The 144,179-nt window shown below is 45.0% G+C and overlaps 4 protein-coding genes and 1 long non-coding RNA gene across 8 annotated transcripts; 3 read left to right on the top strand and 2 right to left on the bottom strand.

The window, feature by feature from the left end:
* Positions 1-4,888: 4,888 nt before the first annotated feature.
* Positions 4,889-6,473, top strand: LOC127291973 (uncharacterized). 3 transcript variants are annotated; one of them, XR_007844866.2, is made up of 4 exons: positions 4,891-5,159; positions 5,246-5,379; positions 5,510-5,613; positions 5,854-6,063. It is a non-coding gene; the product is annotated as an uncharacterized lncRNA (long non-coding RNA). The 3 variants fall into 3 exon arrangements; XR_007844867.2 differs by lacking the exon at positions 5,854-6,063 and adding an exon at positions 6,258-6,473 and having other exon boundaries at positions 4,889-5,379; XR_007844865.1 differs by having other exon boundaries at positions 4,891-5,379.
* Positions 6,474-10,176: 3,703 nt separating this feature from the next.
* Positions 10,177-11,758, top strand: LOC127291972 (uncharacterized). Its single transcript, XM_051321316.2, has 2 exons — positions 10,177-10,312; positions 11,006-11,758. Exon 2 carries the CDS (start codon positions 11,012-11,014, stop codon positions 11,501-11,503), a length of 492 nt encoding a protein of 163 aa, XP_051177276.1. The 5' UTR covers positions 10,177-10,312; positions 11,006-11,011; the 3' UTR covers positions 11,504-11,758.
* Positions 11,759-28,661: 16,903 nt separating this feature from the next.
* LOC139830821 (uncharacterized) lies at positions 28,662-30,025 on the bottom strand. The gene has a single exon (XM_071819633.1). The coding sequence runs from the start codon at positions 29,925-29,927 to the stop codon at positions 28,842-28,844; it is 1,086 nt and encodes a 361-aa protein (XP_071675734.1). The 5' UTR covers positions 29,928-30,025; the 3' UTR covers positions 28,662-28,841.
* A 7,527-nt stretch (positions 30,026-37,552) lies between these two features.
* LOC127291971 (epoxide hydrolase 3) lies at positions 37,553-115,269 on the top strand. Of its 2 annotated transcripts, XM_051321312.1 has the most exons (5): positions 37,553-37,587; positions 107,666-107,959; positions 112,809-113,009; positions 114,484-114,707; positions 114,790-115,269. In XM_051321312.1, exons 1-5 carry the CDS (start codon positions 37,567-37,569, stop codon positions 115,034-115,036), a joined length of 987 nt encoding a protein of 328 aa, XP_051177272.1. In that variant the 5' UTR covers positions 37,553-37,566; the 3' UTR covers positions 115,037-115,269. The 2 variants fall into 2 exon arrangements, with proteins under 2 accessions (XP_051177272.1, XP_051177274.1); XM_051321314.2 differs by lacking the exon at positions 37,553-37,587 and having other exon boundaries at positions 107,607-107,959.
* LOC139830771 (uncharacterized) lies at positions 113,422-113,964 on the bottom strand. Its single transcript, XM_071819599.1, has 2 exons — positions 113,870-113,964; positions 113,422-113,777 (listed from the first exon to the last, which is right to left on the bottom strand). The coding sequence occupies exons 1-2, from the start codon at positions 113,952-113,954 to the stop codon at positions 113,422-113,424; spliced, it is 441 nt and encodes a 146-aa protein (XP_071675700.1). The 5' UTR covers positions 113,955-113,964.
* Positions 115,270-144,179: the final 28,910 nt, after the last annotated feature.

Below are 144,179 nucleotides of genomic sequence, written 5' to 3'. Positions count from 1 at the left end.
TTGAATGTGCACTAGCGCAATTTGTATGGGGTACTGTGGGATAAGCCATAGGTGGTCTAACACGCCCCAGGATTTTCTCTCAATTCTTCTGGTGCTTTCCGCAATTTTTCCTTGCCAGTCGAAAAAACACATAGATTGTTGGGTTGGCTGCAATTTGTTGGGCGATTTGGAAGTTAAGAAATAGAGCTTGCTTTGTGGACAATCTGATTAAAATCATATTGAACTAATTAGTCACTCTATTGTTTTTTATAAAATACTCCGCAAGTTTACATAACTCTCGTGATGTAGAAGACATTCGTTCTATCGCGGATAAGCTCTTGCGACTTGCTACATTGGCTAACAAGATGGGTGAGAGTGATCCGACAACTGGAGGTGCCTTTGCTCGTTTTCTTGAAGCTTCGAAGTTAATTGTAGAGGACATCAAATTGGAAGTTGATGAAGATGCTTGAGTGTGATGTGTTTGTTCCTTCAGTGACGCTTGTTCTAGGGTTTTGTTGTTAGAAAACTTCTAGTTGGCTTGTAAATAAAAAAATGTTAGCAGTAGGCTACGTTTTCCTTTCGTTTTTGTAGCACAAACTTGGGACGTTGTTGACCTTCTAGCATGTGTGTCGTTATTTTTATGATAATGAAATTCGATCCTTAGGTGGGTTTCTAGGAAAAGAGTACTAAGTGCTAACATAGTAAACATTTTTCCCGTATTATCTGAAGAAACCTGTCCAGATACATTGCATCTGGATAATGCTCTCATAACACCTTGTGAAATCCCCAAATATATTCAAGACTTTGCGAGTTAGAGAGTTGGAGTGCCAAAATTCCATAGGATATGGTGATGTGGCGCTTCTTTATTTTGAGAATTACTAAAAAGATTAAGATATACACATACGTGAATTATAATGGTCGAACGCTTGCGACCTCGTCTCTTTACGCGACCATGCCATGCTCTCAGCATGCAGTCCACACACGGTAAGGATGACGCCTAGCTGATGTGTATGGAGGGGCATGTCGTCGCATATACATCAGGATCCTCTTTATCAATGGATCAACATTGCGCCTACTCTTACGAGTACTTCCTCAAGTGTGATTGCGTCTTCGTGACCCAAATAATAAATATGATTACAATGTGGGCATCAATAAGCTTCAAGGTCTAGATCTGTCAATGGTTTAAGATATGAACCTGGTTTTTTTACCTTGAGATTATTGTGCTCTTTGGAGGGTGGTTCAATTCCCTATTATGCTAGATTTTTTACTCTTGAGAACATCCAGTGCGATCTGTTAAGTGCAAAAAGTAGAGATCAACATGGCTCGAACCCTTAACATATCAAGCTAAACACCTCATTTTAGGAATTTAAAATTCATCTATTTTACTGAACAGAATTTTGACAAATTAGGTTTCTACTAACTAAAAAAATCATTGATTTTTATCCAAGAAAAGACTTTCTAGTTTAAGCTCTACATTTCTAGACATTACGGTGGTTGACCATGCATTTTTCTTGTTTCGTTGTCTTGAATATGAGTGTGTGATTTCTTAGGACTGGTCCTATTGATAATAAATAAAAGATCTTGTTTTCTCTATCAAGAAGATTTCAAATTCATTAGATATTACTTATTCCAGTATCGCAAGGTCAAAATAGGTAAAGCTGATCGAAAACTAGAACCACGAAAAAGGACCCTATCAAACAAATAAATGAAATGGTAGAAAGTGACAATATAAGAGGGATGAATCAAAATAATAAATCTACTTTGTAGTTTTATGAACAATTTGTTTGTGTAAGTGGGGACCTAGTATTTTCGGAGTCCTTATGTGAGGAATTAAAAAAACAAAAAAGAATAGAAAATTTGTTAATTAGGAAGGATAGGTTGGTTCATTTGAGCAGAATATTTTCCATGATCGTACCCAACGGTTATATTCCGTGAACAAGCTCTGTAAGATCACATAGAGTACAAATGAAATTTAATTCCTAAAGCATTTGGCTTGCTTGAATTACTCATCGGTGTAGCATTTAAGATACCTCTCTCTCTCCATCTTACCATTTTGCAACACTGACACTAGTGGAAAAGAGGCCTTTCGTCCCAACCTTTAGTCCCCGTTTTGAACCAAACCGGGACCAATGGGGGGTATTGGTCCCGGTTCATCATGAAAACCCTTTAGTCCCGGTTCGTTTGGACCCTTTAGTCCCGGTTGGTAATACAATCCGGGACTAAAGGGTGGTCTATGGGGCAAAAGTCTTTAGTCCCGGTTCGTATTACCAACCGGGACTAAAGGTCTACCCTTTAGTCTCGGTTCGTATTACGAACAGGGACTAAAGGGTTTTTTGCCTCCCCATGCACCTCCACCCCCCCCCCCCCCCCGTGGATCGCCTTTTTTAACACTGTAAAATAGAAAAGAAAATGATACAAAATTCAAAAAATAAAATGTTTTCGGATTCTTGTATGTTATGCAACCTACTATTAGGGAAAATTAACAAATTTGAATTTTCACTTTTTTTGCAAAAATGTTTTGAAAAATGGTAAAACCGCAATAACTTTTGCATACGACGTCGAAAAAAAACGTATAATATATCAAAAAAATCCTTGGAAAAAGTTACATCCGAATTCACCGAGGTTAACCCGGTTAGCCAATTTTTAGATTCTCAAAATTCCAAATGAAAATATGAAAGCAGGAAGATTTTAGTTTTTGTCAGAAATTCTGAATTTTATTTTTAAATTTTTTTAAAAATAATAATTACATCATGCATAAAGATTACTATTACTTAACCATAAAGTTAGCCAATTTTTTAGATTTTCAAATTTTCAAGTTTGGCAAAAAAATATTAAAAAATAATAAATTAAAAAAACAATTATAATACAAATTTAAAAAATTATAATTATAATACCATTACCACATCATGTTATTACGTTATTAGTTTTGTTTATTAAAATAATTATTTGGAATTCGAATAATAAATAAGTGTGAGATCGACCAACATGTTAATAGGATTGATATGATACTAGTATCACAACATGCGCGCGAAGCACTTGGAAGCGGGATGGGAAAGGAACTTGGAAGTTAAGCGTGCTAGTGCTGGAGTAGTGGGAGGATGGGTGACCGAGCGGGAAGTTGGACCACGGGTAAGTAATTTGACTAGAGATTAAGCGTAGTTAGAGATTAAGTGGAGTTAGAAAGTAAACTAGTTAAATAACTGAAATACTAGAAATTCTGAAAAAATAGGAAAAAAAAGAGGAGCGAAAAATAATTGGGAACCAAATAGAAAAAAAAATAACGAAATAACCTTTAGTCCCGGTTCGTGTTACAAACCGGGACTAAAGGGTTTTTCCTCGACGCGCGCCAGCAGCCCACGTGGCGGGACCTTTAGTCCCGGTTTGTTTTACAACCGAGACTAAAGGGGGGGACCTTTAGTCCCGCCTAATTGGTCCCGGTTTCAAAACCGGGACTAAAGGCCCAAATGAACCGGGCCTATAGCCCCGTTTTCCACTAGTGTGAGTATCTATATGGACTTGTTTGTGGTTGTCAAGATATACATCTTAGGCCAAAGAAAGAGGTTGAATATCAATGGTTAGCAAAGTGAGGATCCTACGCCGTCTTTCCTAAGTAAGATAATGTGGCAGTAAAGCCAAACACGAATGTTCTGATCAAGTACTTGGAAAGTTGAGAATTATGCCTTTATCCCACACAAATGGATTTTTTTTTAAAAAAAAGAGATTATGTCGGTGTTACTATCTCATTTAGTTACTTTAGATGTTGACCATGACTCATACACAAAGATGGCTATAGCTATATAGTTCTCTATTAAACTTAACACACACGCTATATTGCACGTAGATAATAAGATAACATTATTGTTTTTATACAATTCTAACATCTCGTGCTGCAAGTATTATTGGCATGGTTTCTGCACTAAATCTAGATGACATTTTGCAACACAAATTGATGTTGGTTGTTTCATTCTTCATTTATTGAATCTAGATATTAGAAAAAAATTAAGATAAAACACATGACACTATAGATACTTTTTAGTCTTTAGGATTGCGGAAAAGGTTTTTCAAACCATGGTGCATTTGAGATTTTATTAGGTATTGAATGCAGTGGTGGAACCAAATCACAGAGTATATGTACGCCTTCTTGTCCAATTTATTATCCATAAGAATATTGGCAGAGATCTTTAAAGTATATCATCTAAGAAACTATCTAGATATTGATTTATAGAGTATATGGTTATCTATCTAAGGTTTTGTTGAGGGAATATCTAATACACAAGGAGTCCCGCCTAGTTCTTTGTGGCGTATACATATCTAATTGTCATATTCAATTCAACAAAAATCGAAGCACCGATCCATGATCAACAAATCAAGTCGAAGAAATACCGAACATAAAAAAACTGCAAATTCAAGAGAAGAAGTTCAACACAAAGAGATCCACGATGGTGGTGAGCTCGGTCAAAGTTCATCGTTGACTATATATACACCATCCCTTTTTCCTAGTACGTAGAAGTAGGCACATGCAAAGGTCCGCTTGATCTCTCAACGATCCGAGACTTATAACATCTCTTGAGGAAGCACACACTCTTGATCATTCGTTAAGGACCTCTACCATGCAAATAGTTATTCATGGCCATGTATTCGCATTAGTTGAATAAAACTAAAGCAGGGAGTCCCCCCCCCCCGCCCCCCTAGAGACCTTGCATCGGTGCATGAGGTCACACTGAAATTCCCGTAGCAATAGCTTCCGATGACGTTTGGCCCTTTGGCAAGAAAAAGAACATATAAAGACGTTCATTGTTTGACGCTTTTAAGTTCGTCTCTACGTGTAAGTTGGCGCGGTACGTAGAGACGTTTTCAAAGACGTTATGCACGTCGTCTCTACTCCAGCACGTATCCATTAAGTTCCGCTTCTATCCTATCTTAACCTCCCATCCTCCTCAATTCCGCCGCACCCGCTGGAAGGAAAAAGGATATCGAGTCGCCCCCAAAGAAAATAAAGGGAAATACTACCAGCCCTAGCACTCTAGCAGATTTGTGAAGGCTGCTGCCGCCGGATCCCGTCCCGGTGCTCTTCGCCAACGAAATCTCCCAGGGATCCCCTCGCCATCGTCCATTCACCTGAAGGCACTAACTCCCCAGCATTAGACCACTGGCGGCGCGCGATTCCGAGGAGTCCTGAGGTAAGCAACTGCCGCCAGCCCCCTTTTCCCATATCTGATCTGTGATTTTCCTGTTTTTGTTTTCTGGCGGATGTGAGATCTGTTAGGTAGCTGCCGAAACCAACGTGGCATGGGGCTGCAATCTGGAAACGGAGGTATGAAGTTCTTTTCGAGATTGGAATGCAAGAACCTTGTAATATGAGTTCGCCTGCTATTCCTTCACTGCAACCTATTGGTTTGGGTAACTACTTCTCCAAATTGAATGAATATATACGCATTCATTGTGTTCACTATTGCTTTTTTCTTGCTAATAAATATTTAGATGGGAAAATAGTGCAAGTTACACCGTTGCTGCTTTTCTATTTTTTCAGGACGATTTGATTTAGATTTAGTGGTTACTGGCTGACACAAGCAAAATATTGCGGCATCAAGAATAACTCCTCGACATGCTGCAACCATACAAGGCAGAATGCGAGTAAGTTCCACCTTTTCTGACTTCAAAGTCTGTTTCATCAGACAACGCAAGCAATTATCTATTCTTCTGAAGTTTGATCTGTCTAGCAGTGCAAGCACATAAATAATCTAGTATTCTGAAGTTTATTTAGTCAAGATCTGCTCTCTCCACAACTTAGATTTGATTTGACATACATGCTTTATACTGAATCCTTAATGTGGTGTCGTTAGTAAAACTATTTTTCTTCTGTTTTCTACACAGGCACTCTATGTTACTGAACGAGGGTGGTACTAGATTGATGTAATAAAGGATTATTACACATATATAGTCATTTGCAGACACTTGTTAACTGCATTTTATAGCCTTTATCTCTTACATTGCCACATATTATGCCCCATCAAACTTTGTAATGTTAAAAGGTATTGCTGTTTGCAATGGTTTTATGAGCATCTCTACACAATGATTCAGTAATTCTTTTCTTGCGGCAAGTATGCAGCTTTATTCAAACAAGAAGGTGAAATAGCAATGTGAAGAGACTGCTCCATTATACGGTTATTGTCCCTAATGGTTTACAATTGAACTGCCCCATGGAAAGTAGAACATCTGATCGAAATTTATGACTTGCTACCTCATCTATTGATCAGTTGACTTTGTGTCTTGTGAAGATTTTCAAGCAACTCAACAGAAGACTTGCAAGGCGAATTACTGTAGTAGCGATGGGAATTGGGAAGCTGCTGTACCAATTGCTCTCTGCACAAACTAGCTGGAAGAAAATTATATATGGATTTGCACGATATTTTCTGGTCAAGCTGTAATCTTTTCACAAATGTACAGTTCAATTGTAAATTGTTGCAGTTCTAAAGAAATAAAGTTAACTTCTTCCAAATAATGCATTACGCTCTTCTGCCATATTATGGTCTGTGTGATACAGTGTAAATACGATTATTTTCATATGAAGCAAAAAAAAATGATAAACATTTTAAAATTTTAAAAAGAACGTCCTGACATTCTTAAGGACGCCATATTGCAGTATAGAGACGATATGGGAGGGCATCTAGAACACCGCCTCTACTGGGAATGGGGACGCTTTTAAAACGTCTCATGTCATTTTTGAGACGCTTCTAATGCGTCCTTGGAGATCTTGAGACGGTGCATAAGGAGACGCTTCTAGGACGTTTTACATAAGCGACTCTATATTGGTGTAGGGATGTTATAAAGCGTGTTTAGCACCTAAGTTGAACGTCTCTATATGACTTTTTTGTTGTAGTGGCAGCACAGGCCGCATGCCTCGTGAGCATGAAGTCCCATTCCGGTGTCTGTGGTTAATCGTCCGATCAACGTCTGGCAATTTTTTTTTTGACATACGTCTAGAAATTCCTATATGATGGTCATTACATATTTAAAAAAAGTTATATATGATGCTCATTGTGTGGTATGCCGAACAGATGAATACCGCTCTCCCTTGTGAACTAATTTAAACCGACTGGCCCAGTAACATCCCGGCTGCGGTGTAGTAGGTTTTCTCGGTTATTGGAAGATTCTAGAGCATTCTGGTCTACTTTTTCAGCTGGGTTTTCTGGGTCTGCTTTTTCCGGTCCGGTTTTCTTCTTTTTATTTCGCGTATGCATTTCCAATCCGGTCTCCTCTAGTTTTTTAGGGTTTTCTATTTTATGATCCTTTTGCGTGTTTCATTTTCTTTGATGTTGTTCATTTTTCTTTAAAAAAATAATTTTGAAAAGTTTCAATATTTTTCAATTCGATATTTTTCAATAACATTTTTTGAATCTGAACATTTTTTTAAAAAAACTGGACGTTTTTTTGTAACCAAGACAATTTTGAAATCTTAACAATTCTTAAAAATCTACTTTTTTTCAAATCTGAATAATTTTTAAAATCTGAATGTTTCAAATTTAACAATTTTCAAAGTATGAAAGTTTACAGATTTGAATACTTTCAAAGTAAAAAATCTAAATTATTTTTTTAGAAAAAGAGACAAAACTAAAGAAAAGTCTAGTAGCTGGGCCGACCCAATAGGAGTGCCTACAAGCGTCGGTGTTGTACGAGACGCTGAAGGCCTCCTACAGAAGCTCCCCTATACGCCAACTTCATCAGCATGAGGTGCACACCGCAAACCCACAGGCTGGTTGTTGGGCTGATACAATGTTGCCTTTTTTTTACCTTGTTTTATTGTTTCTTTTCTACTTTTCGCATTTTTAATGATTTAAACTTTTAAAATTTGATTTTTTAGACATTTGAACAGTTCTCGAGATTGAACATTTTCCAAAAATGAATATTTTCAAATTTTATTTTTCGAAATTTGAACATTTTTTGAAAATATTTTTTTCTAAAAATTAAACATCTTTTAAATATGTTTTTTTTAAATATGGATTTTTAAAATCTTAATATTTTTCAAATCTAGTAAATAAAAAGAAAAGATAAATAGAAATAGAAAAGATAAAGAAAAAGGAAAGAAAACAAAAACAAAAACGAAAATGCTTACATGGGCCATGCCGACACCCGCTCGGGGGCTGTGCGGTGCTTGGTGTCTACAATGTACATAATACATAGACTGCAATGTGTGTAGTAATACGGATATCTTTGTTTTATGGGAAGGTAATGAACAAGCTTGACAAGTATCAAAAGTACTGTACATGGAGCTAACATGGAGCAGGACACTTAGAACTATCAGCCATACCTTAAATAGTCTGCTTGTTTAGAGAGTAGATATATACCCTTTACGCCACAAATAATTGCAAGGCCCAGGTTTATTTTAATGACATAAGCTAGCCAGTTTCCCATTAAATACAGCACCTTATTTGAAAAAGAACACTGACTTTTTGTTTGGACAAATAGTGGTCATTGTGATCTTTGAAATTGTTTTTGTTTATCATAACGTCATGTTTAGTTTTCACAAAATTTCCCATCAAATTGTCAGCACGGATCTTTTTATGCATTCTTTTATAGAGGAGGTTAGGCTTTGTTCCAATTATACGTTAGCTAACTAACCTGGATGGCGATCTCTATGTGGGTATTTGCGATGCAGATTTTTTTAATAATTAGGGAGACAAACATATATGCTGTGACTTGGCCGGCACGGGCCGGCGAGGAGCTACCCAAGAGGTGGCCCAGTCTCTAGTGACAAGCATATAAAAGTAGACGGATAAAATCTCTCACTGTGCCGGTATACATTTCTGACTTAGAACATCTATTTGATTACATTCAACTAGTATATATAAATGAACAAAAGCTACAATGATACTCCATACGATTCCATCCATATAACGGGAATATAAATATTTCTAAACATATGGAAAAGAATATCACAAATCAGCAGCCTTTGTTTCACGTTTAATTGCATTATTTGCAAGCGCTGCTGCTAGGTAGCTAGTGCCGTATGTGGTGCGTATACTATGCCAGGCCAGGCCATGCACATGACACACATCATAGTCCATCACATAATAAACCTTTTTCCTGAAAGAAAAAAATGTACAGTACATATGACTTTGATTGCAGTTGCACTCCATACCATTTCTGTGGTTGCTACTGTATTATTGATGTAGCGAGATCATTTTGCCAGTTTCTTCGTATGACCGTATCTCCAGCTTCTACTTGTGGTGTGGCGCATTGAAAGACTTCTGGTGGAGCCACTGCAGCTCCTCGTTCGTTGCAAGTCTTCCTGGGCATTTCTCGGGCCGGGCCGGGCTTCGGGCTGACCCGAAAAAAGCCCGACGGGAAATCCTTGGCCCGAGCCCGGCCCGGCCCGACCAACTTTCAGCAAATTTTGGCCCGAGCCCGGCTCGCGGTCCGAAAAAGCCCGATTTTTTCCGGGCTGGCCCGACGGCCCGGCCCGATCTAATGGTAATTTTCTTTTTCCTGTGGCCCGAGCCCGGCCCGATATAATTACGGGCTGAAGAATGATAGCCCGAGCCCGGCCCGATAGAGAGAAAAAGCCCGGCCCGGCCCGGGATTTTTGGGCCGGGTCGGGTCGGGCCGTTCGGGCCGGGCTTCCCATGCCCAGGTATAGTTGCAAGCGTTGTGTGGGCATCTCCAGGACAGCGACCGCCTGGTGCCGCTAGGCTTGATCGAGCAGGGCACCGTGCCACGAGGACAGCTGCCATCTCTCAGAATCACCTTGGTTATTACTCCTAGTTGGGTATAAACAGCTTGGTATTTTTTTTAGAATCATCTTGGTCCTTTAATATGTGTGCTTTTTATCGCTGACCAGAACTAGGCGGAGGCGCAATGGCGGACATAGATGTGGAGGGATAGCGCGCTGCCGGTGGAGAGACGGTGCTTGGAGAGGTCGAGTTCCACGAGCTCAGGCAATCGATCGGTGCAGTCGATCGCTTGAATGTCGAAATTTCGTGGGTATAATTGAATATATTTAATTGTTTCAGTCGATCTAATCCGTCGCGACATTATTTTTTGGAAAGAGGGATTGTATGAGATTTTAACTAAAGGTAGATATATATCCGTAATGCCGTGGTGTTTTACACACACATACTAATCTGATGAGTTCCGCATGGCATTGCAAAATGTAGTATCTCAAGGAGCAAAAGGGAATAGTAATAAATGACAGAGAGAGCACTGCTCTAGTTCCGGCTGCTGCCGCATAAAGTGGTCTTCTCCCCCATCTCCAAACCACACGTCACCACAGCAATCTCTTCTCCCTCTTCTCTCCCAAGAACAGAAGAGTGAGTCTTGCAGCTGCAGAGCCGAGGTGAAATTAGATCGCATTGCCCTCTACCGTATCTGGAGTTTTTTGTGCTCTACTTCTTTTGGTTCGTTTGTTCTTGACTGCATCTGTGGGTGATTTGTATGAAACGGCAGATCTTGTAGTGTTTCTTTGTGTACTCAAATGTGCCCACTTTCTTTCATGTTTCCCTGTTCTTTTCCAAGTTTTTCCGGCTTCTCTTTGACATTTGAGAGCCCTCCTTCGTACTCTCTAGTCATCCACGAGGTGTTGGGATGCTACAGATCTCTATTTTTTTCTGTATTAAAAACGAGATTATGTGTGTTGTAAAGATCCCTTTACTATTCTGCAGGCATTTTCTTTCTTTTTCGGAAGAAAGATCGCTTCTTGCTCCAATAACCTTCTCTGCCCTTTTGTGTACAGACATTTCCTTTCTACTAGACCTTTTTTTTTTCTTGTATCCGTAATCAATAGTTAATTACTTAACAGCTAAACTTGCTACAAAAATATTTTGGATTGGTCCATAGAGCTGAGTTCGCTCATGGTTCCTACTGTTCATATTACTTTAGTTTTGTGTGACTGCTGATTTATAAGTCCTACCAAGGATCTTTATTAGCCATAGTAGCTACATTCTTGCATATATTCACTCTACCGAAGCATTAGCATACCAAGTTCGCTATGAATTCCTTATCTTAAGATTGTAAAATGGCTGCTCTGCAGGGAGACATGGCGATGTTCAGGGCGGTCGCGGCGGAGCAGCTCAAGCTGCTGTGCCTCGTCTGCGTGATGGGCAACTCCCCCTCCTTCCGCGCGCTCCCGCCCGACCCGGCCAGCGCCTGCGAGACGGAGCTCTACGCCCGCGTCGGCAACACTCAATGCCTCCTCTTGGCCGCCGCCTACACCGCCGGCATCCTCCTCCTCGGGGTCATAATGAAGGTGGACAACACCGCGGCCGGCGCCGATGGCACCAAGGGCATCGCCTCCGTCGCCGCCGGGTGGAAGAGGGCGGCGCTGCGCGGGATGCTCCTCCTCGCCATCGGCCTCTCCTCCGCCGCGTCCCTCCTCGCCGTCGCCACCTTCGAGGACGGGTTCCGCTACCGCATCGGATGCGCCACTGCAGGGATGGGCCCCCGCTCCCCGCTGGCCGTGGCAGTGATGGTGTTCATGGCGCTGGTGCACGGCGGAGCGGCGTGGCTCGCTGCCGTGTCCCAGAACTAGAGGCCGGGCATATGCATGCAGGGACCGATGTGTTGCAGCCATTCAGTTGTATCTAGGTACTACTCGTGTGTTTAGCCGGTCAGGTGTCCCAAGTCAAGATTTAGCTCCGCTTCTGCTGCTTACTACTAGTACTGTGGAGTAATGTGGCATGTTCATGTGAGTTGTGATATGTTTGCATTTGAAGGACTGAATATTGCTCACTACCTGTGTCCACCTACTAGCTTCAGCAAAATGAAGTTTCATCTTAGGATCTCATCTTACGCTGCTTCTTAATTTATGCAAATATGAAGAGCTATATAGTTATCTGATGGAAGTAGCGTGGTGTCTGCCGAATCTTTGCTCAAATTTGCATGGTGATCCGGAAGGAAGATGGCTTGCTGCCACACCACTCCTCTCACGGTTTGCTCGTGTCCGCCCCTCTTTATGGCATCTCTAGCTGTCCAAGCCCAAACTGTATTCGCAAAACAAAAAAAACTCTAGCTATCCAGCCCATTTTGGATATCAAATATGTCGGTTTTCCTTTATTTGGGTGGAGGGGGTGCCGATAGTAAATTAGCCATCTCGCCCATGTTGTCCGTTTGGGTCGGCAACAAACCCAGCGACCTAATGCATTTTTGTCCACGGCCACCCTTTTCCTCATTTTTTCCTGCAGTTTCTCACATAAACATGGAAAACAATAATGTTGCGACCAAACTAATTAAAATATCCTGCATCTAAATAAATAACATAGTTCGGAATCAATGTAGTTTACCAAATAAACAACATAGCTCCCGCAAAAGCAAATAAAATGAGATGACTACTTGTTTCATGTCAATGCTCATTGTTATTTGTCGCTTTCAATTTGTATTTAAATTTGAACTACACTACCAATGTAATAAAAACTAGAGATGGTATGCCTCTTTGATAAGCGGTCCCTATTTCTTTTGTGCTCCCTTTTTCTTGTGTGTTGCAGCCATCATAGATATTTGTAAGTGCATTTTTATTTCCTACTACTAATTGAAAAGTCCCCTTCTAGAGCAGCGAATGCTTAATTGAAGTTATAACATAATTTGAGACCCTATCATTTTTTGCAAAAATCAGTAATGAGGAAAGATTTTAATCTGTTCATTGAACTTTCTTTCCTACATTTATTTGTCAGCTATCTCCAGCACCTATTACCAAATTTAAAGTCAATCTTCTCAATAGTACGTTTACTTTAAAGTTAAAATGCTAGCAAAGTTCTCCCAGATGTTCAGAATTTATATTCTTATTCCCTTTTTCAACTGCACTATGGATTTGTCTTAATTTTTTGGTAAAAAATTATCTGAACTATCCACACTAGCTTTTGCTTCATTTGCTTGGTAACAATGGCTCTACCATGATGGTGGTGATGCTATTATCTTGATTCTTCACCAGTCTCACATCATGCGCAGCCAGTAAAGATAACTCTATGCATTGGTTTGGATTGATCATTATTGCGGTGGTTTGTTTACTCCAATCAGTTCATACCTGATCTCTACAATTATCTTGAAAGAAACTTAAGAAAGTAGCAATGCATGCCATTCTGTAAAAGATATCTCACCTTAATGTCAACGGAATGTTCTTATGTGTTCTTGTGTATGAATTGGGGCTCGTTTTTGTTGACCAACTGGTCCTCCCGAATGCTCACTTTCTTGATCCCTCCATGATGACCTACACATGAGTTTCATGCAGTTAGCTTAGCCGTCTCATTCAGGTATCCGTAGATATTTGCTCAACCTTCAAATGATAAATTCTATGGTAATATATTTCATCTGAGCATTTGGATTTTTTGGTTCCACTGTTATGATCTACATATGAAACACTTACAATTAAATCCACTTGTTCATCTTTTTTTTTTGAATTTTCACCGGGGGGGGAGAGGATCCCCACCTGAATTTCTATTTTCAACCGGCACAAAGGGGCCACGTTTTACAGCAGGAGAGTTTCAGAGGAAGAGGGAAACACACGGGGGTGTGGAGGAGAGCAGCTGCAAGAACCAGCCTTTTACACAGTGCCTAGAAGAGAGGGCTAGAAGATTATGTAGTGGCATCTAGTAAAAAGAATATGAACAAGTTGGCTACATTGGCAGCTAGTAAAAAAAAGATGAGGTTTGATCGAGGGATATATCTTGGCGTTCTAGATGAGCATGGAAGAAATCAAATTCTAATGATGCTTAGACAGAATACTAAACTGGAAGCAGATGGACGATTTAACCTGCTAAAGATAGCAAGAGCTCGACACCAAGGTCTGCTACCCTACCCAACCTATGTCTGCATGGACCTATTACATGTTCAAGTTTTTTGCTCTATCTTTGATTCTCTTGGATAATCATGTGAAATACTTTGTATGTATAGACCGTAAAATATTGTCAAATTTTCACTTATTAGTTACATTGATTTGGTGACTTCCAAAATAGTGGCGCTTTGCTAGCTTTCATAAAAGTATCATATTTTGCTCGGACATACGGCGAATAAACACACATTTTCGGTTTTAAGCATCTAAATTCTTACTGTGATAAAGGTAGTTACTTGGCATCTATTTGATTGGAACATTAATGTTCTTAAAATTGGATTTATGCCTTTTGGTATAGAAACCGCCAGATGTAGCAAAATTAATTAGGATTCAGGTAAATTTTTGGTGTTTAAATTGGCTGATTACAATCTGTCCCTTTACCACGTTGTTTCTGCTATATTATGATGTACCAACTAGGTTTATGCCATGTTCATTAATAATGGTCATTCTAACCGACTTCCTAATGAAATCTTCTGCACTATGTTTGAATTCAAGAAGTTGTTAGTATGCTCAATAATAACAAGCCCTTTTCTATAGCAGTAAAATCCATCTATATCATTAATGTTATGTGGTCTACTACACATAGATCATATCATCATGCATCTCCCTTGACCACATGTAGTTTTTATTAGTTATTTAAAAATGAAATAATGTTTTTTGCTGGTTCTGTGCAAAAATCCACTAATACGTTTCGCTCAGGTTGAGTGCAGCAAGGCATGATAGTTTTTTTTTTGCAAGATGTATTACGCATGTTCAAAGTTTTTCATTGAGGCTTGTGCCATTTGTTAGAAAATAGAAGTTGAAATTAGATTTGCGATTCCTCGAGCTTTAATTTCTATATTGACCTTATGTTTCATATACTGAATTTATTCCACATGCAGAGGCTACAAGAAGATCAATTATTACTTAATGGGAGGTGTGCCATAGATGAAAGTTCTTTCTATAGAAATTGTCGAACCCTAAGATTTGGTGGTGTACATGACCGTTTGGTGGTATATATAGAGGTACAAAAGGGAGGTATATTTTGAGTACAAGATGATATAATCCTTGTCTAATCTCAGTCATACATGTATTCTAACACTCTCATCAGTTCAACATCTGTGGAGCCATACCGGCAGCTTGCTCTCAGGATAATCCCAATAAGGTGTTTCAGTAATAGATACCATTCTTCATTACTTTAGTATCCATGCCGCATGGGGGTGACAGCTTTTTTTCCTCGGTTCAATATATATATGTGCCACATGTGTATGGAACGATGGAGTTGTCATGAACACGAAAAAACGATGGACAAATTGGAGGGACTTATTCCACACATGGCAAATGATGGACTATTTATCCTTCAATATGCTAACGATGCGATTATTTTTATGGATCAAGATCTTGAAAAGGCAAGAAACACATACAATGGAAAAAGGCAAAAAATATGAAATTAATATGATCAGCGTTCGAGTAGCCAACAAGAGTTAAAATAAACTTCCAAAAGAGTGATTTTTTTCGTTTCAGTGAGGCTCAATACGAGGATGATCCGCATATTGAGAGAAAATTACACCAGATTTGGGTGGGATTACCACTAAACATTTGACATGAGAAAATAGATGACCAATATTTGTGGGGTAGATCTTTTGGTTACACTTCTAAGTTCATGTAAAATTCGTCCCCACCTCTTCACAATATTTGTGGGGTAGCTCTTGTCTTCTCCTTTCCCGCAAAATTGGTTTCACCCAAATCAGAGTTTCCGAACACAAGTTATTGGATTTTTGGATTTTCTATTTTTGCAGTTTTGCTAATACTGCTACCTCCCCCAACGCAGTGTACTCGTGAGCCGGAACTTTGCTAGTTGTATTGCATTGTTGTTTCCGAGAAGCGGTAGTACCGCTTGCCTACCTTACCTTATAGCATTCCAGTCAGTACTCGATCGGTACCCAACCCGAAACTACCGCGTGAATGACACTTTTGTGTGGTCGTGGTAGTACCGGCTATGGTACTGCTCAGGTATCAGATACGTCGCGAACGTATCTATAATTTTTGATGCTCCATGCTTATTTTACACCAATTTCACTATATTTTACATACACTTTTATACATTTTCCGGCACTAACATATTGATAAGATTGAAGGAGATATGCCCTAGAGGCAATAATAAAGTGGTTATTATTTATATCTTTATGTTTATGATAAATGTTTATATATCATGCTATAATTGTATTAACCGAAACATTAGTACATGTGTGATATGTAGACAACAAGAAGTCCCTAGTATGCCTCTTAAACTAGCTTGTTGATTAATGGATGATTAGTTTCATAATCATGAACATTGGATGTTATTAATAACAAGGTTATATCATTATATGAATGATGTAATGGACACACCCAATTAAGCGTAGCATAAGATCTCGTCATTAAGTTATTTGCTATAAGCTTTCGATACATAGTTACCTAGTCCTTATAACCATGAGATCATGTAAATCACTTATACCGGAAAGGTACTTTGATTACATCAAACGCCACTGCGTAAATGGGTGGTTATAAAGGTGGGATTAAGTATCCGGAAAGTATGAGTTGAGGCATATGGATCAACAGTGGGATTTGTCCATCCCGATGACGGATAGATATACTCTGGGCCCTCTCGGTGGAATGTCGTCTAATGTCTTGCAAGCATATGAATAAGTTCATAAGAGACCACATACCACGGTACGAGTAAAGAGTACTTGTCAGGAGACGAGGTTGAACAAGGTATAGAGTGATACCGAAGATCAAACCTCGGACAAGTAAAATATCGCGTGACAAAGGGAATTGGTATCGTATGTGAATGGTTCATTCGATCACTAAAGTCATCGTTGAATATGTGGGAGCCATTATGGATCTCCAGATCCCGCTATTGGTTATTGGTCGGAGTGAGTACTCAACCATGTCTGCATAGTTCGCGAACCGTAGGGTGACACACTTAAAGTTGGATGTTGAAATGGTAGAACTTGAATATGGAATGGAGTTCGAATATTTGTTCGAAGTCCGGATGAGATCCCGGACATCACGAGGAGTTCCGAATGGTCCGGAGAATAAGATTCATATATAGGATGTCATTTTATGTGAATAAAATTGACGCGGAAGGTTCTATGGAAGGTTCTAGAAGGTTCTAGAAAAGTCCGGAAGAAACCACCAAGGAAGGTGGAGTCCACATGGGACTCCACCTCCATGGCCGGCCAGCCCTAGTGGGGGAGGAGTCCCAAGTGGACTCCCCCTTAGGGGCCGGCCAACCCCCCCCCATATGGGAGGTGGAACTCCCACCTCTAGTGGGAGTCCTAGCTTGGCTAGGTTTCCCCACCATATGGAAGGTTTTTGGTTCGGGTCTTATTCGAAGACTTGGAGACCAACTCTTGGGGATCCACCTATATAATGAGGGGCCAAGGGGAGGGGGCCGGCCACCCAAGAACCACCAAGGTGGCCGCACCCCTTAGTGGCCGGCACCCCCTCTCCCCAAACCCTAGCGGCCTCTCTCCTCCACCACGTCCCGCACGCTTAGCGAAGCTCCGCCGGACTTCTCCACCACCACCGACACCACGCCGTCGTGCTGTCGGATTCAAGAGGAGCTACTACTTCCGCTGCCCGCTGGAACGGGAGGTGGACGTCGTCTTCATCAACAACCGAACGTGTGACCGAGTACGGAGGTGCTGCCCGTTCGTGGCGCCGGAACCGATCGTGATCAAGATCTTCTACGCGCTTTTGCAAGCGGCAAGTGAACATCTACCGCAGCAACAAGAGCCTCATCTTGTAGGCTTTGGAATCTCTTCAAGGGTGAGACTCGATAATCTCCTCGTTGCTACCGTCTTCTAGATTGCATCTTGGCTTGGATTTCGTGTTCGCGGTAGGAAAATTTTTGTTTTCTATGCAACGTTATCCTACAGTGGTATCAGAGCCGTGTCTATGCATAGATGGTTGCACGAGTAGAACACAATGGTTTTATGGGCGTTGATGCTCTTGTTATCTTTAGTTTGAGTACTTTGCATCTTTGTGGCATAGTGGGATGAAGCGGCCCGGACTAACTTTACATGACCGCGTTCATGAGACTTGTTCCTCGTTCGACATGCAACTAGTATTGCATAAGAGGCTTTGCGGGTGTCTGTCTCTCCTACTATAGTGAAGATTCAACTTACTCTTCTATTGACAACACTAGTATCACCGTTGTGGTTCATGTTCGTAGGTAGATTAGATCTTACTCGAAAACCCTAAACCACGTAAAATATGCAAACCAAATTAGAGACGTCTAACTTGTTTTTGCAGGGTTTGGTGATGTGATATGGCCATGATATGATGATGAATATGTATGAGATGATCATTATTGTATTGTGGCAACCGGCAGGAGCCTTATGGTTGTCTTTAAATTTCATGTTGAGTAGTATTTCAAAGTAGTTGTAATAGTTGCTACATGAGGTGAACAACCATGAAGACGGCGCCATGAACCTTGACGTTACGCCAATGATGATGGAGATCATGTCCGTTGATGATGGAGATCATGTCCGTGCTTTGGAGATGAAGATCAAAAGCGCAAAGACAAAAGGGCCATATCATATCACATATGAACTGCATGTGATGTTAATCCTTTTTGCATCTTATTTTGCTTAGATCGCGACGGTAGCATTATAAGATGATCCCTCACATTAATATCAAGATAATAAAGTGTTCTCCCCTCGTATGCACCGTTGTACAGTTCGTCGTTTCGAAGCATCTCGTGATGATCGGATGTGATAGACTCAACGTTCACATACAACGGGTGTAAGCAATGTTGCACACGCGGAATACTTGGGTTTGCTTGACGAGCCTAGCATGTACAGACATGGCCTCGGGACAACGGAAACCGAAAGGTTGAACACGAGTCATATGGATGATATGATCAACATGTTGATGTTCACCATTGAAGCTACATCATCTCACGTGATGATCGGTTTTGGTGTAGTGGATTTGGATCGTGTACCACTTAACAACTATGAGGGATGTTGTATTAAGTGGGAGTTCATTAGTAATTAGATTAAAACATGAACTAATTATCATAAACATAGTCTGAGTAGTATTTTGTATTAATTTTGTAGTATTGGCATCCGTTTACTACTATGCGCTAGTCTTGTTATTGAGATAGAAATACTGTTAAATCTGATAAGAAACTTTACGGATTAGTACCGTATTGTTAAAGAATCAAGAATTGATTAAGTCCTATTGCAAACTTTTAGTAAACCTCACATTGTTGATTCAAAGAGCTATGGTTTCAATTAGTACCCAAAGTTATCTTGTCTCCGTGAAACTTGAAGTTCAAATCTGTTTGAAAAGTAAGGAGCTGAAAATTTAGTTTTCGTAAATAATCAAGGTATGAGATATATGTGATATCTAAGACCTTATTGCAAGATGATAGAATATAAATTTGGTGAGACTACATAAACTCATAAGTTTTATGGGAATGTATGAAGGTTGAAGACGCCAAAGCGCCACAATCCTCCAACTATTGGGGCACTAATAATATTCGCATATCCATGAAGTTATCATCCTTAGTATGCACCGTTGCTAAGACTCGTCGTTTCGAAGCATCACGTGATGATCGGGTGTGATAGATTCTACGTGTGCATACAACGGGTGCAAGCCAGATTTGCACATGCGAATACTAAGGTTAAACTTTATGAGCCTAGCATGTACATACATGGTCTCAAAAGTTGTCATGAATTGATGAATAAAAATATGAGTGAAATTGTTCATCATATTACAAAGTTACTAATAAGTGAAATCTAGAACACTTGTCATATGATGATCAACTTCAAAGTAAGAACCTCAAGGTTATTGGTATTTGACCAACAAACCTAGAAGTTATTAATGTTAAAGTGTTTTTCTGAATAATGAGGAAAGCTAAAAGAGAAACTGCAAAAGATATTTTGGCAAAAAGAAAGAAAAGACTAGAAAGTCTAGCTCAGGTGTATATAAATGATATACATGTTATGGTTGTATTCCTAGTTAGGTCACACAATGAAATTCTTGGGTATTTGTACCATATTGGTTGGTATGAAGTGTCATACAAAACAACGCAATACAAGAATACAATGGCCTAAGTGACTGACAAGGAATATGATAAGAATGCAAGTCTGGAACAAAAATAAAGTGTTATTATGTTCGTCGTTGGCATTCTATCTAGCCCTTAGAATTTATAATAAAGAACTTAATAATTGTTATTTTGCTCTGGTCAAATGAAAACAATGAGTTGTTCAAATTATGACATTACTCCATGTACGATGGATAAGTTATTATAAATCTTAATGGTGAAACACACATACATAACACTGACGCCAAAATGCCATAAGGCAAATGATTTGAATTCCACTTATTTGTGGAACCGCCATTTAGGTCATGTTAGAAAGGAACGCATGAAGGAACTCCATGCAAATGGATTTTTGGAGTCATTTGATTTTTGAATCATTTGGCGCTTGCAAATCTTTTCTAAAGAGAATGATTAAAATACCGTTCATAGGCCAAGAGTTGAACGGGCAACAAACTTAGTGGAAAAATACATAATGATATATGTGGTTCACTGAGCATAGTTGTGTGCGGGAGATTCTTCTACTTCATGAAAACTTTCAACAATGAATTGAGTATATATGTGGATATATTCAATAAGGAAGAAGTTTGAAACATTTGAATGAATTCAAATAAGTTTCAGCATGAAGTGGAAATCATCGTAATAAAAAAATCAAATATCTATGATTGGATCATGGTGGAAATATTTGAATTACGAGTTTTTAGCGAACATCTAAGAGAGTTATGAAATTGTTCTACAACTCACATTTATTGGAGTATCATAGTGATGATGAAGTATCCAAGAAATGTATCCAAACCTTGTTGGATCAATGATGAGATAAATTATTATGACGCCATTATATTTTTGTGGATTATGCTTTAGTGACTACCGCTTTTACACTAAATAGAGCATCATCATGATCCGTTGAAATGACACCATACGAGTTATGGCATAGGTAAGAAACCTGATAGTCTTTTCTTAAATTTTGGTATGCATAGCTTAAGTAAATAAGTTTACAACCAAAATCGGATGAATGTCTTTGTTGGTTATCCCAGAGATTTAATTGGGAATTCTTCCCACGAGACAAAGACAAAAAGTGTTTGTCAATGTTTCTTATTTCCGAGAAAATGTTTCTAGTGAAGTATTTGAGTGGGAGGACAATATAATTTGATAAGGTTTATGAACCTGAGCATAATGATCAGAGTAGCGCAGCATCGGAATTGGTTTCGGAAGCGGCCACAACGATCATGGCTCCCATGACTACAAAGTGTTTTAGCCATGGAGATCGAAGTACATATTGAACCTTGTAGGTATGGTTTACTTTGTGATCAAATAAATGATTTATGGACAAAGGATTGATTTTGAACAATGATAAACCAACTACAAACAAAGAAGTTATGATGGGCCCTGATTCCGTTAAAATGGCCATGCGCCATGAAATCCATAATAGATGAATACTTTTTGAAAGTAAATGGATCTATAGACTTGGATGAAAAATCCTTGAAGAAGCTCGACTTGTCGAAAAATTGTTTACGACAAAGTTCAAAGAGTTGACTACGATAAGATTAGATCTTCCGTAGAAATGCTTATAGTCTATATGGATTATTCTAGTAGGATGGCAAAATACATTACTTATCAGAAGTATGTATTAAAGGTGTATACAAGATACAACCAAGAGTTTTGCTGGTCCGTGGAATATTAGATAGGTATACAAACTTCAATTTGATGAAGTGAGTATCGCGGAGTTTGAATCTTCACCAGATGAAATAGTCAAAGAGTTTTTGATTTCATCAGAGACGATGAAGAGGCTTGTATTTGCAAGAAATTAAGTGGGAGCGCTAAGACATATTTATAATACTTTATGTAGGTGACATATAGTTGGTTATAAATAATGTAATTATATACTTGATTAAAAAGGTTTCATTGAGAAATTAACTTCAATGAAAAGATATGGACTGAAACAAATTTAGTGTCAAGATCTATGAAGATAGATTGAAACACAAAATAAGTTTAAGTCAAAGTACATAGAATGGATATTGAAATAGTTCAATATAGAAATATTAAGAAGATGTTCTTGTCATGTGAAGTTTTAACAAGACTTGAGTGTATCTGACACTCAATGAGTAAAAACACATGAGTGATTATAGATCACGAATAATATGTACACAATCAGATATCTTATGCTCTAAAAATGTTATGAGCATGATTCATGTGATAATCACTGAAAAACAGTAAGAATATTCTTGGGTACTTAAGAAGAACCAAGTATATATATAGTTTTATATGGAGAAATGACAAAACAAATCGCTGTAAGGTGTTGCACCAATACTAATTTTGTCACATATGAAAATAAAATTTCAAATCTCAAATTAGACTAAGTGTTGTTTAAAAGGTAGCACAATGAGCTAGAAGTTGTCTATGCTAGATTTAGAAGAGTTCTAAATATTATGACGGATTCTACAAAAGAAGGCAGAGTATGTCATTGTTTTGACAATGACAAAGGATGTTAAGTCAAGAAGTTCTTTGAGAACTTGGTGTAGTTCCGATAGTGTCAGAACTTTGAAGCTATATTGTGTGTGACAATATTAGTGACATATTTCAGACCGCGGAATTAAGGTTCCACCAGAAGACCAAACATATTTAATGCCGACTCATTTGGAAATGAGTGATGCGTTGAGACGCAAATGAATTACAAAATACATACGTTTCTGAACATGTCAGATCCGTTGACTAAAACCTCTCCCGTGAGCAAAACATGATAAAGCACCGGAAGGCCAAGGTGTTATATCTTTACAAATGTAAACTAGATTATTGACTCTAGTGCAAGTGGGAGACTGAAGGAGATATGCCCTAGAGGCAATAATAAAGTGGTTATTATTTATATCTTTATGTTTATGATAAATGTTTATATATCATGCTATAATTGTATTAACCGAAACATTAGTACATGTGTGATATGTAGACAACAAGAAGTCCCTAGTATGCCTCTTAAACTAGCTTGTTGATTAATGGATGATTAGTTTCATAATCATGAACATTGGATGTTATTAATAACAAGGTTATATCATTATATGAATGATGTAATGGACACACCCAATTAAGCGTAGCATAAGATCTCGTCATTAAGTTATTTGCTATAAGCTTTCGATACATAGTTACCTAGTCCTTATAACCATGAGATCATGTAAATCACTTATACCGGAAAGGTACTTTGATTACATCAAACGCCACTGCGTAAATGGGTGGTTATAAAGGTGGGATTAAGTATCCGGAAAGTATGAGTTGAGGCATATGGATCAACAGTGGGATTTGTCCATCCCGATGACGGATAGATATACTCTGGGCCCTCTCGGTGGAATGTCGTCTAATGTCTTGCAAGCATATGAATAAGTTCATAAGAGACCACATACCACGCACGAGTAAAGAGTACTTGTCGGAGACGAGGTTGAACAAGGTATAGAGTGATACCGAAGATCAAACCCTGGACAAGTAAAATATCGCGTGACAAAGGGAATTGGTATCGTATGTGAATGGTTCATTCGATCACTAAAGTCATCGTTGAATATGTGGGAGCCATTATGGATCTCCAGATCCCGCTATTGGTTATTGGTCGGAGTGAGTACTCAACCATGTCTGCATAGTTCGCGAACCGTAGGGTGACACACTTAAAGTTGGATGTTGAAATGGTAGAACTTGAATATGGAATGGAGTTCGAATATTTGTTCGAAGTCCCGGATGAGATCCCGGACATCACGAGGAGTTCCGGAATGGTCCGGAGAATAAGATTCATATATAGGATGTCATTTTATGTGAATAAAATTGACGCGGAAGGTTCTATGGAAGGTTCTAGAAGGTTCTAGAAAAGTCCGGAAGAAACCACCAAGGAAGGTGGAGTCCACATGGGACTCCACCTCCATGGCCGGCCAGCCCTAGTGGGGGAGGAGTCCCAAGTGGACTCCCCCTTAGGGGCCGGCCAACCCCCCCATATGGGAGGTGGAACTCCCACCTCTAGTGGGAGTCCTAGCTTGGCTAGGTTTCCCCACCATATGGAAGGTTTTTGGTTCGGGTCTTATTCGAAGACTTGGAGACCAACTCTTGGGGATCCACCTATATAATGAGGGGCCAAGGGGAGGGGGCCGGCCACCCAAGAACCACCAAGGTGGCCGCACCCCTTAGTGGCCGGCACCCCCTCTCCCCAAACCCTAGCGGCCTCTCTCCTCCACCACGTCCCGCACGCTTAGCGAAGCTCCGCCGAACTTCTCCACCACCACCGACACCACGCCGTCGTGCTGTCGGATTCAAGAGGAGCTACTACTTCCGCTGCCCGCTGGAACGGGAAGGTGGACGTCGTCTTCATCAACAACCGAACGTGTGACCGAGTACGGAGGTGCTGCCCGTTCGTGGCGCCGGAACCGATCGTGATCAAGATCTTCTACGCGCTTTTGCAAGCGGCAAGTGAACATCTACCGCAGCAACAAGAGCCTCATCTTGTAGGCTTTGGAATCTCTTCAAGGGTGAGACTCGATAATCCCCTCGTTGCTACCGTCTTCTAGATTGCATCTTGGCTTGGATTTCGTGTTCGCGGTAGGAAAATTTTTGTTTTCTATGCAACGTTATCCTACAAAGATGCCACAGTGTTAGTTCCCTGTTTTCTACTATTTTTTGTTTCAGAAAAGTTGTACAGAAACTATTCTTGGAATTGGATGGGAAAAAATCCGAAGTCAATATTTCTCCGTAACGAAGACAGAGACCGAACGGGGACGGAGAAGCGCCAAGGGCGGCCAGGACAACCCTAGGTGCAGCCCAGGTCCTGGCCGCACCAAGGGGTGGTGTGGGCCCCCCAGGGATCCACCGACCTCGCCCTTCCGCCTATTTATTCATGATCTCGGGAAAACCCCAGACACCCGAGTCTCCATCCACGAAAAGTTTCGTCGCGGCCGCCATCGCAGAACTTATCTCGGGAGGGTTCTGAAGTTCTTCCCGGCACCCTGCCAGAGGGGGAAATCATCGTCGGATGCATCTACATCACCATGCCCGCCTCTGAAGTGATGCGTGAGTAGTTCATACCTAGACTATGGGTCCATAGCAGTAGCTAGATGGTTGTCTTCTCCAATTTGTGCCTCATGTTTAGATCTTGTGAGCTTCACTACATGATCAAAATCATCTTTATGTAATGCTACATGTTGTGTTTGCTGGGACCCGATGAATATTGAATACTATGTTGAGGTCAATTATATATTCATATCATATGTTATTTCTGATCTTGCATGCTCTCTGTTGCTATTAGATGCTCTGGCCAAGTAGATACTTGTGACTCCAAGAGGGAGTATTTATGCTCGATAGTTAGTTCGTGCCTCTAGTTTTCTGGAAGAGTGACAATAACTTCTAAGATTGTAGATATGTTGTTGCTACTAGGGATAAAACAACAATGTTTTATTCGAGGGTAATTCTATTGTTTACATTACACATAATGCTTAATGCAATTATCTGTTGCTTACAACTTAATACTGAAAAGGGTGCGGATGCTAACCGGAAGGTGGATTTTTAGTCATAGACACAGTTGGATTAAGGTCTATGTATCATGTTGTAACTCCCAAATAATCTCATAGTAATCATCTTGTCATTTATGATCGATATTCTGTCAATTGCCCAACTGTAATTTGTTCACCTAGCATGTTATTTATCTTTATGGAGAGATAACTCTAGTGAATTATGGATCCCGGTCCTTTCCTTTACACAGATAAATTCAACCACTGCAATCATGTTCTATTTACTTTCCGCAAGCACTGTTCTCTTTAATTACTGCAAACATCTCCTTTCACTCGATACATTTAATCCTTTATGTTCAGCAAAACCGGTGAGATTTACAACCTCACTGTAAGTTGGGGCAAAGTATTTTGGTTGTGTTGTGTGCAGGTTCCATGTTGTTGCTGGCGCCGGTAGTGCGCCCTGCCACTAGTCAGCTAGCAACATCTTCAGTAGTCACGCCTTTCTCCTACTGGTCGATTAAACATTGGTTTCTTACTAAGGAAAAACTTGCTACTGTGTTCATCATACCTTCCTATTGGGTTCCCCAACGGTGTGCAATCTGCGCTCATCAGTATCGTCAATTGGAAACGTAGCAATAGTACTGATGTTGGTACCTCTCATAGTACTACCCAGCATATAAACCCTTGGTAGAACACCTCGCGGTATCATAACCGGTGCCTGCATCGGTAGCACCGCCCAGCGAGCCCCATGACACTTTAACTGCAGCGGTAAAATGGAAGTGGTAGTACCGCTCCAAGAGAGGTAGTACCGGTCGGGCTCGGATCTGAAAATAATAGTTGGATTTCAATGCTCTATAAAAGAGGGTCTTCTTCCTCAACCCGACCTAAGTTCTTCCTATTCTATTTTCTCCATTATATATTGACCTTGAAGAGCTTTCTCTATCTCCCCCCTCCATCCTCCATCAAACCGGAGAGCAACGAGATTTCCTTTTGTTTTTTTAGGGAGAGCGACAGGATTTCCGTTTTCAAGTACCTGTTCTGGGTTCCACTGGGCCAAAATGGAGCTACTAGATGTCCTTAGAGAAATCTAGCCCATTTCTTTCTAAGCTTGTCCGTTTTTCAGGACTTCCTCTAGAAAAAAACCACATAATCTATTGATTGACATACCATCATGATAAACTTACTTCATTTCATCTGCTCACCAGACTAGTACATTTTATGCCCTGAACTAGTAGCAAATTAACTACAATAATAAATCACTTGATTGACTAGGCTTCAAAAGATTAAGATTCCTGCAAGTGCATCTGTTGACGAGAGGACGACGACACTCTTCTCATATAATCATGATGATAATGCTGCCGGCGATCATGACGAGCCTCTCGAACTGGCTCATGCCGGCAATGCCACTCGCACTACTGGTGCCCATCCCCTGGGACGATCCGGGCTACCCGTCGAAGCCGGTGCCTGAGGTGGTGCGGAAGGCGTGCGCGCGGACGCTGTTCCCGGACTTGTGTTGGCCGCGTGCTGGGCTTCGCCGTGGACCCGAAGAGGACGAACGAGACGCGCCACCTTGCTGAGGCGTCCGCGCGCGCCGCGATCCAGGCCGGCACGGCGGTGGTGGCCTTCGGGTACGTTTACATGGTGGGCGCCAAGAACGGCACCAGGCTGCGGCTGTGCGTGCGCGACTGCACCATCCGCGTCGACACTACCGTGAAGAACATGACGGCGTCGGTTCAGGCTGTAAAGTGGGCCTGTCCGTGGGATACCGCTACTTGACCACCTCTATCTGCCAGACCAGTCGGGTTGCCGCTTGCTGCACTTTAATTTTCTTGATATTAAGCGGCCTCCAATTGGCCCACTTTCACCCGCTAAGATTAATCATAATGGGAAGTATCATACACTAGTATCATGCACATGATACTAGTTTATGACACCACCTCCACCTCCACATTGCATAGTATCATAGTTTGATTATATTTAATGTTTTGTAGAATCTCAATGCAAATGTGTGTACATGATGTATTTGCCATTAATTTTTTTAGTTTTACGTGCTATGATACGGTATCATATTATGATACTACTCACATCTCTCACCTCATTAATTGGTGTGTCACATCAGATATTTGCCAACATGACATCTATGATACTACTTATCATACTTCCATTGGACCTAGTCTAAGTGGTTTTACATCAGTGCACAGGAAACGTCAAACATTTAGGAGAAGAGGAACACAACCATTCAACCACCGTTGTCCCATCGGGAAAGAAGGAGGAGAGGAACTCGCCGTCGCCGGGGGATAGGGGCACAGGTGTAGGGCGGCCGCACCGCGTGGGGGGCATTAGCCAGGTCGACGGCCGCGAAGCATGGAGAAGGCCGTGGAGGCACGTGAAGGGGGCATCGGCTGCTCCCCACGGATCTCGCTGGAGACGAACTGCTCGGGATCCAGGTGGCCGAAGAAGAGGACCTGAGGGGGGAGCGGAGGGACGAGACTGTAGCGGTGGGGCAGTTCCTTGGGGCATGGCGTCCGCCTTCATCGCCATGGAAAGGGTGCAGCGCGGGGGCGGCGGTAGCAGGCGTACCGCTACTATCTGCCAAGTTTATGTTCGTGTCCGTGGGTCTACGCTTAGTAACTTGAGTGGGCTTGGACCGGCGGCGTCGTGGGTAGCCCGCTCCCACCTACAGGCCTAGCATCGGTGGCTGCGATGAAGCGGGGCGCGAAATTGGAGGGGGCGCAGCTGGTGGGCCAGGCAGCCAAGGAGTGCGGCGTGTGCTGGGGAAGCTGCGCCCAGTTCACCGGTGAGGGCTAAAATACCGCCTATGTACTCACAAAACCATCTAAAATACCCTCCCATTCCCCAATTCTCACCTTTTAATTGGTTTTGATCCCTGTTTTATCCTAGTTAACCATGTCCTGGTACATGTTCCCGCCAACTTGGAATCCAAGACATCTCATTTTGTCTCTTTGTGTTCTCTATCTTCAAGTATTGCTAAAAGGGTAACTCTCACAAAGATTTAGATGCACATAAAAAGATTAAGAATTTTCTTGAAACTCTGAATATGCATTGATCTTTGTTACTCCCTCTGATTCATAATAAGTGTAGGAGTTTACTTAAATTTAGTCAAAATTTAAGCTGACACTGGGCCAAAATGAGATGTCGTTGAAATAGGGACACTAGTCCAATTCCTCATAAAACATATATCAACTACATGTTCTGGGTTCCATTGGGCCAAAAGGGAGCTCCTGTATGGCCTTAGAGAAATCTAGCCCATTTCTTTCTAAGCTGTGTCCGTTTTTTCAAGACTTCCTCTAGAAAAAAATATACTTGGTTCACGATCAAATGACTCACATTATCTATTGACGATACCATCATGATGAACTTATTTCATTTCATCTGCTCACCAGACTAGTACATTTTATGCCCTGAACTACTAGCAAATTGACTACAATAATAAATCACTTGATGGCCTAGGCTTGCAAAAAGATTAAGATTCCTGCAAATGCATCTGTCATATAATCATGAGGATGATGCTGCCGGCGATCATGACGAGCCTCTCGAACTGGCGCGCGCGCTTGATCATGACGAACATGGCCTCGCCGGTGAACTGGGCGCAGCTGCCCCAGCACACGCCGCACCCCTTGGCCGCCTCGCCCGCCAGCTGCCACGCCTCCGCCTTGGCGCCCCGCTTCATCGCGGCCACCGACGCCGTCATGTTCTTCACGGCGGCGTCGACGCGGACGGTGCAGTCGCGCACGCACAGCCGCAGCCTGGTGCCGTTCTTGGCGCCCGCAATGTAGACGTACCCGAAGGCGGCCACCGCCGTGCCGGCTTGGATCGCGGCGCGCGCGGACGCCTCGGCGAGGTGGCGCGTGTCGTTCGCCCTCTTCGGGTCCACGGCGAAGCCCAGCACGCGCCCGCACAGGTCCGGGAACACCGTCCGCGCGCACGCCTTCCGCACCGGCTCAGGCACCGGCTTCGACTGGTACCCCGGCTCGTCCCAGGGGATGGGCGCCATCAATGCGGGCGGTATTGCCGGCATAAGCGGCGCCGCTCGCGGTGGCGTACCTGGCTTCGGTGGCGCTTTCGTTGGTGGCAGCGCTAGCTTGGGCGGCGCCGCCGGGGGTGGCTGCACCGGCTTCGATGGCGTCGCAGGAGGCGGAGACACGGGCTTGGGCGGCGCCGCAGGACGTGGCAGCGCTAGCTTGGGCGGCGTCGCCGGGGGTGGCGGCACTGGCTTCGATGGCGTCGCAGGAGGCGGAGACACGGGCTTGGGCGGCGCCGCAGGACGTGGCAGCGCAAGCTTGGGCGGTGGCAGCACGGGCTTGGACGGCGTCGCAGGAGGCGGTGACACGGGCTTGGACAGCTTTGGCGGTGGAGGCGTCACACGCTTGGGCGGCGCCGCAGGAGGTGGCGTCACGGGCTTGGACGGCGTTGCCGGTGGTGGCGTTGCGGGCTTGGACGGCGTCGAAGGTGGTGGTGGCGTCACGGGTTTGGACGGCGTCGGTGGTGGGGGTGGCAACGCGCCGGTGAGGAACCGGGATGGGATGCAGATCAAGGACAGGAGGAAGACGAGCGTGGCAGCGGAAGCGGCCATCGTTCACCGTCGCCGATCGAGAGATCAAGACACGAACTGATCACTGGGTAACAAGTAACAACTGAGCCGGTAGTGATCTGTACATACGTGTAAACTTGTGCGCGCGGCGCGGGAGCTCGGGTTGTGTATGGGGTGGAGATGTGTTCCATGCAGTGCGTAAATCTCTAGGCACCAGTGGCTGCATGCATATGTATGACCATGGCCCGGTCATTCTCAGCTCCGATTTATGCGTCTTTCAAATGAACATTTTCCGTCCTGTCGTGTATTAATTTCGTTTTCTCTTTTGTTTTGCACACAGTTAGTACGGCTTAATTCTTCGACTTGATACACGGAGTACAAAAAATGAACGCACGAGCATACACACGCGACTGTCGAGCAAGTAACACTTTACACACTCTAAAATATTTTTTTAGAGTGAATTCCACATTTTTTCGAGAGTATGACAAAGGGTACAATGCGACGACATGCCCATCCATACACATCAGCTAGGCGCCATCATTATCGTGTGTGGAGTGCATGCTGAGAGCGTGGCATGGTCACGTAAAGAGACGAGGTCGCAAGTGCTCGACCATTATAATTCGCGTATGTGTATATCTTAATCTTTTCAGTAATTCTGAAAATAAAATGAAGGACCACATCAACTCATCCTATGGAATTTCGGCCCTGGTTTCTTCAGATAATACGGGAAAACGGTTACTATGCTAGCACTGAGTATTGTTTTCCTATCAACCCACCAAGGGATCGAATTTCATTATCATCAAAATAACGACACACATGCTAGAAGGTCAACGACATCCCAAGTTTGTGCTACAAACAACGAAAGAAAAAACGCCGCCTACTGCTAGCGTTTTTTTGATTTACAAGACCAACTAGAAGTTATCTAACAACAAAACCCTAGAACAAGCATCACTGAAGGAACAAACACATCACACTCAAGCATCATCATCAACTTCCATTTTGTTGTCATCAACATTTGAGTTTGAAGCTTCAAGCAAACGAGCCACTTTCCGGATCACTCACACCCATCTCTTTAGCCAATGTAGAAAGTATCAAGAGGTTATCCGCGACAGAACGAATGTCTTCTACATCAGGAGAGTTATGTAAACCTGCCGAGTATTTCGTAAAAAAATAGAGTAACTAATTAGTTCAATATGAGTTTTAGTCAGCTTGCACGCAAAGCAAGCTCTATTCCTAGCTCAACTTCCAAATCATCCAACAAATTGCAACCAACCCAAAAATCTGTGTGTTTCGACTTGCAAGGAAAATTGCGAAACCACTAGAAGAATTGAGAGAAAATACCAGGGTGTGTTGGACCACTGATGGCCTGGCCCACAGTATCTCCATACAATTTTCGCTGATGCACATTCAAAAAATGATGAAGTATATTTTCATGCTTATTGCAGAATTGGCACCGAGAATTGCTTACCCAATAACGTTTCAACAAATTGTGGCAATTGCATTATACCAAATAAGGAATAACCACATTTTGATTTTGAGTGGGATTCTGCTCTTCCAAATTTGTTTGAAGAATGCAATTGGTATCATGTATAAGAAGATCAAAACATGAACTGCAATTAGTACTAGACATTGCTATGCCATTTATTACAAATTCATTTTCGTAACGAATATTCTGGAAATTCGAATCCGTCTGATTGAGTAAAGCACACTACAACAACGTACATACAGTAGATCCGAAGTATCCTGAAATCAGGAAGCAGATTTGGTGCTGAGCACGTGCTCCTAGTTCTAAAAATATTTAAAAACTGTACTCTTTGTGTTTAAAAAAATCGTCAAGTAGAATAGGGAACGACAAAAATGGGAAATGTTAGAAAAATAGGGCCTTGAAACCTCGAAACTGGACCGTGAGCCATCTTTCTATTGATGTGGCGGGGCCCACATGTAAGTACAACGGTCACAATGTCGAAGCGAGGTAGAACCCACATGCCAAACGGTAGTTAGCGTCACGTCCATCCGGTGGCATAGAAATAACGACTTCACAAAAATTAGTGGCATCCGTCTAATTCAGCGATTCACGGTGCCAGTGGTATAATATTCGTGAGAAATAGGAACACAATCATTAAAAAAAACTTAAAATAAACTCGTGGTATTGTTTTGTACTACACAAATCTAGGCTTCCCATGTTTCGGATGGATCAGATGAAATTAATCACGTGTACGCTAAGTAATAAGGAAAACAAGTGTAATCAGCTCAAGTCCAACATGTTTAGGACAGTAAGCTTCACAAGTCCACGCCGATTCGGTTTTCGACTGGGACTCCATATTGGTATAAGCAATATAAATGGGGCGCTACGCTACGTGAATTCCTAGACTCAGATCACGCCGCGCGAGCCCTAGAAAGCTCTCTCGCGATCGGCGAGATGCATTTGGGATCCACCATAAGCGACAACTCAACTCAACCCTAGACATCGATCCATCCTGTCCAAGACGATGACGACGTCGACGTCTCACGGCGATCCCTCGCTCGAGGCAAGCGCAGGCTGCGCCTTCTGCCCGACGGAGCGCGAGCTCACGGACCTGTACCTCCACCGCAAGGTCAACAACGTGGCACTCCCCGGCGACACCGGCACCTTCATCCACGTCGCCGACGTGTACTCCGCCGAGCCGGAGAAGCTGGTGGAGGGACTCCACAAGGCGCCTGGCACCGGCAAAGGCGACGTCCACAAGATGCCGGTCTGGTACTTCTTCTCTCCTGTGCCCTACATCGGAGGCCGCAAGACGAACGCGCGCGGCGAGCCAGGGAGAAAGTCACGCACTATCAAAGGCGCGGCCGGAAAGGGCAAGCACTGGCACTCGGAGAAAGGCGAGAGGCCGGTCAAGGGCGGAAGCGACTACGGCGGCTACGAGCAGTACTTTTCTTACAAGGTCAAGAACCCGTCGGCGGGCAAGGACGAGAGAGGCGGGTGGATCATGTGGGAGTACGGCATCTCGCCGGAGCACGGAGGCGACGACCTCGTGCTATGCAAGATCTACCCATCCTTTCACGCCGTGGCGTCCGACGAGCCGGTGTCGGATCCCGTCGTCATCCCCAAGAACAGAAAGGCATCGGCCGGCGACCACCCCGGGGATCCTACGGCGACCGCGCGGCCACGGCACTCACTTGACGTCCAACACCCAGTGATTGCGGAGAGCCTTCAGTCCGACTTGACGTGGATGGGTGAAAGTGTTGTAGACCAAGACGCTATGACAGAGTGGTACGGTGCCGCCAATCTCACCGACCATCAATCTACGTATCCAGCTGACCCACCATGCAAGAACGTGGAGCAAGATTTCTGGAGCGAGTACCACAACGACTTTGTGATGCCAGAGGGAGATCTGGCCGTGCCGCCATCTGCTCAGCTAGACCAAGAGGAGGACGACGTCGGGCTCTTGCAGCAGACCGTCACCGGAGACGAGAACTACAACTACGACGGCCAATTGTACGAGGAGGAGCAGCCGCTGCTTGAGGATAGCCAGAACTACAACAATGTGACGTGGGTGGACGAGGATGAAACTGTTTGTCCCCAAGACCTTATGGCAAATTTTCAGATGAATTTTCCCCAACTCTTCGTACCAGAAGAGCCGAGATGATGTATGGCGGCGCCGGTTTCGCCGATCAAGCCGCCCCACTAAGCAACTTCTTCGAGAACGTGCAACAAGATTTCTGGAGCGAGTAACGCCATGATGCCAGTGGCCGATCTGGCCATGCCAGCAGCTCAGCCGGAGGACGACGACGCCGCAGGCGAGGTCCCACACCAGAACTTCAACGATGACGGCCAAATGTACGGGAGCTTGGGCGAGCAGCAGCCAGAGCCTGACAAGTCGGCGGCCGGCGAGGCTATCTACGGCTTGCCTTGTCCGGCGTTCTCGACGGAGATGACCCGGAGGTGCAACGACGACCTGATGATGCCGTGCCAGTCACCTTCATCCATGTCAGTGACGTTGGACATGTATTAGTTTTGTGATACATGTTTCCTACATTGTAATGTCTATGTGATGTCGCTATTCCGGATGTATGTAAGGAGGTCACATTGAACAAACAATGAGTGTTGTATGGATCCCGGCCTGATTATTTGTACTATTAGCATGCGCATTGATGCAATCGATCTCATGAAGTTATATTCTGTTTTTTATGACCTTTCTGAAAGAACCGGAAGAAAAACGGGGGAAATTAGAGTATTTACAGTACCAAAAATGATTCTAAAAATGTAAAGAAGATGAAGGCTGTGTTTGGATACAATGTAACTGTAATTTGTACAGAAATTTTTTCTTTGAGCAACTTATATTGCAGAAGAGATCCACTAAACTAGGAGTTTTGGTTTGGGGAGACACTTGTCTTCAGAGTTCAGACATCTTTCACCAAATGGCCTGCATCTCAGAACTGTCTATAATGGACATGCTATATAGTTACTATATGAACTGAAATCCTTCCAGACATTTCATCTTTGGCTTGCCTTGTCCAGCCTTCTCGCTGAGATAATCAGGAGGTGCAGAGACGACCAACCAGATGACACCGTGGCCGTCGTAACATTCATCTATCTCGCACACTTCACCTTCATCTATGTCACACTTTTTGCGCATGTAGCTTCAGTCTGACCATGTTAGAGATCTGACCTTGTTTGTAACGTTGTGCGGTAATCTGTGAAAGATTAGTGGTTTTAGCATCTATGTTCCGGATGAGAGAATCAGGGCAAATCGGGATAGCCTGCATTCACGACACTGCAAGTCTGTGACTATACTGAACAAAAGAAAATTTATTTTAGCAACTAATGTTCATGTTGCAGAAGATCTGACCATGTTAGAGATCTCAGCTCATTTGTAATAGTGTACAGCAAGAATCTTTGAAAGATTACCCTGCTAAGAGAAACAGGGGAAACCAGGGCAGTTTCCTGAAGTATATAACTGTAGGAACAGAGGAAAATTTATCGAAGAAACTAATGTTAATGTATCAATTACTGCAACGTTGATTTGGGAAAACAGAAACTCGTCTTCAAAGTAGCCTGCGTCTAAAAACTAGCTACAGTGCATGACATTCAGTGACTGAAATGAATTCTTTGCAAACAAAAAATCACCAGGGCCCCTTCCTGCAGCAACGCTTCAATGGCATCCTCGAATATGTCGCCTCTCAAATCCGGGATGTAGTTGCTAGGATGCAAACATGGCTCAAACACAAACAGAGTTACCCGAAAAGTAGGAACCAGATTCTTGAGAGGGGACCCCCCCCCCCCCCCCCCAGCTTATAGAAAATGAAAAAATGTGTAAGCCTTATAGTAGATTTTTTTTTGCAAAAAATGTTTTTGGCTCCCGAGCTCTGGTGCTCTCGCCAACTTTAAAAAAATTAAAATACATTTTTATAAGAAGTGCTTGGAGGATATGGAGAAAGAGATTCAGAGCCAAATTAGGAAGAGGCCCCTCTAGGAAGGACTTCACCAATTTCCTGCCGAGTTATAGAACATGACTTGTGAATGAATACTAGATTTAAAAAAAAGAGAATTATCATGAACATGACAAGGAGAAAGCAGCCTTACACTTCTTGTATGGATCTCACAAACTCGGTGCAACTTTCGCAACACTCTAAAGATTGAAAATCTTGTATGGATCCTCGGTGGCTGGCCGGCCGGCAGCTGGCCGAGGCCGGCGATAGCGACGGCTTCGGGCGCCGCTTCCTTCTTGAAGGCATCACCGAGGTGATGTTTTGTCATCCTGTCTGGAAAAGCTCCGGGTAATCCCTAGATCCGCCGTGATCGTTCGATGGCGGCCCTCTTGTGTCGTCTTCCCTCTTGAGGGCATCGATTTGGAGCTGCTTTGGTCGGAGGGACCCGTGGAAGATGGTTGGTGTTGGCGTCGTGGGCTGCGTGGCAACGATGACAATGGTGAGCGGATCGGAGTTGCGGCATGTTCTTCGTCACCCCTGCCGTGATGGTGAAGTCGGAGCTGCGAGGCGACTTGTGGCAACGATGCCACTTGATTGGTGATTGCGTCGGTGCAAGGTGTGCAACTTTCTCCTTTGAAGGTCACGGTTGAAGTCGGAGCTGCCTCCTCCTCGACGTGCTTGGGGGTCGACTGTTTGGCATAGGCTCACATTGGCTCCAGTGTCGTTCGCGGCGAGGGTCTCGGTGGCGGTCGTCTAAGGTGAAGTCGGAATCGCTGGCTCGTGGAGGAGTGACGAGGATGACGCTCGATGACATCCTCATCGATGGCTTTTCTTCTTGATGACGTGTGTGCTCCGTGTGGGTAGCCAGGTTGGCCGGGGTGTCCAGTGTGTGTTGTTGGTTTCGCACAATTTTCTTCTAAAAATTGGGCACTTTCTTCTTAATTAACGGATGAGGCAAAGCTTTTGCCTCCGTTTCAAAAAAAAAAAAGATTGAAAATCGCATGTACAAATGCAATTGGTATCATGTATAAGAAGATCAAAACACGAACTGCAATTGGTGCTAGAAATTTGCTATGGCATTTTGTACAAATTCATTTTCGTAATGAATATTCTGGAAAATTCAAATCCGTCTGATTGAGTAAAGCACACTGTGGCAACGTACATGCAGTAGATCTGAAGTAGGAAGCAGATTTGGTGCTGAGCACGTGCTCCTCTTTTTAATAAAATATTTAAAAATGGTATTTTTGTGTTTCAAAAAATCGTCAAATTTATTCTATGAATACATACACATGTCCTAAATACTCGTGTGAACTTTTGGTAGAAATTACATTATATTTTAAGCTACAGAAGAAAACAAATATGTGGCTCTGTATAGGGCCTAATATTTGTCATAAATTTATCTATTTTGTATAGCTCAAAATACACCGGATTTTTCTCCAAAATTTCTACCATAACTTCAGAATGTTTATATGTATGTTTAATTTCAATATTTTTCAATTCAAGAAACATGATTTCTAAAAATCAGGAGTACTAGTGCTCATGTGGCACTTTTCGAATCATCGTCTCCAAAACTACCGTAGCCGCCGCCTCATCATCCCTAAGAAGACACTAAAAACAAGCTGAACGAATAACCGAAACCTTCCCATAGACGAGATGCCGCGGTCTGCCACGCCTCCAAGTCCTCGAGGCCATCCTAGGTGGAGCGGATCCGCAGGATTGCCAGCGAGAGGGATGCAACCCTAGATGGGTTTTATATGCGCCTCTTGATCACCTCATGTATCTTCTCCTGCCTTGTAGATGATGGTCTACTTTATGCTATGCTTTATTACCTTTTATGCATTATTATACCCATCATACGTCCAAATAGTATGCATGCCTTTACAGTTTAATATATTGTTCCAATTATTGTTTACAAACTTGTATTGAGTATTTTTCACTAAATCTTATTTATGTTGCTATTTAACTTAACATGGGAAGGCAGAATACTCTTCGTTTAATTTTTATATCTATTAAAAAAATCTTCCAAGCACAGAAAAATCAACGGAAGACATGAAAATGAAATTAAACCGAGATTAAGAGTATGGGGGGGTGGAGGTGACGCAAACAAGAGGAGCCACAAGGGACGAACGAGGGGCTCCGGGAGAGACCCGGTGGTGTAAGCGTGGGCTCCTTAATTCAAAAAAAGTGTTTTTTACATGGCCTAACTAGGTATGCCGCTCGCTTGCCCAAACCAGACAAAATCAGCATTTAGAGAGAGCGCGGTAGAAACATGGAGGCCGATCAGGGCGCGGTGGTGATCATGCACCAGACGGTGGCGGCGAACTTACTTCTTCGTCTAGCCATTTTTTCTAATCTAGCAGGCACGCCAAATAAACTTGCTTGATAGATATATTATCTATCTTTAGCAGTAAATCATCTTTCTTAGAGTATTGCACAGTGAGCACATACATCTTGCTCGGTCAATGTATAATCTTCAAAAAATAAAAATATATATAAAGAAATGATATATTAAATAAATACACATACACAATAACGAATGCATTTAATAATATTTGATTTATATCTTAATTTAGTTTAAATGAAAATCACATGTAATAATAGTAAAAATAACAAGCGAATTACCTAGTGGGAGATAGTCATATGTGAAATCATTTTCACACATCGGTGACAACGCTGACCTCATTGGTTGGTGACAGAGTTAATAATAATGGCTCGTCTAATTTTGAACTACTCGATTCAGAAACCAGGGATGATGTCGAGATGGTCGGTGATGGCAATGGAGGATCCGGAACACTTGATTCAGAACATTTTGATTGTTATTAAAGGCCAGTTATCTATGTTAAGCTTCATGCACTAGCCACTTGAACCAAAAGTCCGAACTGATGGAAAGGGCTAGGCAATCCACATATACACTTCACAACACCCCCACTTGCGTGTGACGGGAGAAGAGAAAGTCAACACGTGAAAGAAGAAGGGCACACCGAAACAGCGGTGGCTAAAGAGGGAGGCAATAGCAATTTTTAGGCTTAATTGCGAAAACCATGTGAAAGCCAGGATTTGAACTTGAGACCTGGGGCTTTGATACCATGTTAAGCTTCATGCACTAGCCACTTGAACTAAAAGTCCGAACTGATGGAAAGGGCTAGGCAATCCACATATACACTTCACAACAATCTAGATCGTCAATAGTGGCTGATTCAACGTTGAGATCCATTTTCTATAGTTAAAAAATAAGCATTGCATACTCAGATTGTTTGAACAATTATTCAGGAAAGATCCATAAAAAGTGATTATGCTATTTTAAGAAGTGATTCTGCTATTTGATAATATACAGGATTTTCTAGCATACCAGAAGAGAACAACATATTCATGTATGACTAAATAATTAATATGATCCTCCTATCCTCAGATATACAAAATAATTGCATTGTAACTTCACAGATATAGAGATGAGAAATCGTATAGAGAGCTAAGCTAGGGAGTAAAAAGTGATGCTGCTATTGCAATTATTTTCGAGCACGATCAGAACTGATTGAGCATTTGAGCTAGACTATAGTACTAATTGGATAGTAATAATGAATCACGTTCCTGTGCCCGAGTCTCGGGAGCTAATCTATTCTAGCACTGCGCCGAAATAATGAATCACGTTACCTCTATTCTAGCACTGCATCGCATATATGGTGTTTCCGATCTGGTGTTCTCGATCGCCTTGCCTACCTACTCCAAATGCATGCATGCACATCAGCGCTTTAGGTTTCAACTTTTATTGCACCATGTACTACGAAATCAACAGTGCATATGCAGCCTGCAAGATGATCTAAGAGTTGCAGAGCCCGGAGCTAGCTCCAATCGAAACCTTGGGTCTTTGAGACAGCCAATAGCTAGCTAGGTTCTACGTACTATCACATTGTATGCACTTTTTCTTTTTTTTTTCTTTTTTGCGGGTATTAAAGGAGCTTTATTACTCAGAGGGGGTTACACAGCAGTCCTGCTCCAAGATCTGAAGAATAGCATCAGGTCCCGAGCCTAACCAAAAGGCAGTAGAAAGATCAACTCTCGCTAAATTAGCAAGGTTGTGGCTAACCTTGATCTGAGATCGCTCCACTTTTACAATAACCGAAACTCTTTCATGACTAGCTAATAATCTAAGTTCAGAGACTAGATATACCAGAGGTGATCTATCTTGGTATTTGTTCTCGATAGCAGCAACTAATTGGAGACAATCAGTCTCAACAATTATTGGGAGATGACTTTGCTGGAGAGCCAACTCCAAACCTTCGATGCATGCCCGAACTTCTGCTTCCAAGGGACTATCACATTGCTCTAGAAATCGACAAGCTGTAAAGATAGTATTCCCCTGGTCATCACGCAGCACCATTCCCGTTCCAGCTGTGTGATCACCGGCATGGAAAGAGCCATCGACCAAGAGTTTGACGGTACCCGGCGGTGGCCGATTCCAAGGCTTGTCCGGTGGCTTATCTTTAATAGTAGCTTGTTCTTTGACAGTTGACTGGACCTGGATGCTCTTCCCTTTGATCACTTCCTCCATCGGCAAAGTTTTAATGTTTCTAAGCAGACTCCAGTAGCTGCATAAAAATCTCTTTGAACTCTCCACTTGCGGCAATGGTTTATTGTGAGTCGCCTCATTCCTAGAGTACCAAGCTCTCCAGGAAACCAGGAGTGTCTGTGTCTATCATATGATCAGGAATATTCAGAATAACTGATTGGAGCCACATGGACGGGTGATGTTGAAGATCAACATGCGATGACAGACTCCATACTTTCCTCATCTCATTCCACAGGCGTGAAGCATGAGTGCATTTATACAGCGCATGGGCTACGTCCTCAATCTCCATATTGCATATATTGCATAAACCAGTAACTCTGAACTTACGTGACACCTTATTCTGCTCTGTTGCGAGAGTATTGGACATCGCCTTCCACGCAAAAAAATTAAATTTGGGGGGAACATTAGCATGCAAAATCTTTGCCCTGACCGGATTATCACCGCTTGGTCTACCACTAGACGTAGCGAACATACACTGCGCTGAAGTTTCTCCAAAAGCCAACTTATATGCGCTACGAACTGAGAATATACCAGATGGCTCTGGGTGCAAGGCCAATATGTCGTCATCATGACACCGAGAGGGTTCAATAGACAGAATGGTCTCCGCATCAATTGGTGCAAAATTCCTCTGAATAAGATCAACCTTCCACTGCCCTTCTTCGTCTAAAAGTTCAGAAACTTTTCGAAGTCTTCTGTTTGGCCGAGAAGTAAGGGTTTTGTAATATGTGTTCCTAGGAAGCCAATTGTCCCTCCATATTCTAATTTTACTTCCATTACCGACTCTCCAGACAATACCCTTCTTTAACAGCTCCAAACCGAAAGATATAGTTGTCCAGGTCGAAGAAGGATTCCCTGTAAAAACTGTATCAACCAATTCCCCATTTGGATAATATCTTGCCTTGAGCACACGAGCACACAAACTTTCTTGGAAAGCCAATAACCTCCAGGCTGACGAGCAAGTGGAGCTTGGTTGAAAAATCTCATATCACGAAAGCCCATTCCCCCTTAAGATTTGGATCGCTTTAATTTATCCCAGCTTAGCCAATGAGTTTTCCTTTGTCCTTGTTGGGCACCGCACCAATAATCACGAACCAACTTTGTAAGATCGTCACAGAGAGAAACTGGGAGTTTAAATACCCCCCATGACATATGTAGGAATAGCCTGTGCTACAGCTTTTATAAGAGGCTTTTATAAGAATCTCCCGTGCGATTTGGGCTAACAAACTATCTCCCCACTCCATCACTACTTTGATGAGTCGGGATTGTAAATTCTCAAATTTACCTTTCCTCATCCTACCATCAGGTGTCGGCAACCCAAGGTACTTCATCTCAAAGCATTGTTGCTCAACTTGTAGTGTAGTACGGATGATCTCCTGTATATTCTGAGGACATGAGTCATTGAATAAAATAGAGCATTTTGCTGGATTAATCACCTGACCCGTGCAATTAGCATAGGTGTCAATAGTATGCTTGATCCGCTTAGCCTCCATATCACTTGCCTTGAAGAACAATAAAGTATCATCGGCAAATAAGAGGTGGGAGATGCTCGGAGCCCTTCGACATACCTTAATCGGAGTAACTCTATTAAGATCCACTTCTCTTTTCAAGAACGTTGATAAACCATCAGCCACAAATAGAAATAGGAAGGGGGATAAGGGATCCCCCGAGACCTCGCGAAGGAGAAAAAGCTTCCAACAGAGTTCCATTATTTTATAGAATATTTCACCGTGGTAACACATGCCATAATCCATTGTACCCACCGGTGACAGAACCCCATCTTTTGCATTGTCATCTCCAAGAAAGTCCAGTCCACCCTATCATAGGCTTTAGACAGATCAAGCTTATAAGCACAAAAAGATGAATTCATAGTAGTACCATGTTCCATAAAGTGCATGCACTCGAAGGCTAAGAGAGCATTATCCGTTATCATACGTCCGGGAACAAAAGCGCTTTGATTCTCTGGGGTGGGGAGAGGACGATAATCCGATCACCGTGGGAGGAAACCATTCCCCTCATAAGTTGTTTTCTTTTCTAGTGACTTAACTAGAAAAGCCAAGCTAAAGAAGTATATCAGGAAACAAGGAAGACCCTGCGTCTTCCGATAAGTAGGCAGTAAGTACCATGTATCAGAAACCTTCCTCAATTGCTGTTTAAGATCAGATTAGACTAATAAGAATTCTGTTTTACTAATCCAGGCCCCCTGGTATGGGAAAGTAGGCTCTACAGAAGGAATACATGTTTTAAAAGGAACGCTTTCTTCCTTACTTGGTGCCCAAGCTGATATAATATCACCCAGAAAGGGACGTAGCCGATTCACTAAGCACTTGGCCACAACTTTATAGAGCACATTGCATAATCCAATGGGCCGAAAATCCTTGAGATCAATAGGATTATCAATTTTTGGAATCAAAACTATGGAAGTGTCATTAGTACCTTCAGGCATGCGACCAGTAATGAAGAAAACTTTCAGTGCATTAATTACCTCCGAGCGCATAACTTCCCAATTTCTCTGGTAGAACCGGGCATGAAATCCATCAGGGCCCGGAGCCTTAATCGGCCCAATCTGGAAGAAAAAGCGTCTGAGATCTCCTCATCCGTGAATTCCTTACATAGCTGCTCATTTATTTCAAAAGAGACCTGTTCCGGAGTACTAATATCAATAATCTCCATGCAATTAAGAGATGGATCTCTGGTAAAAAGAGATCTATAATATCTAAATAGGAGCAACCCACTAAGTTGAATTCTCTCAACATGCAAGCTATCCATCTCACCAACTGCCACATCATTAGATCTCCACGTCACTTTTTAATACATATTTGGTTTTACTTTGGTGCCATACATGAAGCTCCGGGAAAAAAAGCAGCACATTTATTCCTATTTTTTTGCTGCTATAGACGTGTGTCTTCCTCCTCAGAGTAATCACACCACGGCTCCTCTTATTCCACTACGTATTTTCCATTTTAATTCTGGCATTGAGTACAATCGCTACACCTTGCAGTCCCAGTGCCGCTAAAAATTCCCTCTCGACAAGCATCAACGCCCCACATTCGCGCAAGCTAGCTGATACGGCGCAATCACAATTAACTTCAGCAGCTTCACATGTTCACATGACGCTGAATAATAGCCAGCCCAATCTTCTGCCTTCCCTTCCACAAATGTTCGTTTAACCCTCCGCAAGGGTGCAGCCTCTGCTGCTTCATCTCCAGTAACTTAAGATGGACCAGCAATGCCATCTAAACAGGCATGACCTTAAATTCTCCTCCATAAGCCCAACCGTATGGTTTCTTTATATAAGACCAACGCATTTGGCAGCCGTCCAGTATGACAAACTCGATGATCCCCGCGCCCGGGGCGATTTGTGGCCATCGCATGATGCTGCTCTTTTAGCGCCACTGTTTGTTCCAATAGCTTCTGTTGGAGTTAACCTTGTTATCTAGTTGTTGATCATGTTTAAGTTTTCTGCATGCATGTAGTTGGTTCGGTCCAAGCTAGCATCAGTAGGCTGGGCTGCGGCAATGTACTCACGTTAAAAGGAGATTACGTGTGTACATGCAAAGTTCAGTAGGGAGTTAGCTGATTAGGAGTAAGATTGTGCATATAGGATGTGCTGGAACATGCAAAAGCTCCGTGGAGTCAGAGCGAGCGAGTCGTGCGGCAGATCGGCAAGCAGGGAGAAGTGGACGCATTCAGTTGAGATCGTGCGTAGTGTGCCGTTGTTGGCAAGCTCCTGTAATTCTGTAGACTTGAGAGTGACTCAAGCTAGCGCGTGCATGTAGGTAGTGGCTCGTGGAGCTAGTTAGTGGACTGATCCTCGGATCAGGCAACTGTGAGCCTGACCGTGGTGTGTGTGCGCTATTTATAGTTCTGTAATCAGCTCAGTTTGGAGAAGAGAAAAAAAGCACAAGTGCGGTGCTGCGAAAAGTCTCTGTGTGTTCTTCTCCAATGTGTATATGTGTGTGTTGATCCTTGGGCAAATTCTGTCATTTGGTATCAGAGCCACATGGCGTTGGTTCCGTATGGTGCTGGGGGAAGCTCGTTGTCGCTACCAATGCCGATACTCACGTCGACGAACTACACTGTCTGGGCTATCAAGGTGGAGGCGAACCTTGACGCTGCGGGCGTTTGGGAGGCGGTGTCCCCTGCGGATGGTGCGGTGAGGGTGGACGCGAACAAGAACAAGGCGGCGAGGGCGCAGCTCCTCGGCGCGCTGTCAGAGGACATCCTCATGCAGGTGTCCGCGAAGAAGACGGCGAAGGAGGTGTGGGACAGCCTCAAGACGAGGTTCGTCGGCGCTGATCGCGTCAAGGCGGCGCGGCTCTCCACTCTCCGTGGCGAGTTCGACAAGCTGTACATGGCGGATGGGGAGCTGCTCGACGACTACGCCAGCAAGATCAGCGGCATGGCGGCAAGGTACACGAGTCTTGGATCGACGCTCGACGACGCCGCCATGGTGAAGAAGCTCGTCGACACCGTGCCCGAGCGCTTGTACTCTGCGGTGGCCGGGATCGAGCAGTTCTGCGACCCGGAGAAGATGGCGTTCGAGGAGGCGCTGGGTAGGCTCAAGGCGTTCGAGGAACGTTCACGGCGGCGCGCGCAGGCCGGCGGCGAACGGAGTGACAGCCAGCTTCTCCTCACGGAGCAGGAGTGGCGTGCCCGCGATCGCAACGGCACCGGCAACAGCGGCAAGAAGAAGAACACTTTCGACATCCGCAAGGTGCGCTGCTACAACTGCCAAGACTATGGGCATTTCTCGCGGGACTGCACCGAGCCAAGGAAGGAGCGGGCGCATCTTGCCGTCGCGGACGTCGACGAGCATCTGGCGCTGCTGTGATGGTCGGCGTGGAGCTACTGAATAAATGGCAACAAGGTTAAGGGGGTGATTGTTGGAGTTAACCTTGTTATCTAGTTGTTGATCATGTTTAAGTTTTCTGCATGCATGTAGTTGGTTCGGTCCAAGCTAGCATCAGTAGGCTGGGCTGCGGCAATGTACTCACGTTAAAAGGAGATTACGTGTGTACATGCAAAGTTCAGTAGGGAGTTAGCTGATTAGGAGTAAGATTGTGCATATAGGATGTGCTGGAACATGCAAAAGCTCCGTGGAGTCAGAGCGAGCGAGTCGTGCGGCAGATCGGCAAGCAGGGAGAAGTGGACGCATTCAGTTGAGATCGTGCGTAGTGTGCCGTTGTTGGCAAGCTCCTGTAATTCTGTAGACTTGAGAGTGACTCAAGCTAGCGCGTGCATGTAGGTAGTGGCTCGTGGAGCTAGTTAGTGGACTGATCCTCGGATCAGGCAACTGTGAGCCTGACCGTGGTGTGTGTGCGCTATTTATAGTTCTGTAATCAGCTCAGTTTGGAGAAGAGAAAAAAAGCACAAGTGCGGTGCTGCGAAAAGTCTCTGTGTGTTCTTCTCCAATGTGTATATGTGTGTGTTGATCCTTGGGCAAATTCTGTCAGCTTCTTCCCGTTGGATTCAATCCTTTATCATATGGAGTGTGGACGACTGGATGAATACTACTGCCACTGTATGTCTCCTATTTTCTCTCATCCTAATGAATGTTTTTGCTTTCTACAGTCACACAGCCACACAGGGAGTTCGACGAGCTCAACAAGTAATTTTTTCACCAGATCATTTCTTTTTTTTCTCCAATTAAGTTGTGTCGTTTGACAATAGCGTTTTCACATAAACAAAAACAAGTACCTGCTTCAACACTGCAGCATGGCCATCGGGCTGCTCGAGCATATATATCAAGTTGAACATTTCCACACGCTCACATGTCATTACTCTACCAGGTGACTTCCCGCTCAATCCACATACCAAGCCTTTTATGTTCCTTGCATATCCCGTTGTGTTCTTCTTTTTGACATTTATCTTTCTCTTTTTGGACCATGATATGTGCAAAATGCATCACAATTTTAAAGCTATTTATGTTGCTTGCAGGTAGCCCAAATTTCTAAACATAGATGACAGTACAACAAAACATTTCATATTGAGATGCTATTCTGCTAGATGAGTTCTCATATTTATTGTTACATTGTTGGAATTGTCCTGATTGGATTCCGATAGAAATGATCAGATCTATTGGCATTTCATTCCCATTTGGTACCATCAAACATCGATTCATTCTAAATAAGATTACTTATTCTAGGTTCTGCTTCACCATAGATTCTGTCATTGCTCATTAGTCCAGCGTCCAGGTAATTGAAGTCCTTGGTGTTATTTCATTTTTTTTTTCATTTCATTACTTAGAGTGCTTTACTTGAAGGGGAGAAATAATCCACCTAGATAATTTGTTCTGGGAAGTGTTTCAGTTGAAAGGAAGAAATAATTTACCTTGCTCTAAGAAATATGCGGACAATGTGTTAATTACATAGTTTCTCGCTGCATGTTAAAATGCTATTCGGCATGCTCAACATGTGTCATTTCCAATATATCCCCTTCCTTTTATTTTTTTGTTTGTTCTCTTAATTGATCTCACGTTGAAGCCTTATACTATATTCTAAATAACATGGAAAGTTTGATGATGAATCCAATGCGTTCACTTAATGCACCTATATACTAAATGTTTTTTCTTTGAACCAAGTAATTTCATAATTGTAGCTTCCCAATATTCTAATTTAAATTTAGCCACAACAAAATATGATGCCCTGAATTTCCGCAGCAATCGCGCGGGGTATCATCTAGTTTAAAATATGAGACCACCATTCTTTGCATGTCTGTGGGTACAATTTGTATCATTCCATCATCATCTCTCAACTTCAGAATTTTGTTTCGACGAGCACGCCAAACTGCTCTATGATGAAAAAACTTTCTATTGCGATCACCCTCCTTTAGCCACTGAATTCGAGATCTCTGAAGCCAGAGCATCTCTTCTTTATAAAGCATTTCATTCATCAAGTCATTAGTCACCCGATCCAATCAACTCATGGCTACGTGTTTATAGTGTTGTGGGTATACTTCATGGGTGTACCATCGACAGTGCCTAGATCCGGCAAGCCCGGGTGGCCCATAGATGGTGGCGTGGCATGTGGCCCGTCGGACGGCCCAGTTGCTGTTGATCCTGAAGGATGAAGTCCAGCCCAGGATAGGGAAGCCGGATCCCAAACGACCATCGGAGGAAGTCGGATCCGTGAAGACCCATGTGAGACCCGGATCCATGGAGGCCCATGTGAGACCCGGATCCATGGAGGCCCATGTGGAACCCGGATCCAGTACGACGTAGGGAGGAAGGAAGATCCTTGACGTATACGGCAAGACATTGTACCATAGTTAGGCGACCTGTAATCCGGCTAGGACTCTCCATGTAAACCCTAGATCCGTGCGCCTTTATAAGCCGGATCCTGGGAGCCCTAGAGGCAAGTTCACGTTCTCGTTCAGAACAACTCATTGTAACAACGCGAAAGCGCCCAGATAATACAAGACAAGCAGCAGTAGGCCCTGTCATCGAGCAGGTGTTCCGAAGCTGGGTAAATCGCGTACCACCGTCCCGAGTGCTCTCCGCTGAAAGTGCATGGAGCCCCCATGTGTGGTTTTGGTAATTAATGACAATCCCTATGGACTAATGTTTGCATTGAGTTATATTTGTAGGAGTTGTCCATAGGCAATTCTTGAACCATATGTTGGCTTCAAGGTTGCAATAAGAAGAAATTGATGAAGGATATCAAGTGTCAAGTATGTCTTGAAGATGAAGATGAAGTGAGCCCTCAAGCTACTTCAAGACATCAACATGATGAAGAATGAAGAAATGAAGTGCAAGTTCAAGATGAGCCATCTCGAAGAGATCCTTTGCTTGAGTCTTGCCATCCATATGGTGATCATGGATATGTGAAGATGCGCCGAAGAAGAAGCTCTCCCATGGTGGATTATGGGGGAGCAATCCACAAGACTTCGTCAAGCAAGCACAAGCAAGAAAGGCGTTCCATCTTGTTGAGGTCAAGATCGTCGTCATCGAGCTCAAGTGGAATGCGCAAGTATAAGGTTTGCTCTTGATAGGGTTTGTTTCTCACCGGTCTCATAGTGTAGTTGGAGACCGGTTTATAGTTTAGTTGCCGTACTATCAAGAGGGCTCTCGAGTGAGTAACTCGATCGTATCGTTCGGAGAGAGCTCAAACCTTTGCATCCTTGCATCATCTTTCTTGGTTGTTATTTGGACCTTATCCATGTGATGTTTTAGAGCTTGTGCTTATTCTCATGACAAGCTCTAGTTCATCGAAAACGGATTTCGCATAGATCACTTGTTGCGTTTTCGAGTTTGGTTCATCATCTTTCTTGGTTTTATTTGGATCTTATCCATGTGATGTTTTAGAGCTTGTGCTTATTCTCATGACAAGCTCTAGTTCATTGAGAATGGTTTTTTGCATGGGCAACTTGTTGCATTTTCGAGATTGGAGGTTTTACCGGTATGTCTTTTTTAGATAGGTCAAACCTTTCATCATTTGTTTCTATCCTAACTTGTTGGACTATGATGGTTTCCTGCATGATCTTGTAGAGCTTGTTCCTAGCTTCAAAACAAGCCCAAGATCATCAAAATCGGAGTCCGGATGCTAGTTTTAGTTTTGGTGTTTCTGCAGTTTTGCCAGGCCGGATTTTTCAGAAATATCCGGGCCGGATTATCCGGGCCGGATATTTCGGAAATATCCGGCCCCCCCGAAATCGGCTAAGGACCGGAAGAAAAGCAGCTCTGGATGGGGGCCGGATTTTTGGCCGGATTTTGTCCAGGTTTTGTCCCTGAGGCCGGATAATCCGGCCCCCGGATAATCCGGCCCTTACTTAGGCCGGATTATCCGGCCCTGGTTTTGCCCAAACGGCTCGATTTTCTTGGGGGGTATAAATACCCCCCTTCTTCCTCCTTGGGCTGGTGCTTCTCTCACTCTCTCTCCCCTCCATTGTTGAACTAGAGAAGCTTGCTCCATCTCTCAATCCCTCCATGATTCTTGCCCCCATTTGAGGGAAAAGAGAGAGGAGATCTAGATCTACATTTCTACCAATTAAATCCATCTCTTTGTGAGTGGAACTCTCTAGATCTTGATCTTGGTGTTCTTTGTGAATTCCTTTGTTCTTCCTCTCTTATTCCCCCAATAGCTTTTGTAGCTTTGTTGGAATTTGAGAGAGAAGGACTTGAGCATCTTTGTGGTGTTCTTGCCATTGCATTTGGTGCATCGGTTTGAGTTCTCCACGGTGATTCGTGGTGGTGAAAGCAAGAAGGTTGTTACTCTTGGGTTCTTGGAACCCTAGACGGACTCTAGGCCTTTGTGGCGGTTTGTTGGGAGCCTCCAATTAAGTTGTGGATGTGTGCCCCAATCTTTGTGTAAGGCCCGGTTTCCGCCTCGAAGGAAATCCCTTAGTGGAACCGTGACCTAGGCCTTTGTGGCGAGGGTCACCGGAGATTTAGGTGAGGCGCCTTCGTGGCGTTCGGTGTGTGGTGTGAGTACCGCATCTTGGGGTGAGGCCTTTGTGGCGTTGGTGTGCATCGAGCAACCACACCTCAAGGTGAGCCTCTTGTGGCGTTCGGGAGCACTAAGCAACCGCACCTCTCCACCGGAGATTAGCACTCGCAAGAGTGTGAACTCCGGGATAAATCATCGTCTCCCGCGTGCCTCGGTTATCTCTATACCCGAGCTCTTTACTTATGCACTTTACCTTGTGATAGCCATCGTGCTTGAAGTTATATATATCTTGCTATCACATACTTGCTTGTATTGCTTAGCATAAGTTGTTGGTGCACATAGGTGAACTCTTGCTTAGAATAAGTTGTTGGTGCACATAGGTGAACCATAGTATATAGGCTTTGGGCTTGACAAAGTAAACGCTAGTTTTATTCCGCATTTGTTAAGCCCATCTCGTAAAAGTTTTAAATCGCCTATTCACCCCCCTCTAGGCGACATCCGTGTCCTTTCAATTGGTATCGAGCAAGGTCTCTCATTCTTAGGCTTCACCGCCTTGAGAGTAAAGATGTCGGATAGGGGATTAGCGCACAATAACTTGGTTATATTTGATGGCACAAATTATGATCTATGGAAAATTTATGTGCTTAATATTTTGCGGCGTATGTCTCCGGACATGGAGCGATTTCTTGGCATGGGTTTTTCTTCTCCTAAGGATCCTCAAAATTTGTCTCTTGAGGAGGAGAAAAACTCTTGCCTCGATGCTCTTGCTTCTCATGTGTTTTCCATTGTTGTGAGCAATGTAGTTACTTCTTCAATCATGCCTTTTGGGAGCGCTCATGAGTTATGGACAAAAATTCAAGATAAATATGATGTGTCCAATATTATTAAGGATGATTGCATTGCTTCCACTTCCGGCCGTGATGAGTTCTCATCTTCATCCACTTCACCAAAGTGTGTCAAGACACAAGGTAATGATATGGTGAGTGGTGATGAAAATTGCAATGTTGATATTAAGCTTTCTATTGATGATTCTTCATCTCTATCTCAATGCAATGTTTCATCTACGGACTCAAACACATCTAGCACTAGAAATGATTTACATGCTTGTGTTGATAGTCCTTGCATATCATGTGTAAGTTGCTTGAATAAATCTAATGATGATATGCTTGCTTTGTCTTGTGGCCATGATAAAAATGCTTCTATTTCCTCTAGTTGTTGTGTGACTAACATTGTAGAGGAAACCAAAGATTCTATTGGTCAAGACAAGATCTTGAAAGGAGCCTCAAGTAACTCCTCATCTTTATCTCACGGTTCTCATATGTGCCTTATGGCCAAGGGTTCCACGGTATCTCCTACCATGGAACCTCATACTTCTCGTGGTGATAAGGATGAGGATGTTTATGAAGAAGAGGATTGGGTTGTCTCTCTACGCGATAAGGGTAAGAGTGTATTCAAGATTATTTGCAAAGATAAAATTGCTAGCACTCACTTCTTTGAAATCTTGACTACCGCTATTGAGAGCCAAAAACTTATTTGGATGCATGAGAACACCATTGATAAAAAGGGTGCTCTTGAACGAGAGTATGCCGATGATGTAGCATCTTTAAAGAATGAACTTGAAGAAGAACAAACCATCAAGGAAGCTCTTGAGGAGACCTTTGCTCTAGAATTGTCTAGAGAAAAGGAAAACCATGATAGAGCTCTTGAGATGGCAAATGAACTAAAGCTAAAAAATGATAAGCTTGTGTTTGTTAATGCTAAACTCCTTGAGGATTTTGAGCAACTCAAAAAGGGCTCAAGGGTCATTGAGAGTGCGCTCACCAAACTCACCGAGTCGCATGAGCAACTTAAAGCTTCTTATCTAAAAGTGCATGCCAACTTGCCTTCTCCTATTGCTATTGATAATGATGCTTGTGCTACTAACTCTACTTCTTGTGAAGCATCTACCTTGAAGGAGAATGTTGAGCTAAGGGCTCAACTTGATTTGCTAACTAGCAATTATGGGAAATTGGAAGAAAATCATGGAAAGCTTGCTAGCTCCCATGAGGATCTTCTAGCCTCTCATGATAGGCTAAAGTTAGCTCATGAGGCTATCATATCTAAGGCAACACCTTGTGAGCCTCATGTGGGTACTAGCACTACTACTCAAAATGTTATATTGCCATGTGCTAGTCCTAGTAATTCATCCACTCATAATATTGCTAAATCTTGTGATGAATTATCTTCCTTGCCTTCTTGCTCTAACAATGAAGGTTCTACTTCCTCTAGTACTTGTGTTGTTACTAACCATGTAGAGGAAATCAAAGAGCTCAAGGCTCAAGTCACTTCTTTGAAGAATGACTTGGTAAAGAGTCATGAAGGGAAATGCAAACTTGACACGATGTTAAGTGTGCAACAATCCCCAATGACAAGAGTGGACTTGGATTCAAATCCAACAACAAGAACAAGTCCAACAACAACAACAACAACAAGAAGAAGGGCCAAGTACAAGTCAAAGACCCGGCCAAGATTGTTTGCTTCAAGTGCAAAATTGAAGGGCACCATGTTAGATCTTGCCCTTTGAAGAAGAAGCAAAAAGGGAAGCGGCCTCAAGCTCAAACTCATATTCAACCTCAAGTTGAAGAAATTCCACTTCCCAAGAAGAATCAAGCCAATGCTCCCATTGTGGAGAAATCTAGTGAGAAGAAGGAGAGGAAAAGAACTTGCTACATATGCCGTGAGAAGGGCCACATCTCCTCTTTTTGCACTATTGGTACCTCATCCAACTCTATCTCCATTGATGATGTTTATTCTCTTCGTAAGGATGAGGGTGGCAATGTGTTTGCCAAATATGTTGGTGCTCAAAGTGGTGTCAAGAAAAGAACCATTTGGGTTGCCAAGCCTATTGTGACTAACCTCTTAGGACCCAACTTAGTTGGGGACCAACAATCCAAAACTTGATCAATAGGTGCTTGTTGGTGGGCATTGGAGACTTGGTTACATCATGAAGAATTAAGGGATCTTCATCACTTATCTTATCTCAAGCCAAGTCTTTTGGTTATCTTACTTCTATCATACACCCAATGTTCCTCCTTGCGGTAACATGTGCTCAACTCTTTTATATTGAAAGTTACTCGCCCCTTTGCATGTGTTAGTTTTGTTCCTAACATATGTTTGTATATGTTGTGCATCCTACTAGTTTTTCTTGAGAAATCAAGTCTATGTATGTTAGGTTGCACACCATGTATTTGTGTGTGTGTTGGAGCCTCTTTGCATCTTGTTGTATCCTATATGGCTCTTATGAGCGATTAATGGACAATCCCATTTTGGGGGAGTGACATTCCTTTGGGAATTTCATGATCCTAACAATGTGTGTACATGAGGAATACCACTTAGAATTGATATTGCAAGATTATCTAGTCTCTATGTGGTATGTCATCTTCATGAGAAATTCAAATTCTAATGTCCATTAATATCTCTACTTGGATCTTATTTGCCTCTTGTGAAAATAAATTCCTTATCACATTATGGGGGAGTAATAAGCTTTGTGCATATTACAAGCCTAGGAAATGTGAACATTTGAGGTTGTGTCACATAGAATTGATATTGTAGATTATCTCTCCTATGTGGCATGTTTGCTCAAACAAGCTCCAATTTGCTTAAATGGCTTCATTGCTAATATCTTTGTGGATCTTATTTGTGTAAGTTTTTCTTGGCATGGTTTTTCACAACGTGTCCCTCAATACATTTTTGGAAAACCATGTGCTTCAAGTCATACTATTAATTGCTTTGCATGTTGGTATGAATACTATTAATTGCTTTGCATGTTGGTATGAATACTATTAATTGCTTTGCATGTTGGTATGAATACTATTAATTGCCTTGCATGTTGGTATGACTAAATGAAGCTATCAAGAAACTTTCTTTGCATGATGGTTAACTCTTATCTTTTACCATATGCTTTGTTCGTTGTAAATATGATCTTATGTATACTTACAAACTACCACCGAAATATTTCCTAATACCTCTTGTCCTAGGACAATTGGTAATCAATTATGAGGTAGATATTTATTGATCATATCTACATTGGCTCTTGTGTTTAAATTGCCTTATTTATTGCCATGAATTTGTTGTGCTTTGACTCCCATGTGTCTTCCTTGCATCTTATGGATCTTGTGTTTAAATTGCCTTATTTATTGCCATGAATTTGTTGTGCTTTGACTCCCATGTGTTTTTTTTTCTATTCAAACTTTCTTAGCTTTTTTTTGTAGATATAGGTAGTGTGATGATCCTAGTTGTGTGCATTTTGTATCCATATTCTAAATCCTAGATAATGCACTAATCTTGGGGGAGCTCTCCTATATTTGTTATATAAACTTCTCTTGATCTTTATCAAAAATTTGGTTTTGGGAGTCATAAATTTTCTTTTTGGTACTGTGTGCCATCATAAAAAGTGTCGAGGGTTTGGTTTATTTGTTGGAACCTTGCTCTCTTGGGAGTTGGTTATCTCATTCCTTTGTGCTTAGGTTTAATTAGCTTCTTATAATGAGATAAGTCTTTGGAGTCAATCTTGTGTTGATTTGATTCTTTGATATAATTTGGACAACCATTGTCTCTTGGTTTATTTGGTGTTTTGTCCAAATTGTATCTTCCTTTGGTTCTTGAAAGTATTGTGCATGCATATTTAATATATGTATATCTTATGGCATGTGTCACTTTCTTTTGATCCAATATATAGGGTAAACTCCATCAAATCCTAATTTGGCTAAGATGTGCATGAAATTCAATTTCATATCTATATGCACATAGAATTGTGGAGTTTGTCCTATATGTTGTAGTGTGTCTAACTACTTCGGACCCAATTAGTTTGGGGACCATTTTGTACTTACCTTTGTGTTAGGTACAATGGATATGCATTGAATGCTTGTCTCACTCTTGGAAAGAAGTGGTGACTCAATGGTAACGTGAGGCAAGCTAGGATGATCAACGAACACATATCTACTACATCCACACCAATGCTATCTTGGTAACAAGTATCTTCTCATGCATACTTTTCTTGTATCCAACCTTATGGTTGCATCTTGGCATGAATCTCTTGATTTGCAAATGTTGTGCTTCTTGCAAAAGTCTTAATGAAACCTCTTTATTGTGAATGTGAGTAATTTGAGATGAGTGCATTTGTTGGGAAGTATTTTAAATCATGCTCATGATTCATCCATCCCAACTATGCCTATCTAGCAATTTTGTTGCATATCAATTCCTCAAGGCTCTCACATGTGCAATATAGATGAAAGTGCAAATTTAGTTACTTCTTTTGGTATCCCCGTTTGTGATACTTGTTGCCTTTCTCAAATGCATCCCAACTATCTTCTATCCCTTGTTGATATTTGTGATGTATTTTAGTTGTTTGTGGTTGAAGTTCATGAATGTACAATAAGATAATATTGAGCCTTTGGCCATGCTATTAAGCAAAAATCTTATTGGTATATTGCATGACTTCGTCTTGGATATCATGCTATTTTTCTTGTGTATCTATTTGGTGTGTGCATGTTTCTTTGTGGATAAATATCTTTGTGATATTGTCCACTTAGAGAAACTTATACACATAAGAGATGATACATCTCCATTTGATATCTTATTTATTTGTTGCATGTTGATTGGTCATGCTAAGAAATATAATTCATTGAAGACTATGATGATGCTTTTTGCTCATCCATATAATAGTCTTATAATATGCTTTATCATGCCTTTCACATATCTTCTTGGTTGAGCCTTTTATTATGGTGCCTCTTACTTTTTGCTCAACTATTTGTTTGTTGCAAGTGTTAAGCTTATTTCTCTATCTATGATCTATTCCAAATGTTTGTGTTTTAAATGGTAATGAGGGAGTGAGGATTCCATGTTATGCATATTGTATTCAAATACAACATTTTAATTTATGCATGTACCTTGGGGAGCTTCCTCATTTGATTTAGAGCACTATCTTGTGGTGATCATTAGAGTTTGATTCACTTGGTATCTTTTGTTTTTGAATGATATTATGGGAGTGATGATTCCATGTTTGTGCACTTTATACTCCAATGCAAATTGTCTAGTTTTGTGCACAAACCTTGGGGAGCTTCCTCATATTATTTAGAGCAATCTTCTTGATCTTATCATAATATCTATCTTTCTTTTGGTATCCTCTTTGTGACTCATTTGGTTGCTTGCTTCATTTGTTGAAGCTTCTTGACTTTGTTATCTTTTTGCAATCTTTGATCCTATCTATAGTGTGATTCCTTCCGAATATTCGCCATTGGATATGTGCATTTGATTCCACTCAAATTATGAGAAATGCACACGCTATGGAGGAACTCTCACTATATTAGCCTTTTAAATTTTTCACCCATTTCGGCAATTGGTGCCAATGGGGGAGAAGTTTGGAGGGTTTAAGGGAATTTGGTTATGTCTTTGCTTTGTGCTTAAGCATGTGCCTTCATTGCATTGCATCTTGTTGCTTTGCATAGTTGAATATTTAGAGGAAACTCCACTAGGCTTTGAATGCCAATATATGCAATGAAAGTCAAGATCATTCACACATGCATATATTATGGGGGAGTTTGCTCTATATATTCAACTTATTTGTTACTTAAATTCCTTATATAAACCCTCTCAAAGAGATTGTCATCAATTACCAAAATGGGGGAGATTGAAAGTGCATGGAGCCCCCATGTGTGGTTTTGGTAATTAATGACAATCCCTATGGACTAATGTTTGCATTGAGTTATATTTGTAGGAGTTGTCCATAGGCAATTCTTGAACCATATGTTGGCTTCAAGGTTGCAATAAGAAGAAATTGATGAAGGATATCAAGTGTCAAGTATGTCTTGAAGATGAAGATGAAGTGAGCCCTCAAGCTACTTCAAGACATCAACATGATGAAGAATGAAGAAATGAAGTGCAAGTTCAAGATGAGCCATCTCGAAGAGATCCTTTGCTTGAGTCTTGCCATCCATATGGTGATCATGGATATGTGAAGATGCGCCGAAGAAGAAGCTCTCCCATGGTGGATTATGGGGGAGCAATCCACAAGACTTCGTCAAGCAAGCACAAGCAAGAAAGGCGTTCCATCTTGTTGAGGTCAAGATCGTCGTCATCGAGCTCAAGTGGAATGCGCAAGTATAAGGTTTGCTCTTGATAGGGTTTGTTTCTCACCGGTCTCATAGTGTAGTTGGAGACCGGTTTATAGTTTAGTTGCCGTACTATCAAGAGGGCTCTCGAGTGAGTAACTCGATCGTATCGTTCGGAGAGAGCTCAAACCTTTGCATCCTTGCATCATCTTTCTTGGTTGTTATTTGGACCTTATCCATGTGATGTTTTAGAGCTTGTGCTTATTCTCATGACAAGCTCTAGTTCATCGAAAAACGGATTTCGCATAGATCACTTGTTGCGTTTTCGAGTTTGGTTCATCATCTTTCTTGGTTTTATTTGGATCTTATCCATGTGATGTTTTAGAGCTTGTGCTTATTCTCATGACAAGCTCTAGTTCATTGAGAATGGTTTTTTGCATGGGCAACTTGTTGCATTTTCGAGATTGGAGGTTTTACCGGTATGTCTTTTTTAGATAGGTCAAACCTTTCATCATTTGTTTCTATCCTAACTTGTTGGACTATGATGGTTTCCTGCATGATCTTGTAGAGCTTGTTCCTAGCTTCAAAACAAGCCCAAGATCATCAAAATCGGAGTCCTGGATGCTAGTTTTAGTTTTGGTGTTTCTGCGGTTTGCCAGGCCGGATTTTTCAGAAATATCCGGGCCGGATTATCCGGGCCGGATATTTCGAAATATCCGGCCCCCGAAATCGGCTAAGGACCGGAAGAAAAGCAGCTCTGGATGGGGGCCGGATTTTGGCCGGATTTTGTCCAGGTTTTGTCCACGAGGCCGGATAATCCGGCCCCGGATAATCCGGCCCTTACTTAGGCCGGATTATCCGGCCCGGTTTTGCCCAAACGGCTCGATTTTCTTGGGGGTATAAATACCCCCTTCTTCCTCCTTGGGCTGGTGCTTCTCTCACTCTCTCTCCCCTCCATTGTTGAACTAGAGAAGCTTGCTCCATCTCTCAATCCCTCCATGATTCTTGCCCCCATTTGAGGGAAAAGAGAGAGGAGATCTAGATCTACATTTCTACCAATTAAATCCATCTCTTTGTGAGTGGAACTCTCTAGATCTTGATCTTGGTGTTCTTTGTGAATTCCTTTGTTCTTCCTCTCTTATTCCCCCAATAGCTTTTGTAGCTTTGTTGGAATTTGAGAGAGAAGGACTTGAGCATCTTTGTGGTGTTCTTGCCATTGCATTTGGTGCATCGGTTTGAGTTCTCCACGGTGATTCGTGGTGGTGAAAGCAAGAAGGTTGTTACTCTTGGGTTCTTGGAACCCTAGACGGACTCTAGGCCTTTGTGGCGGTTTGTTGGGAGCCTCCAATTAAGTTGTGGATGTGTGCCCCAATCTTTGTGTAAGGCCCGGTTTCCGCCTCGAAGGAAATCCCTTAGTGGAACCGTGACCTAGGCCTTTGTGGCGAGGGTCACCGGAGATTTAGGTGAGGCGCCTTCGTGGCGTTCGGTGTGTGGTGTGAGTACCGCATCTTGGGGTGAGGCCTTTGTGGCGTTGGTGTGCATCGAGCAACCACACCTCAAGGTGAGCCTCTTGTGGCGTTCGGGAGCACTAAGCAACCGCACCTCTCCACCGGAGATTAGCACTCGCAAGAGTGTGAACTCCGGGATAAATCATCGTCTCCCGCGTGCCTCGGTTATCTCTATACCCGAGCTCTTTACTTATGCACTTTACCTTGTGATAGCCATCGTGCTTGAAGTTATATATATCTTGCTATCACATACTTGCTTGTATTGCTTAGCATAAGTTGTTGGTGCACATAGGTGAACTCTTGCTTAGAATAAGTTGTTGGTGCACATAGGTGAACCATAGTATATAGGCTTTGGGCTTGACAAAGTAAACGCTAGTTTTATTCCGCATTTGTTAAGCCCATCTCGTAAAAGTTTTAAATCGCCTATTCACCCCCCCCCCCTCTAGGCGACATCCGTGTCCTTTCATCCGCCCTATGGCCCCTACTTCTTCTCCCCCTCGTGAGGATCCCTCCTCCGAGGTACCGTCGAATAGGCAACGACAGTTGGCGCCCACCGTGGGGCCTGCGGCGTCTGGAGGCCGGAACCGGGAGGGTTCCGCCATGGGAAGCTACGACGACACCATCGCTGTGGGGCGCGTCCTCTACGCCGGAAACCTTCCGATCGTCCCTCCGGATGAGTGCTGGATTCCGGCCAAGACAAACCCCGTCAAGCTCTCCATCGTCCCAGTCGGCGGCATACACATCTTCATCGGCGAAACCGTCGACTCCGACGGAAACGCTCTGGTAAGTAACGCTGACGTGACCGCCGCTGAGCGGGACGCAGTCGCAAAAATCCGATCTGAGACGCAGGAACTTCCCAGGGAAGATTCCGCCTTAGATCTGGAAAAATCAAAGCCCACCCAATCCGCCCCTGAGCAGGAAACAAAGGTGGAAGACCAATGCAGATCCGCCTGGGTCTCCCAGGTGTTAGAGAAGCAAAGGTGTCACTTCGTACACTTCTTGGCCCATGCCGCCGGAACCGCCCCTCAAGTCAGAGATGGTCCCGAGCAGGTTGAGGCACCGGAAAACAGCATCGCTTCGGATCAGCAGGAGGCTGTCGGAGAAAGCGACGCTCCGGGTGAAGAGTCAATTCTGGGTAACCTGAGCCCAATCTCAGGGGATGCCCCCTCCATGAACACTGAATAATTTGATCGCAAGGTGTCGGAACTCGGGTATGGTGAACAGTCTGAAGTTGAATCCGCCCAGCCTAAACAGGTTCTCGCAACCCTGGCGGCGCTGGATCAAGGACACTCTGAGGACAATACCTATTCCAACCCGCAGCCATCCCATGATGGATCCCCGCTCTCACGGGTACGTCCGCACAAGGAGGTGCTATCTCCAGAAGAGATGATCGAGCAAGCAGGCATGGAGGCAATCGCACACTCAGATATTCTCAACATACCAATAACTCCTGACGATGCCGCAGATCTAGAGGCTCTTGAAGCCAAAAGACAAGAGATGCTGGCAACAGCCCAGAAGTTCGCCCGAACCGCAGCAGTAATGCTGGACGAGAGGAAAGAAGCCGCGCACTTCGTGGAAAATTTCCACCAGCGAGAGCTTGAGGTTGACGAACAGATGGTGAAAGTCAGGGAGCTCCAGCAACACTGGAAAGATAAGGTCACCGAACTTCAGCAGGAGGCCGACAAAATCAGGCGGGAAGCTATACCTCCCCGCAAGATTACCTTTGCAACCCCCACTGAGCAACAGCCACTCACAACTCCAAAGGATAATATGAAGAAGGCTGCGGAGATCTTAAAGAAGAAGGACGAGGAGATTGACATTGACTACGTCCGAACACTGGTTGCATCAGCAATGAAGCAGCAGAGCAAGGCAGACACTTCGCGCAGGCTGGAGTCCAATCCGGATCACTGCATGTCCACCGCGCAGAAGGACGCCCATGACAATCGCCATCGGGATGACGAGTCGCGCACCGGATCCTCGGAGCGCAGGAGGAGAACCAAAGAGCACCCAAATCCAATCCCTGTACCATCAAAGACACCTCCGTCAGATCCAAACAAGGGAAAGGATGCGATGTACTCTGGTAAAAACAAGTACCGGAATCCGTCACCTCCACCTAGAGGATACCCGCGTCCTCCGCCCCCTCGCCGTCGTAGTCCAGCCGGAAACACCAGGCCCCACGGGCCAGGTGGAATCAACATCCGCGACAACGTGGCACCTGAGAGGAATAGGAGCAGGGAGCGCATGCCGGAGCCTCGTCGGAGCCGGAACAACGACCGTGAGCCGGAGCCAAGAAGGAGCCGGAACGACGACCGCGAGCCGGAGCCAAGAAGGAGCCGGAACGACGACCGCGAGCCGGAGCCTCGCCGAAACCGGAACGACGGCGGCAGCCAGTACCACAGGGAAGGCAGCCACCGAAGCCGGAGTCAACACCGCGAAGGGCGCGGAGAATCAGAGGGCGGAAGCAAAAAGTCAAACCGACCCCCTCCCAGGTCTCCCTCCCCACCACCTAGCGGTGGAGGCGGAGGTGGAGGCGGAGGCGGCGGTCGGAAGTCTCGCTCTCACTCAAAGTCGCCCCGCAACGGCCCGCGCGACGCCCGGGAACGCCTCAACGAATACAGATCTGAGTACATCGGCCCAAAGTGCTTCGGCAGGATGATTCGAGAGGAACCAATGCCAAGGATGAACCTCAAGCTACCCGGAAACCTGAAGACATATGATGGCACTGAAAGGCCGGATACCTGGATTGAGGATTACTACAATGCTGTAACCTTCGCCGGAGGAACCCCTAATATCGCATGCCGCATGCTTCAGTTGTACCTTATAGGTCCAGCCCGGATCTGGCTCAGCGACCTCGACAAGAACTCTATCTTTTGCTGGTTCGACCTGAAGAACGCCTTCGAAAAGCACTTCAGGGGCACCTATAAAAGGCCTGCCACGATAAACGACTTACAGGCATGTATCCAGAAGAAGGGAGAAACATCAAGAAACTTCCTCACCCGATGGCTGGCATGCAGGAACGAGTGTGAGAACGTCGACCACACCACGGCTATGCACGCCTTTATAGGAGGACTGCTGCGGCACAAACTCACGTGCTTGGCTAATGCAAATAAACTGACTTTAGATGATATGATATCCATTGCCAGTGATCATACCGCCGCCGATGACGACGCTGGCGGAGATCTAGCAGCCACAGCAATCCCCCTGCACCAGCAGAAGAAGAACCGTGACAACGGTAACAGCAGCGGCAGCAAGCGGAAAAATCCCCCTGATGACCAGAAGAGTGGTGGATCCGAGATGATCGCCATGGCGTTTCAACGCGGAGGCCAGGGAGGCGGAAGAGGACGCGGCCGCGGAGGCGGAGCCGGCAGGGGCCAGCAGCGTGACGAGGTCACTGCTGCCGGAACCCGCGCCCCCCAAACCTATGAAGAGTACAGGGACATGCCCTGCCTGGCCCACTTGGATCCGGCTACAGGGAAGTCCACTCACACGAATCGCAACTGCAAGTGGGTCAATGACCTCAAATCTGAACCGGAAGCAGGCTATAAGCGAGCCCGGAAGCACCGCCAACGCGGCAAAGGAGGCAAGGGCAAGAACAAGGACAAGGAGGAAGATAGCTCCGAGGCAATGGACGAGGATGAAGGCTCGCCGGATCCCAAAGAAGGAACCGCAGCCAAATCCAATCCATTTGGCAAAAAGAGTGTAGGCGCGTACCACACCTTCCTCGGAACCCCAACAGTCCGTCACAGCAAATCAGCTCTCCGGATCCTGAACGCCACAGTCCCAGCTGTGCCGCAGTATATCAGGTGGTCGGAGATTCCGTGTACGTTCGACAGGAAGGACCATCCTACTGTCGTCCCGAAGGAGTGCTATGCATTGGTTGTAAGTCCCCGCATAGACGGCTACGACTTCTCCAAGTGCCTCATGGATGGCGGAGCCAGCTTGAACATCATGTACCTGGAGACTCTGGAGCGGATGAACCTTACCAAGGAACAGCTTAAGCACAGCACCACTGAATTCCATGGTGTGGTTCCGGGTAAAAAGGCAAATTCCCTCGGCAGCATCAGACTTCCCGTGGCCTTCGGCGATGTTAAAAATTTCCGCGAAGAGATGATCACGTTTGAGGTCGTGCCCTTCAAGAGCTCCTACCACGTCATCTTCGGCAGGCCCACCTACCACAAGTTCCACGCAAGAGCGTGCTACATCTACAACAAACTCAAGATTCCGGGTCCCAATGGTATGATCACCATATCCGGAGACTACAAGAAAGCTCACGAGTGCGAGCTGGGCGAAGCCGCCTTCGAAGAGTCTGTGATTTCCGGAGAAGAGCTGAAAGGCTACAGAGCCACGGTGGATCCGACTGAGATGCAGACCACGAAGAGGCAAATCTCCGAGCAGAAAAACTCGTTCAAGGCCGCGATTGAGACCAAAAACATCGACCTCAAGAAGGGAGATGCGTCTAAGCAGGTCTCGATCGGAGCCAACATGGACCCCAAATAGGAAGACGCGCTCGTCGAGTTCCTTCGCGCTAACATGGATATCTTCGCATGGCAGCCTTCTGACATGTCCGGAGTACCTAGGGAACTCGCCGAGCACTACCTCAACATAAATCCGGGGGCTAAACTGGTGAAGCAAGCTATGCGACGCTTTGGAGATAAGAAGCGCCGCGCCATAGGGATGGAACTAGCAAAGTTACTAGAGGCAGGATTTGTAATAGAAGTTATCCATACAGATTGGGTCGCAAACCCCGTCCTTGTACCCAAAAAGAACACTGAAATACTAAGAATGTGCATCGATTACTCTGGCTTGAACAAACACTGCCCGAAGGATCCGTTTCCCCTGCCGCGCATTGACCAAGTCATTGATTCGACGGCGGGGGCGGAACTTCTGTGTTTTCTTGACGCATATTCCGGGTATCATCAGATCCGGATGAAGGAGTCCGACCAAAAGGAGACTTCCTTCATCACCCCGTTTGGCACTACTATGCCTTTCGGCTTGAAAAACGCAGGTGCCACCTACCAACGTACGATGCAGCGGTGCTTGAAGGACCAAATCGGCCGGAATGTGCACGCCTACGTCGACGACATCGCGGTCATGACCAGGAAAGGATCCGACTTGATCAGCGACCTCACAGAAACCTTTGAAAACCTCCGTCGGTACAAGATGATGTTGAATCCGCTTAAGTGCGTCTTTGGCGTACCAGCTGGAAAACTCCTTGGCTTCATTGTCTCCAATAGAGGCATTGAGGTGAACCCGGAGAAAATCAAGGCAATCCTGTGCATCAAAAGGCCAACTTGTCTCAAAGACGTGCAGCGACTAACTGGTTGTGTTGCAGCAATCAGCAGGTTTGTCAGCCGTCTTGGCGAGAAGGCGCTACCCCTGTACAAGCTATTGAAGAAAGCAGACAAATTTGTCTGGGACGAGGCAGCAGACGCAGCGCTTCAGGGGTTGAAGGAAATACTTACCTCCCCACCTATCCTAGCAGCTCCAGGAGAGTCAGAGCCTATGCTCCTCTACTTGGCAGCTACCAACAGAGTCGTCAGCCTCGTCATCGTTGTGGAGCGACAGGAAGAAGGACACGAGTATGGAGTCCAAAGGCCAGTCTACTACATCAGCGAAGTGCTTACGGAATCCAAACAGAGATACCCTCACTTTCAAAAGCTAGCCTACGGAGTATTCCTAGGTAGCAGGAAGCTGAGACACTACTTTCAGGAGCACCCAGTAACAGTCGTGAGCAAAGCTCCGCTGGCAACAATTCTCAATAACGCTGACGCAACAGGACGCACAGCAAAATGGGACATCGAATTATCAGCCTTCGACATCAACTACAAAGCCAGGACTGCGATCAAATCCCAGGTCTTGGCAGATTTTTTCGCAGATTGGACAAAAGCTCCAGACATTAGCTTGGAACCGGAACCAGAGACATGGGTCATGCACTTCGACGGATCCAAGCAGCATCAAGGCTCAGGAGCCGGAGTCACCCTAAAATCCCCTACCGGAGAAGAACTGCAGTACGTTCTGCAGATCCACTTCCAGGCTACAAACAACATGGCGGAATACGAGGCTCTACTACACGGACTGCGCATCGCTAAGGAGATAGGAATCAAGCACATCATTTGTTGCGGCGATTCCGACTTGGTGGCACAGCAGGTAGCCGGAACCTGGAACGCCAGGAACTCCGTCATGGCGTCTTACAGAGACGAAGTTGACGAGATCGCCAAGAGCTTCCTCGGATACGAAGTCAAGTACGTCAGAAGAGACGACAACGCAGCGGCAGATATGCTATCTAAGCTCGGATCCGGCAGGAAACCAATTCCGCCTGGCATTTTCCTTGAGCATCTACGGATACCCTCGGTGAAGGGCGCTAACCCGGAAAATCCAGAGGTGGCAGTCTCTCCGCCTAGAGAAGTGATGGCTATCATTCCGGCTTGGACACAGCCTTTCCTGGACTACCTCATCGATCAAAAGTTGCCAGAGGACGAGGTCCTCGCACGACAGATCATCAGACGAGCAAGATCCTACACAATTGTCGATGGACAGCTCTACAAACGAAGTGCAACAGGGGTATTTCTCAAATGCGTCTCAAATCAAGACGGCATTGAAATCCTCAGAGAGATCCATGCAGGGGACTGCGGGCATCATGCCGCTCCTAGGTCACTCGTTGCCAAAGCCTTTCGGCTAGGATTCTACTGGCTCACAGCTAAAGAAGATGCTGACAAGCTAGTCAAGACCTGCCGAGGTTGTCAGTACTATGCTACTCAACCAAACGCTCCAGCCCAAGAGCTGAAAACCATCCCTATCACCTGGCCATTTGTGGTCTGGGGGCTCGATATGGTTGGTAAACTCAAGAAATCATCTCCTGGCGGTTTTGAGTACCTCCTGGTCGCTGTTGACAAGTTCAGTAAGTGGATCGAGGCTAAGCCAGTGAGAAAAGCCGACGGTGCTACAGCACTAAAATTCGTCTGCAGCCTCGTGATGAGATTCGGCATCCCACACAGCATAATCACAGATAATGGCACTAACTTCGCACAGGGAGAATTACGGGATTATTGTGACACCGTAGGGATACGGTTGGACATCGTCTATGTGGCTCATCCACAGTCCAATGGACAGGTTGAAAGGGCCAATGGCCTTATATTATCAGGAATTAAACCACGCCTTGAAGAACCGCTGCGTCGCGCAGCTGGAGCTTGGGCTGATGAGTTGGATCCTGTCTTGTGGAGTTTACGAACTACCCCTAACAGGTCAACTGGATTTACACCTTTCTTCCTGGTATACGGATCCGAGGCCGTCATCCCCTCCGACATCATCCACGATTCACCGCGAGTTTCCGCCTACGATGAAGAAACTGCTGACGAGGCCAGACAGCTATATGTGGACCTAATCGAAGAAGCTCGGAATTTGGCTGACCAACGTTCCACCATATACCAGCAGAAGCTCCGACGCTACCATAGCCGTCGAGTCCGGAATCGCTCGTTTATGGTCGGAGACCTGGTCCTCCGCCTTCGACAGGTGAAAGACCATAAGCTACAGTCTCCATGGGAAGGACCTTTTATCGTTAGGAAAGTGCTACACAACGGATCGTACTACCTCGTGGATTTCCGGGAATTAAGAGACAGACCTGCAAACTGGCACCGAAAACGCAAACGAGAGGATCCGGGTGACATATACGACGAGACAGACCGACCCTGGAACATTTCACAGCTACGTCCTTTCCACACTTAGCATGCTTTTCCGAGTTTTATACTCTGTAATAGTTATACATGATCAAATGAAATAAAACTTCTGGTTCACTCTTTGAGTCTTTTACCTCATTTACTTGTTCATTTTATAGATCGTGTATGTTTTCCGACTAAAACCGCAGAGCTGGATATTTCCGCCTAGGCGTGTATGAAAGTTGTGATTTTCCAAAATCGTCCTTTAGGACGTAAGCTTAAGTTTTCTGATTAAGTTGTTATCTTTTGCGAACTCGTGGATTCCTAGTAGCGATTTCCGGCACCTATGCCTGGGGGCTTGTTTCCGCGGTTATGGACAGATTGCCATTGGGCTTCGTCGCCGCTGGCGAGTGTTTCCGGCTAAGGTCCTCCGGCTCGTGGAAGGTCAAGCGGGTAAGCCGGAAAAACAATAAAATCAGTACTTGCTTTCCGACAAAAACGAAACATGCAAATAATATTAAAGGATAGCAGGATAAGTTGTTTCCGCCCATGCATACGTTGTTTCGTCCCTAGCTACTTAAAAATTTAAGTTATCTTACAAACCCTCTCCGGGGCCAAAATGATACATCACTGTTCAATGTTTCTCAGGTTTCCTACTCGGAGGATTGTTCTTCCTCTGACGCCACGTAGGTGGAGCCATCGCCAACATCGTCTCCGGAACCAGGGATGGAACCTTCTTCGGAAAGCTCACCGCTCTCTTCGGGGGCCACCTCATAGTACTCCTCCTCAGCGTCTTCCTCTTCAATTTCCGCGTCGGAGAAACCCTCGGGAAGATCGGTCTTCTGGTACCAGAATGAGTGATTTACTCGCCCGACGAAGAGCCGATCAAACCCTTGAGTCTCCGCCAGCAGGGACCGCATGTTGGTGCCCTTCGGGGTTTCGCGGGCAATTTCTGTGAAGTTCATGGAAGGGAAGTGCGCTTTGCAGGTGGCGAGGACGAGGGAGGCGACTCCGCGAGCAGAAGACTCTTGCCAGTCTTTGATGAGCTCCGGCACCTGCTTCATCAGCTTCGTCATAGTGTCAACCACTGTTGTCTTGGCCCTTTTCAGGGATAAGGACTTGGCGACTCCGCGACATGCTGCAAATAACCCATCAATGGAGCTCCGCGCTTCATCGTATGCCTCCGCCCTCGTAAGGGATGACTCTTTGGTCCACTCGAAGCCGAGGCTCGCTGTGGATTGGAGGGTCAGATTTTCCGCGAAAACAACAATATACGAAGAAGTCGGAATTACAACGTGAGAAACGCTTACGGAAGATCAGCTTGTCAATGGCCTCTGCCTCCGCCTCCTGAGCCTTATTTTTAGCCACCAAGGATGTTACCCTGTGCTGGCTCTTCTTAAGTTTCTCAGTGAGTTCCGCCAGGTCGCGGGCGTGCTTCTCAGAGAGCTCCTTCCTGGCCTGGTTTTCCTTCTCAGAGGATTCACTCATAAAGGCCTTGAGGGACTCGTTCTCCGCCTCAAGCACCTTGACCTTGGCGGAAAACTCATCAAACGAGGAGTGCTTGGCAGTTTCTTCTGAAGGCGGAAAGTTGTACATATCAAAGATCATGAACAAGATATCAATATACGAACGCAAAGCTTGGAAGACGTACCATGAAGGCGGGTCTCAAGAAGCTGGATAGCCTTCTGGCTGTTTTCCGCATTCTGACGCAGCCCTTCGATCTCCGTGATCTGCTCCAGCACGTGAACGCGGAGATCTTCGTGTAATTTCCGCGTCGTCTGAGAAGCAGAGAGGAGTTAGCCGGATATTTAAAATCTTGGGGGCTGGCGAGGAATTCAAATTCTTGTGAAGGAGTAAAAATTTTAAATTTCCGCCTAAGGTACATCTTGAGAAAGCATCGGCTAACACATATTACTCGGAAATGTCTGACCCAATGCTTGGGGGCTAGTGTTACCTGCCGCACTTCTTTGTGCTTGGCGAAAAACTCTTTCAGATCGTTCTCCAGGTCGGTGAGCTCTTGCATTTCTTCATCCGACTTCCCCCAGACCTTGTTCAGCATGGCGGAAACTTGCGTATGGCGCTCGGCGAGGGAAAGCTTTTGAAGAGAATGGGTCAGTCGAGGATCCACCCGGATCGCGTTGGAGGCTTGAACGAGCTTTACCTTCTCCTCATATGCTTCCTTGGTGGGCTCCGCGAAAGTGGCGTTTGGTTGATCTTGAGGAGGGGCAGATGAGGAGGCACCCTTGGCGGAATCGCCGTGATCTGTGGGATCTTCTGGAAGATCTTCAAGGTCAATGATGTTCTTGGGATCCGGTTTCGAAGCAGATGAAGCCTTGGGTGGGATCTCCACTTCTGGAGTAACGGGAACTGAAGCCGGAGACGGCTTGACGGTCTTCTTTGGAGCAGTCTTGTCGGGCTGGCTTCCGGAGCTTCAGTAAAAATAAAAAAGTATAAGCATTGAAGTATATACTGGATCATAGTGACAGAGTGATTCGGAGTTTAAGCGCTCACCCGGAAGGCTTGAAAAAATGACGCATGCTAGGTTGAGCTTTGTTACTGGTATCAATAAGTTTGAGGCGCTTTTTCTCCGCCTCCGCCTTCCGAGTAGCCGCGGTGCTGAGCACCTCGCGGGCGCGTTTGGCCGGGGGGCTGGAGGGAGCCACCTTCTTCCTCTTGGAGGGGCGCGGAGCCTCGGGAGCTTCCTCCTCCGATGCGGCCTCTGGATCCGCGTTGCCCGTTGAAGGGACGCGGACGAGGGTTCCGAGCTCGCCTTCCTCGAGGGCCTCAAGCTAAGGGACAGAGCCAACACTTAGACAAAAAAAGTTTGAATGCGAGGAAAAGCAATAGACTGAAGAATCGAGATGACGTACCGCGGTTCCGGAACCATTCATATGAATGTCTCTGTTGCACACGTGAACGTGAAGTTCACGCGGAACCTTGATGAGGAGCCGGATCCTCTTGTCGATGGCGTCGGCGGAAAGGTTGTCTTTTGTGGCGCGCATTAGGTCGTCGCGCCCTGTGTACTGAAACATCAGCTGATCCCTATGTTGGAGCGGCTGGATCCGCTTGGTGAACCAGGAAAGGGTCAGGTCCTTTCCTGATAGCCCTTCCTCCGTTAGCTTGCAGATCCGCCTGACGGCGCGTGTGAGCTGGGGCGACTCGGAGAGGTGGGGGCAGTGCGTCCATGTCGGAAGTTCGGTGGCGGGGCAGTTCTTGAACGGCGGCAGTCTCCTTGTGTGTGCCGGGTCGGAAACGTCCTTCAAATAGAAGAAGCCTCCGGACCAGTACCGCGCGGATTCGTGGCGGTCGGTGTGGGGGTAGACGAGGCCCGGTCGGATCATGAAGGTGATGGATCTGCATGTTGCGAGCTCGGTGGAGTTCCGGATCCTCTCCTTCTTGACGGTAAAGTAGTATTGGAACAGAGAAAGCTCGGGAGTTACCCGGAGATGGCCCTCGCACAGGGTGACGTGGTTGCTGATCGCAAGCACGCTGTTTGGAGAGATGTTGTGGGGTTGGAGCCCGTAGACCTTCAGAATCTCCAGGAAGAAGTCTGAAGGCGGAAACGAAAAGCCCCGCTCCACCAGTGCCTTCGTCAGTACCATCTCATTGTCCTCCGGAGCTGGGGCAAGTTCGTTAGGAACCGATCTCCAGCTTCCGGGTTGCAGGAAGCCCTCCGTCTCGAGGTTCGTCAGCTCCATCTTGGTGGTGGTGCAAGGCCACCATTTTCCTTTAGCTTCAACGTCCCGTTGGTGAGCTTTTGATTTTTTGGCGGCGACCTCTTCCGCTTTGTGCTTCGCTTGATCCTCCCCGGAAGCCTGCTCCGGGTTCGCAGAGGTCCCTTCGGTTTCCTTGCCGGAATCCTTTGGAGGACCCAGCCTAACTGGGTCGAAAGGTGGAGGGGCGGAGGAGATTGGGGTGGCCATAATCGGTTCAGAAGCCGGAGGAGGAGTTGTTGAAGACATCTGAAGAAACAACGAATGGCGGAAAGCAATCTTTAATCGGATCCAACATCATCTTCCCCAAAATCATCCCTACCAACTACGGCGCGAGAACAGAGTTCAAAGACTCACCGTAATGGCGTCTGCGGCGGTCGGAGTCGCCGGCGACGAGGTTTCCGCGCGGTGGCTCGCTGATGTTAAGAACAGTATGAACTCGACGCGGCGGCGAGGCAGCTCCGGCGAGATTCCGGCACGGCGGAGAGAAGGCTCGCGGCGGCGCTTGGCTGAGAGGTGAGAAGGGGGGTGAGTGAGGGTTAAGGTGTCGACGGCGGATATTTATAGGCCGCCGAGACAAGATTCGTGCTCCGCATCCTGTGGTCGGAACGCAAGCGTCGCGCCGTTGGATGCGTGACACGTGTCCTAAACCCTAAGCGGTAAAAATGGCTAGAGATAAGTTACCGCATGAATCGTGCGAAAATGGCGCCAGAATTGGCGGAACCGTTTGAGTCTTTTAAGATTCCGGGTAATCGCGTGAAGATAAATTGGTTCTCATTCGCAAGCAGGGTAGTAACCCGGAAATGTATTTTAGATCGTCGATGGATGAAGTCCCGCAGGATGGGAGCATTTTCCGGCTCTAAGTTGGAAAAAGAAGAAAAATGTGAAGTTGGAGTTCTTCAAGTTTCTCCGCGTTACCAATATGTCAGAATCCATGATGGACTAACAAGGCGGAAACAGCAGGAGGAACTCGGAGAACTCTGGGGGCTACTGTTGTGGGTATACTTCATGGGTGTACCATCGACAGTGCCTAGATCCGGCAAGCCCGGGTGGCCCATAGATGGTGGCGTGGCATGTGGCCCGTCGGGCGGCCCAGTTGCTGTTGATCCTGAAGGATGAAGTCCAGCCCAGGATAGGGAAGCCGGATCCCAACCGACCATCGGAGGAAGTCGGATCCGTGAAGGCCCATGTGAGACCCGGATCCATGGAGGCCCATGTGAGACCCGGATCCATGGAGGCCCATGTGGAACCCGGATCCAGTACGACGTAGGGAGGAAGGAAGATCCTTGACGTATACGGCAAGACATTGTACCATAGTTAGGCGACCTGTAATCCGACTAGGACTCTCCATGTAAACCCTAGATCCGTGCGCCTTTATAAGCCGGATCCTGGGAGCCCTAGAGGCAAGTTCACGTTCTCGTTCAGAACAAATCATTGTAACAACGCGAAAGCGCCCAGATAATACAAGACAAGCAGCAGTAGGCCCTGTCATCGAGCAGGTGTTCCGAAGCTGGGTAAATCGCGTACCACCGTCCCGAGTGCTCTCCGCCCTATGGCCCCTACTTCTTCTCCCCCTCGTGAGGATCCCTCCTCCGAGATACCGTCGAATAGGCAACGACATATAGTGTTTCCGATCCAATCTGAACTACGTGTCTCCGATCCAATCTGAACTACGTGTGCAAGGCACTATACGAAGGAGAAGGCATAACTAACCCATGGAACGACCGTATATACAGTCAAGCATCAGGCTGAATTGGAGAAGGTACACAACGTCTAAATAAATCCACTACCTCGTGTGGAACTCGATCGGGCGGACATGGTGTCCATGTACTCGACAAAACGGCGGTAAATAATGGCCACGGGAGGAAATTTGGATCGGCGAGATTGTATGCTTTGGGCGCGGCAATGTCAGCAATGTCGAGGTGGTGTTCCTGTTCAGGGAATGGAGCATTTGTCAGCTAGTTTCAAATCCGCACGAGCGTCTATTTATCTGTTTTCTGTTTCTGTTTTCCGTCGACTTGTGCAGAGGCTGGATAGCGATTTCGGTCGTGTGGCAGGTAAACTAGCAATGGATGGGCACGGCGGCACGCCGTGCCAACTGTGTTACGATTATAAAAACTTTCTTGAATCCATAGAAGTAGTGAGTTTTATGTTGTTCAAACAATATGCTTTAAGATAGTTGGTAACAAAATCCCGTAGTGCATGTATAGGTGTGGTTTGTACAATTTATGTGAGGCAGAGGTGGAGTGTACATGCTTTTAATATGACATTGTCAGTACAACATCAAATAGTCCATAGTGAAGGAATATGTTCCCTTATGTTCCATCTAACATAATCATGTTCCATCTAACATAAGTACACATGCCTGCCTAGTAGAAACTTAATAGTTGGAAGTCCAAAGAAACGAAGTATAATAAAGAATATAGTAGCACAACAAAGGTAATTTAATTATTTGCCTAATGGGCACTTAATACTACAGTATAATAGAAGTGTTTATTCCTAGAGACCAAACGTAGATTAGCAGGTCTTCACTTGTAGTACCTGTGGAAGTTTGGCTAACTTTTCCTGCAAATAATTGTTTATTGAATTGACCGGACCATGGGAAGCATGGTTAGTTGTTGAAGCTGCTGTTGTATCACTTGTGGTTGTGACAGATTTTGCTTGAAGCTCTGGAGTGTCTTATCCATTCTTCATATGCTTTCTTTACCAATGTGTCAGCAGAAACCTGCATTCACGTTCAGCAAGATTATTGTATTCAATAGAACATTACTGTTTCGGCATGGTGCATGATTTGAGTGAAAAGCCAATGTATGATATGTGGGCATATAGATTTCAGAATCAAGACTTTACAGTAGCAGTAGCAGTAGCACAAATAATCTGAAATATATAGAACCCAAAATATCAGTTGATAGTTTTTTTTAGTATTGTTGACAACTTCACACTGGCAACTCAAAATTTTAAAATTTAAAAAATATCTTGAAGTTAAATTTCCAAATTTTGTGTTGAAAATGAGAATGGTAATAATTTGTTGCGGACAACACTACTCACTATATTAGCAGACTATCAAAGAGCATCTAAACATGGATAATCTTCCAAGGCGCTCAGTCTTTGTCGTTGCTGCCTCATTCCTTCTCTGTCTTGGATTTTTCAGCTAAGCTGGCCCGTTTTTGGCTGACTTTTGCTGCTAAATAGAAAAGTAGACTAAAATTAGCATTTTCTTGGCAACGGTGTTGCAGCTCTTCAAATTGTATGGAAGTCTGGTGTTTACCTATCGTCGGAAGAGCTCTTTGTTGATGTGCTTCTTGCTGGGTGTAGTAGCCAATGCTTCGGCCTACCTTTCTTTTCCCAGAGGTGGAGCTGGCATGATTAAGTGAGCATAATTGCAGATGATTAGATAGGCCTCGTGCAGGAATTGTATACTATTTAAGCTTTTCCTCTGAAAATTCGAAGTAATAAGTAGCCTATGTTCTTTGTGTACTACTAAGGTAATATCCAGTGAAAAAGACAGTGAAAGATAGGCAGTGTAAACTCATTGTATACAAACAGAGGAATGTTTTGAGGCTCCGGGACAATTTCATTCACCTTTGTGCGCTGAGTAAATTTGAATCTATATTGTTGATCCGTTGTCCTGTATTTCTTGCGTGCATTTGTAAAGATGAAGCTCTATATGGTATATAACCTTCTTTTAGAGGGTCCTTGAACTGATCTATACAGTTGCCTGGTATGTATCCTTCCATTATGTTTCCCTATGATGAAGAAGAAAATTGTAGTATTAGCTGCGTGAAAATAAAAAAAAAAGGCTTTTCTGAACATTCATGTACATTATGCACTCTGATAAATAATATAGTAGCTAGTACAAAGTGAATGCAAACTGTAATCCAAGAGATAATGTATATTCATGAATTAGTATGTGAGAATTATTCCTAAGTAGGATTGCTAGGTAAAATAAATCATACATTTTAGAAACATGAGCTTGAAGGTGGTGGCATGACAAATACTTTTGATATGAAGGGATAATTTCAGTTACTGGGGCATCTATTTATTTTTGTCTACAAAGGGAATACTCCAGAACATATAAAAACTATTTCTTAGTGTGATCATCCATTGCAGCGCCAATAAGAAGTGCAAGCAAAGTATAACTCAAAGGGTTAGGCATACATATGGATTAGAATGCATGAAAACTATTCCTTGGTAATTAAGATTGTGAGGTAAAATAAGTTGAGATACAGGGGCGTGATAAATGTATTTGTTCGGAAGGGAGTAGTTGAGATAGAGGGGCATCCATTGCTCCTTAATATGAAGTGCATGCAAAGTATAGTTCTAAAGGTGAGACATATCTACAAATCAGTACATATGGAACTCGAGTTCGAATGAACTGTGCAAAATAGAACACATGAGCATAGGTGTACTGGCATGACAAATCGTGGACAAAAAAGGAAAAATATCATCGGAGGTGCCCTGTGCACACGGCGCAATGTACTGATGTCTACGAATCAGTATGTGAAACTCGAGTTCAAACGAACTGTGCAAAATAGAAAACATGAGACTGAGAGTATGTGTACTGGCATGAAAAATCGTGGAACAGAAAATGGAAAATATCATTGGAGGTTTCCTGTGCAATGCAATACAGTGCAATGTACTGATGAATAGACAAATGAAGAGATGGAAATTTATGCAGCTCACCATTTTGAGTTTTTGTTTCCAATTACCAACTGATAGTTCGAACAGGGAGACGTTTCTGTGTGAGAGAGAGACCTCCGCTCACCGATAAACCTTTTAAAATTGCTTAGCCAATACCTGCAACTTTTTTGCTTAGCAATTGACATCCATAGAGGCAATAGGCAATAGACAAATTCTGTTGAGTATCTGTAACGAAATAGAAAAACTGTAAGATTAATTCATAATTTAATAGTACTGAACTATTTGCTATCTCGAATGCCTTAAGTTGATTATCTGAGCGAAAAGAAGGAACACATCTTGATACATAAACGGGTTACCTTAATTCCTCAAGCAATCAATTAAATTTGACTCTGCACACTTGGTTGAATTGTTACAGTATCTACCTCTAACAGAAAGTTGTGTACATTTCGAAGTTTGCCATTTTGAAAAATACTTGATGTGCATGCCAGCACTGTAGGACCCTGAAAAAAAAAGTACTCATGCATCTTTTTGAATCCATCAAATGGTTATGTGCCAGCAAAGTTGCAGCAATTAGATATGAAGGAAAAACATGAAGGACTCTATTACGAAAGGAACTAATAGATGAAGAATCAGAAAAAAAATGGCTACCTCAAGTCTAAATTTGGAGGAACTGCATGTGTTTAGTCATGCCAGTCAGGATTTAGATCAGTAGATGCACGTGTTAACTCAGTCAAGCAAGTATTCAGTTTGTGATGCATGTACTCACTTAAGCCAATAGGAACTCTCAAGTTTAGGATGCAAAGATATGTACCAGATTTAGCTAAACATGGTTTCATACCAGTGAGCGCATTCAATCATCTATACACATACTCTGAATTGGCAGAATCAAGAGCTCATCTGCAGGAGATTTTTTTTTTTTTTGAACCTGTGCAGGAGATATATTGTAGTGGTAAAGCAATCATAGTATGTTAAATTATACTATAGAATACTCTAAATCATGAAAAAGTTAGTTCATATTTGCATTACTACATCCTGTTCTGTTCCAGTAAGGCCATGTAATCAGGTTATTTGCATGACGTATACTGGATTGACAGGGAGCAGTAAATACACATAGCCTTTTCACATAGCTATTTCTGTAGCTCTTCCTAGTAATTATTTATTTGCAGATATTTCTGCACTATTGGTATGAAGAATCAGATAGGGACCAGCTTGTGTCTTTATATTCTGTACTGACCAATCTGTTTGAGCAGATCGCTGTGTTTACTAAGAAAAAAAAAACTGACAGCAATGCATTTGTACATGCGACTAAGGCTGGACTGAGATGTAGATGAAAAACGTACAACTGAAAATCATCAACGAATGGTGAAGTGAGCAGATTCCAGGATGTGTCGAAGAAAAAGGGAAATAAATGCAGGGATGTGAGGTGTACTTACCAAAAGAATAGTTGAGTTAGCAGTAAAGCAACAGCTGATTCGGCATAAGTAGGTGGACGCCAGCATATCCTCCTTCGCCCATAGTATGATGTTGGCCTTGTCGAACTACATGGCCGAGTCGGCGGCGTGCTGCAGCGGGCACGCCGCCGCGAATAGCTGCTGCGGGGAGACCATGAAGAAGTCGCTGCTCCGGCCAGATGTTCAGCCAACGCCGCCAGCACCACCGGCCTCCCGCGGCTCCTTGGCGCGGGGTACAGTGGCGCTGCTCCGGACATGTGCGGGCGCGCTCTGTCCGCTTCCACGTTCGCCTCCAAGAGATCAAGACATGCGTACAGGGGCGCTCGCCCCGGACCTCGTCGCTGCGTCGCCGACGGCAGCGTCGGGAGCCGCTGTGGAGAGTACCGGAGCAGGGGACCATGCCCAGATCGAACTCCACATCGCAAGGTCCTCCATCCCGCCGCCAGACGCGTCGATGGAAGCAAACCCCGCCCCCCAAAATTGCTGTCAATCGCAGGGGCGTGGCACGCAACGGCGGTGCTCGCCTCGGACCCACGCCGGCTTCACCTCCTCGCCGCTACCTGCTCGTTGTCCCGTCTCCATGCCGACGACCGCCGGCTGGCGCCGCGCAGCGCTTTCTGGGAGAGGTTGAGCGCGCGACGGAGGGAGGCAATGATGCCGCAGAGGCTTCAATTGGAGAGATCCAGCCTCACCACCCTCCCGAGGTCACAACAGATGCCCGTCCAAGCGTAGCTCGACCTGCCGCCGTCGGCCCCCCACCAGAACGGACCGGCGACTTTACCTTACAGATCTCCGGCGAAGGTCCGCACCGCTGCGTTGCACGTCTGGTTCAGGGCGTGTCCCCTCTCCCGCAAACGGCGGCAGCCCGCCATCTTCTGCGAGCAGCGGCGGCGGCGGCGGAACTGCCGGGGCGACGCTCGGAAACCTTGGAGCGAGCAGCCGTGGCCGGCATCCTCGCCGGGGTGTCGGCCGCCCGTCGCGCAGGTCGCGGCCATCGCACCGCCAGTGTCCGGCCACGCCATACCCTTCGGTAGCGGCAACCGATCGAACGTGGCCACCATGACCACAATCGACCCTGCGGCCACAAGCCCTCCCTCGGCGAGGCCACCACCCAGCACGGCGCCCCGCAGCCTGTCCAGGAACACCACCACGCCTGCTCGCGAGGCAGAGGGAGGGAAGAAGCGCCCTGCCAGTCCTAGGATCACGGCCGTGCCCCGGAGCTCGAGCAGCGAGGGAACCTTGCAGAGCACGACGTCTGTGACGCGCCCAGACGCGCCCAGAACCAGCGCGCCACGGCGTCCGCGCCGCGCGAAAGCTACGACGGACCTCCACGACGTGGGCGCTCGGCGCGCTCGGCCACTCGTGCACGATCACCACCGGTGGCTTTGGGCCCGGTTCTTCGATCCGGAGCACAGCTGCGCGCCCGAACTCGGCCTGCACGGCTGCCGGACATCGTCCGTCGCGGCGGATGCGGTCACCATGCCCACCGTGCTGAAGCCTAGCCTCTAGCACGTAGGGGCACGCCCGAGCACTGTGGTGGTGCGGAAACGAAAAAGGAGGAGGCGGCAGCGCCGGAAATGGCCAGGGAGGGGGAGGAGGGCAGCAGCCCTGGGGCAAGGATGGAGTTCGAGGCGGTGGAGATAATGGGGAGAGAGGGAGTACGGGGAGAAAATCGAGGGTGGTCAAAGCGGTTCTCTAAAAAACAGCGGTGGGAATTCCGGACCCACAGTAACAGGACGAAAAAGGCTAGGCATACACGGGCCGAACGCACCAAATAGCAAAGCAGACAGAGGCAAACTCAAAAAGAAAAGCAAGACGGCCCCATACATGTACACGAAATCAACCCGATGTACCAAAGCATACGTGTCAGCAGACGGCCTAATCACCAAAGTAAACCAAAATTATGAGAAAAATCGGATCTGTTAAGGTTTAGTATAGTAATAATTCCTATGCGCCGACCGGCACGCACACCTCCTTTCGAGTCAGGCCCATTACTGTTTTCTTTTACCTTTTTCTTGTACGGTTTTTCCTGTTTGGTTTTTTGTCATGTTTCTTATGTGTGTTTTTTCTTTCGGGTTTCTCATTCGCTGTCTTTCTTTCATCTGGTTTTCTTTTTTTCCTTTTCTATTAGTTATCTATGTTAAAAACTGTTTCAATTTAAAAAGTGTTCAAATTTTAAAAATGTTCACACTCAAAAAAAAAATTAGATTAACAAATGTTCAGGAAAAAATAATTTTAAAAAGGTTCAAATTTTTTCAAAAATTATTTAAAATATTCAGATCTGAAAATGTTTAGATTTTAAAATATTGATAAAAAATTAAATTTTCAAAATATTCAATTTTTAAAATATTCAAATTTATAGTTTGGTCTATTTTAAAAAAACTATTCAAACTTCTGAAAGTATAAATACAATTAAATGTTCAAATTTTAAAAAGGTTCTGCCTCGAAAAACGTCAAATTTTAAAGAGTTTTATGTTTTAAAAATCATCAAAAAAGAAACAAAAAAACTAAAGGAAAAAACTAAATAAGAAAGAGAAAAGAAAAAAGTAATGAAGCACGGAGTAATTTGCACATACCACACTCATTGTTCTCCCAAATCAAAACGACATGGCCTAAGGCCATTTCCAACGGGCATCGTATTTCAGATACGAAATCGGACCATTTTGGTCCATATACTCCTGTCTGCAGGTATGATTTGGTTTGTAAAAATGCGGAACTAAACTAACGTTTATTTTACAAGCATAAATCCTAAATATGCTAGATTCAACTAAGTGCAACAACAATAACTAGAGCAAAGCAAGATAGGCACAATATATATATGAACAACAAGTGATATCAAGATATAATAAATACTTCAAGCTCGATGTCTACCATAAGGAAAAGTAAACTCGGGTATAGAAATAATCGAGGCACGCGGAGACGAATATTTATTTCTGTGTTCCCTTCCTTTGCAAAAGGTACGTCACGTTTGGAGAGATGAGGATCTCACGAAGGATTTCCAACGCCATGAAGTCTCACCTTCTTCTCCGAGCCTATCCCACGAAGGAATAGCCCATTTCCTTATTGTCGAGGCTACTCCTCGGTAATGCCCTCAGTTTGGGGCTTAGGGTAGATGGAATCATGTAGGCTGACACGAGACATCGGTTATCAAACAAGCGGGGAGGGCGATTTACCCAGGTTCGGGGCCCTCGATGAGGTATACCCAGGTTCGGGTGCCGAAGGTTTCGGATGTGATCTCGTCGAGAGGCTAAGTGCTACGAAACCCTAGCTCTAGACTTATGGTGGCTAAAGATGCTAAGATTGATTGTGTCCCTCGGCAGCCCCTCTCCTGGTCCTTATATAGGGAGCCAGGTCTCAAGAGATCTGTCCGGGTACGAATAGGTTACAAAAGATCCTTGTTCTAAACTTTCCTTGCTTGATTCGTTTCTTCATCTTGTTCTTCAAGGAATCTTCTTCGGCACAGCCATAGTGGCCCACCTTGCCATCGAGTGTGTTCATGGGCCTCCGGTTGGGCCACATAGGATAGGGTAATAACAGTTACCTGAAGGGTAATGCCCACGTCAGTAGCCCCCGAGTGTCTAGCCGAAGATATTTCGGGTAGAGACTAAAGCATGCCTCCACCAAATGTTCTTCTCCCTTATAATTCTTGTCCTTCTTGTGACAACATCTTCTTCTTCTATCGGGTGCGCATCCAGCGCTCCCGATGGGAGTAGCCCCCGAGTCTAGGTACGGATGTTTGCAATCCGCGCGTAGACTCAAGTTGTGCCACTCGAATGTTTTCTTCTGCCGAAGCTTTCTGCAACTCTTCATAGGTCATCTGATACATTTACATCGGGGCTTCAAATTATGAAAGTTTTAACGCGTAAAGGATATTGAGTAATGTGCCCAGCTTTGCTGGTTAACTGCCGAAGGCAAAACAACGCTACCCTACACAGAATCACGTCCCCGGGCATGATCCTGGAGTGCAAAAAGTTTATCGGGTGCACAATCTACGCTCCCGGGAGTAGAGCTTAAGCTCCTTGTATTCAATCTTTCTTCCTCTCCTAAATTTATCGGGTGCGCGTCCAGCGCTCCCGATGGGAGTAGCCCCCGAGTCTAGGTGCGGATGTTTGCAACCGTGCATAGACTCAAGTTGATCCACTCAATGATTTTAATTTTTCCTCGGATGCTTCAATCAGAGTCGACGCCTTTCATGAAATCACTGATGACATCACCACTGTTGTGGTTTGACTGACAAGACGTGACCTGACAGGCCCACTCTACTTCTGCGCGGGCAGTTTTAGGAAATGACCAGTGCTTGCGCGTTCACCGAGGCGCCTCCTCGATTTCCGCGCATCGTGGGAATAATGGGCCGCAGGTTCCATTTTCTTCAGAGTGACACGTGTACGACTGGATCTCTTTCCACCTCCCACGATGGCCTCGGAGTTATGGCCACGATTTTCCATCAGCTCATGCTATAAATAAGGGGTCTTCCCATTGTTTTTACATTTTACACTGCCTCACTGCTCATCTTCTTCCTCCGCCTTTCACCCCTGCTCCTTCTCTCAAAAGCTCCGGTCGCCATGGGCAAGAAGAAGAGCACCAGCGCGTCAGGCTCGAGCAAAGTCAGCCGTGATTGGAGCGCTTCTACCATTTCGAATCGCGAAGTGAACAAGCTGCGCACCCTCGGCCTCATCTCTTCATCCGACAACGACATCCATCTGCCAGGTCCATCTACTCGCCCAAAGCCCCCTAAGGGCTTTACTGTTATGTTCGTCGCCTTTCTGTTTCGCGAGCTTTCTCTTCCTGCCCACGAATTTCTTCGTTCCCTTCTCTTTTTCTATGGGATCCAGCTCTGGCAGCTGACCCCAAATTCCATTCTCCATCTTTCCATCTTCATCACTGTTTGCGAGGCTTTCCTCGGAATTGATCTCCACTGGGGTCTTTGGAGGAAAATCTTCTATGTCAAGCATCACAATGACAACACTGGCCCCCCCGTCGTCGGTGGCGTTGGCTTTGTTGTCAGAAAGGAGGTTGATTACTTCAACTTCCCAATGAAAGAATATGTCCAGGGCTGGCGCCACAAATGGTTCTACCTGTGAGATACTCCAGTATCTGGGCGGCGCTCCAACCTTCCTCCGTTTGAGGACGTCCTGGTGGCTCGGCCGAAGAAATCCTGGCGAAACACCCTATCTCCCAAAGAAAGCGCTATAGCCGACAAGCTGTTCGAACATGTCGTATATCTGAAGAACACAGGAGGCTTAACAATGTGCGGCACTGAGGTAGTCTTAGTGTTCCTAAAACGTCGGGTGCAACCGCTGATGTCTCGGCCCCACCAGCTGTGGCTGTACGTTGACAAGGATGACAAGTAGAGAGTCAGCTCTGCCGACTTGTCGGATGACAAACTTCGTGACGAGGTGCGTCGTCTTACTTGCTTCAGCATGAAGGACAACATTTCCTGACTTCAGCTTGCTCTCCATATGATCTCAAACACCTTCCGGTTGAGGTAACTTTTACTGCATTTGCTTCAATTATTATGATTATCCTGTTTTCCTATCTTCCGCTAATTTCTCACTTGTCAACAGGCTTCCACCGTAGCTCAATGTTATCCCCCTTCACCCGAAAGTGGTGTAGAACCAGAGGACGACGATGAGGACTCCGAAGAGACCGAGGATGCTCAGCACGTTCTTGAGGACAGCGACGTCCAAGGGGACGAAGCCCCTGAGGACGATATTCTCACCAAGAGCAAGCGGTGCAGAAGGATAAATGAGGACCTGATCACAACGGCTGAATCAAGTCCTAGCGGACAAGATGATGATGCCGATGAAACTGCATCGCCTCCCCCTGCCGCGAAAAGTTCGGCAAGCTTTTTCGCTGCCGAAGATGACTTAGACCTGTGAGTATCTATTTTTTTCTCTGCAATGAGCCTTCTTTATTCTTGTATGATGAACGTCCTCGCTTTTCAAGCAGCTCTGATGACGACGAACTCCCTCTCGCAAACAGGGCTAAGTTTTTCTCTGGGAGGGCTGAATCAGCCAAGGAGTCAAATCCTTCGTCTGCCGAACCGACGCTGCCCTCAAGGACGACCGTGGGAAAGGTTCCGGTGTCGAAGGTTATTCCTCCTGGCAGCACCCCCGTTCCTTCGGCTGCTCGTGATCATGTAAATGGACCATCTAACTTGGTTTTCTTCTTTTGTGGTGAATTTCCATGCTTGGCTGAAGTTCCTTGACCATTTCCCTTGCAGCCAATTTATGCCACAGTTGACGTTGTGGTAGATTTTGCTGATCAATTTACTCGCCTGGAATCTAAGAATGTTCAGCTTCGGAAGACCGTCAAAGTTTCGGCTGACCAAGTGTTGGAGGCTAACAACCTCACAGCCGAAGCCCAGAATGAAAACATCTTGCTGAAAGATGAGCTCGGGAAGCTGAAGCGGAAGATGAAGGATGAGCAAGATGCCAGGCGCAAGGCTGCAGCTGCTGCCGATAAAAAGGAAGGCGCCCTCCGTGAGTCTATCACGAACTTTCTTGGTAAGTTCCTTCGTGCTTGAGTGCGAAATATTTCTGTGATACTATCCTCCGGTTTGCTTATCCGTCATTTCTCAGGTGCTGCCGACATGCCTATCAATCGAGCACGCAAGCTTCGATAGGACTCAATGTCTGATGAGCTCTCCCTTGCTGCTGATGCCAACATCCAAGTTCTTGATCTGCTGAAGAAAGCCAGGGGACCACTGTCGAGGTTGTTCTCGATGATATTCCCGAAGATAAAGCAAGACAAGACTCTCAGCGAGATGGGAGATGCTTTCTTCGTCGACCCTTCTGAGCCTGTAGAGGTACTTAAGCATCGCTCCCGATTGTTTGGAGCGGTTCTTACTTTTCAGTTACTAATGGGTCATGGGTTAGGCTCCGAACTAGAAAAATTGTCTAAGGCATTGCCTGTAGATGACAACAATTGCCTAGTCAACCTTGAGCCCTTCAAACAATCGGCAGTGACATGTGCTAACCAACTGCTCAAGCTAGTTGACGAAGCGAAGACCAAAGCCGTGCCTGAAGCTGCCCCTGGCTCATCATCAGCTCCTCCTTGAATGGATTCTTGCTCTGTTACTGTAATTAAAGTCTGATACAATTCAACCTCGTCTTGTTTTACTCTGGCTCTGTTGCCAGTACCAACAATCTTTTGGATGTAATATACACGCGGCGCTCCCGATGGGAGTTTTTATTAATGTTGTTCTGAACTGAGAATTGTGCTGCAGATTCCTTCGTCTTCTTCTCGCGCCGATCCTCCTTTAAATTCTTCGGCTAGTGATGAATCCGACCTTGTTCTTCGTTTGCGTGACCAAATATCCCGATTACACAGAGACATAATCACCCTTCATGCAATGGCAGCATTGGTGAAAACAAAGAGTGAGATTGTTACCGCAGTCGAACAGCATGCTCTTGATCGTCTCCACGTTGCTACTGAAAGCTTGAGCTGTGAGTGTCCATCCATCTGCCAATTCTTATCGAAGCTTGAATATTCCTTGACTGGTTTTTGCTTTTCAACAATCGTGGCTTCTGATGAATCAGAGGAAAACAAAAGGATCCACGAAAAGATCGAAGCGATGACCAATATTGCTCACCTGAAGCATGAATTGTGGTCCCATCGATCGAAGGCTGTTGTCGTGGCCAAATTTGAACACCGAGCAGAGAAAGTGCACTACTACTTTGACAAATATCATGCTCATCTCTCGATGGTATGGAGAACATTGTTTCCTCTAGACCAGGCACCTGAGACTTTATCTGCTTTGCTTACCCGAGTCAAGACTCCAGAGAGGATTCGGCTGCTAGTGCGTAAGGAACTCCTGGCCGGTGCCGAACTTGCTTTTGCTTCAGTTTTAGCGTGTCATCTGACCTTAGATTTGGAGGCTATAGCAAATACCAGTAGGAGTTTAAACCAATATTATGACATTGCTAGAAATCCTGCATATGTCATCATCTCTCGAATGGAAACAGGTATTGAGAGGGACCTGAAGGCCCGACAAGACCAAGGAAACCTGCCATGAAATTATGCATATATATGTATGTAATGTCCTTGTACTTACAAGGGATAATCCCATATGTAACTTGATGTGTGTTTTATACAACATGTACTTTGGTGAATTTGCTAATTCGATTAATAATTTCTTGTCGATGGCGGCTGAGTGATCAAGTCAGCCTGCACACCCGACGACCCCGTTGTAATTGCAAGTTTATTGTGGAGTCGATGCGTAAGTTCTGTAAGAGCGACACCCGTCGAATGATCGAGGGATTTAGGCGCTTGGCTTCGTTACACGGTGCACCGGTTTGAGCCTTGTTCGTAATGATTTGTCCATCAACTGCAACACTCGCGTATTTTCTCGAGGCTTGGATGGGTTGTTACGTATCACTAACCGCACCTCCTGATGGGAGTATTTAATTAGTGATATAGTATAGACGTATTTTTGGCCAAAGCTCCCGATGGGAGTAAGATCCAATACCGGAGGCCCCGAACAATTGTTCGGATAATGAGTCCTAGAAGAATAAGGGTGGAAGCCCGATAAATAGTTTTATTCATAATATAAGACAAGCTTAGGAGCTGCCACATAACAAGTAAAGGATAGTTATATCCTATGCGTAAAATGGTCGCAAATGTGCAACGCTCCAGGGATTTTCAACGTCTTCACCCGAAGCTGGATTCTTGAGACGATAGGCTCCCCCTGGTATCACTTTAGTGATGATGAACGGCTCTTCCCATGGAGATTCGAGCTTCAGGGGTCTTTCATGTTTTAGTCGCAGTACCATATCTCCGATACTGAAGCTTCGATTGCATACTCGTTGACTGTGGTAATTCCTTAACGCCAGCTGATACACCGTTGTTCTTGCCAAGGCGATGTCCCGAGCTTCGTCAAGGAGGTCCACAGCGTCTTGCATCACATTGTTGGAAGTTGCTTTCGTGTACGCGGTCACCCGAGGGGCTTCGAACCGAACATCGGCTGGCAAAACTGCTTCGGCTCCGTATACCAAGAAAAACGGAGTGTACTGAGTTGATCTGTTGGGTGTAGTACGCAAACTCCAAAGTACAGATGGCAATTCTTCGACCCAAGCTCCAGCTGCACCCGTAAGGCGCTTTTTGAGGCCATCTCCTATTAGACCATTGATCCTTTCGACCTGACCGTTGGTTTGGGGATGTGCCACTGAGGCAAATTTCAGTTTGATACCACCGTCGTCGCAAAATTTCCGGAATTTTTCGGAATCAAAGTTAGTTCCATTGTCTGTGACAATGCAGTGAGGCATGCCAAATCGACAAGTTATTCCCCTGAAGAATTGGATGGCGGTTTCGGCTTTCTGATTTCGAACAGGTACAGCCTCGATCCACTCGGTGAACTTGTCGACTGCAACCAGTAGATACGTGTGACCTCCAGGCGATGATCTTGGCAGTGGTCCAACTTGGTCAAGTCCCCATTGTGCGAAGGGCCACGCGAGGGGCATCGTCATCAGATCTGTTGCGGGAGCGTGTGGTTTAGGTGCAAAACGCTGACAAGGGTCGCACTTCAGGACCAGTTCTCGAGCATCCGACGCTGCCGTTGGCCAGTAAAATCCTGCTCTGAAAGCTTTTGCCACAAGGGCCTTGCTACCTGCATGGTGCCCACAAGTTCCTTCGTGTATCTCGCGTAGCAGGGCCTTTCCATCGTTGATGGCAATACACCTTTGACAGATACCAGAGATACTACGCTTGTAGAGTTCCCCGTTCACCACAGTGAAGGCTTTTGACCGTCTCACAATTCGCCTGGCTTCCACCGGGTCCTCCGGTAGTTGCTGCCCTATTACGTACGCCAAAAAAGGTCTGGTCCACAGAGGCTCGGGGAGGAGGACCTGCTCTGGAGATTGGGGTGGAGATTCTTCGGCAGTTTGCTGCAAGCTTGCTTCTGGATCATCAGCCGATGATTTTGGAGGTGCTGATGCTTTCTCCTTGATCGATCGTTGAGTGATAACTTCATAAAATACTCCATCTGGAATGGGAGAGCATATGGATCCGATGTTTGCCAAACTGTCGGCTTCCTCGTTTCTGGCTCTGCCGATATGCTTGAGTTCGCATCGTTCGAATTTGGCTTCCATATTCTGGTATAATTGATGGTAGGCAATCATTTTGTCACTGACTGCGTCGCATAAATTCATCGACTGCTGCACCACCAGGTTCGAATATCCATAGATTTCCAGGCGGGTTGCTCTGCATGCCTTTGCCATCTTCATTCCGTGCAACAGTGCTTCGTATTCTGCTTCATTATTTGTCGGCAAGGAGAAATTCATGCGTAAAATATACCTCATCTTGTCTCCTCATGGCGATATCAATATTACCCCTGCACCTGCGCCTGTACTCCGCTTCGATCCGTCAAAATACATTGTCCATGAGCCAGACATGTCGGGTCCTGCTGGAGTTTGCGACTGAATCCGGTCTACCACGAAATCTGGGAGGACTTGGGATTTGATCGCCGTTCGATTGACATAGGTTATGTCGTGTGGTGCTATCTCAATGGCCCATTGAGATACTCGACCCGTAGCTTCTGGGTTAGTAAGTATGTACTTCAACGGTGCTTCGCTCACCACGATAATCGGGTGCTCCGTGAAATAATGGCGTAGCTTGCGAGCTGTTCTCCATACTGCATATGCTAACTTCTGGTGATGAGGGTATCTCTATTTTGCCGGCGTGAGTACTTCGCTGAGGTAGTAAACGTGCCTTTGCACGCCATGAACTCTTCCTGCATCCTCTCGTTCAACAACTAGAACGTTGCTGAAGACTTGCACTATTGTTGCTTTGTACATGAGCAGTGTTTCTTTTTCATGCGGAGTTACGAGTAATGGGGATGTCGATAAGATCTTCTCAAATTATCAAAATATTCCTGCGCCTCATTTGTCCACTCGAATTTTTCTGACTTCTTCATCAGGCTGTAGAAGGGCAAAGCTTTTTCTCCTAGCTTGGCGATGAATCTACTGAGTGCTGCCAACCGTCCTGCCAATTGCTGCACTTGGTGTAAATTCTTTGGCGGCTCCATGTCGAGAATAGCTTTGATCTTCAAAGGATTGGCCTCTATCCCTCTGGCTGAGATGAAATACCTGAGCACTTGTCCTCCTGGCACCCCGAAGAAACATTTCTTCGGGTTCAGCTTGATTTTGTATCTGTTGAGGTTGTCGAAGGTTTCACGCAAATCGTCGATGAGAGTAGCGGCGTGCTTGGTCTTTACCACCATATCATCGATGTAAACTTTGATATTCCTTCCGATCTGTTCTCCAAGACAGGCTTGCATACACCGCTGATAAGTTGCTGCTGCGTTTTTCAACCCGAAAGTCATGACGTTGTAACAGAAAACGTCGTGCGGGGTGATGAACGCGGTTAACTCTTGTTCCTCTTTCTTGAGCTTGAGCTGGTTGTACCCGGAGTATGCATCGAGAAAAGAGAGACGATCACATCCTGCTGTAGAGTCGACTATCTGGTCAATACGAGGTAGCGGGAAGTGATCCTTAGGGCAATGCTTATTGAGACTTGTGTAATCGATACACATGCGAAGAGCTGTTGTGTCTTTCTTTGGTACCATGACTGGGTTGGCTACCCACTCGGCTTCCTTGAGCTCCCGAATGAATCCAGCCTTGCGGAGCCGACTAACTTCTTCGCCGATTGCTTTTCTCTTCGGCTCAGAAAACCGACGCATCGACTGCTGCACTGGTTTGGCTTTTGGGTCAACATTGAGGGCGAGTTCCCTGGGAATACCTGGCATGTCGGATGGTTCCCATGCAAATATTTCCCAGCGCTCACGGAGGACCTCGATGAGCGCGCTTTCCTATGCGATAGCAAGATCTGCCGAAGTGTTGACTGTTTTCTTCGGGTCAGTGGGATGCACTTGTTGTTTCTTTGCTTCCTTTACAACGTCAAATTCATCAGATCTTACGTTCCGATTGTCGGCTGGTGGCTTTGCGTGGTCTGTGATAACGTCGATTGCATTGAGTTCTTCCTTGGCCCCAAACTTCGAGGCGATCTTCTAGAAGTCCCTGTCGCAGCTGTCTGAACGAGAAAAGCTTCCGTGGACGGTTATTGGTGTCCCATTGTTGCCCGGCATCTTCAACTTCAGGTACGCGTAATGGGGTGATGACGCGTAAAGCACACGCCCGTTGGGAACCACAAGAGTAAGGTGCGATGCGTACAGCAGCAAGTTTTCCCTCAGTAAGAAACCAATGTTATCGAACCACTAGGAGTCAAGGAGCACGTGAAGGTTGTTGGTGACGGAGTGTAGTGCGGCGCAACACCAGGGATTCCGGCGCCAACGTGGAACCTGCACAACACAATCAAAATACTTTGCCACAACTTAACAGTGAGGTTGTCAATCTCACCGGCTTGCTGTAAACAAAGGATTAAATGTATGGTGTGGAAAATGATGTTTGTATGCGAAGAACAGTAAAGAACAATGTTTGCAGTAGATTGTATTCAGATGTAAAAGAATGGACCGGGGTCCACAGTTCACTAGTGGTGTCTCTCCAATAAGAAATAGCATGTTGGGTGAACAAATTACAGTTGGGCAATTGACAAATAAAGAGGGCATAACAATGCACATACATATCATGATGAGTAGAGTGAGATTCAATTGGGCATTACGACAAAGTACATAGACCGCTATCCAGCATGCATCTATGCCTAAAAAGTCCACCTTCGGGTTAGCATCCGCACCCCTTCCAGTATTAAGTTGCAAACAACAGACAATTGCATTAAGTATGGTGTGTAATGTAATCAACACAAATATCCTTAGACAAAGCATTGATGTTTTATCCCTAGTGGCAACAGCACATCCACAACCTTAGAACTTTCTGTCACTGTCCCATATTTAATGGAGGCATGAACCCACTATCGAGCATAAATACTCCCTCTTGGACTTGCAAGTATCAACTTGGCCAGAGCCTCTACTAGCAACGGAGAGCATGCAAGATCATAAACAACACATATATGATAGATTGATAATCAACTTGACATAGTATTCCATATTCATCGGATCCCAACAAACATAACATGTAGTATTACAAATAGATGATCTTGATCATGATAGGCAGCTCACAAGATCTACAATGATAGCACATGAGGAGAAGACAACCATCTAGCTACTGGTATGGACCCATATTCCAGGGGTGAACTACTCACACATCGATCCGTAGGCGATCATGGCGACGAAGAGTCCTCCGGGAGATGATTCCCCTCTCCGGCAGGGTGCCGGAGGCGATCTCCTGAATCCCCCGAGATGGGATTGGCGGCGGCAGCGTCTCTGGAAGGTTTTCCGTATCGTGGCTCTCGGTACAGGGGTTTTCGCGACGAAGGCTTTAAGTAGGCGGAAGGGTAGGATTGGAGGCGGCACAGGGGCCCCACTTCGTATGCTCTTCGGTCTTCTAGAAGCTTTGTGGAAAAATAAGACCCTGGGCGTTGATTTCGTCCAATTCCGAGAATATTTCCTTTGTAGGATTTCTGAAACCAAAAACAGCAGAAAATAGCAACTGGCTCTTCGGCATCTCGTCAATAGGTTAGTGCCGGAAAATTCATAATAATGACATAAAGTGTGTATAAAACATGTGAGTATCATCATAAAAGTAGCATGGAACATAAGAAATTATAGATACGTTTGAGACGTATCATGGGGTACCGCCATGAATTTGGCAAACGCTGGTCTACCGAGGATGGCGTGGTACTGAGACTCCCAATCAACCACTTCAAATTCGATTTTATCCTTTCTGAAGTTGCTAGGTATACCGAAAACTACGTCTAGTGATATTTTACCAAGGGAGTAAGCGGGTCGGGTTGGTATGATGTCGTGGAATCATGTGTCGGACTCTTTTAGCATATCGACTGTTAGACCCATTGCTTTCATTGTGCTAGCGAATAACAGATTCGGACCGCTTCCTCCATCCATGAATACCTTGCTCATGTTGTACCCTCCGATCTATGCTTCAAGGACCAAGGCAGCGTGACCGGGCCTCGGAACGGCCTTCGGGTGATCTGTTTTGCTAAAAGATATGCTTTGGTCAGACCAGTCGATGTATTCGGCTGTGTCGACCATAGCAACTTACGCGTACTTTACTTCCCGTGAAAACTTCTTGACTTCTCTCTTTGAAAAGCTGGTTTTATGAATCATGTTGACCTGCCCGCGAGGTTCTGGAAATACCTCGGTTGGTACGTACTTGTCTCCTCCTTCTGGTACGTACGGTTCTAGTATGTATGGTTCTGGTGGATAACTGCAAGATGCCGCCTTTCTCTCCATTGAGTGAACTCTTGCCGTGGCTTTGGTCCTAAGATCGTCGCAGAACTGCCGAATTTCGAGGAACTGCCGACAATTTCTGAGCAGATGACTGGATTTTACAAGGCTATCCTTCGGGTCAATGTAAGAATGTAGATAACACGGTGCTTCAAGTTGCTCCGTCGCCGATAGGTAAGGTGTGCGAAGACGAATCTTACTCGGCTGCGTGCTGTGGCATCCTCGCTCATACTATCGGGGGCGAGTCACGTTTTGCTCTTCTTCTTCACGGCGTGAATCCATTCGTCTTTTCCTTTGCTCCTCTATGGCGCCGAAGCTTCTTCGGCTGCCCTCTCCCGCACTCCTGGATAGGACTGCCAAGGCTGTTGTTAGCACGATACCTTCTAGAGCCGAAGTTCTTGGGCTTGATGCGTTTGAACTAGGGAGGCGAAGAAACCCTCTGGAATCTATAATGAAGTGTACACCACCGAAAGTAGTATCCATGTTTCCGGGCGATTCTGTGGAGATCGGATGCGACGCCTCAGTGTGCGGTACGAACTTGAAGGATCCACAGCAAACTGAATCTCTCGGGTTTGATGGCGTTGGTGACTCCAGCACGAACGCTGCAGACGTGACCGGTACTGCCGATGACATGCCTTGCGCCGACAGGCTTCCCACAGACGGCGCCAATTGTCGAGGGTACTCCTCGGCAATGCCCTCAGTTTGGGTCTTAGGGTAGATGGAATCCTGTAGGCTGACACGAGACATCGGTTATCAAACAAGCGGGGAGGGGGATTTACCCAGGTTCGGGGCCCTCGATGAGGTAAAACCCTTACGTCCTGCCTGTCTGATCTTGATTATGAAAATATCAGGTTACAATGGGGTGCCGAAGGTTTCGGATATGATCTCGTTGAAAGGCTAAGTGCTATGAAACCCTAGCTCTAGACTTATGGTGGCTAAAGTTGCTAAGATTGATTGTGTCCCTCGGCAGCCCCTCTCCTGGCCCTTATATAGGGAGCCAGGTCTCAAGAGATCTGTCCGGGTATGACCAGGTTACAAAAGATCCTTGTTCTAAACTTTCCTTGCTTGATTCGTTTCTTCATCTTGTTCTTCAAGGAATCTTCTTCGGCACCGCCATAGTGGCCCACCTTGCCATCGAGTGTCTTCATGGGCCTCCGGTTGGGCCACATAGGATAGGGTAATAACAGTTACCTGAAGGGTAATGCCCACGTCACTTATGGTTAGCTTTTCCTCCAATCCGGAGATGGCAAGCTCCACAACCACTTCACAAGCTCCACGAAGAAGAAGCCCGGACCTCTTCACAATCTTCCACGAAGAGGTCACCGGGACACCAACCAAGCCAACTAGGAGGTCACCCTCCAAGAGTAACAAACTCAAGGTCTCTCACTCGAACGAATGGTGGTGGAGAGCTCAACACTATGCAATGATGCAAAGCAAGAACACCAAAGGTGTTCAAATCCTTCACACTCAAATCTCACCAAAGCAACAAATGCTAGGATGGAATTAGGGAGGAAGAACAATGGAGGAAATCGACAAATGATTCCAAGATCTAGATCCCAAGAGTTCCTCTCACTTAGAGGAGAAATGGATTGAATGAGGTTGTAGATCTAGATCTCCTCTTGCAAATCCCCCAAGAATATGCAAGAATCATAGGAGGGAAGGGAGAGGAAGCAAGCTCAAGAGGTTCAACAATGGTGGTAAAAAATATGCTCAAGAACCCTAGAAAACTGTTGGGGAAGAAGCCCCCTTTATAGCCAAATGAGATATGACCGTTTCTGACAGATCTGGGAGTTTTTCGTGTAGCCCGGCAGGAGGGGCCGACACGCCGGGCCAGGCACCAGGCCGCCTGGTGGGAGAGCCAGTCACGCCGGACGTGGCACTGGGCCTGGTGAAAACCGGGCGAGACTCTGGGCGGCCCTGAGAGCCCCCTGGAATGCGTCCAGTTTGCATCGGTGTGGGAGCCGGTCTGTGCTGGGTGAGCCGGTGAGACAGCCGGCGCCGCTGGGCGTGGTGCCAGGTAGGCCGGTGGGGCGGCGGTCACACCGGGCGAGGCACCGGACCAGCAGGAAAACATTTTTTACAAAAATCGTGATAACTTTTGCGTCCGCACTTCGATTTCGATGATCTTGGGCTTGTTGGAATCAGAACAACAAGCCCTACAACTTTATGCGTAGAAACATAATTTTCCACCCACGGAGTAAAAACCACAAGATAAATGTTTTGACCTATCTATAAAAGAGACACTAGTAAAACCTCCAAACTCGAAAACGCAATAGAAGATGCATATCGAATCCATTTTCGATGAACTTGGGCTTATTGTAAAGCTAGCAACAAGATCAAGAACCTCACACACAAAAATACCAAGAAGCAATAGAGATATGCAAATCATGCAAAGGATTGAGCTCCCTAAGATGATGTGATCAAGTTACCCAACCGAAAGCCCCTCTTGATAGTGCGGCTATATGTCCTATAACCCGGTCTCCCAACAACCACCTTGAGACTGATAAAAGGAAAACATAGCAAGTCCATACCTTTTCCTTGCGCATCCCGCTTGATCTTGATGACAACGCTTCAAGTTCCATCAAGCCGAGTGCAACACTTGGTCATTGTTGCTTCGTGAAGACACATAATTTGCTCCCCCATACGCCACTATGGGATAGCTTCATTAAGCACATATTCACATGTCCATTATCACCAAATGGACAGAAAGCTTCAAGCATATGATCCTCTTGAGATGCTTAACTTGAACTTGCCCAACTTAACCTTGATGTCGATCAACACTTGATGTCATCCTCTCATAGGCTATATGAGATCTCACTTTTGATGCATGCCCATGAAAAGATACCTAACCCATATAGACAACACAAGGGCACATATATGATGAGTTAGTTCATAAAGCATAATTGACAAGGCTTACCATACCACATGACTTCACGTGGCACATTCTTCATGCTTCATGTGTTGACCAAACTTGAATCTATTCTCCACTCTTTGTATTGGTCAATCTTTATCTTCTCATGCTCTATCACACTATCTTGAGGTGTATAAAGAACTCTTTATTTGTATGGATGCTTTAAATATTAGTCAGCCATAGCTCAACTCATGAGACTATCAGGACATCGACTTAGAGCCATATCTTGAATTCTTTACTTAGAATTAAGCACTCAAGACCTTGATCATTCATTGCTTAACACATAAGCTAGAGCATGGCTAAAGTTGAGTTCCACATAAGAACTCCATCTTCATTTCTTCTTCTTGATCACATCACATATATATCTTCAAATCAATGATCTTGATGCCAATACTCAAGGTATATCTTTTATCTTCATGACATCCATACTTGAATCCAACACATGGACTATAAGTAGTACCTATAACTACAAGAAAATTTGCCATGGCCGACGAAGTTGAAGTCGCGCCGTGGTTGCTGGTGTACCATGGCCGACGATTTTGGGTCTGTCCATTGTGCATGTCAAAACGTTTTTTTTCTCGTTTTTGAGGCCACCTAGCCCGACGAAAACGGCCAAAACGTTGCGTATGGTGGCCCGGGACATGGTGCATCTCGAATTCTCGGGTTCGCCGGCCGAGTCAACGCAAATCCGCACCGCCGAGGGATGTAGGGCCCAGATGGCAGCCTCTCTGGCATTGTTTTTTTTCTCGATCGCGCCATCTCGTTCAACGCTCTCCGATCGAGCCGTTTACGATGCAGGATCATGGGTCCCGCATGTCATCCTCTATGAACCAAAATTCTTTCTATTCTTGGATTTTTTTTTGACCCCCTGATTTCTGGCTACTTCCTTTTTCTTTTGATCCCTTTCCGCCTTGGAAACGTTGAGACATTCGCTAATTGGGACCCGCATGTCATCCTCTATGTACTATAAAACTTTCTTTTCTTGGATTTTTTTGGCACCTCATATTTGGTCACTTGCCTTTTTCTTTCGATCCCCTGCCGCCTCTCAAACGGTGATACCGTCGCTAAATGGGACCCGCATGTCATCCTCTATGTACTATAAAACTTTCTTTTCTTGGATTTTTTTGGCACCTCATATTTGGTCACTTACCTTTTTCTTTCGATCCCCTGCCGCCTCTCAAACGGTGATACCGCTGCTGCTAATTGGGACCCGCATGTCATCCTTTATGTACTATAAAACTTTCTTTTCTTGGATTTTTTTGGCACCTTGATGACGCGTCAAGCACACGCCCGTTGGGAACCCCAAGAGGAAGGTGTGATGCATACATCAGCAAGTTTTCCCTCAGTAAGAAACCAAGGTTATCGAACCAGTAGGAGCCAAGAAGCACGTTGAAGGTTGTTGGTGGCGGAGTGTAGTGCGGCGCAACACCAGGGATTCTGGCGCCAACGTGGAACCTGCACAACACAATCCAAGTACTTTGCCCCAACTTAACAGTGAGGTTGTCAATCTCACCGGCTTGCTGTAACAAAGGATTAGATGTATAGTGTGGAAGATGATGTTTGCAAAGAACAGTAAGAACAAGTATTGCAGTAGATTGTATTCGATGTAAAAGAATTGGACCGGGGTCCACAGTTCACTAGTGGTGTCTCTCCGATAAGAATAAGCATGTTGGGTGAACAAATTACAGTTGGGCAATTGACAAATAGAGAGGGCATGACAATGCACATACATATCATGATGAGTAGTGTGAAATTCAATTGGGCATTACGACAAAGTACATAGACCGCTATCCAGCATGCATCTATGCCTAAAAAGTCCACCTTCAGGTTATCATCCGAACCCCTTCCAGTATTAAGTTGCAAACAACAGACAATTGCATTAAGTATGGTGCGTAATGTAATCAACAAATACATCCTTAGACATAGCATTGATGTTTTATCCCTAGTAGCAACAGCACATCCACAACCTTAGAACTTTACATCCTTGTCCCAGATTTAATGGAGGCATGAACCCACTATCGAGCATAAATACTCCCTCTTGGAGTTACAAGTATCAACTTGGCCAGAGCCTCTACTAGCAACGGAGAGCATGCAAGATCATAAACAACACATAGATAATAGATTGATAATCAACATAACATAGTATTCCATATTCATCGGATCCCAACAAACGCAACATGTAGCATTACAGATAGATAATCTTGATCATGTTAGGCAGCTCACAAGATCCAACAATGATAGCACATGAGGAGAAGACAACCATCTAGCTATTGCTATGGACCCATAGTCCAGGGGTGAACTACTCACACATCAATCCGGAGGCGATCATGGCGATGAAGAGTCCTCCGGGAGATGATTCCCCTCTCCGGCAGGGTGCCGGAGGTGATCTCCTGAATCCCCCGAGATGGGATTGGCGGCGGCGGCGTCTCTGGAAGGTTTTCCGTATCGTGGCTCCCGGTACTGGAACTATTATCGATGAAGGCTTAAGTAGGCGGAAGGGTAGGTCAGGGGGCCTCACGAGGGCCCCACACAACAGGGCGGCACGGCCCCACCCTTGGTCGCGCGGCCCTGGCGTGGCGGCGCCTCGTGGCTCCACTTCGTTTCCCTTTCGGACTTCTGGAAGCTTCGCGGAAAAATAAGATCCTGGGCGTTGATTTCGTCCAATTCCGAGAATATTTTCTTACTAGGATTTCTGAAACCAAAAACAGCAGAAAACAGCAACTGGCTCTTCGGCATCTCGTCAATAGGTTAGTGCCGGAAAATGCATAAATATGACATAAAGTATGTATAAAACATGTGAGTATCATCAATAAAGTAGCATGGAACATAAGAAATTATAGATACGTTTGAGACGTATCAAGCATCCCCAAGCTTAGTTCCTACTCGTCCTCGAGTAGGTAAACGATAACAAAGATAATTTCTGAAGTGACATGCTATCATAATCTTGATCAATACTATTGTAAGCACATGTAATGAATGCAGCGATTCGAAGCAATGGTAAAATCAATGAGTAAACAACTGAATCATATAGCAAAGACTTTTCATGAATAGTACTTTCAAGACAAGCATCAATAAGTCTTGCATAAGAGTTAACTCATAAAGCAATGGATTCAAAGTAAAAGCATTGAAGCAACACAAAGGAAGATATAAGTTTCAGCAGTTGCTTTCAACTTGTAACATGTATATCTCATGGATAGTTGTCAATACAAAGTAATATGATGAATGCAAATATGCAAGTATGTAAGAATCAATGCACAGTTAACACAAGTGTTTGCTTCTAAGATAGAAAGAAGTAGGTAAACTGACTCAACATAAAAGTAAAAGAATGACCCTTCGCAGATGGAAGCATGGATTGCTATATTTGTGCTAGAGCTTTTATTTTAAAAACAAGAAACAATTTTGTCAACGGTAGTAATAAAGCATATGTGTTATGTATAATATATCCTATAAGTTGCAAGCCTCATGCATAGATTACCAATAGTGCCCACACCTTGTCCTAATTAGCTTGGATTTACATGGATTATCATTGCATAACATATGTTTTAACCAAGTGTCACAAAGGGGTACCTCTATGCCGCCTGTACAAAGGTCTAAGGAGAAAGTTCGCATTGGATTTCTCGCTTTTGATTATTCTCAACTTAGACATCCATACCGGGAAAACATAGACAACAGATAATGGACTCCTCTTTTAATGCATAAGCATTCAACAACATATAATATTCTCATAAGAGATTGAGGTTTGTTGTCCAAACTGAAACTTCCACCATGGATCATGGCTTTAGTTAGCGGCCCAATGTTCTTCTCTAACAATATGCATACTCAAACCATTTGATCATGATAAATCACCCTTACTTCAGACAAGACGAACATGCATAGCAACTCACATGATATTCAACAAAGAAATAGTTGATGGCGTCCCCAGGAACATGGTTATCGCTCAACAAGCAACTTATTAAGAGATAGAACACATAAGTACATATTCAATACCACAATAGTTTTTTAAGCTATTTGTCCCATGAGCTATATATTGCAAAGGCAAAGAATGCAATTTTAAAGGTAGCACTCAAGAAATTTACTTTGGAATGGCGGAAAAATACCATGTAGTAGGTAGGTATGGTGGACACAAATGGCATAGTTTTTGGCTCAAGGATTTTGGATGCACAAGAAGTAATCCCTCTCAATACAAGGCTTAGGCTAGCAAGGTTGTTTGAAGCAAACACAAGTATGAACCGGTACAGCAAAACTTACATAAGAACATATTGCAAGAATTATAAGACTCTACAGTGTCTTCCTTGTTGTTCAAACCCTCACCAGAAAATATGTAGACTTAGAGAGACCAATCACGCAAACCAAATTTTAACAAGCTCTACAGTATTTCTTCACTAATAAGTGCAAAGTACATGATGCAAGAGCTTAAACATGAGCACAACAATTGCCAAGTATCAAATTATTCAAGACATTATACCAATTACCACATGTAGCATTTTCTGTTTCCAACCATATAACAATGAACGAAGCAGTTTCAACCTTCGCCATGAACAATAAGGATAAAGCTAAGAACATATGTGTTCATAAGCAACAGCGGAGCGTGTCTCTCTCCCACACAATGAATGCTAGGATCCAATTTTATTCAAACAAAACAAAAATAAAAGCAAACAGACGCTCCAAGTAAAGCACATAAGATGTGGCCGAATAAAAATATAGTTTCACTAGAGGAACCTGATAATGTTGTCGATGAAGAAGGGGATGCCTTGGGCATCCCCAAGCTTAGATGCTTGATTCTTCTTGAAATATGCAGGGATGAACCACGGGGGCATCCCCAAGCTTAGAGCTTTCACTCTCCTTGATCATATTGTATCATCCTCCTCTCTTGATCCTTGAAAACTTCCTCCACACCAAACTCGAAACCAAGTCATTAGAGGGTTAGTGCATAATCAAAAATTCACATGTTCAGAGGTAACATAATCATTCTTAACACTTCTGGACATTGCACAAAGCTACTGAAAGTTAATGGAACAAAGAAATCCATCAAGCATAGCAAAACAAGCAATGCGAAATAAAAGGCAGAATCTGTCAAAACAGAACAGTCCGTAAAGACAAATTTTTCTGGGGCACTTAATTTGCTCAGATGAAAATGCTAAAATTGAATGAAAGTTGCGTACATATCTGAGGATCACGCACGTAAATTGGCATATTTTTCTGAGTTACCTACAGACATAGTGGCTCAATTTCGTGACAGCAAGAAAACTGTTTCTGCGCAGTAATCCAAATCTAGTATCAACTTTATCATTAAAGACTTTACTTGGCAGAACAATGCAATAAAATAAAGATAAGGAGAGGTTGCTACAGTAGTAACAACTTCCAAGACTCAAAAATAAAAGTGTTGTAGTAAAATCTTGGGTTGTCTCCCATAAGCGCTTTTCTTTAACGCCTTTCAGCTAGGCGCAGAAAGTGTGTATCAAGTGTTATCAAGAGATGAAGCATCAACAGCATAGTTTGTTCTAATAATAGAATCAAAAGGTAACTTCATTCTCTTTCTAGGGAAGTATTCCATACCTTTCTTGAGAGGAAATTGATATTTAATATTACCTTCCTTCATATCAATAGTAGCACCAACTGTTTGAAGAAAAGGTCTTCCCAATATAATGGGACAAGATGCATTGCATTCAATATCCAAGACAACAAAATCAACGGGGACAAGGTTATTGTTAACAGTAATGCGAACATTATCAATCCTCCCCAAAGGTTACTTTGTAGAATTATCAGCAAGATTAACATCCAAATAACAATTTTTCAATGGTGGCAAGTCAAGCATATTATAGATTTTCTTAGGCATAACGGAAATACTTGCACCAAGATCAAATAAAGCGTTACAATCAAAATCATTGACCTTCATATTAATGATGGGCTCCCAACCATCTTCTAACTTCCTAGGAATAGAAGTTTCAAGTTTTAATTTATCTTCTCTAGCTTTTATGAGAGCATTTGTAATATGTTTTGTAAATGCCAAATTTATAGCACTAGCATTAGGACTTTTAGCAAGTTTTTGTAAGAACTTTATAAATTCAGAGATGTGACAATCATCAAAATCTAAACCATTATGATCTAAATCAATGGGATCATTGTCCCCAATGTTGGAAAAAATTTCAGCAGTTTTATCACAAGCAGTTTCAGCAGTTTTAGCAGTTTCAGGCAGTTTTGAACGCTTTGCATTAGGAGTAGAAACATTGCCAACACCAATTATTTTACCATTGATAGTAGGAGGTGTATCAACATGTGAAGCATTATCATTACTAGTGGTGGTAATAGTCCAAACTTTAACTACATTATTCTCCTTAACAGTTTCTTCTTTTTCCCACCTAGCACGCAATTCAGCCATCAATCTAATATTACTTGGATGGCGTTTGCTGTAGCAAATGACTTAATATCTTTATCTTCATTAGGCATAACTTTCGATTTCAAAATATCAACATCAGCAGCAAGACTATCAACCTTAGAAGCAAGAATATCAATTTTACCAAGCTTTTCTTCAACAGATTTATTAAAAGCGGTTTGTGTACTAATAAATTATTTAAGCATGGCTTCAAGACCAGAGCGTACATTCCTATTATTGTTGTAAGAATTCCCATAAGAATTACCATAACCATTACTATTACGAGAAGGATATAGCCTATAGTTGTTACTAGAATTATTCCGATAAGCATTGTTGTTGAAATTATTATTTTTAATGAAGTTCACATCAACATGTTCTTCTTGGGCAACCAATGAAGCTAACGGAACATTATTAGGATCAACATTAGATCTACCATTCACAAGCATAGACATTATAGAATCAATCTTATCACTCAAGGAGGAGGTTTCTTCAGCAGAATTTACCTTCTTACCTTGTGGAGCCCTTTCCGTGTGCCATTCAGAGTAATTAATCATCATATCATCAAGAAGCTTTGTTGCGGCGCCTAGAGTGATGGACATAAAAGTACCTCCAGCAGCTGAATCCAATAGGTTCCGTGAAGAAAAATTTAATCCTGCATAAAAGGTTTGGATGATCATCCAAGTAGTCAGTCCATGGGTAGGGCAATTTTTAACCAAAGATTTCATTCTTTCCCTTGCTTGGGCAACATGCTCAGTGTCCAATTGCTTAAAATTCATTATGCTACTTCTCAAAGATATAATTTTAGCAGGAGGATAATATCTACCAATGAAAGCATCCTTACATTTAGTCCATGAATCAATACTATTCTTAGGCAAAGATAGCAACCAATCTTTAGCTCTTCCTCTTAAGGAGAAAGGAAACAATTTTAATTTTATAATGTCACCATCTACATCCTTATACTTTTGCATCTCACATAGTTCAACAAAATTATTAAGATGGGCAGCAGCATCATCAGAACTAACACTAGAAAATTGCTCTCTCATAACAAGATTCAGTAAAGCAGGTTTAATTTCAAAGAATTCTGCTGTAGTAGCAGGTGGAGCAATAGGTGTGCATAGGAAATCATTATTATTTGTGCTTGTGAAGTCACACAACTTAGTATTTTCAGGAGTATTCATTTTAGCAATAGTAAATAAAGCAAACTAGATAAAGTAAATGCAAGTAACTATTTTTTTTGTGTTTTTAATATGGAGAACGCAAACAAGATAGTAAATAAAGTAAAGCTAGCAACTAATTTTTTTGTATTTTGATATAAGAAAGCAAACAAAGCAGTAAATAAAATAAAGTAAAGCAAGACAAAAAACAAAGTAAAGAGATTGGAAGTGGGAGACTCCCCTTGCAGCGTGTCTTGATCTCCCCGGCAACGGCGCTAGAAAACAGTCTTGATGACGCGTCAAGCACACGCCCGTTGGGAACCCCAAGAGGAAGGTGTGATGCGTACAGCAGCAAGTTTTCCCTCAGTAAGAAACCAAGGTTATCGAACCAGTAGGAGCCAAGAAGCACGTTGAAGGTTGTTGGTGCGGAGTGTAGTGCGGCGCAACACCAGGGATTCCGGCGCCAACGTTGAACCTACACAACACAATCCAAGTACTTTGCCCCAACTTAACAGTGAGGTTGTCAATCTCACCGGCTTGCTGTAACAAAGGATTAGATGTATAATGTGGAAGATGATGTTTGCAAAGAACAGTAAGAACAAGTATTGCAATAGATTGTATTCGATGTAAAAGAATTGGACCGGGGTCCACCGTTCACTAGTGGTGTCTCTCCGATAAGAATAAGCATGTTGGGTGAACAAATTACAGTTGGGCAATTGACAAATAGAGAGGGCATGACAATGCACATACATATCATGATGAGTAGTGTGAAATTCAATTGGGCATTACGACAAAGTACATAGACCGCTATCCAGCATGCATCTATGCCTAAAAAGTCCACCTTCAGGTTATCATCCGAACCCCTTCCAGTATTAAGTTGCAAACAACAGACAATTGCATTAAGTATGGTGCGTAATGTAATCAACAAATACATCCTTAGACATAGCATTGATTTTTTATCCCTAGTAGCGACAGCACATCCACAACCTTAGAACTTTCTCACATCGTCCTGCATTTAATGGAGGCATGAACCCACTATCGAGCATAAATACTCCCTCTTGGAGTTACAAGTATCAACTTGGCCAGAGCCTCTACTAGCAACGGAGAGCATGCAAGATCATAAACAACACATAGATAATAGATTGATAATCAACATAACATAGTATTCCATATTCATCGGATCCCAACAAACGCAACATGTAGCATTACAGATAGATAATCTTGATCATGTTAGGCAGCTCACAAGATCCGACAATGATAGCACATGAGGAGAAGACAACCATCTAGCTACTGCTATGGACCCATAGTCCAGGGGTAAACTACTCACACATCAATCCGGAGGCGATCATGGCGATGAAGAGTCCTCCGGGAGATGATTCCCCTCTCCGGAAAAATAAGATCCTGGGCGTTGATTTCGTCCAATTCCGAGAATATTTCCTTACTAGGATTTCTGAAACCAAAAACAGCAGAAAATAGCAACTGGCTCTTCGGCATCTCGTCAATAGGTTAGTGCCGAAAAATGCATAAATATGACATAAAGTATGTATAAAACATGTGAGTATCATCAATAAAGTAGCATGGAACATAAGAAATTATAGATACGTTTGAGACGTATCACACCTCATATTTGGTCACTTACCTTTTTCTTTCGATCCCCTGCCGCCTCTCAAATGGTGATACCACTGCTGCTAAATGGGACCCGCATGTCATCCTCTATGCACTATAAAACTTTCTTTTCTTGGATTTTTTTGGCACCTCATATTTGGTCACTTGCCTTTTTCTCTCGATCCCCTGCCGCCTCTCAAACGGTGATACCGCTGCTGCTAAATGGGACCCGCATGTCATCCTCTATGTACTATAAAACTTTCTTTTCTTGGATTTTTTTTGGCACCTCATATTTGGTCACTTACCTTTTTCTTTCGATCCCCTGCCGCCTCTCAAACGGTGAGACCGCTGCTGCTAAATGGGACCCGCATGTCATCCTCTTTGTACTATGAAACTTTCTTTTCTTGAATTATTTTTGGCTCCTGATATTTGGTCACTTGCCTTTTTCTTTCGATCTCATGCCACGTTTGAAACGTTGAGGAACCTGCAGGCTCATGGGACCCGCATGTCATCCTCTATGTACTATAAAAGTTCATTTTCTTGGTTTTTTTCACCCTCTGATTTTTGGCTATTTCCTTTTTCTTTTGATCCCTTGCCGCCTTTGAAACGTTGAGGACTCTGCTGGCTCATAGGTCCCACATGTCAGCCTCTATGTACAATCAAGTTTCTTTTCCTGAATTATTTTTGGATCCTGATATTTGGTCACTTGCCTTTTTGTTTCGATCTCATGCCACGTTTGAAACGTTGAGGAACCTGCTGGCTCATGGGACCCGCATGTCATCCTCTATGTCCATCAACTTTCTTTTCTTGGATTTTTTTGACCCGCTAATTTCTGGCTACTTTCTTTTTCTTTTGATCTCAAGTCGCATTTGAAACGTTGGGACCGCTACTGCAAAATGGGACCCGCATGTCATCCTGTATGTACAATAAAAGTTTCTTTTCTTGGATTATTTTCCACCCTATGATTTTTGGTCACTTTCCTTTTTCTTTCAATCTCATGCCGCCTTTGAAAACGTTGAGGAACCTTTGTTTGCTTATTGTGCGCATTACAATGATCTTGTTATAACGATGAAATGATGAGTTCCAAATTCTTTGGCAAACAATATTGTAGTGTCTTTGCCTTTCCATTGTTGTTGTCTTAACTTGTAATGTCTTTGTATCAGATATAGGTGCTGCATGGATCATAACCCACAAGTATAGGGGATCGCAGCAGTCTTCGTGGGTAGTATTACCCAATTTATTGATTCGACACAAGGGGAGGTAAAGAATACTTATAAGCCTTAACAACTGAGTTGTCAATTCAGCTGCACCTGGAAAAGCACTAGTAACAAGGGTGATGTGAAAGTAGCAGTGATATGAGAGTAATAGTAACAGTAACACAGCAGCAGTAATAGTAACACAGTGGTAATGGCACCAGAAGATAGTTGATACTACTTCTAATGACATGTAGAATGAGTATATGATGATGACAGGTGGACTGGGGTTCCCAGCGATCTACACTAGTGGTAACTCTCCAATAACAAGTGACAAGTGTTGGGTGAACAAATTACAGTTGGGCAATTGATAGGATTGATAAAGCATTAAGAAAGAACATCAAGATTATTAATTATGTAGGCATGTTTTCCAATTATAGTCGTACGTGCTCGCAATGAGAAACTTGCACAACATCTTTTGTCCTACCAGCCGGTGGCAGCCGGGCCTCAAGGGAATCTACTGGATATTAAGGTACTCCTTTTAATAGAGTACCGGAGAAAAGCATTAACACTCCATGAAAACATGTGTCCCTCACATCACCGCCATCCCCTCCGGTTGTCCCGATTTCTGTCACTTCGGGGCCTTTGGTTCCGGACAGTGACATGTGCATACAACTTGTAGATACAATCTAAGCAATAAGTATAGAGCTCAAATCTAAGATCATGCCACTCGGGCCCTAGTGACAAGCATTAAACATAACAAGATTGCAGCAACAATAACTTCACAAACTTTATAGATAGACTAATCATAATGTATCATCCATCGGATCCCAACAAACACAACACCGATTACATCAGATGAATCTCAATCATGTAAGGCAGGTCATGAGATCATTGTATTGAAGTACATGGGGGAGAGAATACCAACTAGCTACAGCTAGAACCCGTAGTCCATGGGGGAACTACTCACGGAGCATGATTGAGGCGATGGCGTTGATGGAGATGGCTTCCGGGGGCACTTCCCCGTCCCGGCAGGGTGCCGGAACAGAGACTTCTGTCCCCCGAATTGGAGTTTCGCGATGGCGGTGGCGCCACAGTAACTTTTCTGGAGTTTCGTCAATTGGTACTGTGTTTTTAGGTCGAAAGGGGTTAAATAGGCGAAGAGGCGGCGCAGGAGGGTCGACAGGGTGGCCTCCCCCTAGGCCGGCGCGGCTAGGGTCTGGCCCGCGCGGCCCTATGGTGTGGGGGCCCCCTGGCTCTCCTCCGACTCCCCTTCGGTGTTCTGGAGCCTTCCGGGAAAAATAAGATCTTTGGCGTTGATTTCGTCGAATTCCGAGAATATTGCCCGAACAGCCTTTCTGGAACCAAAAACAGCAGAAAACAGGAACTGGCACTGTGGCATCTTGTTAATAGGTTAGTTCCGGAAAACGCATAAAAAAATTATAAAGTGCAAGCAAAACATGTAAGTATTGTCATAAAACAAGCATAGAACATCAGAAATTATGGATACGTTGGAGACGTATCAATGGACAACTTAAAAGATTGTTGGATCGCTTCATTGTATTGCTAGGTTTAATTACCATTCAATTTCTCTGGGTTCTGTAATATTTTTTCAAAGCCTTGCAGTTGATGTAATATTTAGTTAGTTTTTATAGTTCTTTCGCGCATTTTTTCTTTGGTGCTTATGGTAAGTGAGGCTATCCGACAGAAATCATGTGTTGCGTAAATATTCTCAGTAAATCACAAATTCCCATCACTTAAACGGCCCAATTAAGCGAAATCACATATGTGCCGGCCCGCAAAATCCTAAAGCGCCTATTATGCCGGCATATAAACACTAACTAAACGGGCTGGCCCACGTACTTATTGGGTCAGCCCACTTGGTTTAAGGTGGACCCCACCCACCACTGGGCCGGCCCAGTAACAGAAAAGTGTGCCCCACAAGCTTATTGGGCCGACCCGCTAACTCGTCGGGCCAGCCCACCTGATTTACCGTGGACCCCACATACTAATTGGGCCGGCCCACTAACTTGTTGGGCCAGCCCAAAAGCTTTTGTGGTGGACCCCACACACTAAATGGGCCGGCCTTTTAACAGGATAGTGGGACCCACCTGCCTTTTTGGCCCGGCCCACCATTTTGTTGGGCCGGCCCACTTGCTATATGGTGGACCCCACATACTAAATGGGTTGGCCCATTAACAGGAAAGTGGGACCCACCTGTGTTTTTGGCCCGGCCCACTTGCTATATGGTGGACCCCACATACTAAATGGGCCGGCCCTTTAACAGGAAAGTGGGATCCACCTATGTTTTTGGCCAGGCCCACTTTCTTGTTGGGCCGGCCCACTTGCTATATGGTGAACCCCACATACTAAATGGGCCGGCCCTTTAAAAGGAAAGTGGGACCCACGTGTGTTTTTGGCTCGGCCCACTATCTTCTTGGGCTGGCCCACTTGCTATATGGTGGATCCCACATACTAAATGGGTCGGCCCATTAACAGGAAAGTGGGACCTATCTGTGTTTTTGGCCCGGCCCACTGGCTTGTTGGGCCAGCCCATTTGATCTATTGTGGACCCCACGTACTAAATGGGCCGGCCCGATAGCAGGAAAGTGGGACCCACATGCTAATTGGGCCGGCCCACTTGCTTTAAGGTGGACCTCACTTTGTAAATGGGCCGGCCCGATAACAGGAAAGTGGGTCCCACATGTCTTGTGGGCCGGCCCTTTTGCCTGTTGACCGGTCAAACGAGTGCATTCGGCCCGGCCCACATGCTTAGTGAGCCGGCCCATTAAAGTTTTGACCAGTCAACCTGAGAGGTTAGGCCCGGCCCACGTAACTAATGGACCAGCCCAGCTATATAGTTGACCGGTCAAACTAAGTCAGCTGGCCCGACCCGCAAACTTAATGGGCCGGCCCGCTTAAGACGTGGCAGGCCTCGTGTGGGCCTACCATCTACCACGGGGTTTAGCCGGTTAACGCCGTTAACTGCCAGTTAACGGCGTCTGCCACGTGTCAGTTTGCATGACGTCAGCAGTCAACGGGCTCCCGGAAACACTTCTGCAACGGTCCGATTTTCCGTGGCGGAAGGGCGCCCAAGCGCGACAGACCGAAAAAAACGTGGTAGGACTTTGCCCGACGCAGTTTCGACAACAGAACCCATATCGTCGGGTTAGGCCCATAGGCGACGAAAAATACCCCTTAGCGGACGATTTTGGGACGTTGTCTATCAGAACTTTTTCTTGTAGTGTATGGAATATTCCTTTATATATTCAATGCAAACATTAGTCCATAGGGGTTGTCATTAATTACCAAAACCACACATAGAGGCAATGTACCCTTACAGTTGGGAGCTTCTGGTCCTTCTTGCATGCTGTTTCTAGTCCTCCTCGCCGATGTCGATGAAGACCTGTGGCGGAGACCACACATTTCATGGCCTTCGGAGCCGGATGAGGAGGCAGTGGCTTCTAGCGGTGGCAATGGCGGTGCGACCTCCTACTGCAAGCGCTGGATGGCCTCCTCGAGGGCAATCCAGCTGGCGCGCTCCTCCGCCTCGAAGATGGACATGGCGCGCTCCAAGGCCTCTTCCTCAGTGAGCTCGGTATCCATTGGCTCGTAATCCAGGTCGTTCTAGTCCTCCGGCAGGTCCTCGATGGGCCCTATTATTGGCCCGACCTGGTAGTACGCCCCTGGCGCCAACGGCGTCACCCACGGGAGGGGCTCCGCATGCAGGGGCAGACCCATTTTCAGGGGTATTCATGCCCAATTTTTTTTGATAAAAAAGTACATATATATATATAGCATATGAGGTTTGTATAGAAAAAAAAAAGAAATAAGAGACGTAACACAATATTAGGTGCAAAACTGAAATATTGGGTGTAAAATAGCTTCTAGAGGGTGTGAGTTTGAGTTGTTAGTTTGTTCTTCAAGATGATGTTTGCAGGGTAGCTTTACGCAAAAAAGTAGATATAATAGGGGTAGTAAGGGCATGGCCAACGCCTAGTTGCCGCTGCCGTGCAAGTCATTAGGCTCGGATATCAGACCCGAAGAACCTGCCGCTCTCTGCCCTGGAGACCAAGTAGTCTCTTGCGGGAGAGGCATGATTCTCGGCAGCGAAAACTAGAGGAAGCATGAAAAAGATAGAAAAGGTAGAAGGAGGCCACCGTGAAGGTAGAGGTAAAGAACATCCCATGATGCGTTACGATTATAAAATCTGAACCATGGAACTATTAGGTGTTAACTTCAACTTTTAGTGTTGGGTAAATTCCAGTCTAAGTTGTGGTCTCAGACTATCGAACCTAGGTGGAAGTCGTGAGGCAGCGACAAGCATATGCCATGCTCTATCTAAGGTTGTGAACTTGGGTTGAACTGAATCTGCTTGTATCATCGGTCTCATTTTCAATGAAATCGGGAGCCAGGGCTCCTTAATTCGAAAAAAAATTGCTTAATTGGACGGTTTCAGTTTGTTTTACATGGCCTAATTAGGTATGCCAATATGTCAGGCGTACAACTGTACAGGTACATCATGAGAATATACGCGCAAACACATTGCTAGCTACGGTTCAAACAACCGTTCAAGACGAATGTTGGCACCGGTCGAAACGACAGGAGCGGTCCGGCTCGAGCGGCGCGCGCGGCAGCGAGCGATGCGTCAGCGTCCACGTCACCCAAACGAGTCAATTCCCACATTTTTTTTCACTTTGACCCTCCGCCGCCCGTCTCCCCACTGCAGCCGCTCGATCACGTGCGCGGCCGTCCTTGCCGAACCCAAACGAGAACAACACGGCCTTAAATACCAGTCCCGCCGCCCCTCGCCGCACCCAAACAAACAAATCACCACCACAACAGCAGAGCGGTAGAAACATGGAGGCCGATCAGGGCGCGGCGGCGGGGATCAGGCACCGGACGGTGGAGGCGAACGGCATCTCGGTGCACGTGGCGGAGGCCGGGCCGGAGGACGGCAAGGCGGTGCTGTTCCTGCACGGGTTCCCGGAGCTGTGGTACTCGTGGCGCCACCAGATGGCGCACCTGGCGTCCCGCGGCTACCGCTGCGTCGCGCCCGACCTCCGCGGCTACGGCGGCACCGAAGCGCCGCCCGACGTCCAAGCCTACTCCGCCTTCCACGTCGTCGGCGACGCCGTCGCGCTGCTCGACGCGCTCGGCATCACCAAGGTATGTACTACTCCTAGTAAACCAAGATTCTTAAGCAGATTCGTTAGAGATTTAGAGTAGAGTACTCGCTCGTGCACCATGGCCGCCATGGCAGTTAGTTTACTCACGCCATCCACCCACGCTGAACCCCGTTCGGTGCGGGTCACGGTCTCACCGCTCTCCATCGATGGCCGACTGGTCGTCGTCGCCTCTCTCTTCTTCCCGTCACCGCTCCACAATCTGACTTTCACGGGCGCGAACGAAAAATAGGAAAGTTTTTATACGATAATACAGTAATAATAATTTTCTATTTATTTTTCTCGTCTACTTTTCCAATTAATTCGGTGGAAAAAGGAGGATGCGCTGTTGCTCTACAGACTACAGTGCTAGCGTCCAAAACGGAGAGTCTACACACCTGTGAACCATGATAGCGCGTGCTCTGCTTTCTCTGTTCTACTGTATTATCATGCCACTGCGCTGCTCCTCGATCTGCTTGCATCGATCGAGCACGCAAATAAATCGGCATCGATCTCACCATGTGATCGAGTATGCGGTAGCATGGCGTCTGCATGCTAGTGCTATGCATGTCCCACGCAGATTTATCCGGTCTCGCCATATTAGGGTTCTGATTGTCGGCCAGGCATGCAAAAAATGCATGATCTTGTGTATCATCATTCATCTGAGTAGGAGTTTTGTCTCTTAGTTATTATGTAGTGGTCCAAAGATACACAACTGCCTTTGGGGGCCCGAGCTCAAGTGAGCAGGTGTTATTCTCAGGAAATCAAAATTAGTATTTATTTTTTTCTAAAAGTCTTGACTTTGTTTTGTTCACAAGCTATCGGGCGAACATGGGAAAAAATAAGAATCTCAACGAGTATCCAAACGCGACGACATCTGAAACCATCCGATCTTGAAACTAATGGCTGGATGGCAACTTCCGATTTTTTCTATAAAAAAAAATGCAAAGTCGTGGTTCTCAAATGTTTGTGAGGGTGAGCTCCGGCGCACCCAATTGTGTTCCCTTTTCTGTAACATGAAAATCCCAAAACCGAGGCTCTAAATGACCCGATTTAAACTCGACGTTGGTCATTTATCATATGTCTTTGTGTAGATCACATATGGAAACTTATTTTGAACAAAAAATAGTCTTGCATACTAGGCATCTATATCTTCTCATCTTATTTTGATTTTCTTTCAGAACTTTGAATGTCAAACAATTTTACCCTTGACTTGTTCAGCCCCTAGATTTAGCCCCTCTTTGGATCTCGTGAAACTGAGGCTTGCTTCAGTGTCCCCCCTCACCAAGACTTGAAGAGGTAACTTTTTCCCGGTGTCTTCTTTTTTTTAGCCCGCAAAAACCGATATCAAATTCCATATACCCTCGTATAGATATACTAGACGTACTCAATGTTCTTTCCAGCCGATGTGGCCCACGGAATATTTTACCCACTGACGTTTCGGTTTCGGTGTACACTGTTGTCTGCGAATCTGACTACATAACAGTATAGACTTAAACTGACCGTATGGGCTACTGTAGAGCTTGTATTTATGCATTTTTATTCACTTTTAACCATTACGCTCTTTCTTATGAAGAGGTATGGAAAGATCTTTCAGTTCACCAAAGTTTGAACGGGGGGGGGTGGGGGTTGGGAGGGGGACACCGAAGCAAAGGTGCGTGAAACTATGTACGAATTGACAAATCATATTGTAGCAGACTCAACAAACAGGTGGTACTAGTAATTCTCCTATACCTTTTTTTGTTGCCTTATTTCCAAATTGGACTTACTGAAAAAGATGCATGCACAGTTGTGCTATACTCCCTGGACCAAAAATGGAGAGTCATCTAGAACAACACATATTTGTTTGCATAGAGCGCGCAAAGAATTGAATTTCGCAAAGAATTGAATTTAAAATATTTTTTCGGTGGCAGGAGCATATGCTCCCATGTGCCGAATTGAATTGTGATGTTTTGGCACCCGGGAGCATATGCTCCCGGTTTTAAACATCGTTTTAAATACACTTTCAAAATGTTGAAAAATTTGAACACAAAATTTAGTGGATACATCTCAAAATTTTACATGTTCACAAAGTGGTTCCACAGAAAACTGACATTTTGAGTGTTATCTGTAGAAAAGACAAATTTTGATGTAGAAAAAGATTGTGTACGAGACGTTTTGTTTGTCTTTTTTACACAAGTCGCAAAAAATATCGTTTTTTCGCAAAACTTGATGTGCGCACGTAAAATGTCGATACACGAGAAATTTGTTGTTCAAATTTTTTAATATTTCAAAATATTTTTTCGGTGGCAGGAGCATATGCTCCCATGTGCCGAATTGAATTTCCCTAACAAATTGGCATCCCCTCATGTGGAAATGTGATACATTACGAGTTGTGCGATCTTCGTCCCTGCTATTCTGATTGCTGGCCTGACAAAATACATACTAGCTGATCTGGCATATCATCATTCGCTCGGCAGAAAGGCACATTTAGTTGTTCCCTGGACCTGTGGCCCCTCAATTTAATACTCTGGTCCATTTTCCTGCCTTAAACGTTTTGGCTGCATATTCAATAGAGAAAAGATACAAGGAAAAACAAAAAGAACCACCGCGTCTATTAGTAGTAATGAAGTTTGTCGATTCTGTGTTGCATGCACGCACATTTAATCAATTAATTTTCCATGCTAGAATTCCCATGTGCAATTCGTGTAGGTCTTATCGTTGAAGTCTAAATTTCAAGTCTATTGGCTCTTTTTGTATTAGAAAATATATTGCCATTCTTGAAGCTTGAACCAACCATTGCTTGGTCCGGTGTCTACAATACATATGACTCATACAGTAGAAGATTTTCTTTTCACCGCTTCGAACAAAAATATGTGGAGAAGAACGTTATATATCACATTTCGTGAAGAGAAAAAAAATGATCTTAAGTGATGTAGTTTAGCCAATATAGTTGAACGGGTGAATCTGACAGTCATGTGTGCGGTAAATTTGAAAGCATGGTGTTTCTTTAAGTACCCTTTGTCTTTCGGTTTCAGTGGAGAGCCTGCTAGTGGTTGATCTGTCATGTGATGGAAATGATGCCGCGTTATTCTGTAGACTGTACTTGTCCAGTAGCGTCCAAAATGGAGAGTCAACAACACATCTGAATCATGGTACTAGCCGAGCGTGGACGGTACTAGCTGATTGTGGACAAATGGAGACCTGCTACATGTAGCCATTAAAAGAATCATATTTGCATGATCGATAAAATTTTGAAAAAAGTTTGGATGTTGACAATGATGTGTCCAATAAGCATGCAAAATCTCAATATGTTTTTCTTATATTTTTACCTTGAAGCCCATTTAAAAAATCATATTTACCTTGAAGCCGATTTTTTTTAAAAAAAATGCTTGCTGGTATTTTGTTTATCTCTCGTTTTCAGTGGAGGGGCTGCTATTGCTGCGATTGACATATCTGTCACGGGATGAATAGATAATTGCGTTTGGGTTCTGTACTTCTCGACAGCAGCCCACTATCGTCCAAAACCAAGAGTCAACACCTGTGTACCGCCGAAATTTTGATGGGACACTCCTTCTTTCTTTGTTCGTATAAAAAGTAGCAGATCAACAAAATATGTCTGCTGAGGTTTTCCTCAGTTTCTTCTGCGAAAAGTGCTGTTTACACATGATCACCAGTGCTCTTGCTTTTTTAGAAATTTGGAAAAAACTATTTGTTTGTATCAAAAATACTAAAAACAAATACACAAAACACATATTTTACTCCCTTTGGCTCATAATGCATGTGGCTGAAACAAGTGAATAGACACACTAAAATATTTCTAGATACATATAATTTGAGGACAAGTATTATGGATAGGAGGGAGTACTTATGTAACCTGTTTCGTTTTTGAGCTACACAAAAGAAAATCCGCGGATAAAAACAATAGTTTTATATTCCTTTATATATCATAAACTAATATTTTTATATGGTACATAGTAGAACTTTTTCTTACCAAAATTTTGCATAAGTATACATAACATATGTGCCGCAAAACGCCAAATGCGTTGCGCGTGTGGAACTAGCATGTGGGCTCATCAAAAAGAGAATGGCAAATGTACAATTATAGCGAGGAAATGCTAACCTAAACATGGGTTCCGGTGTAGAACTCACGAGGTTTTTGAATATTCTGGAAAAAAAACTCACAAATGTATTGAGTTTGAAATTACTCATGTGGAACGTCTTATATTAGTGAACCGAGGGAGTATTTTTTTTCCGAATAATATGAGTACTTGCTAAGTTCCAGAAACAATGAGAATAATGCCGTTTAACTTGGGCTCTAGCATTCTCGATTTTTCTCATTTCCACCTAGTTCAGTTTCGCAGGTCTGGCGTATACCTAGTAACCCAATTTCGATCAACTTGTATTGTACTGTAGTGGATCTGAATTCTGAGATGAATCGATCCATGCCACATACCACGTACGGCGTGATGATCGCAGAATCGGTGATCCAAACTTCTTATCTCGGTAGGTTGATTAGGTTTGGACATTGATCCTACAGTAGATTAGATCTCCGCGTAACACGGCGCGCGGCCCGCTCGGATGGATGATATGATGGGCCATATTGGCCGATCGATCGATGCATGATGGCTAGCTCTGACCGGCCACGGCAGAGCATTACTAGATTATTATGGTTACGCACTGAAAATTTACCATGGCTGATATTCACCGCATAGAAACACATCTTCCGATGGAGCGCTGTTTTTATTTTAACTAATTTCGTGCCCTCAAAATTCCGTTTGTTGGCACCAAGTTTATTTCTCTATCATCCATTAGAGATGTTCCTAGCGGTCAATATTAAGCATGGTTAGTTTGACTTTTTACGATGGAAGCAGGTGTTTGTGGTGGGCCACGACTGGGGCGCGATCATCGCGTGGTACCTGTGCCTGTTCCGGCCGGACCGCGTGACGGCGCTGGTGAACACCAGCGTGGCCTTCATGCGCAGCGTCTTCATCCGCACCGGCCCCAACGCCGTCAAGACCACCGACCACTTCAACCGCGCATACGGCCCGACCTACTACATCTGCCGCTTCCAGGTAACCCACCAACCTCATCCTCTGCTCTTGCTCATACTCTCTCTACACTCTACTCTGGTTGCCGATTCACCGTGCCGATTCCATTGCTGGCCTAGTACCAAACTACCAATGCAAACACCAGAGGATCGTAATTTGCTCAAAATGTACTAGTACTAGTTGGGTACGTCGAGGACTACGCTGAAACTGCATAAATTTCCTACCACAAAACTCATCACGCAGACAATTTTATTGCTCCAACTTCCAACGGGGAAGAAGGCAACACACAAGCAGCAGCAGCCGTAGACATTCAAAAACGATTTGTGCTACTGTGTTCCATACACTTGTCTCTTCCGTCCTACCAGCAATGATTATTCATTATGCATGCGTGCACGAGTGTGCACGCCGCCGGCCGTCTCGCTCGGCCAGAACATCGTCACTGGATGGAGCAGCACGACTCGGGGCCCTCCTCGTCGTCGTCCCGCGCCGGCATGCCGTAGGAGACGTGCCGGCTGCGTGGCGGCGCCCAGTGGCTTCCGGCGTACGAGTAGCTCTGTTGCGGGACGCCATGGGGATGCGGCATCACCCGGCCGCTGTACTGCAGCGGCGGCACCCAATGGTTCGCCCCCCAGCCAGAGTCGACGGGCTCCGGCGTGCCACCGTCGCTGACGATGCTAACGGGGCTCCTCAGCTTGTACTGGATCAACCTCCTGAGCATGTCCGCGTCCGCCGCGGCCGGCCCGGTGATCACCACCAGCCTCGTCTGCGGCGACACGGAAACCTTATCCACCCCTGCATGACCACGCACGTACGTGAGATACTCGGATCGATACATTCAACTTGAGTGACTTGCGTGAGCATGGATCGCACAAGCACGCACGTACCGAGGTAGCTTTGGATGGCCTTCCGGATCTTCTTGGCGCGGTCGGTACTGCGCACGTCCATCTCCAGGATCACCCGCGCCGCCATGGCTAATGGAGTCAACAAAATCAAGCGAGCTTGTACGTATAGAATTGTTCGGTTTGTTTTTATAGAGGAGCCAATCAAGCCGATATGGCTAGATCTACAAGAAAGAAACGGGCGGGATCGCCGCACGATTACTTGCTCTGATGCTGCGCGCGCACGGCACGCGCCCGCGCCTTGCGCCGTGCTCTCTGTATATCTCTTTCCCTTAATTTTCTCCCCTCGATTTTCGCCGGCGTGCATGCCATACATCAATCTCGCGGTTCTCTCGCGTGGGAATATCCAGATGAACATGCCATGCATGCAGCGCTAGATGGATCTCTTGCTTTCAATTGGGGTTTAATTTTGTTGCGATTGAAATGAGCACAGAGCCAATTCCAATTACTACTTGCTCCGGTTACGCATGCATGCGGCTAATTGCTCCCTATCCGTTCCCGTAATTTCTCCCTCCATCGACGCCGTGACATACACTTGCGACGCAGCAGTAGAATATCTTTGGATTTATTTCTGATGAATGGTGCGCGCGAACTTGCAGGAGCCCGGGGTGGCCGAGAAGGAGTTCGCGCCGGCGTACGCCAGGCACATCATGACCCGGATCCTCTGCAACCGCTTCAGCGATCGCAAGGCCGACGGAGAGCAGCACCACGACGCCGAGCCTCTCCCGGCCTGGGTCACCGAGGCTGACATCGACTACTTCACCGCCACCTTCGAGAAGACCGGCTTCACCGGCGCAATCAACTACTACCGCAACATGGACAGGTACGTTTCTGAATTATAATTCAAGTGCATGACATTCAGGTGAGGCGAGCGACCGGTCACTGATCATGTTGTCTGGGTGCAGGAACTGGGAGCTGGCGGCACCGTGGGCGGACGCCAAGGTGACCGTGCCCACCAAGTTCATCGTGGGGGACGGGGACCTGACGTACAACTACGCCGGGATCCAGGACTACATACACAAGGGCGGGTTCAAGGAGGACGTGCCGCTGCTGGAGGAGGTGGTGGTCATCCCGGGCGCCGGCCACTTCATCCAGCAGGAGAAGGCGCAGGAGGTCAGCGAGCACATCCACAGCTTCATCGCCAAGTTCTGAGGCCCGATCCGTCACCTAGCTCCTCAACCGTCGATTCCATTTTACCATTGTACTGCACGAATGCGTCGCACTTTCAGTTCACTAGCTAGTCCTTTCCTTTTCAGATAGTTGCTGTGTGTGCTGCCAATTACTTTTCAGTTAACTGTCCTTCTCGATCGAGCTGTGTAATCGTGGATGTTCATGTGCAGTGCTACATCTGAACTAAACATGAAAGGATGTGCTTGTTTGGTAAACATGTGAATATTCTCGGTTGGAACACCAGGGGACTAAACGATCAGGATCGGAAAGATACGGTACATGAGACTATTGCTTCTTCCTCGTGCCATATTGTTTGTCTCCAGGAGATAAAATTGCAGGTTGTTTCTCAATTCGACGCTTGTTACATTGGGGGCAATCGCCTCAAGAGCTACGTGGAGAGACCGGCCAACGGAACTAGAGGGGGTATCCTTCTGTTGTGGGATGATTCCGTTGTGTCTATTTCAAACGTTGTCACCACGGAGTTTTGCTTGTCTGCGGATGTGCACATCATCAATTCTACCGTCAACCGTGATTTCAGGATCACTGGGGTCTATGGTCCGACGTCGTATAACCGCAAGGATGACTTCTTCGCCGAGCTCGTTGCTCAAAAGCCGCCGCAAGGCGTCCGTTGGCTGGCCCTGGGTGACTTCAACCAAATACGTCGGGCGTGTGACAAAAACAAGCCAAATGTCAACCGATCCCGCATCAACCGCTTTCGTGCCGCCTTACAGACTTGCGGCCTTCATGAGATCCACCTACAAAACAGGCGCTTCACTTGGTCAAATGGACAGGCAAACCCCACTCTTTGCAAGCTTGACGCTTTTTTCTGCAATTCGGAATGGGACCTACATTTCGACACCCATGTCCTTCACGCCCTCTCTTCGTCCCTCTCGGATCATTGCCCTTTGTTGCTAGCGGACGATAGCGGCCCTAGGAGACCAAGAAGCTTCAAGTTCGAAAATTTTTGGGTGCGATTGCCTGGCTTCAATGACATGGTACAACAAGCTTGGAATGCTCCGTCCCCACATGTCGAGCCCTGCCAAAGGCTTTTCCATAAGCTAAAGCATACCGGGAAAATTCTCGCCAAATGGGGACGCCGGTTGTTCTCCAACACCAAGGTCACGATGCACGCGGCACTTCTTGTGATTCTACACTTCGATATGGCCCAAGAAGTGCGCCAACTTTCGGTGGGCGAGTTGGACATCCGAGCCAAGCTTAAAAAGAAGGTAGTTGCGTTGGCGGTGATTGAGAGAGCCCGCAAGAGACAATGTGCCCGCATTGCCAACATCAAAGAGGGAGATGCCAACACGAGATTTTTCCACATGAAAGTCAATGCAAGAAGAAGGAAGAATCACATTCATAGGTTGAAGCACAACAATGGGTGGGTGACCGAGCATGAGGCCAAAGAGGAGATTGCTTATAACCATTTTCATGCGGCTATTGGGAGAGGGGGGCGTAGAAATTGTGATCTTAATTGGGACGAGCTCCTCTTTGAGGATCCGGGTTTGCAAAGCCTTGGTGACCCCTTCTCCGAGGAGGAGGTGCGCAACGCCATTAACCTTATGCCTAGTGACAAGGCCCCGGGTCCGGACGGCTACACCGGAGCCTTCTTCAAGAAATGTTGGGATATTATCAAGGTTGACGTCATGGAGGTGGTGCACCTTTTTGGGGACCTTCATGCGGAAAACTTCCATTGGCTCAACTCCGCCAACATTGTGTTGTTACCTAAGAAGGAGGGCGCCGAGGAGATTGTTGACTACCGGCCTATTAGCTTGATTCATGCCATTGCGAAGATCATTGCCAAGATGCTTTCCATTAGACTTGGGCCATACATGGATAGCCTTGTCTCTAATGCTCAAAGCGCTTTCATTAAGAAGAGGAGTATTCATGACAACTTCCTCTATGTCAAGAATCTTGCTACTAGACTATACAAGAGCAAGACTTCGGCGCTTCTTTTTAAACTCGACATTCGCAAAGCCTTTGATAATGTGCGGTGGGATTACATTGTGGACCTCCTTCAAACGAGGGGCTTTCCGAGTAGGTTCCGTAATTGGATCGTGGCTCTCCTCACCACCTCCTCTTCGAGGGTCCTCCTTAATGGGGTCGCCGGGCTCCCTATCCGGCACGGACGGGGATTGAGACAAGGCGACCCACTATCTCCGCTCTTGTTCGTGCTCGCCATAGACCCGCTTGCCCAAATCCTAGAGAGGGCAAATATATTCGGGCTACTCCACAAACTACAGGGGCGGAGGGATATCTTAAGGACGTCCCTCTATGCGGATGATGCTGCCGTTTTCGTGGCTCCTTTCAAAGAGGATATCCAAAACTTAGCAACTATTCTTGGAAACTTCGGGGATGCAACCGGCCTTTGCACCAACTTCCAAAAGAGCTTCGTCGCTCCGATTCGTTGTGAGGCTTTGGACCTTGACGCCATCCTTGAGGACATGCCGGCCACTCGCACCACCTTTCCGATGAGATATCTTGGGCTTCCGCTTTCGGTTCGGTGCTTGAAAAGAAGGGATATGCAACACCTTGAGGACAAATGTGCCGGAAAACTCCCAACTTGGAACGGGAATCTAATCACCACGGCGGGTAGGACCGCGCTAGTGAAATCGGTCATTGCTTCCCAAGCTATCTACTACCTCACTCCCCTTGCCATGCCTCCGGGCACCATGAAATTCATCGACAAGATTGAGAGGGCGTTCCTTTGGTCCGCCAAGGATACTACAACCGGGGCCAAGTGCAAGGTTAATTGGGAATTTGTATGCCGCCCAAAGAAGTATGGAGGTTTGGGGGTGCTACACATGGAAAAATTTGCGTCGGCGCTTCGACTACGGTGGCCTTGGCTTGAATGGAAAGATCCCACAAAAATTTGGATTGGTTCCGGAAACCCATGCACCAACGAGGATATGGATTTGTTTTATGCCGCAACTTGTATCACTCTTGGGGACGGGAAGAAAACTCCTTTTTGGCATGCACCTTGGCTAGACGGAACAAAACCCATAGATGTGGCACCGTTGATTTACGAGAGCTCCAAGAGAAAGAATTGGAAGGTGGCGCAAGCTCTTCACCAAGATGCTTGGATTGCCAAGATTGACCTACAACGCACCTTCTACTTAGACCATTTCATGCAATTTGTGGACCTATGGACGCGGCTTACTACCATACATCTCAACCCCGGGGTGAGCGATGAGATTTCTTGGAAGCTCACGGCAAATGGCCTCTACTCCACCAAATCGGCCTATGAGATGCAATTCTTCGGCTCCACCACATCCCCCTTGAACAAGATGGTTTGGAAGGCTTGGGCACCGCCTAAGATCAATTTTTTTGCTTGGCTTGCGAATCAAAATAGGCTTTGGACGGCCGACCGATTGGCGAAGAGAGGGTGGCCAAATTGCGGCCCTTGCCCCCTATGCAAACAATGTGTGGAAACCATTGACCACCTCTTCGTCCATTGCCGCTTCACTACTCGCTTATGGACCGCCGTCAAGCAATGGTTGGATATATCCGAAGACGTCCAACATGATTCGACAAACTTCACCATCTCCGAATGGTGGCAATTCATGGCGGGGGGAAGCGCCAAAAACCGCAAGGCCATGGCTTCCATCACCCTCCTTGTTTCTTGGGAGGTGTGGAATGAGCGTAATGCTAGGGTCTTCCGCAACAAAAGTGCTCCGTTTGATGTAGTTTTTGATAGAGTTAAGAGAGAGGCTAGGCTTTGGGTTATTGCGGGCGCCAAAAGGTTGGGCGGAATGATGCCGGGAGAGTAATCCCTTGTAATACATTTGCATGTACTTTCATGTTAAACTTCTTCACTTAATCAATAGATTGGGACAAAGCTTTTGCCCCCGTTTCAAAAAAAAAATGCACCAACAGGCAACAGGTGTGAAGGTTCTGATTTGGATCATTGACAGAATGAACGCTCTTCCTTTCCCAACTACGTATGCCGTAATGGTGGAATTATTAGGATATAATAAAAGAAAAAAGAAAGCAAATCCAGCACTTAGAGTACTTGGCACTGGCACTGCTATCTAATCCCATCATCTGGGGATCTTGCAATAGCTAAGCAATGTGAGATGCAAATTAGCGCGTCCTCCCGGAAACACGCTTTTATCCTACAGTAGTACAGTACTTTATAAACAAAGCATCACAACCATACAAGATTCAGAGTCAGGCGAAGAAAAAGAAGGTTGAGGCAACAACACACACATACCCAACCATAAAAGAAAAACAGTGATACAACCCTGCGAAGTAGGGCAACTCAAGGGGACTGTGTAGATATGAGGCGTGCCGCCGCAAGAAGGGGTCCTCGAGCATGGCATCCATCTGCCCTAAGTCCTTGCCTCCTACTGGGCGAGTATCACTGCTGCAAAAAAAATCCAAGAATTTGAATATAGTCATAGGCCCGCCGCTACAAGGTGCACTCAATAACCATTTTATTGTGAATCGTCCATAGAGTCCATGACATTGCGGCAAACACCAACAAGCCTCCTCTTTCCGGTCTGGTTCGCCCGGGTTTCCAGGAACTCTCCGAGGTCTAGGGTCTGTCACTCAGTCCCCAACACCTCACTAACGAATCTCCCCAGAAATTGTGCCACGGGGCAGGAGAACAATGTGTGGGTTGTATCCTCCGGAACATCACACAACGAGCAAAGGCCATTGCATGGCCCGTGCCATTTAGCGATCTCCATCCTCGAGGGGAGACGATTCCGAAGCAACTGCCACACAAATATATTGGTCTTAAGAGGCAATGGAGATTTCCATACGGGAGAACTCCAATGGAAGGGGGCTCTAAATAAGGTCCGCTGATCTAACAGTAAAGGTTCTGGAGGCGGTAGGCGTCCAAGTAATCCCTCCATGAGCACCTCCGAAAGCACCGGTAGGCAGTAGGGGGAGGTGGTCCGGGCCAACCATGAGCACCTCCGAAAGCAAGCCCGAAGTGTTCCCCATGCCAGGGCCTCCTCCTGATACATAACCCAACGAAAGGGGGTCGTCCATCATGTGTGGGTCACATCGGGCAACATAATCGCCAAGTTGCGGCAAATGGCAAACAACTCCGCGACCTCCATACTAAGCGGCATCGCTCAAGCCACAGATCAAGCCATAACAAGCTATCCCTACCACCACCTATGGTAATGGAAAGCCCTGGCCTAATCTTGTGCTTGATATCCTCCCTCCGCTCACACACGCCAAAACTGAGATCCCTCCCTCCGCTCACACGCCAGGAGCGGGCGGCCATGGAGGTATTTGGCCTTTACTAGCTTGAGCGAGAGGCCTCCATCGTCCTTCAGAATACGCCATACCCATCTGAACATCAGTTCCACATTCATGTAGTGTGAAACCAAGATTCCAATGCCCTCATGGTCTTTAGGGTCACAAACGACAGTCCACTTCACCATGTGGTACTTATGTTGGCATGTCCTATCTTGTGAGAAGAAACATTGTAGATCCTTATCAAAGTCAGCAGGCACTCCTTCCGACAATATATACATCCCCGTGGTATACATGGGGAGGTTGGACATTTGTAACGCGTTGGGGACCCAATTGTGGCGTACGTGCTCAAGAGCTTCAGGCTCGGTGCACGACCGGCGATGACAGCGGTGCGCTTCTTGGCGATGTTCTGCTTGGGTAAGTACACTCTATTGTTGGCAATGTACTGCCCAAGAACATTAGTCATGCTTCAACTTTGATCAGCCTTTACAATTTCAGCTTAAACATTAGAGATATCATTAAGAAATTTCTTTAGTAGGGGGGAGCATTGGCCCCCTTGACCGTAGGAAAGATCCGTCATTGTGAACAAGGGTCCCTTGGTGTTGTGTCGCACTAGGGCCCCCAAAATTAGTGGATCGGCCCAGCGAAGACCATGATGAAGACCGGCAGGCCGAGCACCTTCAATGTCTCCATGATTCTGGATCGATCAAGATGCCTTGCGCCTTTGGCCGCCTGGCTGCCTACTTGTTCATCTTTATTGGAAAAAAAGGGAGAAATAACCCTCCAACGTGACACGACGAGAACAAGTCCCTCTCCCTCCTCTATTCTTACATGTAAAAAAGATAGTGCAGTACTTAGGCATCCCTTCCAAAAATACAAAATGACCCGATGCCACCTGTCATCCTCAACATTTGCAATGCCCAAAGCAGCATAGAGCGAGAGACTGACATGACCCATCTCATTGGCATGACCGGCGTTTGCTTTCTCAAACCAATTTTAAGCATAAGTACTATATTATACGGCAACCAACATCAATTTTGAGAGAGTTTTGAAGTTTCTTTTGGGTTAATATGTAGCTGACACGTATGCACTTTGAATTGTTAGATTTCGCAGGGTATTCTCTGTGTACATTTTCGGCGCCCACTTAGAATTTTGGGGAGGTTGAGAACTCACACGCTGTCGACGCGTGGGCACTTTTATTAGTTTTTGTTCACGATGCTTCGATGGTGGGCTTTTTAGATGGCTTGGTCGTGTGTATGTAGCGGTGGAGTGGTATAGGATTTCGTGTTGGTCAAAGCGGTGCTGCATCCTCTCTGTCCCCTCTCCTTCTCTTCCAATTTCTCTCAGCGCCTGGTCCCTCCCTCTTCCATGGCCTCACTCCTGCCTTGGCGCCCTGTTCTTCGCATCAACCGCTGACGCCCCCACGATGAGCTCGCCGGCCAGGTTCGATGCTGGAGCACGGGATTGAGCGGTGTACCCCGAGGTTCTCGGGGCTGGCTGCGGGCTCACCTCCAGTTCGTCATGGCAGAGCTCATTTCCATCTCGCGACGCGTAGATCAGCCAGCCCCCGCAATGGATTCGTTTATAGGATGAGTCAACAACAACAAGATCGACGGACGAGGTCTGGATCGATGCAAGCAAACCCCTCCGGGCAAGCCTCTTCAGCTTGAAGAAGGGGTGCAGGAAAGCCTCTCTCGGCTTATCTTCACTTCCTTATGGCAGATGTTCACGTGTGAGGGTCTGCAGGCAAGATCCTCATCGCCGAGCGATTCCTCGCGCCTATCCTCTTCAACTTTTGCAGCGCTGTCTCTTCGTTTTCCCCTCATGAATTTGGGATATTTATTGACCCTGCAATCAATCTAGAAAAGAGATACAATTCAATCTGGTCTCTCAACAATCCTTTTCATCTCTGACCCTTTAAGTCTGCCAATTTGATCTCTAGATGTGCCATCTCACAGTCACACATGTACGTTTCTTTATATGGATGTTTATCTTCTGATGTATTTTCGCTTGATGTATCTTGTATATTTAGTCAAATAATGTTTTCCTTTGTTGTACTTTTTTCCAGGGTGCACTCTCTACTCAACTTATTCCATCGGAGTTTTTAGTGATGGCAGAGTTTAGATGGCACCCTGAAGAGAGAGTGTAACCTGTAGCCAAGACCATATAATCTTAGTTGAGGAGAGTTTTCCTTACGTGCTGGTACAATTTTTTTTAATGCATTATTTGCCATCTGAATTTGTTCTGGTTCAGACAAAACAAAAATTGATTGTTCATGACTAATTGCAGGACCAAGATGCTGCATTGCATTGTAATCAATCTCACAATTGTTGGCGAGGAGAGGAGGAGGTGTACTGACGTGATTCTTCAAGCAGATTGGTCTGACGCTACGGCGGGCAGACTGTCAGCGGATGGTGCAGCATCTGTTTTCCATATGTTATATTCATCACAAAACCACATAATCGGTTTGGTCTGATCCCTATCGTTTTAATCAAGAAAAAAAATGATTTTGCACATGTGTGACTCGATTGGTTGCTGTAGCCTGTAGGGAGGAGAGGCAAGTCAGTTGGAGCAATGTCTCCTGTCTTCTATGCATCTGAGGCGTCAACGACCAAGTTGACGCTACCTCAACGTTGCTATCTCAGCAATGGGAGAAAAGGATGAGGACGGCGAAGCAAAAACTGGTCATGTTGCGATGACAATTCATGGCGGACGACGAGGTGACGAGGTTGAGCTGCTATGGGAAGGTCGGCATGGCCTGCTCCCATGACGGCAGGCCCAATATGCATGTACCCTGCAAGAAGTAGCACCTTGACTTCCACAATGAAGGTATCAACCCTCTGTTGCACTAATCCTTCGTGAGAATGACATTGGTTGCAACATACTACTTTCATATACGCAGTTGCAAACATCCCACCTTCCAACATCCATATATATTTGAGGTAACGTGCAAATAGAAGACCTATATATGGTGTGGTTGTTTTTGTGATGAAATTGTTGAGACATATGAAAACGAGTATAATAAAATAAATATCAAAGTTTCAAAGGTCCTGAATATGAGTTCAATTCATATTGAATTAGACATACTGACCAAGCTATAGTTGTTGATGCAGTAGGTGGGAGTTTCAATTTCCTGGGAGTCCTATATGACCATGTTATTGTTCTAGATTATAACGTTCCAAGTGTAGTATATCAATTCAGTTAGTTTTCTCAAGGGATATATGAGTTCAGATATTACGTAAAGGTTATCTACTGCTCATCGCCTGCATGTTGCTTCCTTCCATGCGTTTTTAATGCTACATTTACGGTTAATATAAAAGCCTATTTAGTATTTACAGAGTATCGTTGCATTGTATTTCATTTTTTCTCAATTTTGAATGAAAATCTTCAAACAGTACCACCATGCAACTCTCAAAAAATCAAGAAGCCAAGATAATGAATAGCCCGAAGGACTACGGATAATACTGATGATAATCTGGGAATGAATTAGAACCAAAAATGCTAGACAACCCGAGTATATTTTAAGATAAACATTTGTCTATCCAACTGGATAATTTGAAATTCAGCTCATGCTAACTGTTAGATGTAGACATATTTCTGTAGCAGTTGGTTTGCATATTCAGATCCTGCCAATCTGACGTAATACCACCTGTTTAAGCCTTGACTAAAAACTGTTGTCTTATGGATATGTCTTATTGTATATGGGATCAACCTAAGAACTCAACTTTCAGTTTAGATACTTCCACTGATGTACTGCATTCGCATCCAGCTCATTCACAACAGTCTATGTGTTTGATGGAAAGGTTTTATTTAGATGTACGTGCATTTCATATACAATTTGTTTTTGAACAAATCGAGTTAACAGCTGGCTTTCATGTATCCTGCTATTTGTTATATATCGCATTAAGTTGCTGTGTAATGTGTACAAAGTTGATTGTTGATCACTTGATACTTTTAATATGTCTTGAGAAGATGGAACAACTAGGAAATTAAGAAAAGGTTCAGTAACTCGGCTTTCTAATTGTTCAATTTTCATAAGAGATCATTCTCCAAAAATGATGTTCAGAAAAGTTAGTTATGGATTATTTCTGAAATTCTTACTTGATAAATAGATACCAAGGACCATTCTGCAGTGTGACCATTTTATCCAATAAATCGTGTTCCTCTTCATCCTAATTGTTGAGTTACAACAATCAATAGTGTTGTAGCGAAATAAGGGAAAGAGCAACAAACCTGAACTATCGAAGGTGATCTTCCTACATGGTCACATATTTGTGTAGTCCTCAAGAAACTATACTATTTGGTGGTAATGCTAGATTTGATTTTATAAATTATTTTTAAAAACTATATCTATAGGTCTTATTACATACCCTACTATTTGAATCTCTCCCTAGATATGAATTCAAAACATTGTTGTACTATTTAGTAAGACAGTTTACTTCTTTTCTTTAGATGTTGCTCTAAATATTATCCAGGGCAATCCTAGATAGAAGTTACTTTGATGAAGTGGCACATTGTCATATGTCATAATGCATACGTAAATTATACTTTCAAAACTTCACCGTCGTTGTTACCAAGATCCATTTTCCTAGATTGTCATTTTGAAGCTACATAAATTATACTTTCAATAACCGCTACTTCTACCTCCTAAATAGACAGTTCCTTCTGAGGCTTCACTGTCAACAATGCCAATATAAGTATCAGACTAATCATTTATGTTTGTGAGCATCTTATTTACTAACTGACCCAAGACTTACTAAACAAAGTCAATCTATACAAAAGGAAAAAAGTTTTATGCTTCCAGTCTTTTAGGTATATTGGTTCAAATTAGTACTCCCTCTGATCCATATTACTTGCCATCAAAATGGATAAATCTGTAATTAAAATGTGTCTAGATACATCTATATTAGTGTCAAGTAATATGAATCCGAGGGAGTATTAGAATTTCTGGAAGTACCTCCTCCTAAAGCACAATATTTACCTATAGCTCCCCTGTCACAAGACAATAAATCCATAGTGCATATGCATATTTGTACGATACTGGATCATTATGAAGTGGGTCTGCCTTCTGGACAAAGCTTCTTCCAGCTTTACTACTATGGAACGGAGTTTTGTTTCTACATTTATGAAAATATTATGTTAGTCCTATTAGGTGCTACTTTTCTTATGATTCTCGAGCTATACTTCTTAACTAACTGTAATTTTGCTTCACCGGACTATTCGGAGTTTTGTACCGGCTACATTTAGATGACAATGCACTGCAACTATCAACTACAATAAGAACACTTCCATTATTCTAATTAAAAAGGTCAGTCACCATCTCTGTTACAAATAGCATTCATGCTCATCACTAAACACTAATGAAAATATTGATTCTATGCCTGGTACAGTCACACCTTAATAATAATTGTCCAGCGGCTACACAATCAGGAAAGGGTATCAGCTGACTAATATCTATCAAGCCCAAATGTGCAAAATCAAATACTACTAGACGAACACTGCTAGCCTGATTTGTTACCAAACTGAACTATTAGTACAATTTGTCATGACAAACAGTGACGGCACCAAACCTGCAGGCCCTCCAGCTGGTCGATGTGCCACAACAGATGATCCCGTACAGAACTAATGGTTTACAGCCGGAGACCAACTCCATTGTCACCTCAGGTGAGAACAACACCAGCTTCACAGCTTACATTAACATAAGCGCCTGGTTGGGTGCGGACGAACGTATGGTGCCTCTACAATGGTTCGGTTACATTATTGTTTTCCAAATTGGTTCTGGCAGATTTGGATTAAATTTTCAACGTTTTAGATGCTTAGCTTTTCCAGCATACATGAATCAATATGGGAAAAAAGCATGCATGAATTGCTGAGTTCTCTTTTGGTTTTTTGTGTGATGTTGGCTACAAATTTACCAATCAAGGCATCACTATCTTTAGTCTGTTAAGTAGTTATGTTTCTTCCCTAAACGCGGAGACTGCTCCAGTGAAAAGAATGGGGTAGGGATTTACTGTCTCCTTTTTCTTCTTAGCAAATCGTCTCACCACCTCTGAGTCCATGTTCAAAACAAATGCAGGAGTGCAAAGGCTACCAATACGGTATCAAGTCGTTAAAATTCTCATTTTAGAGAAAAACCATTAAACTCTTATACACGACAAGCCCTTGGTTGTTTGCTAATCGTCTAATTGAGTATCACTGGAAAAACGGACTGCAAGGACGTGTAGAAATGATTGCCATGAACATGCGTGTCTACCATCTAGATCTTCTAATAAACATAGTTAATTGTGTATTTTGTAGGCTATTTGATGCTTCAAACATCAGACTACAAGAATGTACATGTGCGTGTTGCTGAACCTGGCCTTCTTGATGAAAGAATTTCTGAGAGTACATGGATTTGTGAAACACGTAAGCTAAACTAAGATATGCAGTCACAGGTTACTGCATAAATAGGCTCCTATTGTATAAGCCGATTTCTATGTCCAAGGAAGAAATGCCATAGATGCCCAGTATGATAACATCGCAGATAACTTATGATAGTTGTGGTCATATGTTAATACACTGCCAATGTATTTCATATTTGTTTGTACATTGTGAGTTACAAGTTATATGTGCTTCACTGCCTTTGCACCTTGGTCCCACCGATTTCGATAATGTTGACATGCGGATGTTGGCCTTCGTTCACCGGAGCCTACAAACATTTGCAACCACCAAAAATTACCATAAACCAGCTACCATATGGCGCGGCGTGCCGCCGCGCCAATCATTGCTAGTTTGTATAAAGAACTAACCATTTTGTTGGCACTGAAGTATCATGGCGATGAAAATATTTCTTTGTTTTAGATGAAACATGATATGATGAGAAAAGAGTGGAGGATAAGAACTAGCAAAACTACAAACTTGGGGACGCCATCCATCCCCCTCTTATTTCAAATAATTTCAAGTACTATTATCTCAAACTCATGTTTTAATTTTACCTCCATGTTCTCTTTTTGTATTTTTGTGGAGACCATGTTCTCAACTGCCTTTTGTTTTACTTGGATTTTATTTTCATCTTATTTTAAAAAAATAACAAAAAATGTATGTTTCTTTATTTTGTTTTTCTTTGCTTCTTCTTTGCATTTAGATAAAACAAAAACAACAAAAATATTTTCTTTCTTCCTTGTTTATTTTTCTTGATTATTTCTTGGTTCTTTTGTGCTTCTTATTGCTTTTTGGTTTTTGAAATTTTCTTGTTTGTTAAAATAATGATTTTACTTTAAATTTTACATTTCCTCAAAATAAAGTACCAAATTTTACCCATTTAGATATTTTAAAGTTACAGCACATATGTGAAGTTGCATATCCCTGCATATTGCTGTTTACGAGAAAAGTTCTCTAATGTTTTCTGTAACTCCGATTGAGCTCATACCCAATGACTAGTGGGGTCATGGCCAAGTCATCTGCCATGTAGGTAGGCTTACTAGGTCAAACAGCTGGTGGGTCCCACCTAACACGTAAATCTCGCTGGTCAATTGAACGTCGGAGAGCCGGTGCAAGGTTGTGACGACGATTTGGACGTCCAGGGACTGTGCAACTAGGCCTATTTGAAACCTCACTTCACGCCGACTAAGATGGTGGTGAGACGCCGCATTGGAATGGTTAGCAGAGCTTGCTCCGACGAGCTTGACTGCTGTGGCGCAATCCGGACAACTGGCCAACGCGCGCTACGCGCACGATTAAGACATGATAAAGAGCTTAATTTGGAGAAAGATGGTTAGACGATGTTGACCGTGGGCGGAGGCAAGCTCAATTTCGCTGATACCGATGAACATCGGCGATAGGAAAATCTTCGATTCCCTCAATTGTGAACTCCCTAGCTTGATTCCTCTGGGCCAACTGATCAGAAGGATCTCCTGCATCACCTCTACGGCCCAAGGGACTGACCTACAACTACGCGGGGATCCAGGACTTCATCCAGCAGGAGGAGGCGCAGGAGGTCAGCGAGCACATTCACAGCTTCATCGCCAAGTTCTGAAACCCGATCCGTCAGCTGCTCAACCGTCGATTCCATTTACTATTGCACTGCATGGATTCATCGTACTTTCAGTTCAGTAGCTAGCCCATTTCCTTTTCAGTTGTTGTGGGTTGTCTCTGGATAATTAGGCACAATTTCCATGATTAATTTCAGAATGTAAAACATGATGACCTGAACTACTAACATGTGAAACTCGAACATACTAGATGCATTAATCAACGTGAGTAGTACCAGCGTAAATGGTAAAGCATCCATCGCTAAACAGATCGAGATATGTCGCATGTACCGATCTGGTGGAGGTGGCGGTGGAGGTGTAGCAAATGATATCGCAGCAGTAACGTTGTTGATGACAACGTTGTTGACGACAGGGACAACGGGTCGAAGTATATGGCGTTAAAGATGATGGTAGGCAGCATCGCCGACTTGGACGGAAGATGACCCGTGATGAAGAGCTTGAGCAGTCGCGCAGAGCGCTTCCGAAAAACCTAATTCGCCCACTCCCGTAGTGGATCGCAAGGGCAAGCGGTTCCGGAGACCTGCTCTCCTGTTTGCTGATGCACGTCGGCGCGCGGGGTGGAGTAGGCTACGATAGCGGCGCAAGCAGAGAGAGGTGGCAAAACCCTAACTCGTGTATTAGATATATTTCTGCGGTAGCCAGGAAATAGATTATATAGGCTCAGGAAACCCTAGGCAACGTGGGTCACGCCCACGTTGCATGCATATTTCGAGTCGGTTACAGATAGCCCACGGTTCGGGAGCGACCCGAACCGACTAACTACGACGCGTCCGTCTAGTACTCTGTTCGTTTTCCTGAGCTGCAAAAAATAAGGAAAGTCTCGGCTCGAGGCTCAATCCACTCACCACGAGCGTGGCGTGCGTCGTGTCGAGACGAGCGGGGAGGGGGAGGAGGAGGACCGCACGTGAACCACCCCTCTTCTCACTCACTTACTAGTGGTGGAACAACCCACCTTATGAGGTGGTCTAACTTCCTCCCAAATTTTCACGTGGGACTAAACTTTCCACATCTTGCCACTCCCTAGTGAGCTGCATCCACTTGGGCTCAAACTCATATGGGCTGCCTGTAGGGATTCGTAGCATAGAAAACAAAAAAATTCCTACCGCAAGAACGAATAACAAGCCAAGATCTAATCTAGTAGATGGTAGCAATGAGGTGAAGATCAACATACCCCCGAAGATTTCTAAGCGTTAACGAGGTAAATCTCGTGGTGGATGTAGTCGATCACTTGCCGCTTTCAAAAGCGTGTAAAAGATCTTGACGGTGCCACAATCGGGAAGTACCTCCGCACTCGGTCACACGTACGGTGTTGATGACGACGTCCTTCTCCCCGTTTCAGCGGGCAGCGGATGTAGTAGATCCTCCTCGGAATCCCGCCAGCACGACGGCGTGGTGACGGTGGTGGAGATCTCTGGCAGCACTTCGCCGTAAGCACCGCAGGAGAAGAAGGAGGAGGGAGTAGCTAGGGTCTGGGAGAGAGGAGAGGCACTTGGGCACCGGCCTTGGGTGCCCTTGGTGGTGTGGCTCAAGAGGTGTTCGGCCCCCTCCCTCTCTCCCTCATTATATAGGTGGAATCCCATCAGGTTTGCCCAAAATCCGAATAAGAGTCCAACTCAAAAACTTCCATATTGGTGAAACCTAGGGGAAGTGGGACTCCTCCCTTTCCTTCCACTATGGCCGACCATGGTGGTGGAGTTCACCATGGACTCCACCTTCCCCTTTGGTCGGCCGACTGGGTTGGTGGAATCCATCCGGGACTCCACCTTCCATGGTGATTTCCTCTGGAAGGTTCTAGAACATTCTAGCGCCTTCCATAAATGCACCGGATTATTTCCAAACTTGGAAAGTGACTTCCTATATATGAATCTTATTCTCCGGACCATTCCGGAACTCCTCGTGATGTCCTGGATCCCAGCCGAGACTCCGAACAACATTCGAACTCCATTCCATATTTCATATCTACTTAAAACGACATCAAACCTTAAGTGTGTCACCCTACGGTTCGAGAACTATGCGGACATGATCGAGATTCCTCTCCGATCAATAACTAATAGCGGGACCTGGAGATCCATAATAGCTCCCACATATTCAACGATGACTTCGTGATCGAAATAACCATTCACATAAATTAGCAATTCCCTTTGTCTCGCGATATTTTACTTATCCAAAGTTTGATCGTCGGTGACATAGGTATCCCCAATGGGCCTGCCGAAGATAGTACCCGGGGTTTACTGAAGGCCCACTACTCGAAGAATAAGAAGACTCGGAAGCCCAAGATATTATTAAGGAAAGCTAGAGTTGTAATAGGAAGTGTTATTTGTAATCTTGCGGGATGAGTTAGAAACCTTCCCGGACTCTGTAACTTGTACAATACGAATCCCTCGGCTCCGCCTCATATATAAGGGGGAGTCGAGGGACGAGAAAGGCATCGAATCATTGTTGAGTAAACCCTAGTTTCTATTTCGTCGAGTACTTTTCGGCTGAAACCTTCGAGATCTACTTGCCCTCTACATCCAACGAAACCCTAGTCTACTACTTGTAGGCATTGACAAGTTAATACCTTGTCAATTGGCGCCATCTGTGGGATTTAGAGGCGACAAGGAGCTGATCTCGATGGCACGTTCAGGATCGTCGACTTCATCGGCAGCAAGCAACATCATGGACAAAGGTAAATAGATCGAAACTGGTCTCGTTGATTTTGTACCTCACCCGCCCTCCCGTTTGGATGCATATACATATCCGGAGGAGCCCATGGAGATGACGTTCGGAAGGTTCCACTTTCGCGTCGGGAAGGAAGGAACTTATCGTCTCGAAATACCGACCTTCCCGAGGTTTTCCGTGGAACATACTGAATCTTCAAGCTCGGCATCATCGGTCGAGTCAGGCGACGAAGGAACCTCTTTGCCACGATTCGTCAGCACCAAGGCAAGCAAAAAACTTGCCAAGATCTTCAGCGACATGTCTTTCGAGTCGTCTGCGGACTCCTATATAAGCAGCGATTCCGAAAGCGTCGACAGCTTCGATTTCATCGACAAATCTATCACCATTGGAAAGGTCTTCACCAATCTCTACGATGGTGTCACCGAATCCAGCAAGGCGCGGAATTCAAAATATCATCAAATCTACGCCATTGGAGAAGCAAGTCGTGATCAGGATGAAACGTCGGAGGCTTTCGACGATCTGGGAAATTCATACGTCGATCCCTCTGACTTAAGGCGAGGATTAGGCAACAAATACGTCGGGCCTACACCACGTATGAGAGTTCAACTGCCACAAGCAGCATGGGACAGAGCCGCAAGAGCCATGGATGGTTCAGAACCAATGGCGACAACCGCCACGGTTGAGGAATTGCAGGCATACCAATATAGACTCGCTCGAGCTGGAAGGGAATTGGAAAAACAAACAGCTGATTTGAACAGAAGAAAGGAGGCAGCTTCCGTGTCAAGCAGGCGAAGGGCAGACCTCAGTCGACATTCAGGAACTTCGGGAGATAGCCACAGAGAAGCTCGGAACAGGGCAAGGTCAAGGTTGCAAAACATACCTGAAGCAGAAAGAGAGAATCTAGTTCAAAACCTCGACATGTCCTTTATGTCGATAGACACGAGAGGAAACATCATTCCCAAAACACCGGAAGCTGGGTATATGGCGACACAAGCCTTTATCCTCGCATCTAGGCCACCTCCTGGAGATCCAAGGGAAGCATTGTATAACATGGCCATGGCAGGTGTTGGAGCCATGGGAACAGCGTTCGCATCGACGCCTCCCGAAGGATCAGCAAGGCAAAACAGTCCACGACCCGCGGTCGCAGCAGCAGCTCCCGAGAGAACAGGCGAAGCAAGGGACGCATAAACTCAGGCAAGGGTAGACAGGGCACGACAACATAGAAGGGAACATCGACACTCTCCAGACATAGCTGAAGAGGATATGTGTGGGCTACCATGCTTTACACGAAGGGTCCGAAAAACTCGGGTGCCTTCAGGGTTTAAGCTACCCGATAATTTCAAAAAATTCGACGGATTGCAAGATCCTGAGGATTGGCTGGTCGATTACCTCGAGACAGTGAAATTAATTGGCGGAACAAGGGCAACGGCAATGCAAAGCATTCAGGTGCACTTGAGTGGAGCCGCAAGATCTTGGATAAAGAAGCTTCCTGTAGGTTCCATCGACAGCTGGACTGATTTCGAGGACATATTCATCAAGAATTTCCGGTCTACTTGCAAAAAGCCTGCGACACTCGAGGAGTTGAGATCGTGTCGGCAAAAACATGATGAATCAATGAGGAAGTACATCCAAAGGTGGAACATCATCAAAAACTCGGCAGAAAACATATCTGACGAGAGAGCCATAGATGCGTTTGTTGCGGGAGTCCGATGTGGAGATTTCGTGGAGGATTTGGGAAGAACTAACCCAAAAACAGTATCAGCATTAATGGAGATAGCAAACAAATGGGCAGATGGCGAAGATGCTGTACACAACAAGCGACACAGGTCACCAGAGGAGGACCGCAGTCAAAATTATCAGGGCAGGCGACGATTCTCTCGATTTTCGAGTTATGATCCACCTGGCCGAATTTCGGCTGGGTTTCGAGCAGGCGCTGGAGGAAGCAATAGAGATAACTATCAACGAAGCAATGAGCAGCGAGGTGACAATAGAGACGGTTCGCGAAATAATAGGCCAAGCAATGGACCTAGGTTCCAGAGGCCCTTCGTGACTCCTGAGGATATGATGAACGGTCCCTTTCAGATGCACTTCTTTGTCGACAGCAATGGGGTAAGGCAGTCAGGACATTTACAGAAAGATTGTCGGAATTTTCAAGCGATGATGAGGGTTGCCGCGCAAGCCCATGCTCAGGCAGCAAGTCGAAATCCCCAAGGACCTAGGAGTGAGATCCACCTACCACCTCCTCCCGCAATTACGGAAGAAAATCGACACCAGCTTAGAATAGCGGCAGCACCAGCACCACCACCATATGTCGATCCCAACTCCCATGGAGCGGTCTCGATGATTCAGAAAGGCAGACCATCCAATAGAGCCCAGAAAGTAATTTCGCGGCAGGTGTTCATGGCAGAGAAGATGCCTCCACCAACAGTCGAGTATCTCAATTGGTCGAGACAAGATATTGGTTTCACAATTGCGGATCACCCGCAGCAAGTTCCTCGACCAGGGCAATCAGCACTTATTTTGCCAGCAGTGATCGCAGGATTCGACGTATCTCGAGTTTTCATCGACGGAGGAAGCAGTTTAAACCTTATGTATGCAGATACACTAAGGAAGATGAACATATCCTTGGCAAACCTCAAACCAACGGATACGCGTTTTCATGGCATCACACCAGAGAAGCCAAGTTACCCATTGGGGAGGATCAATCTCGACGTTCAGTTTGGCACCCGAGAGAATTACAGGATTGAAAGGCTGGAGTTTGAAGTCGTGGATTTCCCATCACAGTACCACGCTCTGTTAGGGCGCCCAACATACGCTAGGTTTATGGCAGTACCACATTACACATACCTGTTGTGGAGGATGCCCGGACCTAAGGGGCCAATCACAATCAAAGGAAGTTTTGCACTTGCCGATAAATGTGATAAGGACTTTCATCGGCTCTCAGAAACTTTCGGGATGCAAGCAGAGTATATGGAGTCAAAGCTCACGACAGACTATGACGTACTACTAGATGTGGGGAGGCCTAGCAAGGAGTCAACCTTTAACACAGCAAAGGACTCCAAGGAAGTACAGATTCACCCGACAGATCCGAAGAAAACGACGTCTATTGCAAATAACATGGACCTCGCATAGGAAAGCGCGCTCGTCGAGTTCCTCCGTGAGCACTGGAGAATCTTCGCATGGTGTCCAGCTGACATGCCAGGAGTACCCAGGGAACTTGCCGAGCACCACCTACACTTGGATCCAATCGCGAAACCAATCAAACAACCTTTGCGGCGTTTTTCGGAACCAAACCGCAAGGCTATGCTGTCGGAAATTAACAGACTCAGAGAGGCAGGTTTTATCAAAGAAATACATACAGAGGCCACATGGGTAGCTAACCCAGTGTTGGTGCCGAAGAAAAACACGAAAGTCCTTCGCATGTGCGTCGACTTCACGTGTCTTAATAAACATTGTCCAAAGGATCACTTTCCCCTCCCAAGGATCGATCAAATTATCGACTCCACGGCAGGATGTGAACGTCTTTCCTTTCTGGATGCCTATTCTGGTTATAACCAGATCAGATTGAAAGAAGATGATGAGGTGAAAACGGCGTTCATCACTCCCTACGGCGTGTTCTGCTATCGAACAATGCCCTTCGGTTTGAAAAACGCGGGAGCAACATATCAGCGGATGATGCAGAAGTGCTTAGCAACACAGATCGGGAAAAACGTACAAGTATACATCGACGATGTCGTCATAACATCCAAAAAAGGCGACACGCTAATTGCGGATTTGAAGGAAACTTTCGACAACCTCGATAAGTTCTGTCTCAAGCTGAACCCGACAAAGTGCTCTTTTGGCGTCCCTGCAGGAGAACTTCTCGGGTTCTTAGTTTCAGCAAGAGGGATTGAAGCAAACCCCGAAAAAATACAGGCCATCGTAACGATGAGGAAGCCAACAAAGTTGAAAGAAGTACAGCAGTTAACCGGACGAGTCGCAACTTTAAGCAGATTCGTCGCCAGGTTAGGAGAAAAGGCGTTACCATTTTACGCCTTGATCAAGCAGGGAGAGAAGTTCCAATGGAACGAAGAGGCGGACAGAGCCTTTGAGGACCTCAAGCGCAAAATCTCGACACCTCCAGTCTTGGTGGCGCCGAAAGAGAAGGAACCCCTGTTGTTATATATCGCGGCCACATCTCAGGTGGTAAGCACAGTACTTGTCGTTGAAAGAGAGGAAGAAGGAAAACTCCACGGAGTACAGAGGCCAGTATACTTCGTCAGCGAAGTTTTATCGCCTTCAAAACAGAGATACCCTCAGTATCAAAAGTTAGCATATGGAGTGTTCACAACAGCAAGGAAATTGCGGCACTATTTTTCGGCACACCCGATCATAGTGGTCAATGAAGCTCCCTTGTCAAATATACTCAACAATCCAGAAGCTACGGGTCGTGTCTCCCTTTGGGGAATAGAACTCTCCCCTCAGGACATCACGTATGAAAAGAGGAAAGCAATAAAGTCACAGATTCTACCAGACTTCATCGCAGAGTGGATGGAGCTGCAAAATACAGGACCACCGGATTTATCAAGAACTTGGACCATGAACTTCGACGGGTCCAAAAGATTGGAAGGAGCTGGCGCAGGCGTGATACTAATATCACCGGAAGGCGACAAGTTGAAGTACGTTCTGAGGATGACGTTCCCAAACGCGTCTAACAATGAGGCAGAATACGAAGCCCTCATACACGGGATGAAGATGGCGAAAGCTTGCGGTGCAACTCGACTAAAAATCTTTGGCGACTCGCAGTTGGTAGCTCAGCAAGTCATGAACCAATGCGACGCAGTCAATGACAGTATGATAGCATACAAAGAAGTCTACAACGAGCTCGAGAAGTTGTTCGATGGATGCGAAGTAAATCACATCAGCAGATTGAGCAATGACGAAGCTGACGTTCTCGCAAACATCGGGTCCCAATGCCTCGCAGTTCCGCCAGGTGTATTTTGGGAAGAGATAGCAGAGAGATCTACGAAGTTGACAAAACCAAAAAAGAAGGAGAAAAAACCCTCGGGGGATACCAAAGAAATACTAGAGGAAGAAGAAGAAGAAGATCAGGACCTGGTCATGATGATACAGATACCATGGATGCAGGTGTACATATCATACATCCTGAAGAAGGAAATACCCGACGATCCAGTTGAAGCAAGGCGAGTTATTAGACGATCGCAAGCTTTTACTGTGGTCAAAGGGGAGCTATACAAACGAAGTATTTCGGGAGTACTACAAAGGTGCGTCACACCCGAAGAAGGAAGGATGATCCTGAAAGATGTACACGAGGGAATTTGCGGTCACCACGCGAGCAGCTGAGCTATTGCTGCCAAAGTCTTTCGAGCTGGATTTTATTGGTTGACAGCAATAGAAGATGCAAAAGAGATAGTACGAACCTGTGATGCGTGCCAGAGGTTTGCCGCAAAACCTCACTCCCCGGCAGCAGAGTTGATGCCAATACCTTTGTCTTGGCCCTTTGCTCAATGGGGCCTCGATATGGTGGGTAAACTACACAAGTCCTGGCCAGGAGGAAAGGAGTATATGCTCGTAGCTGTCGACAAATTCACGAAGTGGATAGAAGCAAAGCCGATAAATTCACCGGATGGAGCATCCGCCGTCAAATTCATAAAAAGTATCGTCTTCAGATTCGGGGTGCCTCACAGCATCGTCACAGACAATGGCAGTAACTTTACATCCCATGAATTCAAGGATTACTGTGAGGAAGTAGGTATCAAGCTACACTTTGCGTCGGTTGCGCACCCGCAAACCAATGGTCAAGTCGAGAAAGCCAATGGCATCATATGCAACTGCATCAAGAAACGCTTGTTAGCACCATTGGAGAAAGCTCGACACACCTGGCCAGAGGAGTTGCCCAGTGTGTTGTGGAGCATACGAACGACACCAAACACAGCGGCACAAGAAACTCCGTTCTTCTTGGTCCATGGAGCGGAAGCAGTACTGCCAATTGAGATAGAACACGATTCTCCACGAGTCGTGGAATATGACGAAGAGGTGTCAAGAAAAGCATTAGAGGATGACGTTGACGCACTTGACGAAGCTAGAGATGAAGTACTCTCTCGAGTAGCCAAATATCAACAGGACTTGAAGAATTACCATAGTCGACGTCTACGGCCAAGATCCTTTCAGGTGGGAGACTTAGTTCTTCGGCTCACGCAAAAAAGTCATGAAAAGCTCGAGTCACCATGGCTTGGACCTTACATCGTCACAGAAGTAATCGGAGGGGGAGCATACAGGATAAAGGACAAGAAGACAGGGGTGGAGGAGCAAAACCCCTGGAACGTGGCGCAACTCAGGCGGTTCTACGCCTAGAGTCGAAATATAGTCCTTGTAAAAATACAATGTACTGAAACGCCGGCGAGCTTTCAGACGCACTCTTTTCCTTTTTCGGGGCACCGAGTGGGGCCGGGAAAGGTTTTTAATGAGGCGGGCTCGCGGTGCTGCAATATAGTAAAGATATTGACAATATAGCTCTTTTTCATCGACACGCTCAAAGGCTCAGGCCCGACGATTCTCAATATAGTTCCTCGAAAAAAGATAGTTTCGCCTTGGTATTAAATACCTCGCGAGTCAATAAAAATACAAAATAGTACTCGACAAAAAGCTCGGGGGCTGATACTCGCCAAAACTACTTATTGAATAAATGCCTTGGTTCAAAACCTCGCAAAAATACAGAAAATAGACACCGAAACACTCGGGGGCTAGATAAATATAGACATATGATGTTGTTTCACGACATAGTCACAGTCAGGACTTACAAAGAAGAATTGTCTACCGAAGAAAAAATAGTTAGTCATGATTCAATATGTTATCAAGAGTAATTCTGCCTTCTTCGGGAGCAGCGCCAAGGAAGTCAGCATAATGACCGTCTGCAAAAAAGTCGGCATCCATCCGAAGAAGATCTTCAATCATTTCTTCGGATACAGGCGAAACCTTCGTGTTAATTCTGTCGACACCAACTCTTCGACGCTTTACCTTCTCATGGACTTTTGCAACGACTTGGGTCAGGTCAAGCTTCGAATGACAGATCTGAAGCATGATAAGGGCAAACCTGGCGCCAGCTACTAGTTGAGCTTTTACAAAACCATGGATCTTGTGTGGATCCTTAAATCTCCCCATCAGTTCGGGAAGAGTTTGTGGCTGAACGTTCCGAGGAAACATAGAGTTATAAACCATAGACAGGGTCCTGGTACAAAAGTCAAGGAAGTCGCGAGTTTGAGAGGTGCGATCTTGAAATCTGACAATCTGTCGGGTCCTTTCCGGGGTAGCCCAGAATAGAGAACCATGGTCAAGGGATAGGTTAACAAGGAGGTTCGTCCTAGTATTTACCCTTTCTTCTTCGGCAGCAGCATCAAGAAAGGAACCTATCAAGCAATGGTGCAGAAATTCTTAAGAGACGCAGCAAGAAGACAGAAGGTGTCGTGGTCCTATAAAAAAGATGCGATAAGCATACCCGACATATCCGCGTTGGCTTCATTCATTAACTCGAGCATAAAATTTTCTCGAGTAGTCGCCTTCTCAGCCTCAGCAACGGCGATTTCCTTAGCAGCCATGGCCTCTTGAGCTTGCTGAAGCGCAATTTTTTCGGCTTCAGAAGCCCTGCGAGACTGCTCCATCATCACAAGTGTCTGTTTCTTCGCATACTGAAGCTGTTGCCGAAGATCTTCCAATTCTTGCGGCAAACCCATACACAAGGAATCTTCGACAGGTTCAGTGTCAGCAAGAATTTTCCTTGAGCGAGAGGGAGAAGGCAAAACATCGGAAGGAGCAGGAGTCGGAGTATAGTTATCAAATACCAACTGAAATTTAACAAAAAAAAAGTTGACATCAATCAACAAGCAAAATAGAGTTGCATTGATCGTTCAGAATATTTACAAGGTATTACAGTGGAACTAGCGGGATAAGTGTCGCCAATAGCTACTTTGGCGACATCATCAAAAGCAAAAAAAAAGAAAAAGAAGAGGCATTCAACTAGACCTCCGGCCTTGATGAGCTAGGAGTTGAAGATGGCTTGATCCCGAGATAAGCCAGGATTTTCTTCGTGTTGGGCTTAGCTGCCTTGATCAAAGAACGCCATTTCGTTTGTTCTATCTGTTCGGTGTCGCCAACTTCCATCCAGTCAACAGTTTGTTGGCTGTCTGCGACCAAGGCAACAGTGCTTTCGACAGCAACTTTCATGTTCTCCTGGCGCATCCTCAGTCCAAGATCTTCTGGTGGATTGAAGTCCTTGGCAAGAGCAAGGAAGGTTTTAGGCTCCTCTTTCCTTGGGAAGAAGTAGGGGAACAGCTTTGATAATCCCGCATCAGCATTCTCTATGCCTTCGCGAACTTCGGTTCCATGAAACTCCAAGAAAGAGAGTGCGTCAAGGAGAGGATCATTGTCGGGATGTTCAAGCTCAAATTCTTGGTTTGTTTTACCTGCCGAAGAAAATATGCGTTAGTCGACAGCAAGAAAGGGAAATCGAGTCTACAAAGAAAAGATAAAAGGGATCGACAAAATTACCGACGAAGCGCCGATTCTGCGTGTTCAAGCGCTTGATGATCGCCTTTTCACGAGCAGCCTGGACGGCCTTGTGTTCATTCAAGCAGTTTTGGCGTCATCAAGTCTTTTTTGCAGATCTTCGACACCAGCAGCTTTTGCCGTGGCCTTCTCAGCCTCTGCTTTAGCTTGGCTAGCATCAAGTTCAGCCTTCTTGCGAGCCATTCACTCTGCTCCAGTTTTTGAGCAAGAGTGTCGACAAGCTTGTTGGCTTCTGCAAGTTTCTCTGCCAAAATAGTAAAGATTCGTCAAAATTGCGGCAAAACAGGAGCAAGAAGTTATAAACAAGGGTCATTAAAAAGTCCTTACCTTCAGTCTTGCTGGCGTAATCACGGTAACCAACGAATTGGGCACCGATATGAACAAGTTCTTGGATCATAGGCTATCAAAGAAGGACAAAGAAAGAAAACATCGGTATGGGAAAATATGAAGGCATAAAGAAGCAAACAAGAGGAAATGTAGATAGTAACAAGCAAATTAAGAACTTACATCATCCAAGAGAGGATTGGAGGAGCTACCCAATTGGAGGGTAGGCTCCACGATCGTTTCCACCCTTGCCCTTTTTGGTGAAGGGACAAGAGGGCTCGAAGGTGGAGTGGGAGCGCCAATATTCAGTTGAGGAGGCGAGGATTCCTCTCCTTCGACTGGCGTCCCCGAAACAACTAAAGTATGTGACGTACTCGTTCGAGCAGCCACATCGAGAGTTGGTATTTCTTCCTCATCATCACTGCGATAAAAATACGACAGCTTAAAAAGCAAGACAGACCAAAATCTTCGAGTACCAAAATAAGGGGAAATAAAGATGACTTACGAGCTGATGAGGGATCCAAGGTATGGATCATAAGTTGCCTTCTGACGTGAAGGACAAACTTCTTCGGCAGCTTTGGAGGTACCAGTGTCGACGGCTTCAGACCTTTTCCTTTTGTTCCTTGGGGAGACATCAGGAGGAAGGGATTGCGTCGACTCGCTGGCCTCAGATTCAGCTTCTTTTTCAGAGGAAGCCGCAGATTTGTGAGAACCTGCGACTTCACTCTCAGGGACAGAAGAACCCTGGTTGTCTTCAGCAACAACAGCTTGTTCTTCGACTTCTCCATCCTCAGGAAGAGGAGGAAGGGAAGCCAAAGTTGGATGGTTCTATGGAAAAATAGCGACAAAGAAAGTGTATAGAAGTGTCAGTGAAATTTAACAAGTAAAAAACATGAGAGAATAAAAAAGTTCGTAGCAAGGCAAAAATTCGAGAAGACAAAAATACCTGAGGAAGAGGATTGGCAGCACTGTATGGTTCCACGCGGAAAGAGGAAGGAATAGGGTCCTTCTTGCTGAGCGAAGAAATTCTTCGAATAAGCTTCTCCAAATCCTTCACAGAGAGATCTTTGGAGAGCCTATTTGCGTCATTTGCACCAGCATACATCCAAAGGGGATTTTTGCGAGCTTGAAGAGGCTGCACCCTAATCCTAAGGAAGTAGGAGGTGATTTGGACACCCGACAGCTCCTTGCCTCGGGTATTTTGAAGCTGATAAATACGGGACATGAGGGCTTCTGTCGCCGTTTTCTCTTCTTCGGTAGCTTCAGCATCCCAGGAGCGGCGGCGAAGAATTTTGGCACTACCGTTAAAGTGGACTATGTTGTGCTCAACGGAGTTGGCACTTTCTTCGTGTATATAGAGCCACCTTTTGCGCCATCCTTGGACGGAATCAGGGAATTTGACGTCGAAATAATCAACGTCAGTGCGGACACAGATAACAACGCCGCCTATGTTGTAGGTGGCGTTGTGGGAGCCATTGCGACGAAGACAAAAGATGCGCTTCCACAGAGCCCAGTTAGGAGGGACTCCGAGGAAGCATTCGCAAAGGGTGATAAAAATGGCGACATGGAGAATAGAATTAGGAGTCAGCTGGTGTAGCTGAATCCCATAGACAAAGAGGAGGCCACGAAGGAAATCGTGGATTGGGGCAGAAAGACCGCGGATGAGATGATCGACGAAACTAACCCGGTACTCCATTGGTGGAGAAGGGTAGCTTTCTTCACTGGGGAAGCGGATGGCGTCCTCCTTCTTCATCAAGCCCAGTCTCTTCAGCATATTGACATCTTGGTTGGAGATTTTGGATCTCTCCCACTCGAAACCTTCAGTGGCCATCTTGGACTCGGAGGTGCTGTGGCGAGTGAGTCGCGCGCGTGGTGGCATCAACGGCACTGGAGGAGCGGAGCTTGTGCGTAGGAGAGCTCAGAGAGAATTAGGGCGCAATGAAAGTTTTGGAGAGCAGAGGTGCGGCGCGAGCGAAGATGTGAACGGAGGTTGAAGAAAGGTTTATATAGGAATTCGGCGAAGCAATAACCCGTTGGATGAAGAAATCGTGCGGTGGAAAAAGATCTTGTAACTAAAGGGTAAAAAAGTATTTTTACTAGGATGGAGCGGGATAGGCGCTACAGTCCGTGCGCCAGGAAAAGCGGAGGACGTGTGTCCCCCACTTGCACGACGTGTCAACGTGGTAAAGAAAGAGAACCCACAAGGCAGAGATAGAATAGTACTCCAGTTTTCTGAACGCAAAAATTGTGACTATTATCAGCAATGAACTAACTTTGACCAAGGGAGGAAATTGCGACGAGAAAAATGAAAGAAAATTGGCGACAGGAGAAGTTATTACATACTTCGGGAGCCTTTGATCAAATACAAGTTTTTGCCCAAATGCTCGGGGGCTACTTTGAAAAAAGTAAATTCGAGTATGGCAATATAGAATTTGCGGGAGCCTATGATCAAACGCAAAGCTTTTGTTCATAGCCTCGGGGGCTACTCCTATCGGGAGCGCTGTTCGCGCACCCGAGAGGTAAAAAGAAGAAAATTTCGAGAAGGAATGACAATATAGCGACACGGTGCACTAAAATGTTGAGCCTACAACCAAGCACAAGTCCTTGGCTGTAGCCTCGGGGGCTACTCCCATCGGGAACGCTGTTCGCGTGCCCGATGAAATTATAAAAAAAAAAGAGAAAGAAAAAAGAGAAAGAAGAAAAAGAAAAGAGAGAGGACAAAAGTAAAGGAAGGAAGAAGGAGCATATTTCGAGTTATAAAGATAACTCTACATATACTCCCATCGGGAGAGTAATATAAGTCATCTTTTGACTCGATAAAATGTGCTATTCCAACAGCCGAATAAGCACTCGACAATATATTCTCAGAACGCCAAAAGTTGCGAATAAATTCTGAATGCCGCAAAACATTGCGAAGGTACGACCCCAGATCCGTTCTGTGCGGCGTGGCGCCGTCTCTGACGTCGGTTTGCTACTTTTATCCGTATCAACGGATACGAAGAAAAATCCTAACGGACGCGTTAGGTACCCGATAAATTTAACTGGGACTCGACAGAATGGTAAGACCTTAAGCGGCACCTGTCGAAGTTTACACCAGTATCCCGAGATCATGTCCAGGGACGTGATCTTGAAGTAGGTTTTTGCGGATTGCCACTAGAGCAGTTAACTAGTACCTGATCCGTCAGATGAACTAGCCCCAACTACCATTATCCCTGTGCAATATAGAAATTCATGAGAAGAAATATAGAAAAGCTAAAGTTGTCGAATAAAAATAAACGGTGGAGATTTTCCCTGATTCTGCGATTCAAGCAAAATCTCGGGGGCTACTGACATAGGTATCCCCAATGGGCCTGCCGAAGATAGTACCCGGGGTTTACTGAAGGCCCACTACTCGAAGAATAAGAAGACTCGGGATCCCAAGATATTATTAAGGAAAGCTAGAGTTGTAATAGGAAGTGTTATTTGTAATCTTGCGGGATGAGTTAGAAACCTTCCCGGACTCTGTAACTTGTACAATACGAATCCCTCGGCTCCACCTCATATATAAGGGGGAGTCGAGGGACGAGAAAGGCATCGAATCATTGTTGAGTAAACCCTAGTTTCTATTTCGTCGAGTACTTTTCGGCTGAAACCTTCGAGATCTACTTGCCCTCTACATCCAACGAAACCCTAGTCTACTACTTGTAGGCATTGACAAGTTAATACCTTGTCAGTCGGTATCTCCATACCTAGTTCAACCTCGTTACTGATAAGTACTCTTTACTCGTACCATGATATGATATTCCTTGTGAACCAGTCACATGCTTGCAAGCTAATTGGATGTCATTCCACCGAGAGGGCCCAGAGTATATCTATCCATCATTAGGATGGACAAATCCCACTATTGATACAAATGCCTCAACCCTATACTTTCCGAACACTTAATGCCACCTTTATAACAACCCATTTACGCAGTAGTATTTGGTATCATCAAAACATCCATCCAGTGTAGGTGATTAACATGATCTCATGGTCGAAGGATTAAGTTACCATGCATATTAAAGCTTGAAGCACAAAGAACTAAATGATTTGATCATATACTACGACTATGGGTGTATGTCCATCACATCATTCACCTAACGATATGATCTTATTATTAATAACATCCAATGTTCATGATCAGGAAACCATGATCATCTATTAATCAACAAGCTAGTTTAATAAGATCCTTACTAGGGACTCCTTTATGTTTACAAAACACACAAGTATTAATATTTCCGGTTAATACAATTATAGCATGGGATGTAAACATTTATCATGAACACTAAGATATAACAACAAACACTTTTATTATTGCC

Source organism: Lolium perenne, chromosome 4, assembly GCF_019359855.2.
Source record: "Lolium perenne isolate Kyuss_39 chromosome 4, Kyuss_2.0, whole genome shotgun sequence".
NCBI lineage: Eukaryota > Viridiplantae > Streptophyta > Magnoliopsida > Poales > Poaceae > Lolium > Lolium perenne.
Note: the sequence above shows the minus strand (reverse complement) of the source record. Positions and strands in the feature narration are given on the sequence as shown.

Coding starts and splice junctions, on each gene's coding strand:
- LOC127291971 (XM_051321312.1), top strand. CDS start 37,567: ATGGAGGCCGATCAGGGCGCG. Junction 37,588..107,665: donor TGGAGGCCGATCAGGGCGCG/GTGGTGATCATG, acceptor GAGGCCGATCAG/GGCGCGGCGGCGGGGATCAG. Junction 114,708..114,789: donor TACTACCGCAACATGGACAG/GTACGTTTCTGA, acceptor GTCTGGGTGCAG/GAACTGGGAGCTGGCGGCAC.
- LOC139830821 (XM_071819633.1), bottom strand. CDS start 29,927: ATGGCCGCTTCCGCTGCCACGCTCGTCTTCCTCCTGTCCTTGATCTGC.
- LOC139830771 (XM_071819599.1), bottom strand. CDS start 113,954: ATGGCGGCGCGGGTGATCCTGGAGATGGACGTGCGCAGTACCGACCGC. Junction 113,778..113,869: donor GGCCATCCAAAGCTACCTCG/GTACGTGCGTGC, acceptor GTGGTCATGCAG/GGGTGGATAAGGTTTCCGTG.
- LOC127291972 (XM_051321316.2), top strand. CDS start 11,012: ATGGCGATGTTCAGGGCGGTCGCGGCGGAGCAGCTCAAGCTGCTGTGC.